Below are 144,179 nucleotides of genomic sequence, written 5' to 3'. Positions count from 1 at the left end.
CTGCTCTATCTCCTGATGACTTTAGTCATAGTCAGGTAGGTGGTAACACTAAAGTGTTCTATGCGTAAGTATTTCTTCACACCATCTGACTGTGGTCATTACTCCATGAAAGAAAAAACATGCTAGAGAAAATAATTTTAGTAATTTGAATTCCACAGCTAGTGGCATGTCCAAGAAGCAAAATTTATTTTTTCATGTCTCAGTTTTAAGACCCTCGTGTTGGAATTTAGTGCAGATCAGGCAGTGTGTAGTAATTCTTAACACCCCTCTCACTCCCTATGTCTTTCAATGGGTTTTAGAAAATAAAGATAAGAGCTCCAAACAATAAAGTCGAAATTTTCTCATAATTCAAGCCCCAGAATGAAAATTGGTGACATTTTCTTGTTTATTCTTCAAACATTTACATGCATGTTTTGCAAAATTAGTTCATACAACAACTGACATTCAACCTCCTTTCTTGTTCAATGGCTAATGACTGGTTTTTTTCCTCTTGCAATTAATTATTCTTCTAAAATTTGATTTTTGTCAGCTACTGTTAGCCATCACTCTTATGTACTGGCAAATAGTTGACCAGTGACCTTTGACTGGAAATTAAGTTTTTTTCAAGATTTTTTTAATTTGTAACATTTATAAATATTTTTGTGTATTTGTAATTGCACATATAAGACAAATTCTTATATGGAGAACTGTTAGGTTAAAGCATATTAACAATTTTGGTTTGGTTTCTGAAACATTGATAAATGCCTAAGTCCTTTTCTATGGCCAAGAGTAGTAATTAGCAAGTACAACACACACTCACGTATATTTCAGAACTGGGACAGACCAAAAGTGTCATTTGATCATATATTTCTGTGACTACTAGTAGCAATAATCTTTTTCTTTGATCTTTCTTTTTTTGCATTTAGATCCCTTTGTTTAGGAAATACTATATATTTATCCTTTGTAAAGGGCAAAAAATTGTGACTTGTACTGTATACACATACATGGCTAACTCAGGATTCTTTTTTTTTTTTTTTTTTCTTATTGAAAGAGACAGAGTGCATGAGCGGGGAGTGGGGCAGAGAGAGAGAGAGAGAGAGAGAGAGAGAGAGAGAATCTTAAGCAGGCTAAACACTCAGAACCAAGCCCCACGCAGGGCTTGATATCACAACCATGGGAACATGACCTGAGCAGAAATCAAGAGTTGGACGCTTAACCTGATTGCACCATCCAGGTGCCCCACGAGTCATTCTTAATCAATCATGATCCAGTTGGCATACCTCTGAATGGAAGGCTGAGCTAGATTCAGTTTTGACACAAACTATATAAATTGCTTCGTAATTTGGACCAAGGACCAAGTGTTCCTTTTATCTCTATGCCTTATTTTTGCCAATAGGGGGAACAACGATGAAAAGAATGATCTGTACGCTTTGAATTTCATCAAGACACCATTGGAATAAGTGAGATTATAACCCAATATTATCATGATATCAGCTACCTGTGAAAGTAAATTTATACTTTCATGTTTCATTATGCTATTTAAGAGTGACATCAGGATATTTTGTTTTATGTATTAAACTAAGACCATCACAGTCCTTAGCTATGTTATCTATAGCTCCCCTGTTAGTAAGAAGGACACTGACTTTAGAAGTTATTAAACACGTATGTGCCAGTTAATACACTAAGGATTTTACGTGTATCACTTCATTTAATCTTGACATGTTGGATGTTATCATCACCCTTATGTGTTAGGTGAGGAACTGAGGGTAGGAGCATTTTAAATAACTTGCCCAAGAAGACATAGGTAAAGATATTTAAGGTGGGAGTCAATTCTTGGAAATCTAAATAAAACTACAATGTGGTCTCTGTGTTGTGAGTCTTGGAATAAAAGCATGATTTGAATTTATTGTACTATTAACGTCTCAAATGCACAGTAAAATTGGGGCACCTGGGTGGCTCAAGTTAAGAGTCTGACTTCAGCTCAGGTCATGATTTCACGGTTTGTGAATTCAAGCCCCATGTCGGCCTCTGTGCTGACTGTTCAGAGCCTGGAGCCTGCTTCAGATTCTGTGTCTCCCTCTCTTTCTATCCTTCCCCTGTTTGTGCTCTGTCTCTCTCTGGAAAATAAATAAACACTAAAAAATTTTTTAAAAATACATGGTAAAATTAATGGCAGTTTAATCCCTTTCTGACACCCAACAGAAGCCTAGGTCATCATTCTCCATTTTCAGTAACTGAGTTCTCAGAATATACAAAATAATATTAGCCTAGACCAATTATAATGAGCTGAGTAAATCAATGACTGAAAAAAATAAAATAACCAAAAATATGTCCTCTGAAAATATATTACAGTGATCAGATATCAACAAGATGATGGACTACTAAGTTACAGCCCCTCCTTCTTCAACAGAGACATGGAATTAAAAACAATGTATAGACCAGAATACCTCTGTGAGAACTCTAGAGATGAGTTGAGAAGCTACCGCACCCAGTCCATTGTAAAACCAAAAAGTGATCCAGTAAAAGAAGAAAAACATGGGGGCGCCGGGGTGGTGCAGTCGGTTAAGCGTCCGACTTCAGCCAGGTCACCATCTCGCGGTCCGTAAGTTCGAGCCCCGCGTCAGCTCTGGGCTGATGGCTCGGAGCCTGGAGCCTGTTTCCGATTCTGTGTCTCCCTCTCTCTCTGGCCCTCCCCCGTTCATGCTCTGTCTCTCTCTGTCCTAAAAATAAATAAACGTTGAAAAAAAAATTAAAAAAAAAAAGAAGAAAAACATGAACCACGTTAACTGGTCTTTAGGGAAATGTCACTCTTCAAAGAAACATCAGGAAAAATCCAGGTGTGAGGAGAGAAAATAAAGTGTGTGTGTGTGTGTGTGTGTGTGTGTGCGCGTGTGTGTGCTGTGGGGTGGGGGCTGGGGTGAGTGATTTAATTAGAGAAAGTGATCAGAGAAGACTGCCATTTAAACTAAGGCATGTATGAAGTACAAAAAGGAGGCAGCAAAGTACAAACAGAAATGATTCCATGTGAAATGGAGCACATGGCCTGGTGTATAGTGTGTCTACAATAAATAAATATTTTTTTCAACCAATAAACCAGGAAATGTTATTAGTGACTCACTTTGTGGCAGAAATATTGATGCTCAGTAAAATCTTTGGAGATAAGAGTATGGGCCTTAAGAATTAAGCTGGGTCAAGTTTCTACCTGGTGGTCTGACTCTTTTTCAAGTAATATATCAGTTCTCTGGTTTAGTTTGAATATGACTGCATAGGTTTTCAGTGATTGTACATATGGTCTTCCCTTCTGAACTCATTTGACAAGCAAAATCCTTGCTAAATCCTTGATATTTATGTTTTTTTTAATATTAGTCATTTCCTTTGGTATCTGTCTTACTTCCTCTGCTAGGTCATGAACTCATCGATCTCCACAGTGCTAGACCAGTGCCAGCATTACTTACTCTTCCCTGTGTTGGAAACATCTTTAATAACTTTAATAACTGGAGCTTCTGGAATGAAGAGACTATGTCCAATTTGTTCATGGACTGATTATCTCAGCATCCATCACTTGATAGGTTTTCAGTTATAGTCCAGTAATAGCCTAATGCATATTCAAATTATAATCTTACTACAATCTTTTCAGACAAGGAGGAAAAGCTCAGAGAGGTCAAGTGATTCATCCAAGCTTGCACTATTAGCATGGATGGCAGTCACAGAAATGAAAGAATGCTGAGGGACCCAACACTCTTGAATTGTGCGTGCTATAGTATCTCCTTTTAAACTAAAGTGAAGGGTGTTTGATCAGTAGTAGCAAGAAATAACATTTAGTGTGTACTTACTATGCACCAGGCATTGTGCCAAACCATTCATGTCTTGTCTGTATTCATTTTACAATACTCCTATGAGAATAAGTGCTATTATTACTACTGTTTACAAGAAAGGATTCTTGAAAAACTTGACCAAGGACACACAGTTAGAAATGGTAAAACCAAGATTCACACTCAAGCCTATCTGACTCCCAGGTCCATACACCTTGCCATTATCTTATAAGTCTTTTTTTTAGTGAACTTTTATTTCCTAGTTCTAGAGGTAGTGGGTGTAACTGCATTATGTTGTGATAGGAAGCACGGGGACTCTGAGTCTGTACCTCAAGATGGTGATTTCAAAGTGAGCTAAGCGTTGAAGACAGAGATGTTGCATGTGTCAATGGTAGCATTTTGGGATTGTTCTCATTAACTTTAATTGTATATTTTTGTTTTTTACCATACTCTATGCTTCTTCTCTCGATATATCCCCTAATGTATTTCCCTCCAAAAATGGCTTCCAGAAATGCATTTCCTGTTTTTAATCAATTATCTTAAAGGTTCTCCCCTTACTTTGTATTGTTTTTGTGTTTGTCTTCATACAAAAATCATGCTTCCTTTTCTATCTGCTGTTTTTTATCTGTGGGTTTAAAAATGAGTCATCTAAATTTTAACTAGTAATTTTTCTGTAATTAGACACTTGGATATTTGACTTTCTTGGCCCATGGGATATCCTAGTCAGAATTCAGAATCAGTTTGTATAATTTGCCTTTTACATTCTCATTTAATGTCCTTGAGTTATTAAAATATACAGTTATGTGATAACATTAGGAGACATTTTTCATAAGGAACCCAGTGTCGTTCAGCAATTAATATGGTGAAGTATTATAGGAAAGAGGACTCTGATGAAGTTCATATTTACTTACTGATGAACTCTGGCCTTGCTAAATTGTATAAATCTGGACAAATTGCTTATTTCTGAACATCAGTTTTATAATCCATCATATTGTTCTGACTCATTTTTTAAAATTTTAAAAAATGTTTTACTTATTCTGGAGAGAAGAGAGAAAGACAGATTGTGAGACGGGGAGGGGCAGAGAGAGAGGAAGTCACAGAATCCAAAGCAGGCTCCAGGTTCTGAGCTGTCAGCACAGAGCCCCATGCGGGGTTCGAACTCACAAGCTATGAGATCATGACCTGAGCTGAAGTCAGAGGTTCAAGCGACTGAGCCATTCAGGCGCCCCGTGTTCTGACTAATTTTTAAAGTTTTTTTTTTTTTTTGTTAAAGTCAAATGAAAACTATTCTTGTCATAACACAATCTATATCTGTGAGAGAATGTAGGATGATGATGCCTATTGTTCATGTTGAATATTTATTGAGTTCTTCCTGGGTGTCAGGCTGCATAAGATATTCTGTATGCAGTATCTCATTTGGCCTTCCATTTGAGACTTGGAGAAGTTTTGTTTCTCAAGTCACTACATTTAACTGAGAAAAGCAGATACAAATTTCTGCCTTAAGAGAGCACATTGTCTAAGTAAAGATGATAGCATATGCATTCTCATGTTCCTTGATCACTTGGGTTTATCATATCACATGAGAAATGGACAAATTCTTTCCTTCACTGAGTCTCAGTTTCTGTATCTTTAGAACAAAAGGTTATACTCTGAGGACCTGTTAAGCTAAAGCAATCTATATAAATAAACCACCAAAATACTCTGTGCTTCTTCTTAGTTTCTGCCCCCAACTCAGATCATATTTATGCCACCACCCTTATTAACTCTTGTTTTGCTTTGCTTGACTTCTCTTTTGAATTTTTTTTTTTTTAATTGTGGCTGTGAATGGCTGCTGAGACAGTTGCAAAGAAATCAAGCTTCTACTGTGGTAAGACATGGCCTGGAGGCTTTCAGCAGAGTTCCAGCAGCATGCTCACCTAGCCCTTCCCCCCACCCCCACCTGTGCTGGACAGCTGATGACCTGCCACCTTGCTTGTGAGCTCAAGATGAAAGAGTCAGGAAACCACTAAGGAAATCATATGGGGTCACTTGAAATTATTACTGACACCTGTTTAATGGTCATCAGGAAATGAATTGACCCACACATCTGGGGGCCAGAAGAAATGGATCTATGGGGTTGAGGCTTCATGCAACATACTATAACCAGATGTTTCACAGATAATTTCTGAACCACTTGAAAAGAATTTTAGGGGGTATTAGAACTAGAATGGAAATGTCTTCTTATACGATATTTCTGCAAAAAATATATGCCAAAAAATAGTTTAAGTACCTCATGCCACTCTAAATTTTCTAATAATGCCCTTCTATTGTCACATAATTCATCCATATCCATTAAACATGCATATATATGTAAAATAATATATATACGCATGTGTGTATAAATATATAGGCAGCATGTGTGTATGTATATAGATGCGTATATACATACATAGGTAGTGTGTGCACATGTATATAGATGTGCGTGTGTACATACATACGCAATATGTGTGTATGTGTGTGTATATATATATATATACATTTATAGGCACTGTGTGTGTGTGTGTGTGTGCTGTCCATTATGTATTAGGCTTCCTGCCAGTTCTGAGAATATAAAAACTATGATTAAAAGATGATCTTTTCCCCCAAAAAAGCTCTACATGATTTTTAGATATACTGGTTTATAGGATTTTAATATTATCCATTTAATGGAATTGTTGACCTGGATATGTAGAATGCCAGGAAATCTATAAATTTCAGGACTGCGTATAGAGAAAAAATGAGAGTATATTCTTGAGCTATGTTTTCGGTAAGTATTTTTGGTTTTGGAATCCAATTCCAAAATGCATGTTGGGGAAGGGGTTCCCCCACACCACCAAGTAATTCTTTGTACACCGACTGGCTGTTCTATAATTCAGCTTGATCCTGACACTATTTACCTGAAGATACATTCTGCAGAGTCCGCTTTAGGCAAAAGTCTTGAGCAATGGAAACCTGAGTAAGATAAAAGGGCCCACGGTGGCTTTTGGGCTGAGTACAAAGGTTCATTAAGCAACGACCTCAAAATAACCATAAGCCCTAGCTGACCACTAGGCTACAACTTACAACCAAGCACAGGTACCAGAAAAGGAAAATTCCGTACCTTCCCATACCTTTTCAACTTCCCCGTCTTAATTATAGCCGCCCCACCACTGCCTCCTCACCGACAATCTCTCCTTTGCTATCCTGCATGTTACTTCCTTACAATGTATTCAATAAACTTCAATCTCCTTTGTTCTTTCATTGCTTGCACCACCAGCCTCTATCCTATCTGGTCACCCCACAGATTCCACAGGTTATGGTTCAGGCTACAATCCCCCCATCTGCCAAACACACACTTCAGATTGTAATCACAAGCCCAGGTTGTTTCCAGTGCTTCTGGCCAATTGGCTATAGATCAGAGGTTTCCATGATCCTCTTCTTGGGTTTAATTAATTTGCTAGAGCAGCTCATGGAACTCAAAAAGCAATAAAAAATATTTTTTATGTTTTTTTTTTTATTTTTGAGACAGAGAGAAGCAGAGCATGAGTAGCGGAGGGGCAGAGAGAGAGGGAAACACAGGATCGGAAGCAGGCTCCAGGATCTGAGCTGTCAGCACAGAGCCCCATGCGGGGCTCGAACCCACGAATGGTGAGATCATGACTTGAGCCTAGGTCGGACGTTTAACTGACTGAGTCACCCAGGTGCCCCTCAAAAAACATTTTATTTACTAGATTACCAATATATTATAAAAGGACTTAACTCAGGAACAGCCAGATGGAAGAGATGCCTAGGGCAAGGTATGGGGATGGGGCAGGGAGCTTTCATGCTCTCCCCTAGGATTCCATTCTCCCAGTTTCTCGGTGTGTTTACCAACTCAGAAGCTCTAAGAACTGGATCCTTTTGTTTTTTTTATGGAGGCTTCATTACCTAAGCATGATTGATTAACTTATTGGCGATTATCAATGGATTCAACCTCCAGCCCCTCTCCCCTCTGCAAGGTCAAAGGATGGAAGTGTAAATTCCAAGCCTCTAATCACAGGGTGATTTCCCCTGGCAACCAGCCTTCTTAGAAGGCCTTGAGGCATTCCCAAAGTCATTTCGTTAACATAACGAAAGGCACTTTACCACTCCTATCACTTACGGAAATTCCTGGGACTTCAGGAGCTTTGTACCATAAAAGGAACAAAGGCCAAATATATATTTCTTATTATAAAGCACAGTATCATCGCAATCAATATATTTTGAACTATTTAATAAGTGACTGGTTTGGAAAGAAAAATGAATAATGTTCATATCTATAGGTTGAATTGTGGAAGAGAAGGAAAGAGATTACCGCTTACTTTGTATTTTAATAGACCTTGTTAAATAAACTTTAGTGTTTCAGGATAAATTATAAGTAGAGAAGATAATTGCACATATAGTCTGTTTCCTGTAGAGCATAGTCATGGCTTGCAACATCTTCAATGAATCTATTTATTTTGTTATTCAAATAGGACATAGACTCCCAATGTTGATTTTGCTTTGATTTTGAAGAAACTGACTTCTTTTTAGTGAAAGATTATCTCTTGAATGGCAAATAAGTAATTAGCTGACAAAAGATGAACTCTGGCCTCACTCAAGAAATCTCCAAGAATTTGAAATTGTTCAAATTCCTTCACACTTCCTTGAAGGCTGTAATGGTTAATTTCATGTGCTAACTTCACTAGCCTAAGGGGATGCCCAGATAGTAAAACATTATTTCTAGGTCTGTCTTTGAGGATGTCTTGAATCAGACCAAGTAAAGAAGGCCTTTGCCAATGTCAGTGAGCATCTTCCAATCTACTGAAGGCCTAAATACAACAAAAAGTTGGAGGAAGAGCAAAGTCTCTTTTAGCTAAAACTGAGACATTCATCTTCTCCTGCTCTCCCTCCAACGTGGGCACTCTTGGTTGTCACACTTATGGACTCAGACAGTGGTTCTACCTTCCTACCCTGTGGTAGAGCCCCTCCCTAAGGAATGTGATGTAAACTTCAAGACAAGGGGAGGCAACCTGGCTATGTGCCTGTGCAAACAGTCCTCAGGACTCTGTAACATAGACCACCCATTCAGACTGTATGTTACCATATATGGAGACAAAGGATCAAAAATTGTACCTCACCCCCACCTCCACTGTGCTTGGCTCTCGGCCTTTTGGGTCTTAGGGCGCTGAGCCCATGCTGGCATGAATAAAGCTGCTTCCTGCAGAGAACAGCCTCAATGTCCAGACTCTCTGTGTGTGACACACTACTACACCTCCATTCTCAGGCTTTTGGACTCTAACAGAGGTATGCTACTAGCTTCCCTGGTTCTCTAGGTTACAGACGGCAGATTGTAGGATTTCTGAGTCTCCATAATCAGATGAACCAATTCCTAAAACAAACCTCTTTATTATCTATCTATCTATCTATCTACCTATTTATCTATCCTCTACCTCCTATTGGTTTGTTTCTCTGGAGAATTCTGAGTAATACGAGCATATAGTAACAAATAAACAGAATCACCAAAAGCCCTCCCTCACCCAGAACACTCACTATTTATTATACCAGTTGCCCCAACATTTCTACTGATTGAGATCTTTTTTTAAGTTTATTTATTTACTTTGAGAGAGAAAGGGTGAGAGAATGCCAAGTAGGCTCCACGCTGTCAGCACAGAGCCTGAAGTGGGGCTTCAACTCACCAACTATGAGATCCTGACCTGAGCCGAAATCAAGAGCCTGATGCTTACCTGATGGAGCCAACCAGGTGCCCAAGATTTTTTTTCTCTTTCAAGTGTCTTGGAAATAAATTATACAGTTTTGCAATTATCTTACTTAATGACCAACTTCCTCTGCCCTTCTTCACAATAATAAAGAGTCCAACAAGACTTGGTCACTCCAATACATCCCAGGAAGAGCTTTAGCTAATAAAGGAGACTGCATCATAAGAGAAAATGTCTCCATTCCTGTTCACTATAATTAGATTCATCTACTCCCAGAGACATTTTCATGTACTCTGAAGCCTAATATGGCATTTGCCTTAATGCTATAGAATGAGGAGTAAGTGGAGCTGATAGTCAAAAATAAAATAAAAATAAAGCTCAGTTGCATATTTAAGTGGATCCTCATGATCCAGAAAGATGTGATGCATTTTTAAAAGGCCATACTTAAAAGTTGTCCATAAAGTGTAAGGTGGGTTAAAAAATGCTAATAACATACTACACCCCTGCTTTTCAGCTTGGGAACTGAGGCTGCCTCTCCAAGTCACTGAAGTTATCCATTTCTTTCTTAGAGCAGGGTCCCAGTTACAGGATTCAGTTACTAATTTGACAAGGGAGCTGTGATAATGAAAAGTGGCTTTCTTAAGAGGAGAGCAGAGGGGTTTAAAAGCCAGAGCTTTGAGATAAGGCAGATTTGGGGATGAATCCTGGTTATAGAAATAAGTAGCAGGGTGACCATGACCTTGTTGCTTAATACTCTGAAGCTCAATTTGTTCATTCTTGTAATAAGTCTAATAATTCTTCTTTGATAGGATTTCTGTGAAGAGTTAGTGGTAGAAATTCTGCATAAAGGGCTAAACAGTACCTGATACCTAATAGCAATTGGCAAATACAAGCTCCCCTTTCAGACTGGTGTTGAGGCCCTTAGGCTATCCTCTTTCTTCCATTTTATTTCTAGGATTGCCTGAGTCCAGCCAACCTGCAAATTTAATTATTTCTCTGTTGTGTATAACTCCAAGGTACTCACATCACTTTTGAAAGAAGCCTATGTTTACACTGTCTACCAGGACAGTATTTCTTCATTCTTGTTCATTCAACACTTCCTTTGAGTTCACTGGAGAAAAGTTTACTCAGTCAGTGTTTTAAACTTTTTCCCCCAAGAAACTATTCAAACATGTTTTGTGTGTGTGCAGGTAAACAGGGTAGTATTTCTATATTTCCCCCAGCTCTCTAGCTTTCTATTCTTATGCTTCTATTAGGGAAAATGCTGCCGGCCCCCTGTTTACTTGTTCTTTGTTTGGGTTTAATGCAAGCCTATATCTGTGATCTTTCCTATAACCACAACAGCCCTGAACAGTTTTCTGAAGACTTTGTTGCCTGATTTCAATCTATGCTGAATTCAGAAACCAGAAGCTCCCTTACTACCTCACCTTGGGTGGGAAATGTGTTTCTCATCTGCTCATTAGAACACAGACTTCTCTCTGTGAATCACAGTGGATGGAAGGAAAATGTCTGAAGGTTTGATGAGGAAAAAACAATGGAATAAAGAGTCAGGGATGACTCCTGAGGAAAGAATGACACCTTGGGAAAAGGAAGATAAAGGGAGAAGGGAAAGAGAAGACTATAAATATGAAGGTGCTAAAAAGTTAAGAGGTATTTCTGCTGTCCAGTCTGACATATAAGGAGCTTAGAAGTTGTCACTCCTGTTGTTACAGGAAAAAAAAAATCTGAACAAATTAAAAGTTAACAACTTTTCTTAGATTCTTAGATTCGTCAGAAAATTGAGGTCACAAGGCAAAATACTGCCCTGAAAATTGGAGACAAAGATAGGCAGGTAGAGAGAATCACAGATTACTAGAGCAGAATTCTAGGACCAGAAGCCCACCACTTGAGCCAATAATGGTGTACAAATAGGGACAAACTTGAGAGTTAAAAACTCTAGGCTTAGGGGGACTTCACACTTTCCTGAGATTTACCTGCAAGAGTCCCATCAGATTCTCAGGGTGAAAATAAAGATAAATAAATAAATAAATAAATAAACAAACGTTCCTCTGCTGCAGGTCTAGGGAGGGGAAAATTAGCCAGTTTGAAATATGCCCAGGGTGTTCTGTTTGTCTTAACAAGTCTATGTCTTAAGGGAAAATATTTCACTAGATCCTGACCTTCTTGTGTTTTACCAAAGACTAACTGACCTCAGGGAAGGAAAATGCCCAAACTCCAGCCCCCTCTAGTCTTCCTGTCACATTTAAGTGTGTGCAGGTATGGGTGGTAGCTGAGAAGCACTTGCGGGTGAGAACCAGGTTTACAGGCTCCCAGAATGACTGAGACCTAATCGTAGGACTATAGAATGCTTCCCTTCCTCCCACATCTTACCACCATATCAACAGTCCTCGTATATTTGGGAATTCCAACAGAAAGAACTACACATTTCAGAAAAAGTTTAAGAATTCTCTAGAGAAACACAAAGACACAAGGGAGACAAAGACAAGAGCAACAGAGAAACTTCAGCCTCTGAAATCCACGCCTGTGGTGAACAGGAAACATGGCTTGACTCTTAGATAAATATAAGATGTCACAGTAAAGGCCTATTTATGTCAGGCCTTTTTACCCAGTACATCATGCACAGCTTCCAACCAAAACTTTTAAGACGTACTCAAAGACAAACAATACCATATGAAGAGAGAGAACAAGCATCAATTCAGACATAGTTATGGCAGAGATTTTGGAATTATGGATCAGGAATTTAAATAACTGTCATTAAAAATCTGGAAAAAGCAGACAAACAAAAACAGATGGACAATGTAATCAGAGAGACAAAGGAAACTCTAAGGAAGAATCAAAATGAAATACTATAAATGAAAGCACCCTAACAAAACTGATAATGCCTTTGATCGATTCATCAATAGACTAGACATGGCCAAGGAAAGAGCCAGTGAGCTTAAAGATATGTCAATAGAAACTTCCAAACCTGAAATGAAAACAGAAAACAAGAATGAGAAAGATGGGACTCTGAGATAATTACAACAGGTGTAATGTATGTGCAATGGGAATACCAGGAGAAGAAAAAGAAGGAACAGAGGGGGGTGGAGAAAAGTAACTAACCCAGCAGTGTATGAAGCACGGTAGAGAATTGTGATTAGAAGTCCTAACACTGAGGCCAGAGAAACAGGTTGACATCCCAGTACTGCCACTTCTTCTTGACATATTGTCTTTTGTCAGTTTTCTTAACTCTGAGGAATCTTTGTTTCTTCATATATAAAATTGGGAAAAATAATAGCTACTAAACTATAGGCTTACATTGAGAGATAAAGGAGATATTACTACATGTAATAACTTGGCATAATATTTGAAATCTAGAAAATGCTTAATAGAATTCAGCTAATATCAATGTTTTGAGGGTGTATCCTAACATAGATACTAGGTGAAGACCTATTTATACATTCATATATTTGATCCAGATGTTATAGGTTTATTACACCCATAATATAGATAAGAGACTTAATATGCAGGGAATTGAACTTAGCCAAGTGTGTGTGTGTGTGTGTGTGTGTGTGTGTGTGTATGTGTGTATGTGTGTATATGTGTATACGTATACACACACACACACACACACACACACACACATATATATATATATATATTACCATTTATTTCTGCAGTCCCAGAAGGAGGGTTTTTTTTTCTTTCATTTTTATTATTAAGATGATTCCCTCTCCCTCTCTCTATCCCTTTCTCTCTCCATCCTTTCCCCTGTCTCTTTATAATATCTAAAAAGTCCATTAATCTATTAGCTGGTGTTAAAGAGGTTCCACTACTTGTTTTCTCTAATATTAAGAACTGTTAACTAGCTTGGAAGCTTTATGAAACCTCCTTGGAAAATCATTTCAGTATCTATTTACTTCTTAAGTTCTTCTTGTCTCTGGCTTCAGTTTACCTTTGTTCCACAACTCTATTGCTTCTAAATAATTTTCCTTTAATTTGTATCTATTTTATAGTAATTTGTTTCATTACAGTGTTTGTCTTCTTGCCTTCTCCTGTCTTCCCAAGGTTGGAGGTTAATGCTGTACCTTCCTCCTGAAGGCTTCTGCTATGCAAGTCTGTGTCATCATAGAACTTTTTCCAAAGGTTCGGGACAGACCACTCTGTCGGCCTCAGAACAACAGGTTGAACTATACGAGATAGGTGGTTATCCTGGCTTATGCTGCCACAGCAGTAGGAAATTTTATTTATTTATTTATTTATTTATTTGTTTGTTTTAAATTTACATCAAAGTTAGCTGGCATATAGTGCAACAATGATCTCAGGAGTAGAATCCGATGATTCATCTCCTATATATAACACTCAGTGCTCATACCAACAAATGTCTTCCTTATTGCCCCTTGCCCATTTAGCCCACACCCTCCCCCACCCACAACCCCTCTAGCAACCTTCAGTTTGTTTGCTATATTTAAGAGTCTCTTATATTTTGTCCACCTTCCTACTTTTGTATTGCTTTTGCTTCCATTCCAATATGTTCATCTGTTTTGTATATTAAATACGTCATATGAGTGAAGTTATATGATATTTGTCTTTCTCGGACTGGCTAATTTCACTTAACATAATATAGTCTAGTTCCATCCACATTGTTGCAAATGTCAAGATTTCATTCTTTTTCATTGCCTAGTAATACCCCATTATATATTTATATATATATATATATATATATATATACACACACACACATATATATACATATATACACATATATGTATATGTATATATATATACATGTACACATATACGTATATGTATATATACACATGTACACATATACGTATATTATATATATGTGTATATATATATATATATATATATACACCATATTTTCTTTATCCACTCATCTGTCAATGCACATTTGACCTCTTTCCATACTTTGGCTATTTTTAATAGCATTGCTATAAACATTGCATGCATGTGCCCTTTCAAAACAGCACAACTGTATTCTTTGGATAAATACCTAGTAGTGCAATTGCTGGATCGTATGGTAAGTTATATTCTTAATTTTTGAGAAGGCTCCATACTATTTTCCAGAATGGGTGCACCAGTATGTGCTCCCACTGGCAATGCAAAAAGATTTGTCTTTCTCCACATCCTCACCAATATCTGTCATTGTTTGAGTTGTTATTTTTCACCATTCTGACTGGTGTGAGGTTGTATCTCATTGTGGTTTTGATTTCTATTTCCCTGATGATGAGTGTTGTTGAGCATCTTTTCATGTGTCTGTTAGCCATCTGGATGTCTTCTTTGGAAAAGTGTCTATTCACATCTTTTGCCCATTTCTCCACTGGATTGTTTGGTTTTTGTCTGTTGATTTTGAGAAGATCTTTATAGATTTTGGATACTCACCTTTTATCTGATATGTCATTTGCAAATATCTTCTCTCATTCTGTCAATTGCCTTGTAGTTTTGGTGTTTATTTCCTTTGCCATGAGAAGCTTTTTATCTTGATGAGGTTCCAATAGTTCATTTTTGCTTTTGTTTCCCTTGCCTCTGGAGACATGTTGTGTCAGAGGTTGCCGCAGCCAGGGTCCAAGAGGTTTTTGGCCTCTTTCTCCTCGAGGATTTTAATGGCTTCCTGTCTTACATTTAGGTCTTCCATGCATTTTGAGTTTATTTTTGTGTATGGTGTAAGAAAGTGGTCCAGGTTAATTCTTCTGCATGTTGCTGTCCAATTTTCCCAACACCATTTGCTGAAGAGACTGTCTTTATTCAATTGGATATTCTTTCTGCTTTGTCCAGGATTAGTTGGCCATAAGTTTGTGGGCCCATTTCTGGGTTCTCATCTGTTCCATTGATCTAAGTATCTGTTTACAGTGCCAATACCATACTGTCTTGATGATTACCACTTTTTAATACATCCTAAAGTCCGGGAGTGTGATGCGTCCAGCTTAGGTTTTCTTTTTCAGGATTACTTTGGCTATTCAGGGTCTTTTCTGATTCCATACAAATTTTAGGATTGTTTGTTCTAGCTCTGTAAAGAATTATGATGTTATTTTTATAGGGATTGCATTGAATATGTAGATTTCATTGGGTAGTTTTGACATTTTAACAATATTTGTTCTTCCTATCTAGGAGCATGGAATATTTGTCCATTTTTTGTGTGTTTTATTCAATTTCTTTCATAAGCTTTCTATAGTTTTCAGTGTATAGATTTTTCACCTCTTTGGTTTGGTTTATTCCTAGGTATTTTATGGGTTTTGGTGGAATTATAAATAAGACCAATTCCTTGATTTCTCTTTCTGTTGTTTCATTATAGGTGTATAGCAATGCAACCGATTTCTGTGCATTGATTTTATATATTGCGACTTTCTGAATTCATGGATTAATTCTAGTAGTTCTTTGGTAGAATCTCTTGGGTTTGCCATATAGATTATCATGTCATCTGCAAAGAGTGAAAAGTTTGACTTCCGTGCTAATTTGGGTGCCTTTTATTCCTTTGTATTGTCTGATTGCTGAGACTAGTACTTCCAATACTATGTTGAATAACAGTGGTGAGAGTGGACATCCCTGTATTGTTCCTGACCTTAGGGGCAAAGCTCTCAGTTTTTCCCCACTGAGGATGATATTAGCAGTGGATCTTTCATATAAGGCTTTTGTGATCTTGAGGTATGATCCTTCTATCCCTACTTTCTTGAGGGTTTTTATCAAGAAAGTATGCCGTTTTATCAAGAAAGGATGCCATTTTATCAAGAAAGGATTTTGTCACATGCTTTCTCTGCCTCTATTGACAAGATCATGTGGTTGTTGTCCTTTCTTTTATTGATGTGATGAATCACATTGATTGATTTGTGGATATTGAACCAGCCCTGCATCCCAGGTATAAATCCCACTTGGTCGTGGTGAATAATTGTTTTAATGTATTTCTGGATCCAGTTGGCTAATATCTTGTTGAGGGTTTTTACATCCAGGGAAATTGGATGTTCATCAGGAAATTGGTCTGTAGTTCTCCTTTTTAGTGGAGTCTTTGTCTGCTTTTGGAATCAAGGTAATGCTGGCCTCATAGAATGAGTTTGGAAGTTTTCCTTCCATTTCTATTTTTTGGAACAGCTTCAAAATAATAGGTATTAACTCTTCCTTAGAATTCCCCTGAAAAGTTGTCCAGCCCTGAACTCTTGTTTTTTGGGAGATTTTTATTACTAATTCAATTTCTTTACTGGTTATGGGTCTGTTCAAATTTTCTATTTCTTTCCGTTTCAGCTTTGGTAGTTTATATGTTTCTAGGAATTTTTCCACTTCTTTCAGATTGCCCAATTTATCGGCATTTAATTGCTTATACTGTTCTCTCATTATTGTTTGTGCTTCTGCAGTGTTGGCTGTGATCTCTCCTCTTTCATTCTTGACTTTATTTATTTGGGTCCTTTCCTTTTTCTTTTTATCAAATTGGTTAAGGGTTTATCAATTTTGTTAATTCTTTCAAAGAACTAGCTCCTGGTTTCATTCATCTGTTCTACTTTTGTTGTTGTTGGTGGTTGGTTGGTTAGTTGGTTTCGATAACATTGATTTCTGGTCTAATCTTTATTATTTCCCGTCTTCTGCTGGTTTTGGGTTTTATTTGCTGTTCTTTTTCCAGCTCTTATAACTGTAAGGTTAGGTTGCGTATCTAAGACATTTCTTCCTTTTTTAGGAAGGCCTGGATTGCTATATACTTCCCCTATATTACTGCCTTTGCGGCATCCCATAGGTTTTGGGCTGTGATGTTATCATTTTCATTGGCTTCCATGTAATCTCATGGCTTGGGCGCACTTCAACCCTCTGGGGGAAGATCTCACTGAGCAATGCCTAGGTGCCAGGCTTGCCCCTGGGAATGCTCATGTGACTCTGCTGCTGCAGAGGACCAGATTGTGCATCTGTGTGCCAGCCTGCCCCAGAAAAATTGTGGGTAATCGTGTAGCAGCAGTGGTTCAGGGAACTACAGCAAATCACAACACACAACTATTGCCAGGCTTCACCTAGCATCCTTGTTCTAACACCAGCGAATGTTGCTGTTCTCTATGGGCCACTGGGACTTTTTCCTGGGAGGAGGCCACAAGGTCTTTACCAAAAGTCCACCCACCAGGGGAACCCAGCTCTCCCTGTGTGGCCTAAGGCCCCTTCGACCTCACTGTCTGCCCCTGGGAATTCACCTTTCCCACCAGAGCACCACCAGGTATCCAGCTGTGGAATTTCTGACTCTGCACTCCCCTGTTTATAGAGCATGAATGGTATTAAAATCCTAGTCTTTCTCCCTTTCTTGTTCAGACCTTTGTGGATGCTTTCAGTCTTTCTCTTTCTCTCCAGCTGTGTTCAGGGGGAGTGCTTTTTCTGTACTCTCCCCTCTATCTCTGCCCTCTCTCCGCAAACCAAAACATCTCCCTACCCTCCATGGCTTCTCTCTCCTCCAATTCACCTCTCCATGCTGTGTACATGCCAAGTTCTGTGGCTCAAGTTATGCATATTGTTGTGATAATCATAAGATAAATTTTCTAGGTGTGCAAAATGGTTTGTTGCTAATTTAGCTGCATTTCAGGGATGAGAGAAGCAGAGAACTTCTGTGCTGCTCCACCACCTTTGTCCCTCCCCCTCTAGATCGCCAGTAGGAATATCTTACCTGCATATAAGAGATTCCCTTCACTTACTAATAAGGTCTGCTGCTGCTCTCCACTTTGGAGGAAGACATTATATGGGGAAACTATATTTGAGAACAGAAAGATGGATCAAATTATCTTTGTAAAAATTTTCATTCTAGATTGCATTAAATAAGCTTTTTAAAATATTTTATTAAAATATTAAAATATTAAAATATTAAAATATGATATTTAAAAAAATGTCATGTAATTCCTACTCCTGTTTCTATCTCATTTCTATCTTTCTTATAAGAACCTTATTTATATGGACATTTGTTGTCCCTGTTCTCCAAGTTGACCGTGGGTGGGTGTGAATGAAAATATTGACACCGATATGGAAGTCACTTTTTTTTCATTTTAATTTTATTTTTTATTTTTTAAAATTTACATCCAAATTAGCATGTAGTGCAATAATGATTTCAGGAGTAGATTCCTTGGTGCCCCTTACCCATTTAGCCCATCCCCCCTCCCACAACCCCTCCAGTAACCCTCAGTTTCTTCTCCATATTTATGAGTCTCTTCTGTTTTGTCCCCCTCCCTGTTTTTATAATATTTTTGTTTCCCTTCCCTTATGTTCATTTGTTTTGTCTCTTAAAGTCCTCATATGAGTGAAGTCATATGATTTTTGTCTTTCTCTAATTTCACTTAGCATAATACCCTCTAGTTCCATCCACATAGTTGCAAATGGCAAGATTTCATTCTTTTTGATTGCCGAGTAATACTCCATTGTGTGTAATACATCTTCTTCATCCATTCATCCATCGATGGACATTTGGGCTCTTTCCATACTTTGGCTATTATGAATAGTGCTGCTATAAACATTGCAGTACATGTGTCCCTTTGAAACAGCACACCTGTATCCCATGGATAAATGCCTAATAGTGCAATTGCTGGGTCATAGGTTGGTTCTAGTTTTCGTTTTTTGAGGAACCTCCATACTGTCTTCCAGAGTGTCTGCACCAGCTTGCATTCCTATGGAAGTAACTTTGAGAAGCTGTTTTGTCATAAAGCCATATGTAAGAGTTCATCTGAATTGTAAAGACATAAAAGCTCATAAAATTATGTTATGATTTCTTCTCATTTTTAAAATATTGGAATATTTTCAGCTGAATAGATTAATACCAATATAAGGGTCTTGAAAGACCACAAAGGTGCACAACCCTTAAGGGAAATGACAAAGTTGTTGTGAGTGAATCTTCAGAAGCAAGTGAGTTAATAAGATGTAAAAGTAACTCTTAATTTCACTTAAAGTTAGATTTTTGATGGTGGATTGTTTAAAACTGCAGGTCATTGTTTACATTGCAAACTTCCATAAAAAGTTTAGAGTTAGTAAATTCATATTAATCCATTTAATGTGTAATAGAAAAGTTATTTCTTTTCACCAGTTTTGCATTTGCACATTTATCTGCTTTTGAGGCCAATCCAATAAAACCTCCGGTTTGACATTACCTTCCTGTGTCCTGCAGTATCTGTTTTAGTTGGATTAGACCCTGATTGTTGCTACAGCTTCCTGAGGGCATTGATATATATGCCATTGCAGAATTATTTCCTTCATAAGACTTCTTTTCCTTTGTCCCTTTTGAGACTGGTATCCTTTCCACTGTGAAATGACCTGGGTTTGCAAGCAGGAAGATAACTATGGTATCTGATTATATCACCACCTGATAACACCTGCTATGCTTAAATAACTTTCCAATTATGTGACCCTATTCAATATTTTGATGAGGGACCTGAATGACATTTTCTCAGTTATCTTATCCACTTCCAAGTAGAAGTTCTAATCTTTGAATGAATAGCAAAATGAATCTTTTCGTAACGCAAACACTAAAGCCCCTAATTTTGAAAAAGAAGATACGGGGCTTTAGAAAGGACAAAAACTCCCAACTTCTAATTATATGTGATAAATCATTAAAAAGGAAACCATTATGTGTGTGCATGTGTGTTTATAATCTCCCAGGCTTTAGTGAATTTGCATCCATAAATTTCTCATTTATAAAATGAAGGTTTGAAGCCCCTTCTCATAAGGAAAATGAAATGGAACAATGAAATAGCTTAATGCACCCATATCTTTGATTCACTTTGTTCCATTCTATCTTGTCTAGTTCAACACCCTTGAACATACAGTGCACATTTGAGAAGCAGTATAGCATAGGGTTTCATCATGTAGACTCTTGAGACAGGTAATCTGTGTGTAAATTCCAAATCTGCCTCCGAGTGCCCTCTGTGTCTTATCAACTTTAAATGTAAAACATAACTCAAGATAGTATTTGCCTAGAGAATTGTTAAGGTTAAATGAGATAAGATTATATGAAAGTCTTATTTAAACATAAGTGTCAGTTATTGTTAATATTCTGCCATCTAATAATTAATATCATTACCATATTTGGTGGGCATCTATTGATTTGCCTGCACAACCCCTCTCCTCCTTCTTTGGTAATAATTGTTTTAATTTAATTGGGAAGCCCCTTCTCATTAATGTGATTTCTGAAATTTTTACTCATGGTGTTCTATCCTGCCCAAGCCAAAGAGTAAGCATGAAACCTAAGGCAGGTAGATCTTCTCTCCATGTAATTAAAAACAAACAAAAAAAACAAAAAAACAAAAGAACACATTTTTATTGATATGCTGTTCATATGCAAATCTTTGGACTGACAAAGTTTTATACCATATAAACCCATGGAAACACCTGAAAATAAAGATAAAAAAGTCTTTCCTGTATCGCAGATACCTGCTTCTGCCTCTTCCTAGTCACTACCCCTAAAGTAACTAGCATTCTAATTTCTATTCTGATGGAATAGCTTTGTATATGATAATACACAGTAATGAAAAAAAAATACTTCATACAATATGGATGAACCTCAGAAATATTGCTGCCAAGAATAACATAAAAGAGTATATATTTTATGATCACACATATAGAAATTTGTAATCTGTTTTATATAACTAAGAGCCCTGATTGATACACTCTGTTCACAAAGCCTGCTCTGTATTCCTTTGTCCTTCTACTCAAATTCTACTCAACAGTGCAAGTGCAATGTAAATCATATCTCATTTAAAAAATTTCTACAATCTCTTGACATTTGCAAACTAATCACATTATTTTTTCCTAATTTATTAAGTCATTTTATTAAAAAAATAATGTTTCTTTATTTTTGAGAGAGAGAGAGAGGCAGAGAGTGGGCAGAAAAGGGGCAGAGAGAGAGGATACACAATCCAAAGTAGGCTTCAGGCTCTGAGCTGTCTGCACAGAACTCAACGCAGGGATCAGACTCACAAACCACGAGATCGTGACCTGAGCCAAAGGCGGATGCTTAACTAATTGCGCCAACCAGGTTGCCCCTATTCATTGTTATTTTATATTTAATTATTATTGGGCATTGTTTCTACACCCAGAGTCTGAGAGCCTGGAAGAAGGTAGGACTCTTAGAAATTATACAAGAGATAAGATCCTGGGTAGGTAGTTACTCATATTCTATCTAAACCCTACCAGTGACTGGGAGTTCACTTCTTCAAGAGGCAGGGTATTCAATGGTTGGGTAATTCTAACCATAAATAAGAAATATTTTAAATAAAGATAAATAGTGTTATTATAATTCATATCTGTTGACCCTAGTTAAGTTCTCTGAGACATTCCAATCCCTACACCCTTTTCCTCCGAATAAATCTGCAGATATTTGGAAAGTGTTATTGTGTCTAAACGGAATCTTCACTTTGAATTATTGCTCCATTAATTATTCCTTAGAGGAGATGGCCCCTATCCTCCTGTCAGCCTGCATATAGACTCTGGATTACATTACATTTACCTTGTCAATGGCTTTCAACTGACAGAACAAATCATGTCACTCAAGATGTGTTCAGGTAATTGTAGGTTAGACTAGAACTCTAACTTGATGTCCATACTATGTTAACATTGTACTTGCTAGGAAATAAAATATAGTAATATGTTGCAGTAAAAGATACTGTTGCTAAAATGTGAGTAAAGGTAACTTTCTATTAAGACATCTTAAATGAACTTCAAATACAATCCCTTAATCACTGAAAATGAGACGGTGGAACAAGAATAATGGTCTTCTTGACCAAAGGTCTTATGGGTTGGATTTATTTTATTTTAATTATATATTAAAAATTAGTTTATGAACTAAGTATGTTTAGTAGAGATTATTTATTTCCCAAAGGGTATGCCATGGTATTCTTCATATTAATTAATGCTATATTTTTGTAAATAAAAATTTCACTTACATATAACTTTCAGGAATATATCAACCTTCATTATGTGAAGTAAAATTATCCAATACTCATTATTAATATTTAAAATGAAAGCCAGTGTTTCAATATGATGAAATAATGCATCAACTATTAAAGAGACAAAATTTAATCCAACAAAATCAAATAAAATGCAACATATATTGTGTGTTTGTGTACATATGTGTTTGGAATTTAAGAAAGGTCAATAGAAACCACATTAGTAGAAACACAAGAAGATAAAATAGTTAAGGAAAAAAGGAACACAGATTTAAGAGACATGGAATGATATTATGTAGTCCAACAAAGGAGTAATTGAAATCTTACAAGAAGAAGGAGATGGTGGGGAAGATTAATTATTTGAAGCAATTATGGCTGAGAAGCTTCCATTAAAGAGACACTCTAAGTCACAGATCTAAAAAAAACAACTGATATAACTTCATAAGGCTAAATACTGAACAAAATCAAAGCAAACCAAACAAATCAAACAAATACCCTAGACGTATTTTATTAAAATTGCTCAAAATGAAAGACAATGAGAAAATCTTGAAGGCAGTCAGAAGAAAAATGCACACGACATACTGAGGGTCAAGGAAAATATTCAAAGTAGAGTTTTCATCAGAAATTCAGTAAATGAGAGGATAATGAAGTGATATCTATAAATTCAGATTTCTATGCCCAGGGAAAATATTTTTCAATAATGAAGTAGAACTAAAGACCTTTTCAGACAAAGACTGGGAGAATTCAATGTCAGCAGAGCTGTATTGCAAAAAAAAAAAAAAAAAAATTAAAGAAACCTCAAGGAAACAAGTCTAAAAAAAAAGAAAGAAATTCAGAAGGGCACATTTAATTTTAAATATAAGAATATACTTTTTATGACTGTCCTAGTCAAAACTAGTTGCAGTATATTATGTGTTTGCAGAATGTCAATGTAACATGTATGACAGAAATACAACAAAGATTAGGAGGGAGGGATTGAGATTCTATTATACTATTGTAATGGCCATATATTAAACCTGAAGCTGTATAATACTTGAAAATAGATTCAGATAATTAGTGATATATACTATAAATCCTAGGGAAAGTATTAAAAAATTAAAAGAGGTTTAATATAAGCCAGTAGTTGAGTTATTATAATGTTGCAAAATATATGCAATTAAGTTTTTAAAAGTCAGTAAAAAAGAAAACAAAGATCAGACAAAATAAATAGAAAATATCTAGGAAGACAATAGACTTTTATCAAACAACACGAATTAAATTAATTATCGATGATTTAAAATATTCCTTAAAACAGAGGTTGTCAAACTGGATTCAAAAAGCGAGATCTAGGGGCACCTGGGTGGCTCAGTTGGTTAAGCATCCGACTTCGGCTCAGGTCATGATCTCACGGTCCGTGGGTTCGAGCCCCATGTCGGGCTCTGTGCTGACAGCTCAGAGCCTGGAGCCTGTTTCAGATTTTGTCTCTCCCTGTCTCTCTGCCCCTCCCCCACTCGTGCTCTGTCTCCCTCTGTCTCAAAAATAAATACACATTAAAAAAAAAGCAAGATCTAACAACCATAAGATACCACCACGCACCTATTAGAATGACTGATAGCTGAATCAGTAACACCATCAAATCCTGGAAAGAGGGTGGACCAAGAACTTTCATTCATTACTGATAGAAATGCAAAATAGTACAGCCCCTTTAGATGGCAGTTTGGCAATTTCTTAAAAAACAAAACAAATTTTTACCACATGATTCAGAAATCACACTCCTTGGTATGTCCACAAACAAATGAAAATTGCATGCAAAAATTTATAAGCCGTTTTTATAAGTCTGAAATCATGGAAGCAACTATGCTGTCCTTCAAGAGGTGAATGGATAAGCAAACTGTGCTTCATCCAGAAAATGGAATATTGTTCAGCCATAAAAAGAACTAACATAACCACAAAAAGAGAAATGGCTATAAAGTCATGAAAACATATGGAGGAAATGGAAATATATATTATTAAGTATAAGAAGTCAATATGAAAGGATTACACACTGTACAATTCTAATTATATGACATCTTGAAAAGGCAAAACTACGGACAGTAAAAAGACGAGTGGATCTCTAGAGGTTCATGGGGAGGGAGAGTTGAACAGGTGGAACACCAGGGAGTTTTAGGGCAGTGAAATGATTGTGTGTGATACTATAGTGGTGGATACATGTCATTATGCCTTTGTCAAAACCCACAAAATGTACACAAAGATTGAATCTTTTTGTGCACTATGGATATTATTTAACAATGTATCAGTATTGGCTCATCAACTGTAAAAAGTTGGCTGCATTAAATATAAAATGTTAATAATATGGGAGGTGGGGGAGGGGAGAAGGAAAAAAATTCTACAAGAACACTATAATTTTTGTTCAATTTTTCTATAAACCTAAAACTGCTCTGAAAAGTCTATTAATTTATTTTTTTTTAATTTTTAATGTTTATTTATTTTGGAGAAAGAGAGACAGACAGAACATGAGCTGGGGAGGGGCAGAGAGAGAGAGGGAGACACAGAATCCAAAGCAGGCTCCAGGCTCTGAGCTGTCAGCACAGAGCTCCATGTGGGGCTTGAACCTGTGAATGGTGAGATCATGACCTGAGCTGGTCGGATGCCTAAACAAATGAGCCACCCAGGCGCCCCTAAAAACAGTATATTAATTTTAAAAGGCAAGATATAATTATATGTTAGTTACTAGAAACTTAGATTTAATATGAAGGCATAGATAGATTAAAAGTAAAAAGGATAGAAATAGATATGCCATGCCAACTCTAACCAAAGCTGGTGTGTCTATATTAATATCAGGAAAAATTAAGTTAAAAACAAAACATATTATCAGAGATTAAGGAAGGGGGCATCATAAAATAATACAATGTTGAATTTGGGGTACCTGGGTGGCTCAGTCCACTGAGTGTCCGACTTTGGCTCAGGTCATGATCTCACAGTTCGTGGGTTTGAGCCCCATGTCAGGCTCTGTGCTGACAGCTCAGAGCCTGGAGCCTGCTTTGGATTCTGTGTCTCCTTCTCTCTCTCTGCCCCTCCCCAGCTCATGTTCTGTCTGTCTGTCTCTCTCCAAAATAAATAAACATAAACATTTTTTTTAAATGTTGAATTCAACAAAATGACATAGTAATTCTAAATGGGTGTGAAGTAAAAATGTAACTTCAAAATGCGTGAAACAAAAATAGATAAAACTTGAAAGGAAAAAGAGGCAGACACAACATTAATGTTGAAAGCCTCAACACTCCTCCATGTTCAGTAACCAATAGAACGAATAACTAGAAAAGTTGGTGAGACTATACAAGAACTGAACACTACTATCAATGGATGTGAACACTTCACCCACTGATAGCAAATTACTACTTTTTTCATGTGCACATGGAACGTTAACCAAGATGAGACCATATTCTACGCCAAAGGTCAGCAAATTTCTTCTGTAAAGAGCAAAATAATAAATATGTTAGGCTGTGTGAACCATATAATCTCATTCATCATAACTCATCGTTTCTGTGGTCATGTGGAAACACCACCAGCAACACCGAACCAGCTTGCTAACTTTTTAGGAGGTTAAACATGCACTTACCACTCAGCTCAGTTTCACCTGTCTCTACATATTTACCCTTGCGAAATAAAAATGTATGTTCACCCAACAATCTCTAGTCAAATGTTTACTACAGTTTTATTGATAATCACCCAAACCTGGAAACAACCCAGATGGCTAGGGAATGGGCCCATCCACATAGTGGAAAAGCACTCAGCAGTAAAAAGGAACAAAATCCTGTTACGCTCGACTATGAGGATGTATCTGAAACACACAGGGCTAAAAATAAAGACACTAGTTTTGAAAAGGCCATATCTCATATGCTTCCATTTATATAACATCTGGGAAAGACAACACCCTAGAGACTGATGTCATATCAATGATTTCCAAGGTCTGGATGTGTGAAAAAGGTAACTACAAGGTTCCAGAGGGAACATTTGATCAGTAATGGAACTGTTTCATATCATTATGGTGACGCTGATTATATTAATTCATATGTTTTTTTAAACTTATGAGAACTGTGTATTGTTTATCAGTAAATGTTACTGTGTATAAATGCTATGCTGCATTCTAGAGAGTCCCTGGAAGATGTGAGTGCTGATACTATGAGTGAGGACATTGTGAAAGGTACCTGCACCCACCTGAAATATATGTTAATTCAATTTCAATTTCAAAGACAAACTCCCTTTGTATTTGTTTCAAGAAATAGAGTTCTTTAGAGAAAAATTAAATTGAATGGCAGAGTTCCCAACATTCTGTACTAGATTCTAGCTTATAAGAAGGAAAGACTCAGCTTACAAGATAGTTCCCGAATTTTATTATCCTCAAAGACTCCATAGAATTTTCTGTAAGAAGCTGCTTCTGCTGGGTCTGTCACTTCTTTTGGGGACTGTTACATGACCTTTTTTTCTTTTTTTCTGCATTTGATAATGATATTTCCAATGATCGTTGGAAATCCATTCCATGAAAGCGATGGTACAATATTTAAAAAGAAAACTTGGTCGCGTCATTGGAAATGCCTCACTAGCTCTGTGAGTTCCAAAGTGGGAATTCTACAGATGATCTTCAGGTGTCTTAGGGGCTCCTACCAGGAGCGGCATGATGTGAATGGGGGTCCCTCCCTTTCTCTAAGTGCATAATTTCAGCAGAGAAACTCCCCTTTTGTTTGGTACATTTAGATTTCCCCCAAGGTTACTCAAATAAAATACTCTACCTTCAGGATGAGTTAAGAATCACAAACTCTCTTGATAAGGGATGCTTTTTAAACAAATAGGTCTGTTGTGGTTTACTTGATTCTTTCCTCTCCAGGGCAACATTTACCCCTCCCCAACCTATGCTTTGTGGGGCACTACTGAACTAGTGGCCATGCTATTTATAATCTGCCTTTGTTCAGTTGTAGTCTCAACACCTGGGAACACCCTTAATCCTTTCCTGTTCTTAGCTAACTTTACTCAGACGTTTAGATTGATTTTAAGAGGTATCTGTGTGGAATGCCCTTGATACCCCAAACTGGATTAGTTGTTCTTTTTCATAATCTCCCTTTATATATTGATTTGAGCACATTTCCACATTGTGTTGGACTGACCCTTAAAGTGCATCAGGTCCCAGATTCGGGGTCTCTCTTGGTGTCTTCTTTTTCCTCACTGACTCTTCTCCCTTGGGAATCTCATTCAGTTTCATATCATTTTATATTACCTACATGCTGATATTCACAAAACTATCTCCAGTTTGACATCTCCACCAAAATAGACTTGCACTATGCATTTCTCACTTAAACTCTCCAGTTGTATATGTAACAGGTATCCCAATCTCAACTTGTTCAAACTGAATTTCTATACACTCCCACCCCAAACATATTACTGCTTCTGAAATATTCCACTTTTAAAATAATTGTGGTTACATGAGTCCAGTTGTCAGGCCAAAGTCTCTGAACTCATTCCTGAATCTTTTCTCTTTATCAGTATCTGATATATAATATAATCCCTCTACTTTTGCTATGAAAATATACTCCTATAGGTCCAGTTCTACTATGTCAATGTAATCCTCCAAACACCAGCCCTCCAGCCACTTACAATGTCAATTGTGACAATGGACAAAATTCAAAAGAAAAAAAGTGACTACCTGAAAACTAAGTAGAGCAAATAAAAATAGGCAGAGTGTTAGAAGGAAGTTTAAAATGTGAGTAAGTAAGCAGCATGAAGTTAGACCAAATTTGTGAATTTCCCTCACTTGTGGCTTCATTGCAAGGGTATGCCCCAATAATGGAACAAAGCAGCATGGCTGAAACTCCAGTAGCAACCATGCCAAAAGAGCTACAAAGGAAGAGGCTATAAGCCAGAGCATGAGGGGAACTGTAGAGAGGAGAGCCAGAGAATATGATATTAACTCTGTACAGATCCATTTAATTTCAGCCTTATTCCTGAAACCGGCAAGCGCAGGATAGCCCCAAAGCAACAGATCAAGGCCTTTGAGAACTGAAGCAAGATTTGTATCAGTTTTCCCAGGCTGAACCTAACCTGCTTGTCTTTTAGGACAAAAATATCAACACTTTCTAGAGGATTATAATAAAACCCAGAGTTTGTACAAGATACCATTTATAGCATCAGACTTAATTCACCTAGCTTAATGACCTCTAAGGTTCATCCGTGTTGTCACAAATGGCAGGATTTCCTTCTTTTTATGGCTGAATAATACTCCAAAGTGTGTGTGTGTTTGTGTGTGTGTGTGTGAGTGTGTGCATCACTATTTATCGATTCATTCATTGATGGACACTTAGGTTGTTTCCATGTCTTGGCTATAGTAAATAATGCTGCAGTGAACATAAGAATACATGTATCTCTTTGAGATAGTGATTTTATCTTCTTCAAATATACCCCCAGAAGTAGAATTGCTAGATCACCTGGTAATTCTATTTTTAATTTTTCGAGGTTTGAGGAACCTCCAAATTGTTTCCCATAGTGGCTGTACGATTGTACATCTCTACTAAGGTATGTAGGGTTTCCTTTTCCCCACATCCTCACCAACATTTGTTATCTTTTATGTTTTTGCTGATAGTCATTCTAACAGGTGTGAGATTTCACTGTGATTTTGATTTGCATTTCCCTGATAGTGATGTTGAGCACCTTTTCATATATCTATCTGGTATTGATTTTCTTTGTTTTTTTTCATTCCTAACATTGCTGATTTTTTTCTTCTCTTTTACTTTTTCAGTCTTCCTAGAAGTTTGTTAACTTTTAAAAATCTTTTCAAAAAATAAGTTTATGTTTCACTGATTTTTCTCTATTTTTCTATTTTCAATTTCATAGATTTCTGATCTTATCCTTATTATTTCTTTCATCTTACTTGTATTGGCTTTATTTTGCTCTTCCAGGTTTTGAGGTGGGAACTTCGATTATTGATTCTACACTCTCCACTTTCTAATGTATGCATTTTAGTATTGTACTTTTCTTGCACAATACTTGTTTTGCTATATCCTACAAATTTTGATATGTTCAGTTTTCATTCAACTTAATGTCTAAAATGTTCTTTTTTTTTAAATTTTTTTTTCAACGTTTTTATTTATTTTTGGAACAGAGAGAGACAGAGCATGAACGGGGGAGGGGCAGAGAGAGAGGGAGACACAGAATCGGAAACAGGCTCCAGGCTCTGAGCCATCAGCCCAGAGCCTGACGCGGGGCTCGAACTCACGGACCGCGAGATCGTGACCTGGCTGAAGTCGGACGCTTAACCGACTGCGCCACCCAGGCGCCCCAATGTCTAAAATGTTCTTATTAACCTAGGAAATACTGAGAAGTTTACTATTTAGTTTCGAGATTTTGGAAGATCTTTTTCCATCTCTGTTACTGATCTCTGGTTTGATTATGGTCAGAGAACATACTTTGTATGGTTTTAGTTCTTCCAAATTCATTGAAGGATGTTTTATAGCCCCAAATATTGTATGTTCTGGTATATCCCATTAGCACTTTAAAAGTATGTATATTCTGCTAATGTTTGGTGAAGTAGCCTATAAATGTCAATTAGATTTTGTTACCTAATGTTGCTGTGTTCCTCTATATTTTTTTCTCTGATTTTCTACATAGTTGTTTTATCAGTTGCTGAGATGGGATGTGCATGTTTTCAACTATTGGTATGGATTTTTCTATTTTTCCTTTCAGTTATGCCAGTTTCTGATTCACACATTTTCTACTGTGCAAACATATTTAAGATTATGTCTCCTTGGTAGACTGGCTTTTTAAAATATAACGTAATGTTCTTCTCTGACTCGATATATATATACACACACATATATGTGTGTACACACATATATACATACATATATATATACACACATATATACATACATATATATATACACACACATATATATATACACATATATATATATACACACATATATACATACATATATATATATATATACACACACACATACCTCTGAAGTCCATTATATATATATATATGTATACATACATTGTGTGTATATACATATACACACACATATATATATATACATATATATATATACACACATATATACATACATATATATATATATATACACACACATACCTCTGAAGTCCATTTTATCAGATGTTAATATAGATTCTCATGCTTTCTTTGACTAAAGTTTCCATTATATATATTATATATAATGTATATATATAATATATAATATATAATATATAATATATAATATATAATATATAATATATAATATTATATATTATAATATATATATAAGGTATATATAATATATATAATATATATATTATATATATATTCTTTCTTAGATATTCAATATACCTATATTATTACATTTGAATTTAGTTTTTACAGACGGCAAATAGTTGGGTGATATTGTTAAAGACCATTTTTGTTTAGTGTAATTACCAATATGTTAAGGCAGACATTTTAGTTTTTATTATATGTTTGTCCTTCTGTCATTGTTTCACTGCTTCTTTTCTTGCTTTCTTGCAGGTAACTTATAATTTTATTAGAATTTTATTTTAATTTACCCATAGTGTTTTTGTTTGTATCTGTTTATATATCTCTTGTTTTTGGTGGTTGCTGTAGGTATTACATTATATGCACACAACTTACCAAGTCTACTGATGTCATAATTTCACCGGTTTAGGTGAAGTGTAGAAATTTGTGCCTCCCTTTATGTTTCTCTGCCACTCCCAATCTATAATTGTCTTTTCTGGTTCCTCAGGTTTCCTCTTATTGTCTTCAATTCCACTTTAAATTTTTTTTAATGTTTATTTATTTTTGAGAGAGAGAGAGCACAAGCAGGGGAGGAGCAGAGAGAGAGGGAGACACAGAATCTGAAACAGGCTCTAGGCTCTAAACTGTCAGCACAGAGCCTCACATGGGGCTCAAACTCACAAACCGTGAGATCATGACCTGAGCTGAAGCCAGAGGCTCAACCAACTGAGCCACCCTGTTCAACTCCACTTTTAAAGAATGCTTGTTCCACCAGCCAGCACTAAATTGGGATAACAAAAGCACACGTGCACTTCAGGCATTGTCTTGCTGTATCTGGGACCTGTGTGCCAATTTCCCTTCATGCTTAGTTTCTTAAAATACTGCTTTCTTCCCACTTTTTAATAAGAGAGAAAGGGTTTGGTAGAATAGTCATTACCACTATTAGGAAACAGGATTTCAAGTTAAAAATAATGAGACCATGAGATCTGGGTGCCTTACCAGTCTGGACAAAATGTTACAGATATGACTATAGAGAACAACTCCACATTGTGTCAAGGGCTGAATCAGCCCTTTCCCCCTAGTGCTCACTTCCAAGATTCTATTATGATGGAAACAGGCTGAGAATGAACTCCAATTGCATCCAAACTTCAAAAGCTATTTCATAACTGCTTTTCATCTGGCTATTTAAAAGTATAACCTCCAGATAAGATTCTCAATCTATCTCCCTTATAGAAATAGAAATTATTAATAAGAAAAGAGCAGTTATTCCTATATTCCCCTTATCACATGGATTCATGAAATGATGCTTCTCTTGGATGTTTAAGATAGAGGGTGCATGTCATAATTAAAATACACCCCTCCTTTTCTCATTCATGCCAAAAAAATTAATCCAGACGTCGCTTATTGATGGCTTACAATCAAATGTGCAAATAATATGCTTAGAGAACATTAAAACAGGTCTAATAGGGTGGCAATTCATTTCCTTTTCAATACATATGAAAATAAACTTTAATAGTGGCTCCCTTTAATGTATTCACCATGAAGAATGAAAGTCCACGCTAATGTAATTTAAAAACCTAGCCCTGCCTGCAGTTTCAGAGGCAGGATTAAAAAAAAAGCAAAAGCTTATGTAGCAGAGAGCTCTGGCAGTGCTTTTCCCGAATATACTGACTAGATCATCAGCTCCAGCTAAACATTTTCTTCTCTTGACAGTAATCCATGCTTCCTCTCCTTTGTGGAATTTAATAGAAATTGTTACTGTGAAACCAATAAGAGTTTGGTTCTTTCATTTTTGTGTGCTAGTTACCAACCCACCGAGACTGCAGATGGGTTTGTGGGACTCAGTCTTGAAGCCTTAGTTCTTTGCTTCTGTGAGTGACTATTTTGAACCCAGGGGTCTAGTGATGTGTCAGGCAGAGTACTGGACTATCTGAGGTCCTCAATGCAATGAATCCAGCTATTCCTCTTTCTCACCTGAACTTGGCTTTCCAGATTTTGTAGCATCCAAAATGCCCCCGGTACTAAGTAACACAGAGTCCTCTGTCTTTGGGAGGGAACAAAGGGTTAATATTTTATAGCACAATGAGGACAGGGCAAATCGGCAAAGGACTATTTACTGGGTAAGAAAAAAACATAAAATAAATCTTGAAGAAGTCTGCTCTGGAAAAATGTATCTTATATACCTTATACATTTACCCCTGCTTTTTTTGTTTTTTTTGTTTTTTTTTCTTTTCTGGTCAAGTCTTATTGCATTGTGGAACATCAGTAGTATAGTACAATGGAATAATGAACTTTTATTTATTTCAAAAATATTTTCCTGATTTTTACTGTTCATTTTTAAACAATTGTAAGTAAAAAAAAAAGTTTATATTAAGGTATACAACGTCAAAATGGTGTTTTGATATACCTATACATAGTGAAACAATTACTACAGTCAAGCTAATTAATATATACATCTTATGTACTTTTTTTTTTTTGGTGGGCTAATGAGCTTTTAAAATGAAAAATTCTAAATTAGGAAATCATCCTACCTTTCATTAAAAAATCATCAAGGTTCAGGCTTCTGCCCTGGTAATTAAAACTTAATAAGAAATATTCATGATAGTTATAATTCCTTCATTACCTTTGCCAATGAGTCTGTGAGTGGCTATTGATATCCAAAGGTTGGCTTCCACTTAATTATTGTGATCTTTCCATTAATGCCACATTTTTTCATCCCCAGAGCTTGAGCCCTATCACTATTCATGCATCATTTCCCCTATATGTGAGATATAGCTCAAGATGATTTACCTTAAGTTCCATTTTACCAAGGGCTTAATTTTAATCATTACCTGCTGCACAAATAAAATAAGAGAAGCAACGAGGCTCTCATTATTGATAAAAGTTACATGTGTTTTTGATACAAGTTATGTTCAGCCACTCTCCTTGAAGTTTTCTGTAAATTTTGAATGAGCTAGGTAGCATGAGATGGCACAAAATCACAAAGACTGCATAAAGAAGTAATTAACAGTACACTGATATATTTGAATTGCTGTGTCTTGTTTTAAGTTGTTTGCAGTGGTTTTATCATTGCATTTCTGTTATTATGTGCTCATGTACCTAGGTGCATACCAGGCAACAGTATTCTTGAAGGCAGTTTCTAGGATGTCTCAGTATTTTAAACTCCTTTCAGTGTCCAAAACCTAGTATGAACTCAAACCCAGTTCTTTTCTAAAAGAAAGGTAAGGTGAATGGGAAGATAAAATGGGTTAAGGTAGACAGGCTAGGACAAAAGATGTCGCAAGAAAAAATGCTCTGGAGCGTTTAAAGGATTAGAAAGGAATTAAACAGGAGGATTTACTGGAACTTCCACTTTTAAACAGTTGTAGATTTCCGAATACACGTAATAGGGCATATACTTACTTTGTAGCTCTGAGTAAATAATGTATTTCAAAGTTAAGTATGCATGTATTTTTTTACCTCACTTACTTTTACTGGCTTCCAGATGTACCAATATCTGTAGTAGTGCTGGTAAGCATAATAAATGATGTTTACAGGATAAATTGTCCGATGTTAGTTGGTGACAAGAAGGGGAGACTTCCCATTGCATCCAAAAGTGTTGTTGCTTTAAGAAAAAAAAAAAGAAGAATAAACAATGTGTCCTACTTGATGATATATAGTTATTCTAACAATAATAAAATCAAAGTTCTTTTGGGGCCAAGCCCACCTTGCATGATGGATGAAGGTGATGTTCTAAAGATTTGATTCTTTGTCATTTCTTATTTCGCAAATATTTTATGACACCTGAATTTCATGGCAGGAAGAATTAAGCATCTTGCTTAGACTTCCTGGAACTGGTGACCTGGGAATGAATAAGTCTGTCAGTAAATAAAAATAAAATTAAGGAAAATAAGACATAGAATTTCATAGTCTCTAAAACTGTAGAATTAACTAAAGTTTCTGGCAAAGGATGGAATTAAATCTCCTTGATGATGCACAAGATGATGAGAGAGTTCTGCTGCCTTTGTGGTGCTTTCTAATTGTCTCTGATAACCCTGAGGCAGGCAATTAGTACAGAGAATTGGAGAACATGAAATGCCCCATTAAGTACTAATAAAGTATGGAGATTTGGTTATAGAACACACAGGGTAAGTGGGGAACCTCTTGTCCGTTTTCTCGCCTTTTGCCTTGAGCACATCGTTGCATTGCTGCACTGCTGAGGCACGCCAAAACTCCTTACCTGGATTTCAATCTTTGTAAGTAGCTAAGGAAAAGAGTAGGGTAAGAGGAGAAAGGATGTTGTAATTATGGCACAAGAAATTATTTCCATCTTCACCACCATCATCTCTCAAATAGCCATGAAGATTGAGCCAAAAACCCCTTATAGCTAAGTGGCCACTAGTTTCTGGCAGTTCTATGCCTGGCCACAACTGCTGTCTCTGATCCCTGCTCCATACCGAGTTGGTCAATATTCAAAATTTAATGAGATTTAATGATGTGCCAGGAGTTGTTTTGTGTCTTGACATTAGAGGAGGAAAAAAAAAACAGTTTAGTGATTAAGAGCTCCAGATTCAGGCAAACTTCTTAACACTGAATACGAGAAAGTTGAATACGAGAAAATTAACATACTTTCTGTACTTTAGTCTTCTTATTTAAAAATGTAAGAATAGTATGTAAATTAGCACAATGCAGGGAGAATTAAATAATGAACATAAAGCATTTATAAAAGTGTTACCAGTGTTTACATATTGTCAAATGTTGTATTATTGTTTACCAAGTGTTACCTCTATGTTAAGCACTATAGAAAGTGCTGGGATATAAAAATTTGTGTATCTGGTCTTTATGTGCTTACCTGGGATAGAATCCAGGATAAAAATGCTTCTCTATAGAATGATTTTTTTTTTCTGCTGGGTTGTACCTATAGGACCTTCCCATGGTTACAAGCATCTAAGTCCTAAAAGGCGTTTCTGGTGATATCATTACGGGGTGTCTTGAGACTACAGATCCTCCTGGCTAACCAGGGGCCTTCAGTATATCTGTCTTCATGCACAGTTTTACCTACTAAGCGAATAAAGGGCTCCCTCACTGACCAGCAGCACCATTGGCCAGACAATGAGAGGACTCCCATACTCTCGGTGAGATTCCTTCCCTGTGAGATGTGGTATCTGATTTCAGGCAGTTTAAAGTAGGGCCAGTAGACACATAAATCAGCACCATGAAGAAAGAGGGAAAAGCTACATGAGGAGTGTGTGATATGAAATTATTCAGTGCCCCCTCACAATTCAAGTGTGAATTAGTGTTCAAGGATAGGGTTTTAAAATCCATCTGTTTTCTTAGAAACATGCTCTGCCTTTTATGAGCTATTTGAAGTAGGCGATTTACTGCTCTAAACCTCAGCTTCCTGGTCAGTGCAGTGAAGGTGATCATAGCACCTCTACTTAAGGTTATTGTGTGACGATGTGTAGCCTCTAGTATCTAGTACAGTGCCTGACATATAATAGTCTTTCAATAAATTAAAGCAGTTGGAACAACACAAGGTGAATAGGTTAGGGACTTTCAAGTGTTTATTTCTCCCCTGTACAAAGGGGAGGTTGAATTTATTAAATATAATTTTTAGATACTTGGAGGATGATTCTCATTAAGTATCCAGACTTGAGTAAGGGCTTGCCATTTTGCACATTTCATGAAGCATCTACTTCTGTTAGGGATCACCAGGCTTTTATAACCCAAATCCGTTTTCTATCTTTCCTTTCCTTCATTTTGATTCTCAATAGAAACAAATTCTAAAGATAAGGACTTTTTGGTTTTCAATTACTTTAACTGTTTCTGTCATTCAAAGAGCCATCTTAAAATAAATGAGATAAACATTAATAAAATTATAGATAGACAGGTGACAGCTAGATAGATGCAACTGTGTAATGAGAGGCTATTAAATTCCCCCCACGTTTTTACACCATCTTCATCTACATGATAAAATAGCGAGGGACTAAAATGGAAGAAGTAAAACAGAAAAAAATTGTACCAAAATTGAATTGAGCTCAGGATGGCATAATACTGCACTTATTCAAAAGAAAGCCCTGTTTATGTTGTTTATAAAAAAATATTAAAAAAGAAGATAAAATTAAAAAATATATATATATCGTGTTCCTCCACAGAAAATCTCTTCTGGTTAATCAACTGTTAAATTCCCTCAAGCCTTATGAAGTTACTATTTTATGATAAAGAAGCCAGGGGTACACCAGGCTAATTATGTTGTTGGTTTCAGTCCAACAGTGACTTATTCTTGCAAGTTATTAGTGAGCTTATTGGACTTCTAAATCAAAAATGTATTAAAATAAACTATGTTTTTCCTTGGTTTTGTGAAGCATCAGGGTTACAGATGAAAGTACATAAGGCTACAAAACCTTAAATGAAAGATTATAAGCGTGGGTTTCTAAAGTAAAGCTAGATTTAAAATTAGCAAAGATTGGGGCACCTGGGTGGCTCAGTTGGTTAAGCATCGACTTTGGCTCAGGTCATGATCTCACAGTTTGTGGGTTCCAGCCCCACATTGGGCTCTGTGCTGACAGCTCAGAACCTGGAGCCTGCTTCGGATTCCGTGTCTCCCTCTCTCTCTGCCTCTGCTTGTGCTCTATCTCTCTCTCAAGAATAAATAAACATAAAAAATAAAATAAAATTAGCAAAGATGTAGCTTCATACTTGGAGTTCTCAGCAAAATAATGCACTTCCTATGGAAAGGTCCCATTTTGATAAGAAATGTTGCCTTGGATTAAGGTGAAAATATGGAGACTGTAGGGAAATCATCTGCTATCAAATGGCCTAGGGAGAGACAGCTTTCTTTTCCTAGTCCTGGCTCCTAAATGGCAGGTAGTTCTAGTATCATTTGCTTGGGAACTATTCTCTTAATTCTCATTGGATTCCCATTTAAAGCTCGTCTTTATATCATATGAAATTCCTCACTGGTGATGAGAACCCACCAGTAGAATCTGAATCGATGAAAATTATCTGTAATATACATGTGTCATTTCCTCACTCGGAATGACTACCTTTCCCATTAACCAATGCCTATTGTCATTTTAAAATTAAGCTCTATTGCTTACCCTCTGAATTTTTTTCGTGTCTATTCTCATTCCCAGTGAATTCATATGGTAGACTCTGTTCCACCAAATTGAGTCCTTGATTTTGTGCTACCTATAGTTCTTGCTTGGAATGTCATGGGTAACAATTTGTCCTCCCACACGAACTGAACACTATTCAATAGCAGAGGCAGTGATGTCACATGACGAGTAAAATTGGCTTCAATTAAAATATCAGGCATCTTTGGAACTTTCTGAGAACACTCTATTTTCTATAAATGGCATCTGAAATAAGTATTGTGACCTAATCTACGGGCCATGGTCACAGGAGGTCGAAATATTTGCAACTAAACGTAAGGTATTTGCTTCATTGGTGTCCCTACAGAGTAGCCAGTTAGCTAGCCTTAGATTTAAAATGACGAAGAGAGGAGCTACATAAGGAAACAACAATAAAGACAACAAAGTGCTTGATGATTAGGCAGCAGGGGTTTAAGTGTGCCGGAAAGTGGAGCCGGGGGAGCAGTGGGAGGGGAGAACAGGTGAGAATCACATCTGGATGAAAATCATATATGCCTCCCAATCAATGACAAAGACTGTCGAACATTGACTTCCAAGAAGGGTGCAGAGGTTCCTGGGAGAGAAGCTTTTTGTTGTTGTTGTTCTTGTTGTTGGGAGAGGAGGGATAATTCTAATTACAGCATGGAGTCCCGTCAGTCGGTTGTGTTCCTGTCCACACAGTTCATGTCAAAACTGAATGTGAAACAAAGGTTTTCAAGTTGAAAGCAACAACAAGTAATACAAACGGAATAAAACAGAAATCTCTGGAACACTTTCGGGCATCAGCAGAATTTCTTGAGTGCCACCATCACGGAATATGAGCCACGAGGGAAGAGGAAATATTTCCCTTCCCATAGTAACACACCCTACAGCTGTTGCAGAAACAGAAGACCAGGGTGTTCTTAGAGGAAACAGCAGCACCTGGTGGGCAAGTGATTACTCATCAGGGTATTATAGTCACTTAGGGATTTTATGGAGACCTAGCAGTGGGAGCCAGCGGAAAACTGGCTTTTTTGTGAGCACATTATTCATCAATGTGGGGATCCCAGAGATGTTTCGCTGGGGTAAGGACTTTACAGAGGATCAGAAATCAGAGTCTATGAAAGTTGCTTTACTATTATTACTGTAACCTCACACGCACCACAGTATGTTAAAGCTTAAATCATCTTCGATTTCAGGCCAATCATTTAAACTTTAGAAAAAGAAACAGGGTAAAGAATACAAAACTCTTCTCAGAAGAATAGTTATTTATAACTTTTGAGTATAAAGTAAGAACTAGATCGACTCAGGCTCTTATTATAGAAATTAACAATTCTTACAGATACACCAGAAGTCATTCCAAGAGGATAGTAATTTTGCCTTGGACAATTATTTTAAACATTGATATTACTCAGACAATAATTATGGGGTGTGTGATAAATACGGTGGGACTTTTGTTTTTGTAAGGAAAGCATCTTTTGGACAAGGAAAGAGAGTGAAACTAAGACATGTAATCACTCCATGGAAAATATTCTTGCTTCTTACGTGTGAAATTTCAGATACGGAAGTATTTAATTTTCCCATTAAACCCAGAGATTGGGCTCTGAAGATTTTTAGAAGGAACAAATTCTAGAACTTATTCAGAACAATAACTGAAAAGGGCAGAAAAGGGATGTGAATGAACTATCACTGATGCTTCTAAGAAGTGTGCACGGTTTTTCCCTTTTTAAAGGCAACCCTGTCTTTCCACAAGTACCTGTGGCAGAGAACACAGTTGCAAGATCTATAAGCCTGCTCCCACAACCACATTTTCACCATCATTGGTATCATGAACATTTAACTCAGTACTTAGTATTTGCCAAGCACTGTGTCGAATGATCTACTTATTCATTTATTTGATTCTCTAAACAACCCAATGAATTCAGTAGCTTTAATCCCAGTTTTCAGAAGAGAACGTTCAAATAAATAACATGTACAAGTTCATAGATGTGAGAAGTGGCAAAGCTAGGTTCTGAACTCAGGTATTCTGACCACAGAACCTGTCTTATTGATGAGTGCTTTATCCTGCCTCCCAACAGCTCCTGGTTAATTAAATCCAAGTATTATTTATGTCTATCTTGGAGGAATAATGGAATTCATCTTTCTTGGTTTATATTTGTCTAGATAAGGGATCCTGCTCTTGCCCCTCAAGGAGAGTCATAGCTAAGCTGTTCACAAACTTGCTTCAAGTGAAAACAAACAAACAAACAAACAGTGGTCAACCAAAACGGTTTCTCTGCATTTCTGAAATGACCAGTTACTTCCATATAACTGCAAAGCTACGATGCCTCCGCTAGGTGGGGGGATATTAACCCCCTTTGATGTCAGAGTGAGTAGCAGTGTCCCATGTGTTTAAAATGGTCTTTTCTATCCTGTTAGTATTTACAAATTTGAACGACAGTCTCCTATCTTCCTCAGTGCTGTCGTAATCTCCCCACCCTCACATCCCCAGCTATCATCATTTTTGAGAATCTAGCAACTATGTAAGTTTGATTAACTGAACTCACAATTTCTACCTCAGGAAGAACTTACTTACTTTGTTTGTTTTGTCACAATCTCAAACTCAGTTTACCATTATGCAACTTCCTTCCCTCTCTGTCTCCCTGCTTCTCTACATTCTTCTTTCTATCCTTTCTTATTCCCTTCCTTCAAAAGGCAAAGTGTGTGCCAAGGACTGGTAGAAACTGGAGTTTTGATGAAGAAAAATCTGTATTCTTTGCATCTGACAATGTAATAGGAGGGAATCAACACAGACGTCCATTACTGTAAACGCAGCAAAGACATTGTGTAATGGGAACTCAGAAGGAGTAAACGCAGTGGTAGCTTGGTAAACCAGATCTCTGAGAGGAAAAAACAATGTGTAGCGTTTACCAATTTCCAAGTTGTGAATATTTTCACCCTGAAAGTCCTCAAACTATCAAAATCACATCACTGATGGTGAAGTTGGAAAGAGATATAAATGTTTTGTTCTCATGAGCCTGTAGAAGTCACTTCTATCATGCTTTTAGCTGTAGCTGGTTAAACAGCTCCGAGCCTTAGAGAAAGCTGTCACATTGGAGTTGAGATTAGATTTGTTTCTCATGTCTCCTAAACTCTTAACTCCTTGATCTGTGTCTTTACATCCTTTTATCCCCACCTCACTCCTGTTTATTATAAATACATGTTAATTTCACTAGTTTAATATAGATACATATCTATGACTAGGCTGAACTAGGAAACCTAAGGATAGATACATATATAGAGAGATATGGATATAAATATAGATATATATTCCCAAGAGAAAATATTTACAAGCATCCCTAAACTACTGTATTGGTGCATGAAATGATAAAACTTGTTTGATATCCACTCATGAGTTCCATATTAATTCACTTTCTTTGGTCTCTCATTACCATTCTGCATCCCCTCCTTCCTCCCTTCTTAACTCCTTGTTTCTTTAATATGTATTTTTTAGTCTGAGAGAGAGAGAGAGAGAGAGAGAGAGAGAGAGAATGAGAGAGAGGCAGAGAGAAAGAGAGAGAGAATCTCAAGCAGGCTCCACACTCAGCACAGAGCCCAAACTCTGGGATCATGACCTGAGCCAAAATCAAGTCGGTGGCTAAACGACTGAGCCACCTGGCACCCCAACTCCCTGTTTCTTTATAATTTCTTTATAATTACATGGCAAATATGTACCATGACTCTGCAGCCACCGGTTCCACCTCTGAGCCCTTTATTCTCATAAAACAACTCCCATTCCTTCTCTTCTGGGCTCAGGTTCAAACAACACAAAGCTCTCCTTTTTTGGAAGGGGCCACAAAATGCCACTTCTGCATCTTTAACAACCTGGTGAACTTTTTCCATGTGTGCTCCTAGTCTCGTTTATTTCTGACTTCTCTGAAACTTTGTTCCGGGATTTGTCAATATTCTCTCTCTTATATCATCAACACTCCTGTTTTTTTTTTTTTGTTGTTGTTTTTATTAGTTATTTCCCCCACCTATAAACAAGCTTGGCTTTTTTCTCCTGTGAGGGATTTTCTCCGATTGGATACATCCTCAAGAAAGCTTGTTTCTTTCCTACGGTGTATACTTTTCAGGAGAGTTTCATAGACTATTTTCCTCTCTTTCTCCTTTTAACATTAATCCCTTACTTTCTCACCAGGCTTTATCTGCACTCCTCTGTGATCAACTGATTTCTTGAAGGGCCCAAGGTGCGGCCTAAGGAGGCACTCCTGAGACTTTTCCGCCAGGATGAGTGTTGATTGGCTCTTTGCAGCTCTTTTCCTTGACAAGTGCTCTCCACTGCCATTTTGCCCTCCTACATCTCTGACTGCATTTCTGTTTTGTTCTGTGGCTTCCTTTCCCATCCCCACTCCATAAACATTTCCTCCTTTAGCTCCTCTTTGTGGCAATTGTATTTACTCTATAATTCTAAGACAGAAGCTCTACAGACTTTTTAATGTTTGACATTAGACATTTAACCGAAGGCATTCTAGTGGGTGTGAGGTAGAGATCATGCGTCTCCACTGATGACTAATGATGTTGAATACTTTTTCATGCACATCTTAATGCCAGTTTTATTTAAGGATATGTAAATATGCCTCTTTGAATTGTCTTTTCAAGTCTTTTGGCCATCTCATATTGTATACTTTGTATTTCTTTACTGAGCACTGGAGGAGTGCTTTTCTACTTTCTGGATGACAGCCTTTTGACAGATGTAGGTCTTTCTTTTCAGTGCCTTGCCTACTCCTTTTCAATGGTGTCTCTTGAGAACGTTGATGTTTTCATGTTGATGCAGTCTAATTTATTTTAACTTATGGCAGTTCTATTTTATCCAGATAAGTAAAGATATTCTCTTGCAGGATTGTAAAGTTAGTTTCCTGTGGTATTCCCTGGGCGTTTGGAAATGTAGGATTTATATTCATGTCTATGATGTGTCCCCTATTAATTTTTGAGTGTAACGTCAGGTAGTGGCTGAGGTTTATTTTTGATCCCTAGGAATATTGAATTCTTCTGGCACCGTAAGTTAAAAACTATTTTCCCCTTTGAATTGTTGTGGAGGAGGTCATCTGTAGATGTGACCTCTGGGTGACCTGAAAGCTGGCCCCGGGCAGTCAGAGGCTCCTCACCCGCCCCCTCACCTGTCTTTGGAACTTTTGCTCTGCCCATTGTTCCCACGTGGGAGCTGTTTACAAGGATGCAGCCTTAAGAGAGTGAGGTATTGTGGAGACAGCTGGGCGGGAGGCACGGCTGACCCCAGTTAAGGTCTATTTATGAAGTTGTAAGATTCTGGAGAGCATACAGGGAGATCTACTCATCTTACTGCCAAGAGAAGCCCGGTAAGTTCCCTGGTTTTTTCTAATTTTTTTTTCTTTTTATGTTTTCTTTTATTTCTGAGAGACAGAGAGAGACAGCATGAGTGGGCGAGGGGCAGAGAGAGGGAGACACAGAATTCGAAGCAGGCTCCAGGCTCCGAGCTGTCACCACAGAGCCCGACTCGGGGCTGCAACCCACAAACCATGAGATCGCGACCTGAGCCAGAGTTGGACGCCCAACCGACTGGGCCACCCAGGAGCCCCAAGTTCCCTTGTTTTTTAAGGCTGTCACCTACCAATGTGAAATGGCCAGCCTTGTTTTCAGTGGCTCCTTACCCTCCAGGTATGGGTTGGGGCAGGGGGCGGGGCCAGTTTGTGAACCGACAGCTGTTTGGCATCTTTTAAAAAGCAGACCTCGGTGCGATCATTCCTTGCGTCCCCCTGGTCTATTTTTCTGTCCTTACTAACAAATTATTTTGTTCATGATGGCATTACATGAATCTTGAAATTAGATAGTGTAAATCCCCCGATTTTGTGCTTCTTTTTCAAGGTTAATTTGGGAGTTCTAGGTTCTTTCATTTTCCATATAAATTTTATAATAAATTTGTCAATATTGATGGGGAAAAAAAAGCCTGCTGGGATTTGAATGAGATTAAATTTAATCTTGAGATCAAATAGCAGAGAATTGACATCTTAACAATATGGAATCTTTCATTGCATTAATAGGGATTATCTTTATGTGTATTCCTACCTGCTTTAGTTTCTTCCAGCAATGTTTCATCTTTTCTCCAGTGTAGAATTCCTGCACATCTTTTATTATATTCATCCTAAGTATTTGATGTTGTCTAAGTAATGACAACCCATGTATTTCAATTTAATATCCCAATTATTATTGCTAGTCTACAGAGATAAATTTATACTGATTAATTACTTTATTTCTTGTGACTTTCGTAAATGCACTTAAGTTGTGGAATTTTTTTGGACCTTCCTTAAGGTTTTTCACATAAATAGCTACTGCCTGAAAAATATATTTTACTTGTTTCTTTCCTGTCTTTTAAACTTTTTTGTTATACGTAAACCCTTTGTGTAATGTTTAAAAGACATGATGAAAGTGAACATCCTTGCTGTGTTCCCAATCAGAAGAACACTTCTAATATTTTATCATTAAATATTATGTTGGCTGTAGGTCATACATATGTGTGCTTTATGAGATTGAGCAAGTTTCTTTTTATTCTGACTTGCTGAGGTTTCTTTTTTTATCACAAATGTGTGTTGACGTTTTCAAATGCTTTTTCTACATCTACTGAGCTGGTATTTTCATATACACTTTATTCTGCTAATGCAGTAAGCTATATTTATCTAATTACAAATATTAACTTTGCATTCCTGGTATAAATTTTTTTCAGTTTTGTATAATGTTCATTTGATATGTTACTATTTTGTTGAGAATTCTGCATTTAAATTCATGATGAATATTGGCTTGTAATTTTATTTTCTTATAATGTTGTCTGGCTTTGGCATCAAAGTTATTCTATTATCTGGCCTCATAAAAATGAGTTGGAAATGGTTCTTACTCTTCTATATTTTTGGAATAATTTATTTAGAATTGGTGTTATTTCTTCTATAAATATTTAATGCCAAATTCTGGTGAAGCTATCTGGGCTGGGCTGGTAATTTTAATTGTGGGGCACTCTTTGAATACAAATGTAGTTTATTTAATAAGTATTAAGCTACTCAGATTGTGTATTTGTGTGTCAGTTTCAAAATTAAACCTTAGAGAATATAACTGAATTTTCTAAAACTTTACAGTTAAGAAAACACAACTTCATTTTAAGACCAAAAAAAAAAAATGGACATTTTGAAAATGACAATTTTATGATGTATTTATCTAGAAAGCCTTTATTATGCCAAATAGAGGTGGACACAGATAATGCCATATTTCCCAAGGGAAGAGGAAATATATAAAATGTAAAACTCCCCAGAGTTCCCACAAGTAATCAGTCACTGACATGATGCCTCCTTTGGACAGACCTCGATATAAATGTCAAGAAGCATCCAGCCTGCCTGGTGAGACTTTAGCTGAGCCTGACAAATAACACCAGGCTAATGTACAAGTAAGCATGTCCATATGTTTGAGATGCAGTCAAATATTAGCATAGTTAAACAACTGAGGAATGGAAAGAAAAACTTGATGCACCTGCTGCTATTTCAAAAAACAAAATCATTTTACCAAATCGTTACGCCCTAGTTGTGGCCTTTACCTCCTTTAACATAAAGCAGCTCTCCAGCTACTATATATATTTGACAGCATCTAAATGTTTTTTAATCTTATTTATTCTTTTAAAAGAATCAGATATAATTCAGATATGATCATTGGAAATAGTTTAGAGAACACAAAAAAGGAGACAACAAACAAACGAAAGCCCTCAAAATCTTACTTTCACAGTTAATGCCAGAATATTTACTTAATAAAAGCATATGTTTATAATTAATAAATAGTATCATACTGCATTCATATTATATATTTTTATTAGTACGATATAATTTTCCCATTCAAGGTAGACATTTTTGATTTTTTTTTTTTTTTTTGAGAGAGAACGAACATGATGGGGTGGGGGGCACAGGGAGCGGGCAAGAGAGAATCTTAAGCAGGCTCCATGCCTAAAATGGAGCCCCATATGGGACTCTATCTCACCACCCTGAGATCATCACCTGAGCCAGAATTGAGAGATGCTTAACCAACTGAGCCACCTAGGCACACCAGAATTTCTTAATAACATAATATTATGACATCTTATAGCTACACTAGAATTTTGTGTAAATTTATATATTTGTGTAAATCTATATATTTTATTTGCAGAAAATCTATATAATTCGTTGCTAGATTTTCTTATTATTTTGATAGATTCCTATAAAATTAAATAATAGGTCAAATGGTATAGAGTTTCTTAAGGCTGTTGGTAGAATACGCCTGGTTTGTTTCCTACAGAGCAATGGGAATATTTAAATTCACAGTATGGATAAATGGAAGTACCATTTACTTGCATGCTTGTAAGTGATCAATTTGTAAAAAACCTTTGCACTCTTGATAGATAAATATACCACTATTTTAACTCTTTAAATATTCATAAAATTAATTTTTATTAATTTTTTAATTTAGTATAAAATGTATACTAAAATACATTTTTAGTATATTTTATTTATATGTACTTTTTTTGTTAATCACATTATTCCCTTTCCTACTTACCTATTGACATTTTAGTAAATAATACTTGTTGATATGTAAGCTCTTTAGAGAATAATCAATTTTTTTCTATAATATTTTAGTAAATATTCTTCTTGGCTTTAATTGCCATTTAATTTAGTTTATGTGTTTTGATATGAGAATAATTATGGCAGCATTTAAATTTTTCAATTTCTTTCTTCTGGTTTACTTAATTGCATGTATTTTTAGAAAATTCCTGATAGTTATGAAAGCAATGTATCTATATGTTGGTGAGAGTTTTACAGGTTTTTTTTAATGTTTAAAATTCAATCCATCTGGTATTTATTTTGGTCTACTAAGCCTTATTATAAAGGAATTTATCTTTTCATTCCCATTATTAAGTTCAAGACTTAGTAGCTAATACAGCAGAACTTAATAGGTAATGAAGTTGATCAGTGTATCTTGTTTTCACTCTTTCTTTAAAAATATTAGTTGTGTTTCTCCTATATCTTAGAAGGGCACTCATTTCCAGCTCTTAGTACATGAAAATTAGTGATTGCATATTTCTGTAGTACAAGATAAAGAAAGTACATTTCTACAGGGTAGGCTGGAGAACAAACATAGAAGAGAGAAAGAGAGAAGAGTATTTGAGCTAATGAGGGAACAATAGAAAGTTTATTTTCAGAAGTGATCTTGGAGCTGCTGTTCAGAGCTTTGCCCAAACAAGTACTATATATGATTTGAATCTCATCAATATGAAACTGTCAGCAAATCAAGAATGTGGAAGGCTTTTTAGAACAATGACCTGGAGTTATCAAAGTATTCAATATTACAAGCAATGTAGGATGCTCATGATCTAGTTGAGACTGCAAAGACGAAAAGGATATAACTGGCAAATTAAGCATGTGAATTTTTACTGGATCTTGAATTTAAAAAAAAAATGGGGGCACCCAGGTGGCTCAGTCAGTTAAGTATCTGACTCTTGATCTTGATTCGGGTCATGATCTCATAGTTTCGTGAGTTTGGGCCCCACATCAGGCTCTGCGCTGGCAGGGCAGAGCCTGCTTAGGATTCCCTCTCTCTTCTCTCTCTGCCTCTCTCTCACTTGCACTATGTCTCTCTCTCAAAATTAAAAAAAAAACATTAAAAAATTAAAAAATAAGGTTTTTCAGACAACTGGAAATGGAAAATCGATGGAATATCATAGGATAGAGTTGAATTAACGTTGATCTTTTCATGTATGGTAGTTGTGTTGTGGTCTTGTAGGAGAATATCCTTGACATCAAGAGATAGAGTCTGCGGTATTCTTCTTGAGATGCACATTTGGAGGTGTTGCTATGGATACACCCTATTGTTGAATGGTTTAGTATATGGAGCCTGTGTACAGGGAGAGAATGGAGCAGTCAGTAAGTATGAGCATGCGAATTGTAATTATTCTGTAACTTTTTTTATCAGTTTAAAAAGTTTCTGAACACATGCATACATACACATATAAGGATAATAGCACCAAACTGTTATCACAGGCATGTCATGAGCAAGAATTGTGCTGGTTCATGGAAATAGCTTACTAATATTTAATACATGTTCGTAAATGTTAACAGAGAACCTTCATACAAGAATATTGAGAATAGATTTTCTAATGGATGATGTTGATGACGGTGGTGGCAGTGGTGGTGTTGGTTGAGTTCAAACCTCCATCCAATGCCCATATCTTTCTAAAGCAATTCTGGTATATGGTTTCCTCACTTATGTTTGAATGTCTCCAGTAAGAGTACCTCATTATTATTTAATTGCTATCCTTGCATAAACCCATTCTTCATGCCGTTTTAAATGCCTTCTCTTTCATGAGGTATTAAAAGCATTCTTCTCAATTGAGATTATATTTTTCTTTTGAATTCTGCAAACTAACTTATTGCTTATATTATTGATCTGGGCATTTAGATGTGCCCTGCTCCCCTGCCTCTGACTACTGTATAATAGTTCGCAGCATTCAGTTCAGTACCCATTTGTAGTATGAATGCAAATACAGTTTTAGAGCCTAAAGAAAAATGCAGCTTAAGAAGAACAATCGATACTATGTCAGGTGTTGCTCTTTAAGATTCTGCCCCATTGTGAAAGTAGAGTTTTCCTAAAAAGTCTGAAATCTAAAGTGAGAAAAAATCATATGACTTTAAAGATCCCTCTGATTGCACTCTACAACCCAGAGTACGAAGAAGGACTGACTATTTCTGTGTACTTTGAATTCTAATATTCCTTGCCTACTTCCTAAGTGCACAGATATTTTCTATAATAAAAATTGGCCCCAGAATAGGATTAATGTAGATGAGATTCCCTCAAACACAATACCAACTATGATCCATTCAATTTAAGTTTCTACTTCCATGGGATTTGCAAGGAAAGGAATTTAATTTTTTCTGAAGACAAATGTATTAATATTTAATAAAAACAAAGTCAGATGACAGTGTTATTAAAAAATAAGAAATGTACATAACATCTTCCTATATTTGAATAAGACAACTGAATTGAGCAGCATTAACTCCTAGACATGAAATGAGATGTGGGTAGGCAGAAAAATTTCAGGCAGAAAAAAATGCTTATCGCACTAAAGTGCTGAATGGATTCATGTTATGGAAATAAATCACACATTCAGTTCTTAAAAGGTTGTTCTTTCAGATATTGGTGAATATGGATGTGGTTACCAATGGCCTAGGAAATTGGCAAATGTGTTTAGGATGAGTTACCCAACATCACTCAAATAAAGGCTATAAAATACATAGTGGACAATTAACTTTTTTCCATCTCTAATCCTTTGCATTCTGACTTCTCTCCTAATTTGTATAGTTTACTGTTAGGTGGTTCCAAGTTGGGCCTGGCCTTGCAGAGTATTCTGAACCTTTGCTATAGTACTCAATTCAGAAATTGGCATGTAAGACAAGTCAGCACATCCAGATTTCTCTCTGAGACTTAGGTCAATCAGGTAGTTGTATTAACTACGATAGGCTGCAGCAATAACTTGAACCTGACATTTCAGAAGCTTGGCAAAACAGAGTTACGGGGCAAGAGAAGTCTAATTTGGGTTGGCTTACACTTTTGCTTGTGACTTCACCATACGAAACACGTGGCCTTTTAGGTCACTGCACCACCAAGGAGGGAGGCTGTAAGACACAGAAAAATACTTTTAAGAATAAGGCCTGAATGGATATAGACGATTTTCTTCCACAACTCATTGGCTGGAGCTCAATCACATGGTTCTAATAATATGAAAATGAGGCTAGACAATGAGTCTTCCTGTCTACAATAGGGGGAAGTGGTGTACGAAAAATGTTTCTCTCATTGCTCTTCCCACAGAGATTAATAGTCTTGTAAAATATGAGCCCAGGTAATTAATGTCCATTTTTTCCCACCAAATATGGAGGGAAGAAAGCCTTCAAAAAAATAAAAGCAGACAAAGAGACATTGTCCTGATTATATCATTTTAATCTTACATACAACTTCATAATTGACTCCTTTTTCTAAGTATTGTTTCTAAGTACAGTTTTGATTTCTCCTTCTTACAACCAAGAGTCGTCCCTAATTTAAAGCTTTTAGACTAAGGAGGCTAATGCTTCCTAAAATTAGGTTTATTAATCAATCCATAGGAAATAATTAATTTAAAATTATATCCTTAACACTGTAGTGTACCTGGTAAACTTCTACTCATCTGTCAAGTTTTATTCCACTGTCATTTCCTCAATAAAGTGTCTTTATCACATTCTGTGGTGGATCACAGCTCCATTAATTTACATACTTCTCATGGGCAGCATGGCATGAAAAATAAAAATATAGGCGCTGAATAGACTCCCTGGATGCCAACTCTGGCCCTTCCAATTGTCAGCTCTGCAGCGCTGGCATTGTGTTGAATCCCTTTTTGCCCCAGATTCTACTGGCTGTAAAGTAGGTTTAATATAAAGTTATTTTAAGGAAAAAAGGAGTTAATATTTAGAAAGATAAGCAATAGTAGCACACTTCAGGCAAGCCTTAATAAATGGTAGATATTTTACTGCTGTCATTATTATTTTACTTTTATTAGGCTGTGAACTCCTTAATAACAAAGACAGTGCTTATTAACTGAATGTTTCAACAGTGTTCGAAACATGCTTTGTATTTAGAGAATACTCGTGAAACTTTAGTTGAAAGGATCACACTAATAGTAACTACTTAGTAATAATTATAACAACAACTAGCATTATTAAGCCCTTACTATGTGCCAATCATGGTCCAAGTGCTGTGTGCATACCAACTCATATAATTAACAACAACCCAAAAAAGGAGTATATCACCATAGAATATATAAACTCTAATGGTTTAAAAATCTAAGACTTTATTTATCATTTGCAAAAATTTCACTTGGATGTTGCTCATTGATGAGGACTCCTAGGCGCACTTCTAACAGTACTGACTCAGGGCTCCAGGCTTTGAACTTGGTACTCCACGTCTTTAACAAGGGCTTCTAAGATCACTCTGGAAGATTACTTTTACACCTATTCCATCAATCTATTGACCAACACTTGTCACCTGATTGTACCATTATGAAAATAAATGAAAAACCAAGCTTCATTTGTGATTATTAGTAAAATGAAAGCATCTGATTAACAAGACATTTTAAAAATTGATTTGAGGGGGAGACAAGATTAACACTCAAACAAATGAAAAACAAAGATCGTTATAACTCCACTCAAGAACTTGAATGTACCCTGCAGGATGAGAAAAGGTTGGATTGGTGGGAAAAAAAGGGGAAGGCATTTCAGGTGATGTGTGTGGTGCAACTAAAGGTGTAGAGGAAGACTTAGCAGGTAAACTTCCTGTCAGAAAAACCCAGACCCAGCACATGTAAACCCAGCAATGAACACAGCACACAACCATCACATCCATGCAGCAAATAATATGTGCATCCTTCTTTCTAGAGAACCCTTTGGACATAGGGCTAAGAGTATTTCTTGGTACAGTTTGAAATGGACTCATTGGATCTGGTTGTCAGGTAAACAGGTTTTTTATATCTGAATCATCTCCTCCTCCTCCTCCTCCTCCTCCTCCTCCTCCTCTCCTCCTCTTCAAATGACTATATACAAGATGGTCTACTGATCTGGGTAAGGGTGTTATTGTTGGCAACATTTTCTGATAATTTCAACCTGTTGCACCAATTCTGAGTCCTAATTGTTTTCACAAAGTTTAGTGTTGCCCCCTCACCTAGACTATACTTCATTTGAAAATAGAGACATGAGTCATTCCACAGTCCTAAGCACAGTGCAGTAAGCACAATCATTTAAATAATACTTCTTTATCTCTTGATTCACTAGTTATTTTTATAGATTCCTGGCACCACAGTTCTTTTTTAATCTCTGTACATAGGCTTCTAAAGAGAAAGACATAATCTCCAAATCCTATTTATCTATATATCTGTCTTTATGTATTTTTCCCTATTTTTTTCATCTTTTCTACTGGTGAAGCAACAAAAGGCTAAGTAGTGACATTTCAAGTAATGGACCTGTCTTGGTCCCTATACTCCATCTTGTGAGATATGGGGCACAGCTGACCATGAGCAAATGATTGCTATTTCCTACTTTACCCTGTTCATACAACCATCAGTAACTCACATTTTATTGAATATGTTGTCCCAGAAACATATGTTATTCCTTCACTCTTCTGCCACATTTGGAGGCTGGGTACCATGTTAGCTTGTGTGGGTGTCCAAGCTTGGCTTAAAATTCTAGTGCTTTCTCTCTTCAAGTTCTAAGGCATTTGAGGGAAGTGTAATAGCTTCCTAGGAATGCATCTGCCAAGTAAGGGGATTAACTAAGCAAAGAAATAGAAATGACATATCATGAAAAACCCAATTCAGGTCCAATTGAGGTGTCTCTAATAAGCATCTTTTAAGAATAAATTTCTAATACATATTACATTTGTATCTTAAAGTAAGTGGTTATGGAGATGAATAGATTGCTCTATGCGATGAAATAATTTGCATAGAATAAGTTTCACTCTTAATCTGAAATATGTTTCCTCTGAGGTCCAAAATAGGTTGGTTCACAGTGTTCTACTCTTCAAAGAATTGTATCTTTAGGCTTCTGGATAAAAAAAATGAGATCTATATTTCCTTTAATAAGTCAATAAGGTCTGACTGAGGGCATCAGAATTGAACTTGGGGACCTAGTGTTGAAAATTTATGATCTAGACTGGAGGTGTATTTTATCTTCACTAATGCTGGCAAAAACAAAGTCATGAGGAGATGATAACAAATTGGATAAATAATGCAACGTTGTTCCAAGGAACAAGATTTGACAACCAGCTTAAGTAGATGGGACTAATGAAAAGCCTATAACTGCAGGGGCTCTGGAGCTAGAAGATACCATTGCACTAATTTTCTTCATTGCATGAGGGTTCAGGGTTGCAGCATTAAGCTAATGGATAAATCAGGCAGTGGATAAGAAGAAATAGCAAGAAAAGGGCAGAATTAGAATAAAGACTTTTCAGAAAAGAAAGGAAATGAGTTAGGAGGCTGCTGAAGTTTGCCTTTTCCCCCAGTGTGTGCATGGGTTTGTACAGTAGTCCCCCATTATCCACTGAGGATACATTCCAAGACTCCCAATGGATGCCTAAAACCTCAGATAGTACCAAACCTTATATTTATGTTTTTCCTATGCATATATACCTATGGAAAAGTTTAATTTATAAATTAGTCATAGTAACAGGTTAACAATGATAACTAATAAAATAATTTTAACGATACACTGTAATAAAAGTTATGTGAGTGTGGTCTCTCTCTCACACACACACAATTCCTCATTGTACTGTACTTACCCTTCTTGCAATGGCATGAGATGATAAAACAGCCATATGATGAGATGAAGTGAGGTGAATGATGTAGGCATTGTGATGTACTGTTAAGCTAGTATTGACCTTCTGACCATATGTCAGAAAGAGGATCATCTGCTTCTCGACCATCGTTGACGAGGGTAATTGAGACCCCAGAAAGTCAAACTGTTGGTAACGGGGACTACTGTATTTTCAGCAGGTGTGATTTCCTCTAGCCTTCAACTCACAGCCATTTCCTGGCCCAACCCTTTGTGAATGGAGTAGTAGTGTTCATTTCATTTATTTGATATATGTAGAAATAACAAGCCGTTACCACCTAGCCAGAAAGAAACATACCAGGGGTGCAAATCCTCCACTTTTGCACATCAACTGTGTAAAACTCAGAATGCAAGGCTGAGGATCAGTGATGAGGATGTTCACTGATCAAAAGAGCTGTAGTTAGGTAGATAATGTGGCTGCTGATGACTGTGATGGTAGTCAGCATGATAGTGATAATGGGAAGTATCATTAACAGTCAAATTTTCCTCTCCGACTCTGTTTTAAGTCATACAACTTATTTAATCTTCACAATGGCACTTGGAAATAAACACTATTATTATCCCATATTTTATAGAAAGGAAATAAAGCCAAATAAAGTTGAGTTTGTCTCAATTCACAGAGCTTGTAGCTATCAAAGAAAAATTAATAGTGATAAAAGCAAGAACACAGCTCTAAATCGCAACAGCTGAGACTTCTGGAAAGAAAACAGCACCAACAACCCTTGTGAATTTCTGTAGTTTCCACCCCTTCCTCTAACACGGTAGCCCAGATTTTCCCAGTAACTTCTTTTTAGAAGACCGACCATTTCAGACCCATGTCTAACAGAGGGATGGAGTTCTCAGGCATCCCAGTGTCTTAAGGCTATGATGCTATACCCTAACAAATTCTGATGTTTTTTCCTGGTGTTATTTACCATTCTGTATAGAATGTAATTCTAATTGCAAAATTAAGGATGTTGGAAGTTAACAAATTCCGTTCTCTTTTTCACTGAATCAGATGTGGATCTAAATCCCAGTACTCATGGATGAGTGACTTAGACCCTGTGCCCAACTATCTTGTTCCATTTTGACCTATTTGATGGCCCTGCAGTAAAGACCAAACGTAGACATTCAGAGAAGTTAGAAGGTTTATCCTTTGTATGTGGTCGCTGTTCTTCTGAGTCCACAGGAGACAGACTACCAAGAAACATTACTCTTCAGGTTATTCCCTCCAAAGTTGATTCCAAAATAATATATAAATCACTGTTTTCAACATATCTCCTTTCCTAGTACTTTTCTTGTTCCTGTAGATTGGCACATTAGAAGTTAGGCTTTATCTCGTAGCTATAAATATAACACCTTGGCATTAATATAGATTACACGCCAGTATGAGATCTGGCAAGAATGGTACTAGCCAATAAATCTGATGAGAAAAGTTAAATTCCTCTCCATGTACCAGCATTGGCAATTATATTTGATTGAAAAATGAGTTGTTCTCACTGGCACTAGAAGTAGCAGATTTCAAGTATTCATATATCAATAAATAGCTAATAACAGATGTTGTATATATCATTAAATAATCATAACAATTATTCTTCTTCAATAGGACTAGAGTACCTTGCGCACTGAAGCTGAGTAAATCACTACCCTGGATGGTTTCCTGTTTTACTCTAAAAAGCAAAGACTATAAATAAGATAAGCCGTTAGCTGTCACACAACTCATATCATTAGTAGCAGGAATATTTATGGAACCCTAAGCAAACCTAATATGATAGAAAAAGGATGAAAGGAAGACTGCAGTGGCATGGATAGAAATATTAGTAGGAGAAATAGCAAGTAACACAGCAGATGAAATAGAATAATATCCGACCTGATTTTGAATGAGCATTCTTCCAATCTACAGATGTGGTGATGCCTTGAAGTTTGCTTACACGTGGTTAGATATTTTGGTGGAAAATATGCCCTGAGTTCTAGCACAGACTCAGGAACACAGATTTTAATGTGCAAAGGTCTGTTTATCTCATAATTTGAAGAAAATATTTAGTTAAATATTAATGGTTATTTGAAATTGTATTCAGACATAGATTTATTCAGCTGTTTATAACAGTGTATAGAAATAACAGTTTTAAGAAGCTAGAAGTGAAGAGTCAGAAATACAGACTCATATTCATTGGAAGTCCAACTTTGTTATGTGTTCCTTTCCTGCCATTCATATCATATATGATGCAATGTCAAATGGACCTCGTGTTTCAAAAGGATTTCTGTAACTATGGAAATCACTTAGATTTTTGGTTGTATTTAGACTTGCATGTATCTCCTTGAGGACCAATATTCAACCCATTACAATTGCCAGCCAGACTCAGGGCAAAAACTCGCCTATATGTTGCTTACAATAGACCCATCTTAAGTATAAGGTGGAAAAGACAAAGGAATTAAAACAAATCATATAAATGGTTAAAGAAAGCTGCCATAGCAAATTTATATCAGAAGACTCAGATTTTAAGGTAAGAATCTTTATTAGAGATAAACAATGATAATTTCACAATGATGAAAAATTCATTCACCAAGAAAATATAATAATTCTAAATGCATATGCACAAAATGATACAACCTCTAAATATGTAAAGCAAAACTATGTGTAATTGAATAGAAAAATTGATCTATCCGTAATTCTGGTAGAAAACTTGAACATAGCCTTCTCAGTATGTGGCAGAAAAGTCAAAAAAATTCAATAAAATATGGAAACTCTGAAAACAAACTTGATATACCTAGGCAGACATTCAGCACTGAACTGAACAATTTAAGAATACATACTGTTTTCAAGTGCACGCAAGATCTTTTTAACAAAATAGACTACGTCTTAAGCCACTGCTCAATTCTCAACAAACATCACATAATTGAAATACTAGTGCACTGACAGAGACCTGCCAAAAGTTTGTAAATTAAGAGTTATAAGTGAAAGAAGATATGACAAATTAAAACTGGTAGTTTAATGGTCATGAGTAGGACATTGGAACAAAAAATGGAATATTCAATATTAAAGGAATTCAGATAAATCTGTGAATAGAGGAAATTTATAGTCTTAAACAAATACTTTAAAAATTAAGAAAGCCTGGAAAGTAATTATTTAATGAGTCATCCAAAGAATTTTAGAAAATGACATGAAACAGGTGCCCCAAAAGAGCAGAAGGAAAGGAATAACAGTGATAAAGTAGAAACTGACAAATAAAAAGAAAATCAAATATACAACGGGAAGAATAAAAAAAATCGCAAATCGGTTTCTTTTTTCAATGTTTATTTTTGAGAGAGAGAGAGCGCGCGCAAATGGAGGAGAGACAGAGAGATAGGGAGACACAGAATCCGAAACAGGCTCCAGGCTCTGAGCTGTCAGCACAAAGCTAAACATGGGGCTCGAACCCACAAACTGTGAGGTCATGACCGGTGCCAAAACTGGACACACTGACTGAGCCCAGGTGCCCCTCCCATCCACACCATGATGATTACTTGCACCCACAGATAGCTGTCTTTTGCTTGATGTTGATATGCTTCCAAAAGTCAGAACAGTTTAGAACATTGGTGTAGGCTGTTGATTTTTAACATTGAGTGGGGGTGGGGGGGTAAAAATATCCTATTCAGAGCCAATCAGAGTAGACATGATATGTCTTTGAGATTTCCCAGATCTGAAAGAATCAGTTCCAGTGGCAGTCTCTCCTTCTAGTACAGGGGCTTAGGACCATTCTTGTTAGAAGGAAAAAGTAAATAAGGCTTGTCAGAGATCTGTAGGGCTGAATATTCTACATGCAGCATCAGAGTGAAGGAGTGAACAGAAGAACTTGTTGACAGAGCAGCTACTGGAATCCTGCCTGTCATGTTTCTAGGTCAAACCTATTAAATTGTTGTCATATACATGGATCTAAATCCCAAGCTTACACTTTTTCTCTGTCAAGATTTTCTTAAGTTTTCCTAGTCAAAGGAAGCCTAATGATATGACGGTAACCAGGTAGACCATGGGATGAAATTTTGGGGTCATTCTGAATGTAAGGGGCAGCCACTAGAAGAGATTTCCTTTAAAAGATCATTGGGCTGTTGTGTGGAGAATGGATTTAGAGAACATGAATATGGAAGCAGGGAGACCAGTCACATAGCTGTATCAGTGGGCTCAGTGAATGTACCCAGCCAACCACCTGCAGATAACTGTAAATAGAATTAGTGTGTCAAAGTCACTCTGACTCCCATGGCCATGTCAGATACAGGGTTATTTCCTCAAGCTGTGTTAATTAAGCCTTCTCTCTCCTAATCATCTTGGAGCATTTATTTTCTCTGTGAAAATGATTTGTGCAACAACACCTCTTTTCTTTTTTTCCTCAAGCAGAGAAGAATCTGAGAATCAAAAGTTCTAGTGTTTACGGCTAGAGAGATGTTAAAAATCTTCCAGCTATAAAAATAATTACCCAAAATGAAAGGCATGAAAATGCCGGCTGGTTCTTATAAATGTGTTTTAGGTCATGTAAAATCATGTTAAAGGTACAATTAGAGATTATTCACCCCCCTACCTCCCGGGAAGGCTACATGCAATTTTCAGCTGCAGAAATTCCCTTTATCTCTTGAGCTCTAGGCAACCATCCCTGCAGACTGTAATCTGTTCACCTATATTACATGTAAGAATTGTTGCCGAGGTCAGTATCTTCAGAGATATCAAATGTAGGAAGAATTGTTTCCTGTGCCTGATATGTGTCTTCTGTTAGGAATATTAGGCTGAAATAGTTTAATAGCAGATATTATAGAGCTAATTCTGAATCTCCTTTCTGATGGCTAGAAAATTGATAACTCTCATCCATCAAAAATTATTCTAACGTAATTTTTTTCTCCAACCCTGCTGTAAAGCTTTTAAGATTATCTTAAGAAGCATCTTTGCAGTTACATTCATCATGGGATGTGAAAGAACTAAGTTTTAATATTTTTTTTGTCTGAACTTCTTGGTCCTTCTTTATTGTTAGCCTCTAGGTTATATCTTAGTTGTGAAATAAACTCTAAAGCAATTTTGAACAACTTCTAAGAACTTTTCTGTTTTTGGAAGGAGAAAGGCCTTTTCCATATTCTTATTTTACAGGCTTCTCATGTATCTACCTGCAAGCACAGTAACTTGTGAGCATGACTTCACCCCGTCATGAATAAATACTGAACATCTATGTACCAGACACTGTGTTAAGTTCTAGGTGTACAATAGCCAACAAAACTGAGGAGATTCTTGCTCACAAGGAGCCTTCAGCCTAGTGTGAATGAAAATTCATTCATCCCAACTCCCTCACTCTGCTGAGCTCCTGATAAGACATAGGGAAGATGCCAGGCTCTGTATTTAAGAGTCTTTATTTTGAAGGTGAAAGTCTGATATTTCCTCTGTGGCTTTAAACTTGCATATATACATTGCCTGTGGGCCTCGTATCAAGTTTGTGTCTGTGAGACATGGGCATCTAAATGGTTTTTAAAGTGTGCTAAAAATGTGGCCCATAGACTTTGACTTTCAGTTCCTACTCTGCATCAGGCACTTTAATGTGCGTGCACGTACTCATGTATGTTTGCCTGCACCCTCTGTGCCTTTGCAGTATCCCTTACGAGCAGATTCGTATGACCCATGCACAAATAAGGGAATCAACAGTAAGAAAATAACTCAGTCCTGGCCAAGCAAGTGGCAACGAGTGGACTAGGATTAAGGCTCAGGACTGTCGTCTTCAACAGCCTGTTCCTCCAACAGTACCCCCACCCCACCTCTGTGTCTACATCACTGATGGTTTGGCTTCTATGGCTTTCAGCCGTTTCCACTTATCCTCGTGGGATAGGGCAGCTTTCGCCCTTCTTAGACCAAAAATTAGACTTTCAGTGCCTTCAGCTGCTTTCCAGCTTGGTCTTGAAGGAAAAAAAAAAGGTGAAAGAATTAATTAAGCTTAGATATTGCTCACATTGTATATGTATATGTAGATATTTTTGTGTGTTTATAATGCTTTACGCTATAGAACTAGAGTACATAAGCCCCCAAACTGAGAATCCAAACATAGAGCTATGGACTGAATTGTGCTCCTCCATACCATAGTTCATATTTGAAGCCCTAATTTCCAATGTGACTGTAATTGGAGATAGGGACTTTAAAGAGGTAATTAAGGTTTGATGAAATCATAAGGGTGGGGTCCTAATGTAATAGGACTGACGCCCTTTAAGGAGAAGGAGAGAAATGGGATGCACTTGCATGAAGAAAAAGTCATGTGAGGACACAGCGAGAAGACTGCCTTTGCAAGCCAAGGAGAGACCTCAGGAAGAGCCAGCCCTGATGACACCTTTATCTTGGCCGTCCAGCCTCCTGAACCATGAGAAAGTACATTTCTGTGTAAGCCTGTGATATTTTGTTGTGGCATCGCTAGCAAACTAATACACATCATGATAACACTACAAAAAGAAGAGAGAAAGAATAGCTACCAGTTGGAGAGAAGAAATATTTTTTAAAGTACAAAAGGGAGGAAATAAGTACACAAAATAAGGAAGATGAGATGGCAAGAAAGGCAGCCCAGTAGCTTCATAGTTATTAGTGATAATTAAACTCTCTCACTCACAGCGTTTAACCAGTGTCCTATCCTTTGGGTCACTGAGAGAGTAAAGTTCCTCCTTCAGTTTAAGTTCTCTATGTGGAGTTCAGAACCGCCACTATTTTTTTTAGAGAGAGAGAGAGAACATGGGCAGGGAAGAGGGGCAGAGGGAGAGAGAGAAAGAGAGAGAGAGAGAATGAGAGAATCTTAAGCAGGCTCCATGCTCAGTGTGGAGCCCAGTGCAGGGCCCAATCCTATGACTGTGAGATCATGACCTGAGCCAAAATCAAGAGTTGGATGCTCAACCAACTGAGCCACCCAGGCACCCCCAGAACCACCACTATTCTGATGTGACTACTAAGAGATTATCACAGCCTAAATATCTGACCCGTGCTTCCTCCCCTAACCACATGAGTAAACCCATGGTTCAAGAGTGGAAAAGATAGCTGAACTTCCCCCTATATGGTAAACCGAGGGGACACTACCACATAGAAGAGAGAACTCTCTTTCACTTGGACAGTCATCAGCTAAATCTTCTGGTCAGTCTTTTTGAGGTCCTGGGATGCATCTCTGATAGATCTAGTCTGTACTAGATACCAAAGTCAGTGGCTGACAATTGAAAGGCCTTTCCAGTAGGGTTCGTAGTGAGAAAGTCTGATATCTCATTGACCAGAAATCTTTTTTAGTACCTGTGGATGACCACATAACATAGGTCAGCCATCATTTGTTGGTCATTGCAGACCCTGCTTTATCTACTGGCAATACTCCTATTAAAGTATTTCTGGTATCTCCCACCATGCACCCCAGCAAACTAACTATACTGCCTTATTTCACTTACAACATTTGTGTGATAAAACATTGGTGGTGCAATGCAATATATAAGACACTCACAGTCTTCACCTCCTTAAGCCTGTTTCTTCACTTGTAAAACTGGGGTAAATAATAGCTACCTCTCATGATTCTTAAGAGGCATTAGATGAGTCAGTATGCTAAAGTACTTAGTGCCTGGTACATGTAAGTTATCCAATAACTAGAACCTAATGATACTCTGATTATTCAAAATGGGCATATACATGAAGAATTCTTTCTTAGGAGAATGATACATGAAGACTTCTACAACTATGGAACAGGCCACAACCATCTCTGCAGGAAAATACCAAGGTGGTATTTCCAGGATGCAGACTGCTGTTCTGAGCTACAATGTCTAGTATCTCTCCCAGTTCACCAGGTAACACCGACTGGTATCCTCTGGGAGAGAAATCCTGCTGCTTGTCCCCCGGCCCCCTCCCCCCACCTCTCTGTAAACAAGGACCAGAGCTAAATGTCGAGTAATTCTTTTCTATTGTAATTTCAAAGGAGTGATGGTTCCCTAACAAAATCCCAAAGGTTTCTTTCTTTTTTTTTTTTTTTTTAATTCACTGTTTACCAGAACTTGCCATTGCTTTTCCCAGGGAGTGCTATAAATAACCATCTAGGGGAGATATTTTGAGTATACAAGATGTAACCTCAGGAAGAATTCATTCTTTCTTAAAGCAGAACTCTCTTCTCATTTCCCCTCTCTGGGGACATAATGAATAATGTGTGAGAGTTAGGGAGTAATTAAGAGTAATGGCAGTGTCAACCTTAGGACAAGTGATAAATCTTAGTTTGTTTATGATTTAGAAATTTTATTAATGCTTAGTCAAAAGACCACTTCTGAGTTGCAATGAAAGTATACTAGAGTAATTCTTTAGCCTCAGAAATGGAGAAACAGACTTGCAAAATATGTTCAGAATTTTTTTTCCCAGGAGGCATAAATTAAACTTTGATATTCCATAGATTATTTCACAGCATGTGCAATTTCAAGGCTTTTCCATAATATTTAATTTACTTTTAAATATGCATATGTCCTAGGTACCTAATGTCTATGCTGATGATATAGTCCCCACACTGCAGACTCATGGGGAGGTGGGGTGAAGGCACTTACACATAAATAATTACCAAAAAAATGTGATCAGTACAAAAATAACATTCTATGCAAAGTGCTTAGGCAGCACAAACATTGTGGTACTTGAATCAGTCTAAGAAAGGAGATGATTTGTCCTCAGCCCTACAGATTCTGATTTAATTGTCTTGCTGTGGGACCTGGCTTAGGTATTAAAGTTCCAATGATGATGTCTATGTGCAGCCACAATTGAGAACCTCTACCCTAATAGATAGCAGTCCATTCTGCTGAACTTATTCTTGGGAGTGGCCGCTTTATGATCTCTCTCAGGGAAAAGACAATGGAAAAGTTTCATATTTGGGTTTCAGGTTTTCATCATAATAGAACACTAGATGCAATACCTGAGGGAGAGAAGGGTACTGAAAACTAGCTAGATATATTCAGAGACCAGGCCTTTATCATTCTCAATCTCAATTCCTTGCTCTAGCTTGGTCTCACTTGGACACTCCTGACGTTTAAAATTAACAAGTACAGAAAAAAACTGGAGAGAAATAGGTTAGGGAAATGATTCTCAAACCTAGTTGGGTATAAGAATCACCTGGAAGACAACTATTTTTTAGTTAATTTTTAGAGAAACAGAGACAGCATGAGTAGGAAAGGGACAGAGATAGAGGGAGACAGAAAATCCTGCACTATGGAGTATGGAGCCCAACGTGTGGCTCGAACTCACAAAACCATGAGATCGTGACCTGAGTCAAAACCAAGAGTCAGATTCAACCAAATGAGCCACCCAGGTGCCCCTGAAAAGGCTAGTTAAAAGCATATTCCTGGGACCCATCTACAGGGATCTGGTTTCAGCTTGTGTACAGTAGGGCACAGAAATATATATTTTTAATAAGCTATTTGGTTGATTTTTGAATAGGGAATCTAAGAACATATTTTGAAAAAAAAAAACTGCTGAGGCTTGAGGAATCTCCAGTAGTGCCAATCAAAGGGTTTCCAGGATTTTAGACATCTCTGAAAACATAAAGAAGAGATGGACAGAAAAAGAGGAAACAGGAATAACAGTAAAGGGACCCTACATATGTGCCAAAGTACATCGTAGTGTAGAAATAGTACTTTGGTGTTAGAAACAACCTCCAAGGTGATTTAGTTCAGTCACATGTATCAGTATCAGTTATGGCTTTACAAATGAATGGCCATGTAGCCTTAGTTGACCTTCACACAGAGAGTTCCCTATATCCCTATCTATTTCTGGATGACTCTGACTGACCATATCCACCAAACTATACTTACTGACCTTTGGCTTTTAGCAGTATCAAACAAGCCAACTTGTTCCTCCCCATGGCACCTTTCATATACTGAATAAGGACCCTCTTGTTTACGTCCTGTCAGCCCTCCATTCCCCTTGAAGAGTCCTCTTCCTCCAATATTCTTCTTTCAGCAGTTTTCAGACCATTCGCCATCTTGGCCATAATGCTTTGAAAACTGTAAGCCTCACACAGGGTCTTCTTAAATGCTCCCAAGAGAGCAATCCTTCTGATGTTTTATACCACATCTGCTGCCCCCTTCCCCAAGTATAATGAGAATATTACTTTCTCAGATCATTCCCTGTTACTTACTGTAGTGCATTTACAGAATACTAGCAAAGGATTTGGAGCACGAATAAATGAGGTTTTTTTTTTGTGGGTTCCTTCAAATCATTAACTGACATACGAAAGGGTAAACTCATTCCAACAGAAAAGAAGGCAGTGTGGGCAGAGAAATTGCAAGAATTGTTTGCAGACGTTGGGGCTTTGCCTCTACACCCAAAACCATGGGTGGATTGTCATGTTCTGATTCCACAAGATTTGGCTCATCACCAGAGGTGATAAATTTGCCATTTGATGGCAAATACAGTCTACTGGGTTGGCAAAACAGAAAATGTAATCCCCTTCGTGAATCTTTGATTTGCAAACTTGTGTTTCTAAATAGTTTTCTATAATAACTGTGGCATGATTTTTATATACTGTGCATAAACAAGGCTGAAGGTTGTTCTTTAAGAGACTGGGGGTAGTTTGGGAAGGGGAATAGTGAAGATGTATTCTTCCCCATTGTTTGCACAGGAAGAAAAGGTACTTGTCAATGAGAAATTGGGAATCTGGATTAGCCAGTCTAAAACCTTCTAAGGGAAAAGATATGGAGCTTTTCTAATCCATCTGAAATTTTTATTATGTTGTTCAATCTAAGGTGGCTGGCATTGGAGGTGAGTTGTGGGCAGAGGATCACAGAACTAGAAGATGTGAATGATTCCTTCTTTCTGTGCCATGTGTTTTAGCAAACAAGTCTGAACTTGTTTGAGAAGATGGTCAAGTGTAACATTGCTGTACAAATATCCATAATGATGCTTTATTCATTTAGCACAAATCTCCACTGCAGGTTATCTGCCTATTTCATGAATCATTACTTCTCAAGGCACCTAAAGCCCTTCATGATGAAGTTCCAAAACACCTTCCTGCAGAGTTGTGTCCCACTAGGTAGCTCAGGGCATCACAGCCTTAACTCTTTGCTGTGCCCTGAACATAGTAATTTCGTTCAGACCTCAGACCATTTTTCTTGCTGATTCTTCACCAGGTAGATTATTACTTCTGATATCTTTCCACTGAAAATTTAACTTATTTTGCAAAGGCAACTCCAATGATACAAGGTAAATGAAGCCTTTCTTGAATTTTTAATAATTGCATGATTTATGGAGCTTCTATGTGCTGTGTTAGATATATTATTTTTTTATCTTAATCCCCATATTCATCTCATAAAGTGAAATATTATTTTTCTTATTTTAGGACTGGGACTGGAAGTTTAGACAAGTGTTATTTGTTTACTCCTTAGGGTACCCAGTTTACAAGGAAAGACTTGAACTTTCGACTTAGATCTGCAGATACAAGAGTCAACACTCCTCATCACTGTCCTCTATGATGTTCATTATTACTCCTCCCTCTATTTGTACTTCTCCAAAAGGACTATGCCTCTATTTAAAGTACTTACCCTTCTTTCTGCCTTCTCCAAAAGGACTTATGCCTCTTTATGCCCCTATTATCCATTTCTACTTTAAATATAGTAAGCTGGCCACAGGTCTGTTATCCTTGTTCTATTATAAGCAATTCCTTCTCATCTACCATCTTCTCCCTCTGTTAGAGAAAGAGCCAGATCCAATAAATATTCATTGAACTCAAAATGAAGGAACAATGGCTACGTCTTTTGCTTATGGCCATGATGTAGTAGCCTGTGTTAGAATAACTCACATTAACAGAAATACAAAGGAAGTCATTTAGCTAGAATAAAAATAATCTCAGATGAAAGATGAAACAAGTTTTAAAAAATGAGTCTGTATGTAGATCTAAATAAATAAAGACTGTTTAAAACAATGGCGATAATGGTTTTTGAGTTTTAATATATGTTGTAAGTAAGGGTCATAAAATCTTTTTGTTGTTGGGGAAGTGGTAAAAGTAATAATTTTTTATATACTCTGACAAGACAAGAAGAAATGTAGAAGTGAATTAAGGAAATGTGTAACAGGCAAGCTATTAGAGGGGAAATGGAGTGATTTTTAAAATTCATAATTGTTTCAAAAGAAGGCAAGACTATGAAAAAAATATGTATATTCCTACAGAGCATAGATTATGATGGTGGATTTAGCTCAAATATATTATTAATTAAATAAAAATAGATCAAGTTCTCTAATTAAGGTAAAAATTATAGGATTTAGAAAAGAAGAAAATAACTCTCATAATAAGAAATACCTTTAAATATAAGGGCATAGAAAAAGTGGAAATAAAATGATGTAGAAAGATAAAAGACACATCAAGGAAATACTAACCAAAAAGAAAGTTAGTATTGCCTTGATACTATTAAAAAAGGAAACATTTATGATCAGAAATATTTCCAGAGTTAAGGAGAATATTTAATGATGATAAAAGGGTCAGCCCAACAGAAATATCCACTCATCCTAAACTGTATGCCATTATTAATGTCCTGAAACAATATATAAAATGAATGGTGGTGATTAGATCCTAGCATCTGATTTCTCCTTCTCCTGACTTTCAGTGATGTGATCATTCTTTTTATCAGGCCCATACATATAAAGAGCCTAATTCTGAATGTTTCACATTCAAGATGGCTTTTGCAACATTATTATTGCTACTAATATGATTATTTTGTTTATATGCATATATACATGGAAAGATATGCATTTACACATATATAGAAAACTGTATGTGTGTGCATGTGTGTGCGTGTGTGAAATGCAAACAAATAAGATGCTAAAGTGAATAGGCCAATAAAATTCTCTTACAAGACAGCTAAATCATTTGCCTAACCTGAATCATCCTACCTGTGACTGGATGATACACAGGATATACAGGCCTAGGCAATCCCTGGCTTTATACGAGTTTCTTTGGGATGACAATACTAAAATAAGTGGTCTCTAATCATTGTGCACTTTATCTTAATATTATTTTATTTATTAACTATTGGATAGACAATTCATGCACATTGACTGAAATTCAAAACCACAGAAGTGAATAAAGTATATAGTATGCGTCCCTCCCTGTTTTGTTCCCAGATTAATCAGTTCTTCTCCTTGAAAGCAACAACTATTGCCTTATTTATTTTCTAAAGGTATTCTGTGCATTTAATAATATCATTCAGTAATTACATATAAAACAAGAGATCTATGTATGTGTGTATGTATATATCTAGATGTGTTGTATATATGTGTGTGTATTTTCCTTGTGTTTATCATTTTCTCACATTGCTTTATAGATGACTTTTTAATTTAAAACTACCACCCGGAGACCTCATTGTTTTTCACAGCTGCAGAGTATTCCATTTTATGAAGATAGCATAATTTATTTTACCAGTCTTCTTACACGTAAACCAATTTTTCCCTATATTTTGTAATTACAGTTATGCGACTAATATCCAAATACATATATAATTTTACATCTCTTATGACAAAGACATTGGAAACGCTTCTGTAGAATAAATACCTGTATTCAGAATTGCTAAATCAAAGACTTCATTTTTTTTATTTTTTTAAAAAAAATTTTAAATGATTTTATTTTTGAGACAGAGAGAGACAGAGCATGAGCAGGGGAGGAGCAGAGAGAAGGAGACACAGAATCCGAAGCAGCCTCCAGGCTCTGAGCTGTTAGCACAGAGCCTGACACGGGGCTCAAACTCATGGACTGTGAGATCATGACCAGAGCTGAAGTTGGACGCTTAACTGACTGAGCCACCTGGCACCCCAAAGACTTTATTTTTAAATTTGAAAGCTATAGTCCAATTGTCCTTTATAGAGACATTCCAGGTTGCCACTCCCATTGCTAAGGACTTACCCTCAGTACAGTCCTCAACATAGTGCTCTGAGAGAATGGGACTGGAATGAAAGAGAAACACTAGAGGCAACTGCATGTTTCTGAAAAGGCATAGCTGTAACACCCACCGATTGTGGGTGGTGACTGAGCATATCCCTCAGGCAACCTGATTAAGAAGGGCTTCTCAACTTGGGGGTGCTGTGTAGCTCAGTCAGTTAAGCATCTGACTCTTGATTTGGGCTTGGGCCATGATCTCATGGTTCATGAGTTCGAGCCCTGCACTGGGCTCTGCGCTAACTGTGGAACCTGCTTGGGATTCTTTCTCCCTCTCTCTCTTTGCCATCCCTTGCTCTCTCTCTCTCTCTCTCTCTCTCTCTCTCTCTCTCAATAAATAAACTTAAAAAAAAGAAGGGATTCTCAACTTAAAAACTGCATTGGGATCCTCTTTCCTTAAACTAAAAATTACATGCAGCAAGAAGTGATTCTTTAAAGCTCCAAGTCCTCAGTAATAAAAATATAGAAATTCCCACCTTAAATGAAACTCAATGAGGCAAGCATTAACAGTGAGATTAAGGAATTGAAAATAAATAAGCATTTAAAGAAGAGCTATTGAATGTGTACATGAGATTTCCCTGCAGGGAAAATGGGTGCATGCTGGAAGGAGGCAGGAGGGAAGGGTTGAGGACTATATTAAATCTCTGCAAATACATACTATTTGCTCTAGTTCAGCCAACATTAATTCTCTTCTGTTAATTTGCAGTTGAGTTCACTGCAAAGCTCCAGAAATAACAAAAACACCTGGATATATGGAATAGAAAACAAATTTTGCCCATTATTAAAAAATGCTTTAAACCTCTCTCTTCCCTCTCTTCCCTCTTCCCCCCTTCCTCTTCTAAAACTACTATTTACATTCTACCAGAAGATGATTTTGTTCTCTGCTATCTTCACACAATTTTCACTTAGTTCCCCATATAATTGCAGGTTTCTCAGGAAGGTTAAAAAGCCTGCCTATAAGAACCAGTCTACATACTCTTGAAGCTACTTGTGTAATAGATTTGCAAATGTCTAAGTTCTGGGGCTTTTCCCCAGATGGTTCAGACCTGTATATGCTCTTGTCTGTGTACTACCCCTTCATGGAAAGCAGTGGTCCTGGGTCAACTTACTACATCAGTCCAGAATCTACTCCACAGCTTGGCATTCAGACCCCAGACAGGGAGTTCTCAGTGGCAACTTGCAGAAATTTATTCCCTACAGTGTAGCCACAGGAGTGGAGAATAATAAAGGATACACTGTCTTAATTATTGGAGGGTAGTACAATTTCACTGGGAAAGACTGTTCTCAGTTTATTTTTCCTATTTTTTTTGTTTGTTTCCTTAAAAGCCCTCCATAGCAATTAATCAAAAATATGGTAAATAGAGGAAAGGTAATCACCCTTACCCAAAGATTAACCACGTTAAACCATTCAGTTCTGTGTTGTTTTGGTATTTTCTATGTTTTAAACACAGTTTATTCAGCATATATTTACAGAGTATCTGCTAAGTGCCTGGCATTATGCTAGATGTAGTTGTGACAATGTCATGTGGTTAATTTTGGAATCTGAGATTTTTTTGTTTAACTTTACTATATAAACCTTTCTTGTTATTACACATTCTTTGTTACACATATTAAGTATATTTTAACATAAAATTATTGCTTGAGGTAATAGTTTTTATTCACGATAGTATAGTGGTTAAAGGTAATAGTTCTGTAGAATCTTAGTGAATCACATTCTGACTCACTCTTTATTAGCCGTGTGAATGTGAGGAAGATAGTTAATAGGATCTTCAATGTTTTCTTGGATAAACTAGACCTAACCTATACACATGAAGTACATTAGCCTGTATCACCTTGACTTCTTGTGAGCATAAGTGACTTTATTCCAGTAAAATGGTTCTTCTACACCACTACGCTGCCCCCAACTCTTTGTCTTTCCCTCTGGCCACATCCAAAGTACTGGTGAGAGCTGAGGAAAATCATCCAGTATGGATGACTGAGAACAGGACGCATTCATTGTCATCATTTGCAAATGAAACATCATGAGGGCTGGCCACTACTGATAAGATTCTAGTTAAAATCCCCTCTATTCCATCTTTCATCTCTATAGTGCAGGAGCTGCCCATCTCTCCAAACACAAACTGCTCTGTCACTGCCCTGGATCCCAACTTCTCTTCAGCATCTAAGCAAGTGTCTCCTCTGGGTCCCATACCTTCAACTGCTGCCTCCCAGTCGCCTGCATTTCACCAGCCGTTGAGAATGCAAAAATCTTCTCTGGTTGTAAAAACAAAGAAACCAAAGCCAAAGCTAAAATCATGACAACTTTCAAGCCCATGTTTCCGTCCAGCTACTGCCATCTCATTTCTTATTCCTAGGTGAACCTCTCAAATAAAGTGGCTCCACTATCTTATTCTGCTCTTTGATCATCCTTTCCCTACTTGACCCACTTGAATAAGTCTTTTACCCTTTGCACTGCAGCAAAACCGCTCTTCTGAAGATTAGGATGACCTTCCTTTTTTTATAAAGCCGATATACACTTCCAGATTCTCATTCTCATTCAGCTCTTTAGAGCATTGGGGACATGTGAACACATCCCCTTTTCAAAAACACTTTTTCCTTGAATCTGTGATACCACAAACTCTTGGTTTTCTCCTTCCAAGCTGTTCCATCCAAGTCTTTATTTCCAGGTTTTTTTCTGCCTGCCCTTTAAACGTTATTTTGATATGTTTTCCTTACCTATTGATTTATAAATTGCATACTATTATAGGCTAAACTGTGTCCCCTCAAAAGTCATACGTTGAAGTTCAAACTCGCTGTACCTCAGAATGTGATTATTTGGAGATAGGAGCTTTAAACAGGCACTTAAGGTGAAATGAGGTCGTAAGGGGAGGCCTTAATCCACTGTGACTGGTGTTCTCATAAGAAGAGGAAATTTGGACACAGATTTGGAGGCAATGGAGGAAAGACCATCGGAGGACACAGTGATATGAAAGCCATTTGCATGATAAGGAGAGAGCCCTCAGAAGAAACCAACCCTGTCAACACTTTGTTCCTGGACTTCTAGATGGTGGAACTGTGAGAAAATATATTTGTTGTGTAAGCCATCTATGCTGTGTGGTATTTGGTAATGGCAGCCCGGGCACACTAGTGCACATATGCTAAAAGGTAAAAATCTTGTGTTCAGTTTCATGACATTTTACCCATTGATAGGGTGACATGGAGTTACAACCTAGATAAACCCATAGACTATTGTCAATCTCCCATGCGTCTCCACTAAAATAATACCTATCTTGATCTCTGGTACCACATGTTACTTTTGTTTTTCAACTCTGTGTAGGTGGAATCGCGTTGTGTGCCTTTTTATATCCTGTTTATTTTGCTCAAAATCACATTTGTGACATTCATCCCTGTTATTAAATAGCTGTACAGTGTTTTGTTTTGTACATGGAATGGAACAATGTATTATATTAGTTCCTTTTTTTATGGATACCAATATTGTTTCTTTGTTTTTAAGTTTATTTATTTATGTATTTTGAGAGAGAGAGAGAGAGAGAGAGCCAGCCCGTGAGCTAGTGGGGGAAGGACAGAGAGAGAGAGAGAGGGAGAGAGAAAATCCCAAACAGGCTCTGCACTGTCAGCACAGAGTCCAATGCTGGCCTCAAACTCACGAACCGTGAGCTCATGACCCAAGCCAAGATCAAGAGTCAGATGCTTAACTGACTGAGCCACCCAGGTGCCCCTGGACACCCATATTGTTTCTACTTTCTACTATTATAATTACAGAATGGAAATTTTACTATATACCTTTTATGGGACATAGTGCTAATTTCTCTTGGGTTCCTGTGCATACATTTTATTAAAAATGAGCACTTTTTTTCTCTTGGGTAGCTATGTAGGAATGAGATCACAGGGTCATAGAATGTGTGTGTTTCACTTTAGTCTCACTTTTTCAAAAATGAGTGTACTAATTAACACTATACTCATTGTTATGTGGGAATTCCTGTTCCACAGGCTCACCAGCAGGAAGTAATTTCTGTTATTCTAATTTCACCTCTTCTGGTTGGAAGTATAGTAGTGTCTCTTTGTGAGTTTAGTCTGCATTTCCCTGACTATTAATGTTACTGAGAACTTTTATAAATAAATATATATATATTATATTTATATATTATATATACTATATAATAAATTATATTTGTATATATAATAAATATAAAGTATGCTATATTTATATGTTATATATAAATATAAATCTATGTTTAATTAAAAATATACACAGTGAAATATTTATTACAATAAAAATTATGCTTATTCATCATCAAAATATCTTCTTCTGTGAGGTACCTATTCAAGTATTTTATCCATTTATGTAGCGGTTTGTCAGAATGTTTCTAATTTATTTGTAGGTCTTATTTTTATATACTAAATACAAATCCCTTTTTTTTATTTTTTATTCTTATTTGAGAGAGAGAGTGTGAGCAGGGTAGAGGGGCAGAGGAATCATGGGAACATACCCTGAGCTGAAATCAAGAGTTGAATGCTCAATGACTGAGCCACCCAGGTGCCCCATATGTATCTAAATACAAATCCTTTGTTACATGTGTGTATATATGTGGGTTTATGATGTATATGTATGTATATAATATATATATATACACAGAAATATACACATACATATATAGAGTTTTCTGTGTAAGAAATACTTTTTCAATTGATAACATTATTTTTCACATATAATACTTCAGATTTTCTATTTAATCTTTTTTTCAGTCTAATAAATTGCATTCTGAAGGAATTGACAATTTTATCTCATTTGTAAATTATTTCTTATAATTTCAAAATTTCACAAGGTATTTTCAATGTCTGTAAATGTAATGATTTATATATTTTATTCATGTACACTGCATGTTCCTTATATTCTTATTTTGTTTTATTTTAACATTTCATTTTCTTTTTATGCTTCAATTTGAATATTTTCTATTACTTTTCCTTGAATTCATTAATCCTATCTTCTGCTTATCAAGTTTTCTATTAAATCTAAGGAGTGAGTTTATATTTTGTCTATTTTGTATTTAGGGTTAAATAAGGTGAGGGGCCAATACCATCAAGCAACATGGGATAGCTGAGTCAGGTTATGATTTATGTTTTAGGGAGGGTCAATTTACTTCTGGTTTATACCCCTCTTCCTCATGCAGAGACTTCCCTGACTTTTTGTTCTACTCCTGGTATGTCTCTATTTCCTCATCCCAAAATAAGAATGAAGGATATTCAGCTCTATCCTTTGGAAGTTTTGAACTTTGCCCTTTGGCCCCTTTCTTTGAGGCTTCAATAGGACACGTGTCTGCTGGAGAGACAAATGTGTCCTTAAGGCAGCCTCTCCCTCTGGTAGGACTTTGCCTATGAAGCACTGAAAGATTATAAGAGCTTTCCTTGTGCCTTTTAGAAGATGCTTTCTATTCCTCAAGCCTATGGAACACAACCTTGGAGCCCAAATAATGCCCCAATGGGGGAACACTGGCTGCTCATTCAAGGCTCTCCAGGTTTTCAACCTCATACCCATTTGTCTGCCAAGGTCTCTCTCTTTTTCCTCCCATTTCATTAAAGCTGTGGAAACCAAACTTGATACTCAGTCCCTGATCAAACTCTGCAAATGTCCCCTTCTAGAAAATGGTCAGTCATGGCCAATTCAACTTGGATGGGCTCCCTTGTCTCCAGAATTTCAATTCATTTGCCTCTCACTGTTCACACAGTGTTCTAATTTCTTTAAATATATGTGTATTATTTATACAGTTTCTCCTGATTCTTGCAGGGTTACATGGGATGGCTGATATAACCTACTGTATCCTACGTGCCAGCAGAAGGCATCTCCTGGGATACTAAAGTTTGGAGTCCCTTTTGACTTAAGGGTAGGTACTCTTTTGCTTTTACAATTTTCCTACTGATTCCATATTTATGAGACTTTTACATTTATTTTGCTAGACCAGTACCTGAAACCCTGTAAGTTTAGAACTAAAAACATATTTATTACCTCCAACTGGCCCTCTTTTATACTTCAGCGAGTCATAACATTATCCACTTGTAGTGGTTTTTTTTTTTAGTTTTTTATTTTTTATTTTTTATTATTTTTTTTAAATTTTCTTTTAACGTTTATTTATTTTTGAGACAGAGAGAGACAGAGCATGAACAGGGGAGGGTCAGAGAGAGAGGGAGACACAGAATCTGAAACAGGCTCCAGACCCTGAGCTGTCAGCACAAAGCCCAATGCAGGGCTCGAACTCACGGACCGCAAAATCATGACCTGAGCCGATGTTGGCCGCTTAACTGACTGAGCCACCCAGGCACCCCATTAGTTTTTTAAATGTTTATTTTTGAGAGAGAGAGAGAGCTTGCACAAGTGAGCAGGGGAAGGGCAGAGAGACCGGCAGACACAGAATCTTGAAACAGGCTCCAGGCTCAGTGCTGTCAGCACAGAACCCGATGCAGGGCTCAAACTCACCAACTGAAAGGTCATGACCTGAACCGAAGTCAGGTGCTTAACCGACTGAGCCACCCAGGTGCCCTGTCCACTTGTAGTGTCTCTATTCACTGTCCAGAACCCTCAGAGTCTTCTTTGACTTATTTCTCCCTTACACCACCAATATAGGATAGCAGTCTTTATTATTTACCACTTAAATATTTCTTGACTCCATCCAATTCTCTATATGTGTACTCCCTTCTTCCTACTCCTTGCCACTGTCATTGCTCAATGCAATTTTTGCTATAGTGGCATAGTTCTTCCTGCTTCTATGCTTGATCTTATCTACCTCATTCTTCAAGGGTAACATGTGTGTCTTGTCCATTGAGGCTACGATTAATGGAATATTATAGACTGGGTGGCTTATAAACAACATAAATTTATGTCTCACAAAAAGACAAGTTTCCAGTAGATATGGTGTCTGGTCAGAGCCCCCTTCCTTGTATTCTATATTTTCACAAGGCTGAAGGGATGAAGGTGTTCTCCTGGATCTATATGATAAGGGCACTAATCTCAATGGGCTCCACTCCATGATCTAATCGCCTACCAAAAGCCCCACTTCCTAACATCATTGGGAATTAGGTTTCAACATGTGAATTTGGGAATGGGACACACAGTCTATAGCCATAATCTTTTAAAGCTTCATATTTAATATGTTTCTCTGCCCAAATGTATGGTTTTCAATTTTTCATAAGAATATGTCTATAATATTTAATAAAGTCACTAAGACTGACAAGATTCAGCCTGTATCTATATATCTACACTTACTAGCATTACCCTCTGCTTTACTCTGCTTTATTCTGCTTCAGTTTGAGTGTTTGGAGGGTTTGGTTGTTTTTGTTGTTAATCTACTTTTCTCCACCACAAAACTTTTCATATGTGTTGTTACCCTGACTTGAATACTTCCTCCACCCAATATCATCTGAATCACTCCTACTTATTTTTAAGTTCTTAATATAAATGCCATCTTTCTGAAACAGCCTTCTGTGAGAATTTATTCTGAGGTTGATACTCCTCTCTCATACATACCATAGTCCCCTTTATTATTACTTCTACTAATATGTTATTATTCTCTCATGCACTATCAAGAAAGAGTTAATTTTTTGTAAGAAAATTTCCAAGTTAAAAAAAATAGTTTTACTGACCCCCACATGTTCATCACCCAACTTCAAAAATTACAACTCATGGACAATTTCATCTATACCTATATCCACCCCTCCCTAGCTCATTATTTTGAAATAACTCCTATAAACGTTTCAGTATATATGTGTATATATATATATATATATATATATATATATATATATATATATATTTAAAAGATGAGGATCTTTTTTGAAGAAGAAGAGATTTTAGTTTATATTACTGAGAGAGAGAGTGCACACATGAGTGGTAGAGGGAGAGAGAGTATCTTAAAAAATATTTTTTAATGTTTATTTTGGGGAGAGAGAGAGAGAGAGACAGAGAGACAGAGTGCAAGTGGGGGAGGGGCAGAGAGAGCAGGGAAACAGAATCTGAAGCAGGCTCCAGGCTCCAAGCTGTCAGCACAGAGCCGGACGTGGGGCCTGAACCCACAATGCGCGAGATCATGACCTGGGCCGAAGTTGGACGAAGTCAACCGACTGAACCACCCAGGCACCCCATAGAGTGCCTTAAGCAGGCTCCACACTCAGCACACAGCCGAACTCGGGGCTTGATCTCACAACCATGAGATCATGACCTGGGCCGAAATCAAAAGCCAATCACTAAACCAACTCAGCCACCCAGGTACCCCAAAAGATGAGGATCTTTATTTTTTTTTTACATTTTTTTTTCAACGTTTATTTATTTTTGGGACAGAGAGAGACAGAGCATGAACGGGGGAGGGGCAGAGAGAGAGGGAGACACAGAATCGGAAACAGGCTCCAGGCTCTGAGCCATCAGCCTGAGCCATCAGCCCAGAGACTGACGCGGGGCTCGAACTCACGGACCGCGAGATCATGACCTGGCTGAAGTCGGACGCTTAACCGACTGCGCCACCCAGGCGCCCCCTGGATCTTTTTAAAAAATTATACCACTTGTCGCATCTAAAACTCTATAGTATTTTCCATAATTATAGTAGTATTATAAAGTAACTAGTCATTGTTTCTATGCCTCTGCTCCTCTCCCCAGTCCAGTTTGTTTCTTTGAATTGGGAATCAAATCATTAACCAGAAAATAAGTATACATTACAACAAATTAGTATCTTTCTTAAATATGTTTTATACATAGATTATTTTATTTATTTATGTGTTTATTGTCTTGCCATTTATTTGTTGAACAATCATGGGTTACTTGCCCTGTTAATTCCTCTAAGCTGATTTGTTTAAATTGTACGCCCATGATAAGGGTATTTAATGACATTTAGCATATTCCTCTGTCTTCTATGTATTCATTATTTGCAGTTAGATCTAAAAGCTTATTTATATTCAGTTTTAATATTTTGTGGAAAATTGGTCAGGTGGTCTCATGTACTTTTATCAGGAGGCACATTATTCTGTTTTTCTCACTTTCTGTGAGCTCAACTTTCTTTAGTTGTTGGGTGCAGTCATTGTCCTAGGCTATTTTGCATGCATTATGTGTTCCACAAGGGCAGGAAACACTCGTCTTGTGCCAAGTCTAATACTTGTTCACACACAATGTGTTCAATTGACTAGTGAATGAGAGTATAGCCTATTGTTGTAATTTATTGTACTGTCATATAGTCTTTGTTTCCATATGGATTTGGGGTTGCTGCAAGGATAGATCCTTTTATATAACTTCCTGGAATGGACTGAAATTTTTGTCACATGATATATCAATGAAGTTTTGAGGGGATGCTTTCAATCAGCCAGGTAATTTCACACGCTATAGAGAACTATCAGCTGATGAAGGGTCTTAAAGCATATAAACCTCTGAAATTTGATTATCCTAAATCCACGTGGCACTTGAGAAATTAACTCCATATGCTTTTCAGCTATAGCATTTTTCATCCAAACTGCTCCTTTTGCCTTATTAATCCATGGTAGGGTTGCCATGGCCTCTAAATTTAAACTTACTGCAACCCCTTGGAACTAAGTTTATGATATGAGTAGTCACTCTGTGGTTTACAGTTTAACATGCTCAGTTAACTCTAATAGTGCTGTTTTCCTTCAACAGACATAAAGCACTTCCACGATTAAAGAGAACAGTAAACTTTGTGTGCCTTTATCACTTTCCCTTTATTTTCTGTTGATTCATATGCTGTCAACCTAACAAGAACATATTTTTCCAACCTATTCTTAGATATGTTATGTTTCTTGCTTTTCTCTTCTTGGTCTGCAAAGACAGGACCAAGTGCAAAAGAGGATTCTACTGTACTCCTTGTAGGCCTGTTCCATGTTAGGTTGATAAATCATGGAAGCAGAAGTCATTTGCCGGAAAACCATTTATTGGAATGAGAATTACTTTATGTGCAGAGCTTGCTGGATTGGTTTATTAATTCTTACTAAATCCATCAAATCCTGATTTTCCAGAAATATAATACACAATAAAATTAAACAAAGTTCTCTGTCTTATAGTAGTACCTTGAAAGGAAATGTAATTGTATCTCGTTGCTATATCATAAATGCCATTATGTTGAATTCAGTAGTTAAATACACACGGACATATTTCAAAATAGATCTAATAATCACTGGTTATATTTCATTACCACTCTTGATTTCAAAATAGTGAATATCTTAGTCATAGCCATAGCCCAGGTCTCTCTCCTGCTGATAAAGAGAAAATAATAATAATCCTCTTTGATAAAGATGGAACTTTTGCTTGTCTCCTGAGTTCCTAATTGAACTCCAGGTACTGACAAACCACTTTTTTACTTACCCCTGAAGTGCTGCATTAAGCAATGTTTTATTATGTATTTCTGTGAAAACCACTGGGATCACCCTGTAACCAGTCCTCAAAATTAAAATTCATTAGTCTACCTGAAAATTAAAGAGGGAAAAATAACGTAAAACCCTTTCAAAAATTATTATAATGCCTGTCCCTGAGGAACATGATAACAAACCTTCCTGTTAACAAATTTGTTACATTAATTTAAGGAATGTTAATGAGTACATCCTCTTTGTAAAAACTCATTGGGAAATTTATTTTCAGCTCCTCTTATGAGACTTGCTTCTGAATCTCTTAACTGTTATTTAACGCTATATCTTGCAAACACTTTCATTTGTGAGCTAATCATATCTTCCCTCTGCTTGGGCTGTTAGGCAACTCTAAAGCCAAGCTGTAGTCTACCTACCACAGGAACGTGATTTTTTACCTGTCTTTTGAGTATTTATCTCCTCGCCCCCAAATTGGGTTTGAATTTATTTCCCTGTTTTTATATTTGTTTGCATTTTTCCCCATCTAATATCTATTAGTGTTATCTATGACAATTAGAAATGTAAATTCCAAGATATTTTATTGTACACACTGTGTTCAAACTGGTGGCAGGAGTGTTACAATTTTTTAGTTTATGTTCCATCTCAATTTGTTCTCTCAAATATGTTCCTCTAGAAACTCATATTTCTCTTAATTGAGTTACTTATTTCTGTTTTGTATTTTCATGTTGTTTGGTGACTTCTAGCATTTTTGGGGTTTTTTTGTTTGTTTTGTTTTTTTAAAGCAGTTCCAGGAGTGCCTGGGTGGCTCAGTTGGTTAAGTGTCTGACTCTTGATTTCAGCTCGGGTCATGATCTCATGGTTCATGAGTTCGAGCCCCACACCAAGCTCCATGTGCTGATAATGTGGAGCCTGCATGGGATTTTTTCTCTCTCCCCTTCTCTCTCTGCTGCTTCCTGCTCACTCTCTCTCTCAAAATAAATAAATAAACTTTAAAAAGAAAAGCACTTCCAGACTAGACTCTTGCATATTTTCTCTAGTTATTTTTTCTGTAGATGTCAGTACCATTTTTTATGGTATCTAATTTTCAAAATTGGCTTAGTTTATTGCATGCTGATGGCAGTTACTATTTTTGTTGTTTGTCTTGCATGTTTTCTATAATCTAGGTTTCTATAATGTCAGGGATGAAAAGAACACATAGGCTCTGTTTGTCATCTTAAATCAGTGCCCCTCAGTTACCACTTTTTAAAAACTGTTTGTTTGTTGGGGCACCAGAGTGGCTCAGTTGGTTAAGCATCCAGCTTCAGCTCAGGTCATGATCTCCCAGTTTGTGGGTTCGAGCCCCACGTCAGGCTCTGTGCTGACAGCTCTGAGTCTGGAGCCTGCTTCTGATTCTGTGTTTCCCTCTCTCTCTGCCCCTTCCTCCCTCATGCTCTCTCTCTGTCTCTCAAAAAAAAAAAAAAAAAAAAAGTTAAAAAAATGTTTGCTTATTTTTGAGAGAGAAAGAGAGGGAGGGACAGATAGAGACAGAGACAGATAATCCCATCTAGGCTCCACACTGTCAGTGCAGAGCCTGATAGAGGGCTCAAACTCACAAACTGTGAAATCATGACCTGAGCCAAAACCAACACTTGGTTGCTTAACTGACTGAGTCACCCAGGTGCCCCAGTCACCACTTTTTATTTTGCTAGAGGAGGGAGTCTATCACTTTAGGATGTATGTGGATCCATCTGTGGATTCTATTTTCTTTTATTCACATGTGTGTCTATTATTTCACTAATAGCATGTCTTGGTCAATTTAGGTTTATAATGAGTCTTGAAGTTGGGTTATATCCATCCTGTGATGTTATTCTTCTCCCAAATGTTTTTTGTTTGTTTGTTTGTTTCATATACATTTTAGTAACACTTTGTTGATATATGCAAAATAGCTTGATATAATTTTGATTGGGATTATATCGAATCCATAGATCAAGGTGGAAATAATTGAAATCTTTGCAATATTGAATCTTGTAGTCAGTGAACATGGAATACATCTCTATTTATTTAGCTCTTTAATTTCTTTCATAAGAATTTTGTGTTTCAGGTCACCTGGGTGGCTCAGTCAGTTAGTATCCCCCTTCAGCTTGGGTCATGACCTCACAGTTCAAGTTCAAGCCTCACATTGGGCTTTTTGCTGTCACAGTGGAGCCTGCTTGGGATCCTCTGTCCCCCTCTGTACCCCTCTGTCCCCCTCTGTCTTTGCCCCTCTCCTGTTCTCCCTCTGTCTCATCAAAAGTAAACATCTACAAAATTCTTAAAAAAAAGAATATTTTATTTCCACATATTGATCCTATAAAAATATATTGTTATATTTATACCTAAGTATTTCATTTTTGATGTAAGGGATATGATAGTGTTTTTAATTTCAAGTTCCAATTAGTTTTTCCTGCTATAAAGGAGAGTAATAGACTTTTTAATGTTAATCTTGTATTCTGTACCTTGCTATAATCTTTTTATTCCAGGAATTTTCTCTTTATTTTTTACATTTTTCCCCATAGACAGCCATTTCATCTATAGATTAAAACAGTTGAATTTTTTCCTTTCAAATATGCACATTATTTATTTCTGTTTCTTTTCTCATTGCAGTAAATTAGGACTTCCAAAAAAATGTTTATCAGAACTGGTAAGAAAGTACATCCTTGCCTTGTGCCCAGTCATAGGGAGAAAGTACACAATTTCTCATTATTAAGTACGATATTAGCTGGAGAGTTTATGAATGTTATTGACCAAATAGAGGAAATTCACCTATTTCTTCTTGCTGAGCATTTTACCATAAATGGATGTTGGACTTTGTCAAATAATATTTCTATATCAAATGATACAATTACATACATTTTTTTTCTTCTTTAGCCCATTGATGTGATGTATTAAAATAACTTGTTTTTGAATTTTGAACAAATCTTACATACCTAGAATAAATCACATTTGGTCATAGTGCATAATTGTTTTAATACTTTGTTAGATGCAATTTGATGATATATTGTTGAGATTTTTGCATCTGTGTCTAAGAGATAGTGGTATGTAATTTTCCTTTCTTGTTATGTCTTTATCTGTTTTTGGTATTAGGGCAATACTGCCACCAAAGAATGAGTTAGGAAGTAGTACCTCTAGTTATATTTTCTGGAAGAGATTGTAGAAAATTGGTATCATTTGTTGTTAAATGTTTGGTAGAATTAACTAGTAAAACCATCTGGGTCTGGTGCTTTTTTATGAGAGATTATTAATTATTGATTAAATTGTATTTAATAATTATAGGCCTATTCAGATTATCATTTTTTCCTTTTGTGAATTTTATTATTTTCTGTCTCTCAAGGAGCTGGTTCATTTTATCTGTTATCAAATTTGTGGGAATAGAGTTGCTCAAAATTATTTATTATTATCCTTTTAATGCTCATGTGGTGAATAATGATGGCTTTTCTATTTCTTATGTTAATAATTAGTGCAATTTATTAAATGACTTTTTAAAACTGCATTTAGACTAATAATTTTTAATTACAAATGTACCACAAAGACTAGCAGAGGTTGGGAGTTGGTTAGCCCTGACAGTTGATAGAGGTTTTGCATCTTTGTTCACCTTTTTAGATAAGGTAAACTTTTCTTATATATGAGGTCTTTCTTATTTATATTTTTCTCACATACAACCATAGATATAACTAGATACAAAAACTAGTAGAGATATAACTGTTGTTAAACCAATATGTCAACATCCAAGAAGGAAATTCTTCCTTCTGTTAATAACAATTTTCTGACTGATATGAAAGTGCTATTGCCCCCTCTGTCCCAAACTCTTCTCTGAAACAGCGTTATCTTTAGCACTTTAGGATTCCTGCTTGAAAATCATTTTAGTATAATTTTATTTTGTGTATATTTTATTATGTGTGATGTTGAGTATTTTTTCACATGTTTAATGCTGTTTGAATTTCATTTCTGGTTAACTTCAGTTATCATGTTTGGCTGCTTTTAATGTGAACATTTGGTATTTTTTCTATGAGGTTACAAACATTCTTTCCATATTGAAGAAATTGACCCTTTATCTGAAATACGAGTTTTTATTGTTTCCATTTTGCCATTCATCGTTTTTGTTTGTTTATGGCAGTTTTTGGTATTTAAACATAATTTTTATGTTGTAATTGAACAAACTTTTCTAGGTGTGGTACAAAGTTTAGACGTCCAAATATTTTTGATAAATTTGAGTTAAAAAGTAATTTAAAATAGTCCCCGTGTCTTTTTATTAGTGATGTCTAGTTTTATTGTTTACGTTTATTTTATTTTTTTTTAATTTTTTTTTAATGCTTGTTTATTTTTGAGACAGAGAGAGACACAGCATGAGCAGGGAAGGGGCAGAGAGAGAGGGAGACACAGAATGTGAAGCAGGCTCCAGGCTCTGAGCTGTCAGCACAGAGCCCGACTCAGGGCTCAAACCCACAAACTGTGAGATCATGACCTGAGCCGAAGTCGGATGCTTAACCGACTGAGCCACCCAGGCGCCCCTTATTGTTTATGTTTAATTCTTGGACCACTTTGAGATTCAGTCTGCTATGACAAATAAATCCACATTTATTTGATTTTAAATAGGCACCTAGCTCCTAATGCCAATTTACTCTAAAAAAAAAAAAGGAGGGAGAGAGGGAGGGAGGGAGGGAAGGAAGGAAGGAAGGAAGGAAGGAAGGAAGGAAGGAAGGAAGGAAGAAGGAAGGAAGGAGCAAGGAAGAAAGGAAACTTCTGAGAGAAAGTACGCTTCTTGTAATACAAATTACTCTTTTTAAATATTGTTATTGATTTAAATCCTTATAGAATATTTCTTCCTGAAATTATGGCCAATATAATTTCCTGATTTATAATTCTTCCTAGAATCAGAGGATATCTACAGAAAGCTGGATATATTTAGAGGTCTTCTGAACTTTTGCGTTTTAGGCATGTCATATTGATTTCAATGTATTATTTACTAAACTTTAGTATTTCCTTGCCCAATGAAACATAGTGAGTTTTATACTACATCAATGACTATAATATTTACTAAACTCTAATTGGAATATAGCTATTTATTCCTATGCTTACAATTAGTCCAATTCTGCAAAATGCTTATTCTGTATTCTATGAGCATGGCACTCTGTCTGACACTGCAGGGAATCCAAAGATATTTAAGACTACCTCCTGCCCTCAACGAACTAACACAGAGATAAAAGAGTGGGTCAGTGAGTACAGTAAGAATCAGAAGAAAATATTTTTCTCAAGAGTATAAAAAATGCTAATCTTCTGGGAATATAGAAGAGAGAAAAATCTCATGTTTGTGAGGGAGTTAGGCAAGAAAGGGTTCATGGAGGAAATATTTAATATTTGAGATGGTTTCTACTAAGTTGGAGTGGGCTGTAAGAAGGTCAGTTGAAGAATGGAAATATGAAAAAAAAAATTTTTAAGTTGGAGTAGTCAGAAAACTCTTTCCACACAGAAAGAAGTTTAGTTTAACTGGGTTGTAGAATATTTACTGAGGGGCAATGAGAATTAAATTTGGAAAGGTGAAATGGCATTATATCAAGAATAGCATTTGCTCAGAATTTCCAGGTAGTGGAGAGCCATTTAAAGTTTGACGAGGTAGAGGGTAATGTAATTCTACATCACAAAACTTAACCAAGTAGCCAAATAAGGGTTGACATCAGTTTGAGTTTATTCATGAAGTGTTTAGGAAGCAATCTTTATTTCTGCTGTGGGAATCAATCCCACCTGCCCTTAGGAACTTCTGTCCTGTTGTGGAGGTGTGTATTTTATGTGTGTGGTGAGCAGAAGTGGGAAGTGACACTGAATACAGGCAATCCTCCTAGGATTAAAATAACCAGCACTTGGCGGCTTTGCATTTTTCTCCTTGATTTTCTACATCATGCAACAATAAAATACTATGTTGAAAGACCTTGACATTTCTGGGTTCTATAGGGTAGTTTTGGCAAATGAAATTGCTTAAGGTGAAAGCCTCTACCTGTGTTGTCTCCTTGAACCTTCTTGGGGAACGGGTAAGAAATACTATAATGTCTTCTGGTGGGGTCAGGAAGAGTGTGCTGGAATACCATATATGTTTGCCCAACTTTTCTTCTGAAACTTCCTAGAAGACTTCTAGCCACTAATGCATTAAAAAAAATCAGTCATGTAAATTTAATTTGCTGAAAAGCTTATGAATAAATAACGAAAACCACATTCTAATCAATGTTTTGAGCTAGCATAATTATGTGATACTGGCCTGGCGGAGAGGGTGGAGAGTTGGACCTGAATGCCTTTGACATCCTGCCCTGTGGTCACCTACACACCTTCCTCCCTTCCATACAAGACTTCAGTTGATAAAAAAGGTTTCCTTTACCTATGAAGGCTGAGAGAGAGTTGATAAAGGCTCCCTTTGAAGGCTCTGACATCCAAAGGTCAGGGTTGACATTTAAATTTAGCACCTGGACACCTGCATTCACTTCTTTTCATTTAATGTCACCAGAGTGGCCTTCCTGGAAAAGCAGGATTTTTAGCACCTAAGTTTTCTGAGTGATAGATGACATCTAAGTTTCTTTTAGAGTGATATGACTAGGGATCCCATGTATACCCCAGTCCATAAGGAAGGATACTACTTTTCACATTTACCATGCTCAGAATTATAGTAAACGAATGAGGGGAGGTGAAGGAAAGAGAGAGAGAGAGAGAGAGAGAGAGAGAGAGAAGGTGAGAGAAGTTTTCATCCACAGGATAGAGAAATGTGAGATGGAATATATGTGATTTAAACATAGTCTGACAGTGATGCCAGGTACATCCCTACAAATTTTGGGGTAGAATAATTTCCATATGGATAAATAAAGAAGAAATTGAGATCACAGTCAAATCACAGAAGGAGAAACTGGTGATTGCTGAACATGGTGAAGTAGTTAATTGAAGTCATTGAATGACAAATTGATATTTCTATTTGTGCAACTCCTAGAATTTATTTTTATGGGGCCATATTTATAGTTTCTGTAATGTTAGCTTTTTAGATTCCTATTGGCAGCAGGTCTGGAAAATATGGAAACTTGATGGAGAAAGATTGTCTTTGAGCGAACCATGAACTTGGAAGATATAGATAGAAGACCACTGAGTAATAATAATAGATAGAGAGGCAGTTGCATTAGAAAGCAAATGCATGGTCCCCTTGGCTGGAGCTGTGAGATGGGATACCAGGAACATAAGGTCTGGTTATAAGTCAGGCTAAAACAGGAGGTGAAGAAGGGGGCCAAGAGAGTCAGCAGACTTTATCATACCTCAAACTGCAGAATTTTCTCTGGCATTGGTGCAGTTACTGTCTTCAGCCAAAGACCAAATACATTTCCTTGCTTTTAACGGGTAGCGATACAACAACACACACATCCACCATTATTGTTTGCTAAGTACAAAATATGTGCCAATATCTTTATAAATTTATTTACCAACCTATTATTTAACCCTCCCCATGATCCTCTGAGGTGATACCATGATCAATCGTGTTGAGAGGAGCAACTGAGGCTTAGAGAAAGCAAATAATTTGCCTAATATTTCACCACCAATGTCTGTTAGTGGTAGTTTTTGAATCCAGATCTGTATTAACAGAACTGTTTTACTTCTTGGGGTCTGTAACTAAGATACTGTTGTTATTATTAGGCTACTTATGAGACCACTGGAACTGAGAAAGTACTTTCTTATATTTGGGGTGAGTGTTTTCTGTGGAAGAGAGAGGGGCAGACATTCCAGGGATGTACTTTATTCTGTCAAGAAGGGCCTCAGGCTTGCCATTAAGTGTCAGTGCCCGCACAATTAACGGAGCATTACTGAAGTGAACTCTGGCTTTGAAACTTAGAAATACGCTTTTGAAAGCAATTGCAAGAGAGGCAGCGCTTAAAAAAAGTCAGCAGTTTTGAAGCAGAAAGAAAAAGGTTTATAAAGAAAACTCTATTAAAGTCATCAACTTTCCTTTGCTTAAGGTCAAAAACTTACAGTATGCTGGAATACTATTATATTACAAATGAGTTCCAACAATCATCTATTTTCTTGGTCTTGTCAGGTCTCTGCCTGGGGTCTTTCTATTTGATCATTGTTGTGTTAATGACTATGAGCCAATGAATAAGCTATGATACCTACAGTTTTAAAACAGTGTGTGAGAGAGAGACAGAGCTAGAAAAAGAGAGAGAGGGAGAGCAAAAAAGGATAAGAATACATGGTCAGAGGGATTCTTTCTACTGGTTTACATCACTGAAATCAACCTAATATAGAAACTATTGATTTATAGTTGAAAGCAAAGCAATCAGTCAGGAAAGTAAACACAAGCATTATTAACCCTTTTGAAAGGTGGAAGACTCAGAGAAAGGGGCATGTGGGGCAAGTCCTCCAATGTTTGGCTACCTGATTGACATCCAAGTTCTATACCCAGAAGATTATGCTTCAAAGAGAATTAGCCTCTGGCATTTACATAATGCATCAAGGTCAGCAAACAACTTTTTAAACCACATAATGAAATAAACACAGGACTAGAATTTGAATCGCATTAGAAATAAATTTCAGCCAGAATATGGGTGACTATTTCAAGGCAGGTATATAAAACATTTTTAAACTTCCCTAAGGCAAGTACATACAGAGCAAGTATTTAATAATTCTATGAATACATGAAAGGATGGAGAGAAATGAAGAAAAGTTGTGTGTGGGGGGGAATGAACAGTCTTATATGTCAGGATTCATAAGAATGTTCTCTAACTCTAGAGCAATCGTTGTATATCAGAATTTTGATCTATGAAATGGTAATACATTGGGGAGGGCATTATCCTTTGGTCTAGAAAGTTATTTCTATAAGGGATTTCAGGAATCATCTGCTCTATTTCTGGTATTTACAGTAAAAAAAATTTAAGGATGAGAGAAATTTAATAATTATGTGTATAACTCTAGTCAGTGTCAAAGCTAGGACTAAAACCCAGATTTCCTGACATTGTCTTAAGTGTGCATTTGGACATTATGTTAATTTGAGCTCAGGGTCAAATTCAGTAAAATTTCATTTTATTTGTAATTCCTCCTGTTCTATTCATGTTATGTATTATCTAATTATAGTCACTTTCGTGTGATATCTATAGAGCACTTTTTGAATGCCAATATCATGCTGGGCACTAGGATTCAGCAATGAATAAGGTGGGCATAGTCTCTGCTTTCATTGAGTTTACAGTCTACTGGAAACCAGATACCAAACAACCATTAATAAATGTAAATGGTGTTTGGAAAGTGGAGTTGAGTAGGGTCCTTATAAGAGCAAGTTTTATTATTTCTATTTTATTGATGAGGAAACAAAAAACATTCCAGGAGATTGTTGGGCAAATATTATAGAAAGGATCTGGGACTTTAATGGTTCAGGATCCCTGACATCTTATACCTTATATCTGTATGTAGAGGATCTTAGGTTTATATCAGTTTCTAACTGTTTTAAAGTTAGACAACACAAAAAATACACCAGATAACGTTAAACAGGCAAGGAAGATTTTATTCAAGATTTCCTGTAGGGGTGCCTGGGTGGCTCAGTCAGAGTCTCAGATGCTCAGCCAGCATCTGACTCTTGATTTTGGCTCTGGTCATGATTTGGTGGTTCATGAGTTTGAGCCCTTCATTGGGCTCTGCGCTGGCAGCATGGAACCTATTTGGGATTTTCTCTCTCCCTCTCTCTCTCTGCCCCTTGCCCTGCTCTCTCTCTTAAAAATAAATAAATGAACTTAAAAAAAAGAGTTACTGTAATAGGGGAGAGAAATTGAACTCAATTCCCCTGAAACACAAGGTATGGAAGTTTTAACTTTTGGAGTAAGCTGTGAAAGTACTAAGAGATGTTCGGGTGGAGGTTGGTCAATGTGAAGTCCTATTAGTTTTCTAATTGTTCCTGATAGAAATTAAGCTGCTACCCTCTCACAGGGACTGGGGGATAGGGTCACTATCTTTCTTGATGATTACATTTCAAAGGGATGTCTCCCAGGTCCTTGAGAAAGACCTGGGTTATGAAGCTAGCAAAAGTCTGGGAAAAGAGAAAAGTTTTACAATTTTAAGTTTTCTAAAGGTAATGTTCCAAGAAAAGGAAATCCAAGTGCCTATATTCAAGAAGAAACCTATTTAAAATTTAGTGAAGGTGAGGGGAACATTAAGTCCATCTTGTCATAGAACATATTGAGGAGCTCTTTAAAGCTTAGAGCCTTCTTCTCAAGAAAATACACTTAGGAACTAAAGTAGAAATCTGATCTTTTGTCTTCACAAAAGATTTGGTGAATACAAGGGTATCACAGATGTTGGTTAAGGAATGAGCACTTGACCCAGTTGGCCCAATATGGACGTACTGACAAAGAAAAATCTTTCCTCACTATTGGACAGGAAGCAGGAACAATCTAAGACAGGGTTGCCAGGGGGGATCAGATAGAGAGAGCCCACTGTGGAGCAAGCACAGCGAACTGGCAAGTAGACCTAGAGAAAAACAGGGTCCTGATAACATCACTGCAGCTTTTTGGATGTAGCCATGCCTAAAAATAGCATCTTGTTTTTTAAATGAAAATGAATGATTTCCCTGTTTTAACAAAAACAGTTTGAGCTGAGTTTTCTGGTATTTTCAGCTTGGTGGATGAAAGACAACAGTGAAAATGAGGATTCTTTCCTTAATCTTCTTATTTTACTCTGAACCATGAAGAATATTACATAGTCAGAATATTAAGTGTTATATAAGTACTATACAAGCATACTACTGGCCAGAATACAATATGTCAGGCACTGAGATCAGCTTGTTATGAAACTCTAAAACATAGCTCAAACCAAAGTAAGGAAAGAAGGAGCCAAGGACAATGAACCTTCATCCATATGTGGGTCCACTTAAGGACATTAATCCTTTTATATATCTTCTGGAGAACCCTTCTGTTTCCTTCTTTGGGCTATTGTTCTCCCATAGCAACCTGAGGCCTCTGATAAGGCTTTAACAGCAATGAGCTGGGATGTACTCAAGACTAAGATGTCATTGTGATAATGGACTTTTTCCCATGCTCAGCCCTCCTTGTGGGAAGAAGCAGACAATCCACCACTAGCTCCTTCTCAAAGCTCAGTGCTCAACTGTTGGCAGCCTTATTACATTCTAACAGAATATGTGTCCTCCAATATAGAACAATCAGGACAATATTGGATACAACTTACCAGTGTGTTCAGTTCTGATGCAGTAAAGGGAGATAGTTCCATAGAAAATTCTTCCATTTGCTTGGGTGAGCTACCTAAAACCACAGGTGATGTCTCTTTAATTCATTACTAGGTGCTATTTCAGTACTTTAAAAATATTTTGTCCATCAACTTTAATCATTTATTTGGCAAGGTTTCTAAATGTGATTGGGAGCCCGGTGCTTGACTAATGGCTCTATTTTTCCAGATTTTTAAAATTTATTAAGCCCTCACTCCAGGCTAGGCAGTGTAATGAATAAATGTGTACAGATGCTTACATTTAGGATTCCCAGAAACTCTATGAGGTAAGTATTATTATTATCCTTATTTTAGAGAATAGGAAATAAAGGTTCGGAAAAATAAAGTGCTTGTCTCGGAGTCTCATAGCAAATAATTGAAAGCACTAGGATTCAGCCTTAAGCAGGATGCTTCCAAAGCCCATGTTTTTATTCACAAGTTCTTTGATGTCTTTGAAACTTCTAAGGATCTCGGGGTTTATATTAGTTTCCTATTGCTGCTGTAACAAATTGCAAAAAATTTAGTGGCTTAAAACAATGCAAATTTATTATCTTTCAATTTTGATGGCCATGGGTCCAAACTGGTCTCACTGAGCTGAAATCAAGGTGCTGACAGACCCACATTCCCTACGGAGGCTTTGAAGGAGAATCCATCCCTGTCTCTTCCAGCTTCTAGAGGCTATCCACGTTCCCTGGCTTGTGGCTCCCTATCATTTGCAAAGCCAGCAATGGGGAGTACAATTGTTCTCACATCACATCACTCTGACACTTCTGCCTCACTTTCCCACATTTTTCCCCAGCTTTATTGAGGTATAACTGAGAAGCAAAAAATGTTGTGTACATTTGCATGTACAATGTGATGTTTTGATGTTTTTATGGGTTTTGAAATATTTACCACAATTAAGTCGATTAACATATCCATCACTCCCAGATAGTTATCATTGTGCATGAGTGTGTGTGTTTCTGTGTGTGTTTGTTGAGAACATTTAAGATCTACTCTCTTCCTTTTCACATTTAAGGACCCTTGGGATTATAGTGAATCAACCTGGGCAATCAAAGATCATCTTCCTACCTACAGTTTAGTTTATTGGCAACTTTAATTCCATTTGCAACCTTAATTTCTCTTTGGCTGAAGCTTACCCATTCCCAAGTTGAAGGGACTACAACATGGACAACTTTGGCAGGTCATTATTCTGCCTACATCTAGCTCAAGTCTTAGAGGTACTGTAGTGGTCAGTTCTCACCTCCAGGCAAAGCCTGGGTTCTGAAGACACAGAGCCTATTAAAGCTTTTCCTAGGCAAGTGCTTATTTTCTCTGATTTACTTGTTTAAACTAACTGGACCCTAAAATACAATGAGGCGGCGTTCCTTTTGCCCTCACCTGCCCACACCACCTGTTCAGTTAAGCCTAGCCTAGTATGAATCAGTAGAATTCCCAACCTTTGCTGTGCATTCCAATAAGGGCCTTATCCTCTATTCCCGAGATGGCAGATCTCACAGGTTCTCAGAGGAGCTGGATTAGCCAGAAATACCAGCAATACCTGACCTATTCCTGTGGACCCATCCTTCCTGGACGTGCTTTAATCATGCTGCTTCCCAAATACATCTTGTGTTTCTCAGAATGTGGTCTGTAAACCATCCACATAAAAATCACGAGGAGAATTATTTTCACTGTTGGTTCTTACTCCTCTTCTCTTGCCCAAGACTGGTCTGAGTTAGAGCCTCAGAATCCTCTTTAGAAATAAGTATCCCAGATGAGTTTTACTCCAGCATTCCAGGGTCACACACTGGAAAACACTCATACATACAAAGTTTTCAAAGCATGTTGAAATGGAGACTTGACTCTATCCTTTGGGCGTGTAGAGAGAGAGGGAGAGAGAGTTCTATGTCACCCTGCGCTATAATCTTCTTATAGGGAGTCTCATTTAACAGTTCTAATAATCATACAAGGGAAGTACTACTATTATCCCCATTTTAAAGACATGGAAACTGAGGACTCTGAAATATAAGTAACTTAGCCAATATCACAGAGATATGACACATCCAACTGTATCCATACATTTGCTCTTTTTCCCTGCTGTCTAAATTGGGTAAAATTCTTCAATACAGACAATGACTTCATGGTAGAGTTTATCCTACTCCCAAAGTTATACCTGGCACTTCAGAAAGTCCTTCTCTAAATTTGAATTCAACATGCTTCACATCTGGTTTGAAATAGTGGAAGCAGAATTTCGAGTGTTCTCCTTCTGTCTCAATTCTGAAAATGATTAAAATAACTAGGAGAATACATTGCCATATAATTAAAAATAGAACCAAGTCTTTTCTTTTTGGCACAATAATGATATTTTCGTAGTAAACTGTAACTCTTTACCAAGGCTGGTAAACTGTGACAGATTCTTGGTTTTAAGTAGTAGCAATAATTTCAAAAAGTTTTTTGAAAATTAAAAAAAAACTACAATTAAAATATAAAATATAGAATTTTTTTTTAAATTTGTAACTTTTGAAAGTGAAATAAGTGCGTTTTAATAATTATGCTTGGGCAAGAGGAATAAACTGCGACCATCCCTGCCAGGCAGACCTTTTCCTTAACTCAAGTGATACTGAATGGACTGTGGTCATGTCTGAATGGGCCTGGCATGCAGCTTTGCAGGGCCCTGGAGATATGGAATAGGAGCTCATCTTCCTGTGGTGAAGAAATGTTTACTGGAAATTAAAACTTTCCTTTAACTTTTAATTAGTTTCTTTTTGTCTAACAAATAAAGCATTTAGGCACACATATATAAATATGCATCTTTGTGTATCATTAATTGCATATATATTTTTAAAAACTGTAGTATATGATTCTAGTGTCATAAAGTTATTCAGTCTATGTATGCACCCATTCACTCATCTATCCATTTATTCCTTATGAACAAAGTGATGGCTAGAATGATTTTCATCATACTAAAATACTAATATTTTCCCCCTCATGAGGAGAAGCTATATTAGGTGATTTCTTTTGTGTTCTGTTTTATTCTGTACTCCCCTGCATAGCTTAAAATTTCATAATGAACATGTTAGCTTTCTTTAATTTTAAAAAAAATTTTAATTTATTTTTGAGAGAGCGAGCAAGCGAGAGAGAATGTGTACAGGGGAGGGGCAGAGAGAGGGGGAGACAGGGCAGTCAAAGCAGGCTCCAGGCTCTGAGCTGTCAGCACAGAGCCCAACATGGGGCTCAAACTCACAAACCATGAGATAATTATCTCAGCCAAAGTCGGATGCTCGACGAACTGAGCCACCAAGACGCCCCTTAACTTCTAAGATGTAAAAAATTTTGTGTTTTTTTCAATGGCAGAAAGTTTAACTAATAAAGGGTTCATATCCTGCCTCCTGTGTCAGTTTCCACAGTATGAAACCCTAACCAAATTCATTCCCTGCTTTAGCTGTGGTAATTCAGAATTACCATAGTTCCTGTTTGCTGAGAACAGTATTCATTAAGTCACTCGTCCCAGTAAAATTACTAAGAACTCTGATTCCTCTCTATAGTGTCCTTGTTTAGAAGACAAATAAATATACGCTCACTGTAGCAGCATGGGTTCTGATTAACAGTTCTGTGTGTGGGATATTTATATGCCTTCATAGTCACCTGTGGAAAACACAGCAGAGAAGCTGGATGAAGCAGAAACCAAGTTGGGGTACAGGCCCAACAACGGCCGTGGCTGATCCCATAGGCACCTCTGGAGCTCACATGGCCCTTCACAGCTGTCCACGTTGGGCTGAGATGTATTGATGTGTTGATCAGTCACTGGATATTGGCCGCCTTGAAAGGGACGTGACTTGGTGGGTCAGCTGTCTCCCACTGGGGGAATCACTGAAGGTTCCTTCTGCTGACAGACCTCATGGCAGTCGTGCAATGATATCTTCATTAGAGGGGAGGCCTGGGTGGCATTTTTGGTGCTGTTTTTTTCTCACTGAAGTGTAGTTTCATGAGGTCCAAACACATCTCTGGGGACCAAATTAGCTGGCCCATTTCACCACAATGCAGAGAGGAAGTGCCTCTAAAAGAAGCTATCTGGTAATGTGAGCAGAGATCCCAGCAGGCCTGGGATGGAATGAGGTGCTTCCCTCATGGTTCTGAGGATGTGTGTGGTCACAGTGGTTATTAAAAGCCCTTTAAGTTGCATTAGGCTCTTTTGTTGTAACTTCCCCTACAATTATGCCTTGTAACTGAACGAAAAGGACAAGGACTTTCTCTGAAGTCTTTCCAGCTGAAAACTTTCCAGCTGAAAACTTTCTCTGCTAAAGAAAACAGCCAATGTCCCAACTCTCCATTTCTTTGTCTGGGGAGGTTAAGGTTTTGTTTTTTTGTTTTGTTTTGCTTTGCTTTTTGTTTTTTAACACACATATACCACCCCCCCCCCCCGACACTCACACTGAGGAAGCCATCATGACCAACACTACAAACCAACATCAATACAAAAAAAATAGTGGATTATTGTTACCCTGGTAGTCTTTGGAGTTCAGGCTGCAGAAGATGACTTTTGTCCTTTTCAAATTCACATTTTTCCTGACTGAGACATTTTTATTAACTTCCAGAAGGAGAGATTCAGATTATGGGAAGGATTCATCTAGACTATCCTATCTCAGATCTTTTATTGAAGGATGTGTCTGGATTTTTCTTTTCATTCTTCACATTCTACCTTTGTTGTTGTTGTTCTTATTCTGAATTTATTCATTTGTTAATAAACATAAATACTCTTGCCAAGAACCCTAAAAGTAGGTGCTACTGGCACCTCTATTTTAAATATGAAGAATCCTAGACTCAAAGACGTTAAGTAACTTGCCCAAAGGTTATTCAGCCTAATATGCAGCAGAGGTTCAAAGCAGGTCTGTCTGGCTCCAGAGCTCATTCCTTTCACCATGAAGATACCCTGTGTTCCTTCATGAAAGGGTCACGACTTTAAAATGGGCAATCTTGCAGAGTGGATGTTCTACCTCCCTACCCTGTTTCACTGACACCTAGAAAGCAAGTAATTCAGTTTTCAGGGCTAATTGAAATGTGAATGCTCTAGAGGAGGCTTTTGAAGGACCCAAGTTCATTCTGGGTCATGGCAATGCGTAGGTCACCCAACTCAAAATAATTGATGTAGTAGTAATAATCAGTTCCTTTTAGAGAGGATTGTGCAGTGTTTAAAATAGGGTTCAGGGGAAAATGTGTTATTTAGCAAAGCATCATTACAGCTTGAGAGGAAAATGACCCATCATTTGTTGTTAATTCCAGTTTTCCCCCCTGCTCTTGTCCCTAATTTGGACCCAGGGTTTCCTCATTAATTGTATAAATGGGATTAATGACTTCATACCAGCAGAGAACATAAAGTACTTAAGAACTCTGGCCATATGACACATTATTGTAGTAGCAAATGGTGAAGTATTTAGCATTTATATAGTACTTTATTTGCAGTGTGCCTATTCTGATCGCATATTCACACACACATTATAACCCTAATGATCACTTTGTGCTTTTCTATTTGTTATGCTTGTATGTATTTGCAGAATTTAAAATTGGTAATATTAAGCAAAATTAATGCTCATGAAAGCCTGCAGCTGCCTGCCTGTGTGGTTTGGAGTTTCATTTATTCATAGAGCCTCTGCCTCCCCCGCAGAGGACCCTAAACCCATTAGGTTATTTGGCATCAGGGACTTTAGATCAGTCATCTTCTGTTGATGGAGAGTTGAATGATGCCCTAAAGTTATTTAATTCCCCAAGCAGCCTCTGTTAGGGCAGCTTCTCCACTCTTGGTGGTTTCTGGCTACAAATTCCATAACCTTCATTCCTTTTAAGTAGGCTTAGATTTGGGGCACCTGGGTGGCTCAGTCCGTTAAGTGTCTGACTCTTGGCTTTGGCTCAGGTCATGATCTCACAGGGTTCGAGCCCAGCATCTGGCTCTGCGCTGACAGGTGGAGCCTGCTTGAGATTCTTACTCTCTCTCTGCCTCACCTTCTCTCCCTCTCTCTAAATAAATAAGATTTAAGTAGGCTTAGACCATTCTGGAAGTGCCTAAGTTCTAACTGACCAACTCCCAGCTGACAACCACCTAGGCAAATGCAAAGTAAACTATGATGCATTTTGACATCTTCCCACTGAAGGCTGTTTATGACTGTTTCTGTTTCTGGATTAATAAATATTCCAGAATATTAACAACAATAACAATAGTAATAATAGAATAATACATATGACTCAAGCACCTGGGTAAGTACTCTGTGTATGCAATCTTGTTTACTCCTCACAAAGTCTCATGAGTTCATTACTAGCATTAGGAAGGAGGAATCTGAAACTTGGAGAGTCAGGGTGACCTGCCCATGGTCTCACATCTACGAAGTCTTATTCTAGAGTTCCAATTCAGGCAGGATGCATTCCAAAACAACTAGGAACCTTAAAGTCATCTTAAATCACAGGAGTCTCACAATTAGGGAGAGGATTTCATGACAGTCTTGAAGACAGACAGTGTCATCTGTCAGCTGCTTTGTGCACTCAACCTGCTCTTTTGCTTACAAATAAAAGTCAGGGAATTACTCTTAGCAATACGTCTTCTCATTTCTCCCCATCTTCATTTATTTTTTTCCTTTTGAAAAAGATTACCACTTTCTCCGCGTTGTGCCATTCCTGTTCAACTTAAAACTCCAAATTTACACTTCAGCTTTTTCTACCTCATATTTTAGTAAGATTTAAGTGTCTTTGTGTTACTGTTTAATGACATATTTGTGATAATGAGGAAATATCTGGCAAGTGGTGTCTTGTTTTTCTATAAAGAATGTGAATTTTGGGTGCCCGGGTGGCTCAGTCATTAAGCATCGGACTTTGGCTCAGGTCATGATCTCATGGTTCCTGAGTTCGAGTCCCACATCCGGTGAACACAGCCCTGCTTGGGGTAAACCCCTCTTCTCTCTCTCTCTCCCTCTGCCCCTCGCTCAGTTGTGCCCTCTCGCTCAAAAAAGAAATGTGAATTTCATTGAGGCTTGGGAAATTGCAATGTCTTGTTGATTTGTTCCTTCCTCCTCCTGCTTATTTTGGCTACTCTAGCGTCCCAAATCCCTGTCTCCTATAGGACTGTGATCCGGGAGACAGATGCGTCCTTAGTGTGGCAAATCAGTGAAGTACTTCTCTGCTCATTGAGGCAAGTATTTGCCTGGCTTTTGGAGGTGGGGTGGCAGAGGATGGGATGGTTGCTAAGCTCTACGTCCTGGTGAGAGGGTGCTTTTCTGTCATGGCGTCTGGAATTTGCAAGTTTAGCTCCTCTTTGGGCAGAACCAATTCTTCCCTGTTCATTACTAGTAGGAGAAGAACAGGGTGTTTTTCCTGAGGAAAGGGGGAGGACCCCTTTTTGACCCCCTCCTGTGTGCTAGGCACCTTTAGACTTATCTCTTGGAAAACTTACTACTTTCTCTCATGTTTGGAATTGGGGGTACTTTCTCTCATGTTTGGAATTGGGGGCTGGAATGCTACTTTACAAGGCACAGAGATGGAAAGAAAACCTGGAGTCCCAGTTTACAGGTGCATTGCCATTCTCAGCTTTCTCATGGTCTTCATCACCCACTGGAGCTTTCCTGCATGTCTTTACTCTAGAATCCTTCGACACACCCAGCTGGGAGTTGTCAGCTTTGCAACAAAATATTTTCCCTTGCATTTCCCCCAAATGATATTCCTAAGTTCTCAGCCTTGACTGGAAGACCTTCTTTAAAAAAAATTCTCCCTGTCCCTTTTGATCTGGGGGTGAGGGGATCATATGGTTCTGAGTTCTTTTTACTATCACCTCCCTCCCTCTGCCCGCTGTCAAAAGAGAACACAGCATGGCTGAGCAGTGCCCTCAGTCTGGGGTTGTGCGTCACAAGACCCTTTTATGGTGTTGACCTCTATAAATGCCACTTGGGGAAGTCTGTCACTTTTACAACTGCTGCAGCTCAGGGCCTCAGACCACTACCATTTGTAACATCAAATCAGGTTGAATAAATTTCTCTCTGACAGATTTAAGCTCTGTCGAGACCCAGGGAAAAATCATCCAAACGGCCTTAAGATTAACTGATCTTCCTGTCCTCAATCGGAAATGAGTAAAAAATGTCAGCGAGTGGAAAGTGTCAGCATGTTGAATGTCATAAATCTGTCGATAACCTCACTCTTCACATATATGAAATTAAGCAAAGCATTTTTCCCTCTGATTTTAATTTGAATTATGTACTCAGTATACTTGATAGATTGACTACTCCCCAGCTGGTAGGCATGATTTTAGGAGACATGGATGTGTGTTTAATTTTATCCTGCTTCCGGTTCAGTGGTTGAGGTGACAAGTGACCAAGCATCAGGTGAAAAAAATAATCTGTAATAGGTGAGTGCAAACCACTTTTGATTACACCCAATGAGATATAATTGGTGATATTGGCAGCACCAGGAATTGCATTGATTTTCCTATCCATCTGGAAACCTTGATGACACTTTTATTTTCACCCTGTACTATCCTTTTTTTTTTTAAATAAAACTATTTGTACAATGAAAAAAAAAATACTAGTTGCAAGTTCCATGTGTGTATCTGTGCTGTTTTCCTGAAGGAAATGCACTCGGATATGTGTTATGTTCAAAAACATCAAGATAAATCGGTTAATGATTTTAGACTCCGCGGGGCCCCCATCTACTGTTGTGCGAGTTGTACATCACACAAGGGCCCCCAGCCAAGGAGAAAACTAGTGTCTGGAATCCTGCCCATACTCCACTTGCCAAGTTGGCCACCCAGAGGAAGGGGCTTCTTTTTCTAATTTACACAAAAACACCATATGAACAAACAGAAATTAACTACCATGCGCCAGGAAAAGACTAGAAGCTCTATAGACTGTATTATATTTAATGTGTACAAAACTCTTTAAAATTTGTACTCATTCCCCCTACCTTAGATGTATGGGAACTGAAGTTCAGAGAAGCAACCATAGCCCATAGTTGAACATTGGATTTAAAAGCCTGCTCTGTGCCTCTTCCATGCCCTGTGCTTATCCACTGGGTTCTAAGTCCTCTACTGTACCATTGAAATGGGTTCCTAGGGAAAGGTTCCATGTCCTACCTTAGATGAAATGGGAAAAGGTAGTTTCTCTGTGACTGCCCCAGGCAGTTATTGAATTATTTTCTTGCTTATGTCCTCAAGTCACTCTCACAGCATGAAAAATGTCTCAAAAGACTACTCAAACTCTACTTTCATAATAAACACACACTGCTCTTCTAATCAAGATGCATTTTGAGGCAAGACAGACAAACAAGTTCAAATTCAGAGGGAGGATGGAAGGACCACCAGGAAGTCTCATGGGACACAAGGAAAGCAGAACACCAAGCTTTGGGAAGATCAAGTCTTGGTTGTTTTTTTGTTTGTTTGTTTGTTTTTGTTTTAATTAGAGAGAAGGGAAGAGGGGGGTACAGAGAGAGAGAGAGAGAGAGAGAGAGAGAGAGAGAGAGAGAATATTTTAACCAGGCTCCACAGTCAGCACAGAGCCAGACACGGGGCTTGATCTCACAACTGTGAGATCACGACCTGAGATGAAATCAACAGATACTCAACAGACTGAACCACCCAGACATCCCTCCTTTTTTTTTTTTTTTTTTAATTTAATCCCTTTTCTCAGGGTTTCTATGGATTTCTTTCCTCATCTGTTCCATTCTTTTACTCATCTGCTTTCTCTGTGGCTCTACTTCATATATATCTGTTTGCACATGTCCTGATATGAGGAGCCCTAGTCCTGACTTACCAGTACGTCTCAAATCCACCATTTGGAATTCTGTATCTCCCTATTTGAATTCCCAACCTTGGGGGTCCCATTGGCTTACTCTTCCTTCCATGATAGATATCCTACTCAGGTATCTTATCCTGTTACATTTAGCTATAGCTGGTTTCTGCTGAGATTTGGTTAGGATACAGGATTTAGGCTTGGGGCACATGGTATGGCACACACTCCAAGGTACAAAGAGTTGGGAGCCCATATTAATGGGCATAGATTGACAGATTCCTAAAATAGATTTAATGAACTTTCCAGATTCTCTAGCTGATATTATACTTTGGAAGGGTCATAATCTATCCAATCCATGGCAAAGGCTACAATAACCAAGGTGCTCATCCAAGGATGAAGTTGGGCCTGATGGAAGGATAAACATGTCTTAGGGTAAGAATGAAGAGAATGAATGCTCTTAAATTTCAGGGAAAAAAACTGGCTCTTTATTTTTTGGTGCCTGTATTACCATCACCCCTTTAAAAGTTGTAACCCTGCTAAGATCAGTGGCCAGCAGACCTATAGTACCTTCAGCCACATGCATGTTAAATCTGATATGACACTAGGTTCTAATTTGCACCCTTTGCTTAAAACCTCCCTCATGATCTGGCTCTCTCCATTGTAGATGTCTCCATTTCCACCAGAGTAGCCCAGTTAGGTTGTGGTTCTGGGGTAGCCTGTTTGGATTGGCAGTCAGATGACCTATGCTCTGGCCTGGTACACCCTTAATATGTGGCTTCTTATTTGGACCCTTGAGTTTCTTCTGGTCATAGCCAACCTTACCATTGTATCTTTCTTTATGTAACAGGTATTGAGAATGTATTTAAGTCAGGCACTGTGTTTAGTTCTACACTAATTCATTTGATCTTCAGGAAGCCCCTATGTGGTAGCTGATATCATTATTCTTTATTTCACAAAGTGTAAAATAAAGTCTTGGAAATATAAAATATGATATCCAAGATAACCCAGAAACTAAGATGTTTAGATGGAATATAAACCCAGACTCTAGAGCTTGTATTCTGATTTCACCACACTACAGTGGTTAATGCCAATATGCCCGATGGGAACGCCTAACAGGGAATCTCCCATACACAAGGAGCAATAGGCTTGTTTCTCTGGCTATGACACGTCTAAGTTACCTCCTCCCGACACTTAACATTTCTTGTGGACCTAGGCTATTTGGAGGCACAAATCAAGTTTGCAAATACTGGTCAGAAGGGACCTATACTTCAGCTTTTATCACCATCAAAGGAAAGCTGTCACTAGGATGTGTATATGTGTGTGCTGTATATGTATACACTGGTGGGTGTGTTTTTTGCCCAGTTTGAAGTCATTTTTCCTAGGAGAGGGAGGCTAACTATCAATGCTTGGCTGCCCCCAAAGCCTGGTTTTATGCTGACGCAATTAGCACTTTTACAAGTAAGTGTGATTACAGGGCTCATTGATTTCTTCTGATGATTAATTTACTTAAGTAATTTGGTAATAATGACAATGATAATAGTTTTGCATTACCAAAAATACTATTAATGTTATTCACAAAAAATATGAATATACCTAATAATATAAATTAATGAAATTTGTATTTGAAAACATAGTTAATAATGTTATTCTATAATATAATGTCTAATACATTATTAAGGTTATATAATATTATATACTATATATTCTTAAATGTAATATATAATTATATATATTTATAATTTATATATATAATTAATATTTAACTCTGGAAAAATCTCTAAATTTCTGCTCCCATTTCAATGGCATGCTGGAGAAAAACCTGACCATCATAAAATATCAGTACTTTCAAGCCATCTAAAGTGATTAACATGCTTTAATTGCTAAATCATCTAAAGTGATTAACATGCTTTAATCACTAGTGCATGATTTAGAACAAAAACAAGGCAACTTTCTTCACTCTTCCCAGTCTCCTCGTCTTTCCAACCAGATGGTCCGAAAACTATTCAGGCCACTTTGGACTATGGTGGTCCAGATGGATAAGGATTAAAAACTAAGGATGGCTCTGGGCTATGTTTTAAAAACAAAAGGACGGACTACCCCTAGCCCCTTTAAGCCACTTTCTGTGACTGAGATGAAGCCATCAGGATCACCTGTATCCCCATATTTCAACACACACACACACACACACACACACAGTTGTTCCAGTTATCTTTTGCTGGTGCTTGAAAATTTAGTAGCTTAATGTGAAACTGTTATATTATAGCTCACACTTTTGTGGATTAAAAATTCAAGCAGGGCATGACTGAGTGATCTTCCATTCCAAGTGGCATGGGTGAAAGTCACTTCTGGTATACAACTGGCAGACAGTCTGGTCTAGTATATTTATAAAGGCCTAACTCACATGTCTGACACTTTGGTAAGGATGGCTGGAAGGCTGGGCTAGTGGTACAACAGACAGGAGAGCTTAAGTGTGAACTTTCCTGCATGTTTTTTTTTTTCAGATAATTAGATTTATGTAGTGTCTCAAAGTTCTAAGAGTATGTCAGTGAACAAGGAAGACCTATGGTCTAATGTGACCTAGACACTGAAGTCCCATAATGTCACCTCTACCATACTCAGTTGCTTGAAGCAGTTATAAATTTATCACTTAGCACAGTGCCTGGCACTAAGGAAGTGCCCTCCAAATCACAGCTACTACAATGACATCACTGTTCTTAGTAGCTTCCTGAAGGTCAGGGTCTGCCTTGTAGGGAGATGTCCTCAGTGATTCAGGCTGAGCACAAGAGATTGTGATTGCATTATATTGGCGCCCAGTTCAGTAAGGCCAAATCTGATCATCCCCTAGCTCAGAAAGCCTGTCCCCGCAGAGGCATAGCCTGGCTGATCTCTGCCAAGACAGGGCCCGTCTTGTTTACTTCAAACTGCATCTTTTTCATAATTGATAAGACCCAAGGACATCTCCATCATTCACCATCCTAATTCAATGAAATATATTGTTAACTAAGACAGTAGTGCTCGAAATGGCTATTGATTCCAACTTTCATCTGGGGACAGAGGGGGTACTGTCATCCCTCTGAATAGGGATTTCACTGACAATATAAGATGAACATCCAAGCATTTCTCTTTCTGCTTCATCCAAAGTATGGTGTCAGAATTGCTTAAAGCAACTGAACATCGACAACTTAAGCACCAGCAAACCAAGAAAATATCCCTTATAAACCTTCTGGAAAGGGGGAAATGGGCAGATATCAAGCCCTGTGGCACCTCATTGGAGCAAACATCCTTCTACCATTGGCCAACTTTTGTGTTGCTGAGCAAGAAAAGAGAGAGGTCAGAGTTTATCCAATTACAGCTCAACTATCATTAGAAAAACCACTTAACAGATCTGGGGAGAAATAAAATGTTATAGCTTCAGTGAGCACTTCAGCCAAGACACCCAGAGTATTATTCTATTGCTGAAAAACAAATTACCACAAAGGTAGGAGCTTAAAACAATGCTCATCGGCTCAGAAGGTCAGAAATTCAGACACCATGTAACTGAGTTGTGTGCTTAGGGTTTCGCCGGCTGAATTTCATGCTGCATTTCGATCTGGAAGCACTTCTAATTTACACTGGTTGTTGGCAGAATTCACTTCTTTGCAGCTGTAGAACTGAGTTCATGTTTCCTTGTTGGCTTGCCAGCAGGATGCCGCTCCTAGTTCCTCGAAGCCACCCATATTCCTGACACATGGCTGTCTCCATCTTCAAAACCAGCAGGAGAGTTTCTCAGGTTAAATCCCTCTCACATTTTTTAAAAATTTTTACCTTCCCCCCCCCCTTTTTTTTCCCTCTGACCTCTAGACTCATATTTAAGGCACTCATGTGATTTGTCTGGCTTACTTAGATAATCTCCCTATCTCAAGGCCAGCAGATTGAGGGCCATAGTTACATCCATCAAAGCCCTCTGTGTCATTACCTACCTTAGTGTCTAAGTAGATTTCTGGGACCTGTGTGCATGCCAGGTGTCAGGAATCTTAGAATTCTACTTGCTACTCCAGGGATCAGGATTATTTGAATGCCAGGGTTGAAAGGGCTCTTATGTTATTTAGGCTCAGTGAAGAACTCTTGGAGAAGTATCAGCTGTGGAGTTTTGATGAGTGTTTCTAGTAACTGATATTTCAGAAATTAAAGAAATGCTTTCAGTTCACTTGAGTGGTCATGGAACACTTTGTGTATTGTGATTTAAATATCCTTTGAACCAAATGAAGGCAAGAGAATTTTCATCAAAACCATAATTACTCTGTGGACCAGAATGTAAGCAGCATCAGAATTCAATGAACTAATAATAACACTAGTTATAATAAATAGCTAGGTAATTGCATATTTTACTTCCATTATCTTATTAGGTCTTCCTTAAAAAACAAAACAAAACAAAACACATAAATAGGTGACATGAGGTGGTTTATGGTTTCTAAAAGTGTGGTCCAAAAGTCAATGCTAATAGATGCCTCAGGGTTAGTGAGGGAGGTGAATGTTAAAAATACAAAGCTGTGAGCTATATCCTAGCATCATGAACGAGATCTCTGTGGGTATAGCTTACAAATTCGCATTTTAAACAAGCTTCACTGGTAATTTGTTTGCATTGATAATGGATGATATTTCTTTCCCTGTGATAAGAGCTAGATTAGGGTAATTTCTGAACTCTTTCGTTGAGTTTACTCCCTCTACCATTTACTCCCTCTACCACAGGGGATGTAGAATGTTATGTCTTATGGTAAAGTTTGTAAAGTTGCAAAGAACAAACTGGGATACTTAGTTTAACTCCTTTTCTTCTCCTTGGGGGGACCTGCCGCTGGAGAGGAGGTATTCTCTGCTGTTCTCCTGGGGCAGGCTCCTTCTTTGTGCCCTACATAAACATGGTGGCTGCCCTGGTCCAAAATGAATGGTTATAAGTTGGTCTAATCCTCCTATTTCTGAGGTTATTTGTCATAATCATAAATAAATGAAGCACCTACTTAATTTGATACCAGTAAGCTTATTTTCCCCCAGAGTGTAAAGTGGTATCTTTTCCTATAAATCATAAACTCTGTTTCCTTTGCCAAATCTCCCTCCCCCAGCCTAGTCTCTTCACAATTATTTTCTCCTTTTTGTCTGTATTCTGTTTGTTTGTTCTTCAAGCAGAGAGAGGATTTTTATTTTCATTAGATCTTATTTTACATCAGAAATCCCTTCATTTACTTATGTCAAAGTAGGAAACCCTCAGAGAGGCCCAACTGACCTTACCAGGAGGGAGATAGGGACAAGAAGCACTTCCTTTAAGGCCCTGAGCAAACAAACATCCCTTCTGTGGGGATTTATGATTCCTTTGACTCTACTCACCTCCTAGAATATCCTACATGCAACTTTTTTTTAAATTAAGGTTTTTTGTAAGACACTAAATTATGAGTTTTTTAAAGGCAAGAAACGTTATCTTTTCCCCTGTAATCTTTTGAGAATCTAGCATAATGCCAGGGACAGAGTAGTTGTGTGACAAATGTATATTTAGCATGAAATTCCTTGGGATTTCTAATATTTGTAATCAGGCAAATAATAAATACAATTGCAGAAAAATTGTAGAAACCTGAAAATAAGAAAAAAATAATATAATACTGGTTTTGCTATTATATTTTAACACATTTAAAAATAAGTTGGATAAATACAATTTTATAGCTAAATAAGACTTATAATATCATCATTTCCCAATGTTATTCTGAACATATATAGTAAAATAAGTAACAGTTTAATTATATCCCAATGGGTTTATTGATAAACATCTTATCACTTCCAATTTGACCATAGACTACACTGAACATTTCTATGTATAAAGGCTTTTTGAAGGTTAGAGAAAACATTTCATTAGTTTTTACTCCTAGAATTACTGGGTTAAAATTACTACTAATAATATAATTATTTTTATAAACTGTTTTACACAGTGTTTGCAACAACTTCCTTTTCTTACTCTTTAATGTGAGTTACATCAAATTTGAGTATGCGTATCTTATAAACAATATTTGTAAGCATGTAAAATGATATAAATCTTTGAAAATTTGTAGAACAGTTTTTTAAATGTTTATTTATTTATTTTTAGAGAAAGAGAGAGCATGGGCAGGGAGGAGGGGCGGAGAGAGAAGGAGAGAGAGAGAAGCCCAAGCAGGCTCCATGCTGCCAGCACAGAGCCTAATGCGGGGCTCCATCTCACATCTGTGGCATCATGACCTGGGCTGAAAGCAAGAGTTGTCTGCTTAACCTACTGAGCCACCCAGGCCCTCCTAGAACAGTTTCTTTTTAAGCTTTTCTGTGAAGTAAGTGCTATTCTGTACAGTGTTATTAAGTTTATGCACTGCACAGATGTTTCTCGGGAGGGGGTTAATGGGCGTGACGATGTGCAGGTGCACCATAGCCACACTACTCACTCTAAACTGGCTCTGCTCAGTGCTGTTCCTTTTTCTAATTTGTGCAGGGTTGTCCTTTGCTCACCAAGCCATTTGCCCATGGGTAGATGGTACTTTATCTGAATACCTCAAACACTTCTTATAGGGCAGAGGGGCCCTGGCCCCAAAATTTTCAAGGCTAGGGGGTCCTATTTGTGTATTGGGTTTCCATGTTCATGTTATTCTCTGAAATAAAGGTGCTCTTTAACTTGGGTGGGTGGGTGGGGCAGGTAAATGTGACACTGTGAAGGGCAGGGACAGTAGGATGTCTCTCTGTCTGTCTCTCTCTGGGTGGTGGGGGGAGCGTTTCTCTTTTAACTCTTATAGATCTCTGTAACTCAGACACTGTTTCTTAAAATGAATAACAATACAAATGGACAGGCAGTGAGTTGACTGACCTACAGGACATATCACCTTTCTTTTGTTCTCCCTCCCTCCTTTTCTTCTTTCTTCCCTCCCTCTTTCTCTCTCCCTTCCTTCCTTCCTCCCTCCCTCCCTCCCTTAAGTGATTAATATTTATTGAACACACAGTGTGTCATGATCCACACCACAGAAACCTGCACAAGCATATCCATAGACTGATGACTGGAATGTGATATGTCAATGCTATAGAGCTACACACAGAGACATAGAAGAGGGACACAGAAGAGGGACAGGTTAACAGAAGAGGGACACAGAAACCAGGATAGGTTAACATATAGTTAGGACAGTGGGTAGGTAAAATTGAATGAACTAGAAACAAGCCCCTCTTGGAGAGAGGACTGAGTCAGCATTGACAGCATTTCTTGCATAAAAGAGGGCTCAGGTCTAGCTACTTATTATAATAACGCTTTTCCTATAAAGATATATATCCTAAGTGGGGAGGAAAAGGAAAAAAATTCTTTTGCATGTAATTAATATTCCTAGCAACTTGCACCCTAACGAAAGAAAAAGTTTGGGGATATTCCACAAATATATTTTAGCTGAGTCCAATACTTTGTTTGATGCCTGTTCAGGCAATAACCAGGCAGTAAGCCACTTGTGGCTTAATTACTAAATCATATTAAAACAAAGCAATTTAATTGCAATTTGTGTTAGAATAATTTATTCATAAAATGCCAGTATATGTATTTATTTTCTATAATCCATTACTTTCATCCTGGTACTATGTGTGCTCCATTAAATTATAAAGTACAAGGTCATTAACCTACAATTCTACTTGTGATTATATTTTTAGATTGCATTCTGTTTGTTCTTCAGTTAGGATTAAATTGTTAGCCCTCTTAGGTCATTTATCTTTAGCTATTTAATTTCTCTGTGATCATCTAAAGGCTCTTATTATTGCTAATTAAACAGGTGTGATCTACTCAGAAAACAGTTGGCTTTCTTTGAACACCTGGTAGGATCCAAAATCAAGTCAGTCCTCTTCAGCTTTCATTGTTCCTCATAACTGAATCCCCTCTTTAGTGATTCTGAAATTGTAACACATATCTGCGTGTTTTGGATTATGAAAGTTTTGGAAGCCTTTACAGAGAGCATTCGGCACATGGAAAAGTGCATATATGCAGGTACTCTTTTATTCATTTTTTTTCTGAGTCCGGCCTGAGGCTTTGGATGGCCAGGGCTGGTCAGCTGAGCATACAGATAATGAATCTGGAATTGTGGCACGAAGCTTTCCAGGCAAGTAGCTTCATGTAGAGAAAAACCCATGTTCCACCAGCACAGAATGCATGTACTCCTACTCAAGGCGAACCTTCTAAATAGCTCTTTAATATACTCGTTTGAGAAAGAGTAGATGGTCCTATCCAAACCCACCCACACTCTTGAGACATTGACTACTTGTTGGTAGGAATAGGAGGGAAATCCAGTTAAGTTCCTCTTGCCAAAGCAGCAAGGGATGTTGAAATGGAGATTTTTCAGACCTCTGGCCCTAGGAAAATTTTCCCAATCCTTCAAGAGAGGTATTACTACAAAACCATCCTCCATAGAGGGAGAATCTAGGACCTAGAGATAAATTGACTTGCCCAAGATAGCTGACAGGGAATTCAAATCTAGTTTTCTGGGATTCTAAGGCTCAATATAATGCATGGCATTCTATTTTCCCTTTTGCGGTGCCATACGTAGAACAAGCAATATTCCAGAACTGTTTGAGAATTAACCACTTTTGGCTATTTCCTGCCCCTGTCTCCCACATTCTTGCTATCCTCTACCAAGCATGAGATGCCCTGAGAGTCCAGGACAGAAAACGTAAGGCAGTCTGTGTTGTGTATTGTGGTGTGTCACTGAAGTTTCCCCTTTAGGACTCAGGCATTCACTAACCTGGCTTCAGGGAATGTTGCTCGTGATAGATCTCAGCTGTGTTATTTCTCCCCAGAAAATTCTCTTGGCCAAAGGGAACTGCTTTACCCATGTTTACACCCCTCTCCACAGCACCCCTCCATCAAATGGCAGATTGACATAGGGAAATAAAGGTCTGGTTATTGCCTCAATTAGGTAAACTCGTAAATCTTGAATCCTCATAAGTCCCCAAGCTTCAGAAGTAGAACACTCTTCCTTGTTAAAACCCAGTGTTCCCCATCATTTGAAGACAAAGAACAGTCTTCTGCCTTATAAGATTAAATCTCCTTTGAGAATCAACCCTTATAACCCATCCTGTCCCAAGACCAGTATGCAGGGTTAATCACAGCACACGCAAGTCAGGGGAGTCTAAATTACAAAAGTTGGGAAGTACTCTACTTCATGGAGCTGCTGGACCCATAGAACCAAGCCAGCTCCAACTAACAGAAGCCAGGAAATTATATGTAGGACTGGATCCTGAGGATGCTTCATCTCGGGACAGAAACACATAGTTGGGCAAGAAATATGTTGCTGAAGAAAATGATCTATCCCAAGATACAGGACTTAACCCTCTAGCAAGACTCTGGGAGACAGTGCTGATATGCTGCTAGGGTAGCTCCTGAAGCCTTTAATAATGTGATGGCTCATAATAAACTGATGTAGAAATGTCAGGGCCACTGAGGTAGATATTGGAAAAAGGGATTAAAAGGTTCAGAGGCATGAAAATACTAGAGTGTGTATACTATGGAAGGCTATTTACAAACTAGCTGGATTTGTTCTGTGACAGGACTAGAGGGCTTTGTGTTTCAAAGAGATAAGATATGCCCTGGTGAGAGGAGCCCCAGCATCACTTGTAAGTTCACATTGACTGTCCTCTGTAGGTTGAGGCTACGGTGGGAGATGCTGTTATAAAATTGACCTGCCTAATAACAGTGAAATGGTGGGATGCTAAAATCACAGGGGCCAGGTTGCCATCCTAAAACATTAGATAGGTGGGCACAAAACCGATAATGAGTTATACAGGCAGAATGACAGCCAGGGAAGCCTAACTCATAGAGAGCTATGGAAAAAATTAATAAAACATAGTATTTCTAAGGGCAAGAATGTTAGGCTGGAAACAAGAGTGTTGCTTAATCTGTTCAATCCAAAGAAATCAAGAACAATCAAGGGGCAAATGTAAGATACCCTAATAATAAAATCATAATTCTTGGCCCACATTTGCTCAATGTTATGGAACTGAACTAATACATTGGTGAATAGGTTGTGTTCTCAGGACGAAGGATCATATAATTCCACAAGTATATACAATAACGTAGTCCCTCATTCTCAAAGAGAGTCAAGACTACAAATAGATAACTTTTCACTTGAGAAATGGGAATACTATGGCATTTTGAAGAATATTAGATGCATGATCCACTTTGACATTAAATCTCAGGAATCAGACATGTCATTATTGTGCCCCTCTTAAAGTAGGATATGAGTATTCCCAGGGATCATTCCCTTGGTCCTCAAATGTGTAGTTGGAGTAAGCATATGTGGTTGTTGGTAGGAGCTTCCACCAGTTCCTTGGCCTTTGGGGTAAGAACTACCAAAGTGATAAAAGCCACAAAGACTAAGATTTTAAATTAAAAACAATAATGTATCCCAAGGAAGGCCAGGACTAGGGTGGAATAAGTGAGGCACCTAAGGCACAACATTTAAGAAAACTTGCACTTTCAAGATCACGTACTCTAGCCCTGACTCTGAACCTGAATTAGGAGGCAAAGATTAGTGGCATACCTGAAGACGTAAAGGATGCCAGGAATATGGCCCAGATTGTAACCATGTTTAATGGCTCCACCAAAAAACATAGATATGGGAAGATGGCAGCAAATTATCACAAAAATCCATGAAGTAATAAATCTATATGCAGATGCTCTGCCAGATGAGGTATCTTTGCTAGAGCAGATTGACAAAACCTCAGTTATATATTATGAGGTCATTGATCTGGAAAATGTATTCTTCCCATCCCTACCAAGAATTATCAAAAATATTTTGCCTTCATGGAGGGTACACAACAGTATACATTTATATTTATGCTTTCGGGCTATATTTATTCTACTATCCTTTGGTATAATATAGTCTCAAATGATCTTCACACTCTGGAGAGTCTACAGAACATTATGTTGTTCTACTAGTTTAATAACATTAGGTAAATCAGACCAGATGAGCAGGAAATCGCAAATATGTTGGAGCTTTGGGTAGTCATATACACTTTAAGGTGGGAGGTAAATTCTGTAAGAGTTTGGGGGCCAGGCACAAAAGTGGCGTTTTTAGGGATCACATGTGCTTGACATAACAGAGTATCTGCTTGAAAATAAAGCACAAATTGTTGCTTCTCTTGCACCTCCCACCACTAAGAAAGAAGCACAGCTTGATTATCTTCTTCATGTTGTAGGGTAGTGTAGTTTACACTTTATATTATTTCAAAGCATTTGCCCAGTAGCATAAAAGACTACCTGCTTTGAGTGGACCCTGCACTGTATAAAGGCTCTGAATCAAATTCAGGATGTGGTTCAAGTTCTACCATATGACCCATCACACATGTTGGTATTAGATGTATCTATAATGGGCAACAATGTCATATAGATTTTAAGGGCAAATCCATTAAAGAAGCAGAATATAGATTTCCTATGTTTCTTGAGTCAGGCCATGATATCACATGACTATGTGACCATAAATGTTCATCATGAATTCATTTCTCTCAGACTCAGCAGTTTATAAACTTGGATACAATTACATAGAAATGGTGTATCCAAGGTCAGGCAGGAGTAAGGCACAAGTAAGCTGATCAATCAGCTTTCCTAGATAGCAATGCCATCTGCCATTTTTGCTTTAGTTACCTTATTCTCTGCTAACAGAGACCAGCCAACAACAACAAAAAGTTTTGAGCTTGATTCATAGGTGAGTTACCTTAGTATGTTGATAGATACTGAAATGATTGGTAGATTGACTACAGATCCACCCCAGTGACTCAGACAGCATTTACAGAAAATCATTCTGAGTGGCAAAGTTTCAAGTGTTATACTTTGGAATCCACTTTAAAAAAATTAGGAGTTTAAGGATTTATTTTTAGAGAAATTCTAGGGTCATCCAAAATTGAGGCGAAATTTCAGAGATATCCCATATAGTGCACCCCCCATCCCCGCACATGCATAGCCTTCCCCATTATCAACATCCTGCACCAGAATGACTTAGAAGAGTAGGAAACTAAAGTATTCTTCTGCCCTATGTGTTGAACTACTCTGGTCACTTCACTTACAACTTAGGCAAATAAAGCAGATGTTATTATAACTGATTTAAAAATGAGAAAATAGGGGTTCAGGCATATCCAAAATTTTTCCATGGCCTATACAGCCAATAGATATTGAGACCAATGGATTCTAAGTCATGACTTCCTTCCTGTCCCCTCTCAGTGGAAACAACATGCTACTACTTCTGTTGTAATAGCAGGAGGGCTTCAAGCTCCTGTATTAAGCAAACTTATTTTCTTTACTCAGGCAGAACAGCCTTTTTGCATGATGAGCGAGCCATTTTGCTGCAAGTTTTTGCTTTCTTCCCAAAGGGAAAAAGTAAAAATATCAAATAACAAAAGTATCAACTTTTTTTTTCTATTTCTGTATGGGATCTTTTCCTTTTCATCATCAACAAGGAGACATTTTTCTCATAGATGGGAATGATCCAATTTTGTGTTTTGCTGACCATTAACATTGTATAATCAATATGTTTTCTTTCTTTCACTGGTTCAACCCTTTTGAGAACTTACTAGAGACCAGTTCTCTGCTCATCCTTGGAGCTATATAAAGGAACATTAATCATGCTCTTTGCCCTTGCAAGTCTCACATTCTATGGGGTAAAGAGATGTGGACAACAAAAATGACAATATGAAGGGAAACATATTTTCATTGATACACCTGTCTTCTTAAGTCAAGGATGATTAGGATACAATTAAGTAAGATCTCATTGGCAGAAGCAAAAAGAAGCACAGTATAGCAATTCTGAATGACTGGAATATATATGGGGAAGAGATGTCAGGGTACCATTAGAGGGAAGAGCAAGAATCAGATCAGTAAGTTGAACATCAAGGGATTTGGATTTAAGCAATAAACAAGAACTTCAACCTCTGTTGTTTGCTTTACAGTCTCCACAATTGGCAGACAATGAAAGAAACCATCTTCCTACACTGCCTTGTTCTGTCATCTGGATGAAAGTCATACCTCCACAGGGGGAATGGAGTGATTTACTAGAAGTATAGGAATTTGATGATCATGTTTCCAGAGCAATTTTGGATTTATGCCTGACCACAAGCGAGCATATTTTAAATTAAAATAGCTGGAGGCAATCTATGCTAATTTAATACCTTTTAATGTTTTCTATGAGAAGTAAATCAGATTACTGTTTCCTTGTTATTGGGTCCAGCAGAATCTATCCTATTTAGGTAACTTGAATCTGAATCAATCTGGCTTAAAGTCTGAGTGCTTAATAATAATGCTTCAATCCTGACATGGTTTCTAGGTCTAGTATTCTATGATTCTGTAGGGCTGTTCTTTCCTGGCCTCTTCATTCACAAAGTATGTGTTTTCATCACCACAGTGCTTGACAAATGACCTCCCTGGGACTTGTCTACAATGTTGGCTGGACATCAGAATCACCTGGCAGTGTTTAAAAGCCCTGACACCCAAGCCAAACCCATGACAAATTAAATCAGAATACCTGACTTTTGGAGATGGGACTGAGGCATGTGTGTGTGTGTGTGTGTGTGTGTGTGTGTGTGTGTGTGTGTGTATGTGATTTATCAGGTTATTCCAATGAGCAATTAAGGTCAAGAATGACTATTGTATAGTAATCAGCCATGAATCATTTATTTTGTTTTAAAATCACATTCTAGGTGTTCATTATGTACCTGCTGTATACCTGCTAACAGAGGGTTAAGCAGTGATTGGAAAATGAAAGACATAATACAGGGTCTCTAGTCTCTAGGACATGACATTTTAGATTGAGGCTCAAGTCAACCGTATATTAAATGGTTAATGAAAAGTCCAGAGATCATAGTAAAAAGCTGCTACATTTATATGTGTGTGTGCGCATGTATACCTGTGTATATGTGTCTTTTCAATGAAAGGGGGGTGACCATACATTTAAGTTTTCCCAGAGACAATAATGGCTTACATCTGTTTCCTTGGAATAATAGTAGTAGTCATGTACTCTCATGTTTCCTACTTTTGCTGATAAATCATAAGCTCACCCTAAATATTAAATAATGAGGCAATGGGAAATCATGGGATGAATCTCAGGAAGATGCAAACATTGATGGGCACTTGTGGCGGAATTAGTGGGGAGAGAAAGAGAAAGACATCAAGGGACTAAGTAAGTACTTAGCATTAAGAGTGGTCACAATCAATGGGAAGAAAGTGAGAGGAAGTTCCAGCCAGCATGCAAAGGGGAATTAGAGAAATGAATCTTCCACAAGTAGTGTAAGTTGAACACACTGGAAGCCAAAGGAGTTTGTAGGGAGTTTTCCTTGTGTGGAGAAGGCTATGAAGAGGTCAGTTTTCCCTATGGCCACTTTAATGGAACAAGGAGTTCCCACAGTTCACCCTTTGGTCTTTGGTTTTACTCAATACAGCCAAAGAACATTCAGTTCCCTGAGCCTGGGCTCATCCCCCATTTCCTTTCTCTTTCTCTCTCTCTCTCTCTCTCTCTCCCTCCCTCCTTCCCTCCCTCCCTCCCTCCCCCATCTCTCTCTTTCTCTTTCTCTTCTCATTCCCCTTTTTTTTTCTAAGCTACCTTGTGTTCATCTTCTAAATACAAATTTAAATGTCACATTTTCAGGTAGACATCCCCTACTCCCCAACTAGGTTACCTCTGTGAGGGACTAGGACTGAATCAAAACATTGTCCTTGGAATTGCTGTGGGTCAATGGAAAAGATGCAATCCAGGATACACATAGATTTAACCTCCATTCTAATTTTCCTTCATGCGTTCATAACGTGGTTTAAAGTTGGTACAGCTTCAGTTTATACATAAGTTCCTTCTTCTCTGAGAGCTTAAATTACTGCTTTTTAAAAAAGGCAACCATTAGAATCACTTTTTATATTCAGAGCAATAAAAGTTCATTTTGCACAAGCGAAATGGCAGCTTTGGCCTCTGCTTTGATTTTTTTTTCTCTTCCTGCAGTAACTGTCTCGTGATGAGACTGTCACTTCCCTGAGTGCCCACAGACTACTCAGGTTATTCCTGTTTTGGTTTGTCAGCATCGATTGGACCACCAAGGCTTTTAGAGGATTTTTGTATAATACAATTGTCAACCCCAAAGTAATGTGATTTGTTGAGAGATTTTCAGCTTTATCACTGACAATAAAATGGCCACCTCGGTAATATGGTGACATTAAACAGTACTTTGGTTAAAGTTGGTATTCCACAAGCTAAAGAGCAGGTAGTAAGACATTACCAGGTATCTACACATGACAGTTTTTTTCAGGGCCAGTACCTCTCTCTTATAGAGTCAAAACCAAGACAGGGAATTAATTAATTCAACTTAACATTATTAAATGTAGAAACCCTGTTCTGTGCTCAATCCTAAGCATCTGGCATGGACCCCTAGTTCCTATTGGACTTCATGGTCTAGCTGCCTCTTGATCTGCACAGAGGTCTACACTGAACAGTAGTATTTTTCTTTTTTATTTCCTACACTCTGCCACACCATAGTCTCTTCCCCTGGCCCCATGATCAGCGGTCCACCCAATGGGAAGCAGCTAACAGATGCTACATTCACAGCACCAGAGCTGTGTTATATTTATATATAGAAAGGCGTTCCTCAGCAAATTCTCCACAGCATGTGGAGCTGTGTTTTCAAGGACAATTTCTATGTTGACATGTCCAAGGAAGCTTAATGAAATCACTGACATCAATCTAAAATTCCCCTCAGAGCTTGAGGAGCAGGCAGACGGGAAGATTCTGGATCCAGGTGAAACAAAGGAGCATCCAGTGTCTACCTTGTTGCAGAACCTCTTCCTGAGGAGAGGATTGTCTCTGGGGTGGGCTAGTTGGTTGTCTCTACAAGATAATTTAGTTGAATTCTGCCATATCATTGAATAAATTATTGATCATAAATATATGCAAGCTGCAGTAATGTGTTTAGGCTGTTGAATGAGCTCAATCTTTTAACTTTTAAAATTTATTCTTTTCTTTCTTTTATTCTTTTTGTTTTACTTTATGTAAGTTCATCACCTCTCTGACCCTAGTTTTGCTTGCATTTTTAACCAAACTATTAGCTTAACCAATAATTTGTGGGCAAGCAACCATTGTGCCTCAAAGATATAGATGTCCTTAAAATCTAAGGCAGAAAAAACAGATACAATATTAGACAAAGCATATGGCAATAATTGGTTTACTTCTTGGAATTTTTTCCTACAGTTGGCTGTCCTTAAACCCTGTTAGCATGGTGCTGGGATTAAGGTCCAGTCTTATAAGTAACAACTACATCGATAGTAATTTATTTTCTGTTAACACCTATTAAACGGAATAGCTCCATGTGATAGACAGTGTGAAGCACCCCAGTCAATCAGAAATTACAGAAGCAATAAAGGAGTAAAAGTATAACTTATTTATGTAACACATATCCATTGTGCCTTCTGTATCTTGAGCAATAGCCTAAATGGGGGGATAGAAGGTTGTGTGACACAGTACCCCGTCTCCTCAGGGAGCTCACAGACCCAAAGTGGACATAGACACACAATTACAAAAGACATAAGTGCCATAGGGAAAGAGGGGTGGGGGTGGGAATGTAACCTTGTCTAAGGAGATGTTCTCTGGGGAAGGAGAGACCTTGGAGCTTAGATCAGAAAGAAGAATGATGGAGAATGAGAGACGACAAAGGGGCAGGCAGAGGAAAGTATTCTAGGCAGAGGCATATGACACAGAGATTCTGATATGGTGAGAAGCATAGCTCAATATGGCAGGAGTGCAGAGTTTAGAGAGAGGGATGGGAGAGGTGTGGCTGCAGGGCAACAGGGCCACGTGATACAGACCAAGAGAGACCCACCTGAGGCTTTGTCAATATAGTTTTATTGCCAAAAATGCATAATACAAATCTATTTATGAGTGAAGCATCAGACAAGCACAAATTCATGGATATTCTACAAAAGAACTAGACTAATCAAAAAAATGTCAAGTTCATGGAAGATGAGAATAGATTGAAGAATTTTACAGAATAAATGAGACTAAAGAGCCATGCCACTAAATGCTGTTTGTGATCCTGACTTATATACTAGACCAGGAAGCAAACGTATTAATAAAGTTATAAAGATAACTATTCCAGAAATTGGAGACATTTGAATACAGACTATAGGTTGCATAATATTATTATATAACATTACATATCATTATTGGGCCAGTTGTACTTTGGTTATGTGATAGAATGTTCTTGTTTTAAGAATATACTTTGATGTATTTTAAGGGTAAAAAGATATGTCTCCAAATTCCTGTAAAATCTTTCTGAAAAAAACATTGTGTGTCTGTTTGTGTGTCTGTGTTTGTGAGAGAGACAGACATTGTTCTCCCTTGATTTCCATGCCTTTGTTATGTGCATGCTCTGACAATTAAGTCTGACAGAATGTCAGAAAAGATTGATACCCTCTCTAAACCATTGAAAAAAAAAACTAAAACATCCTCTTCCTTAAGACTAAAAAAATGTATATTGTTGTTTTATTCAGCTCCTAAAAAATGTTCCCTGGGTTCACCTAAATTTTATACTGAACTTAAAAAGTATTAATAAAAATAACCAAAGTTCTATTTGAGGTACTTTGCATGCTTTATACCACTTAATCCTCAAATAGTCCTATGAAATATGAATAGTCATTATCCCCATTTTTTTGATGAGGATTTGAAATTTTAAATAAGTCATTGATGGTCACACCACTAGTAAGTGTCAAAGTGAGGCTACAAATCCAGGTTACACTATTTCTAAATCCATTCTATTAATGATTATACTGGTATTAAGAAGTAGACCTTGACATTTTGATCTTAAAGACAATTCCCAGATCCTTTGGCCTGCCAACAGTGCCACATTGGCACACACAAGTGACAAAGCACAGTCTTTTCCACTGATGTTGGAGATGTAACGTTCTTATCACCCTGTTCTTCCGTGTCAGAGACTCTGTGAATGTCACAAGATGTTGGCCACAGACCCGTGCCATTTTACCACTGTCCCATGCACAGAGATGAGTGGTCCTTCTGAATGTTCAAATCCTCAGTTCCCTCCAAGCGACAAGCACTGAGATGTGACATGGTGCATTTCTTCTGCTAGGTCACCTGCCAAGCACCAGAGTTAACAGAGAGGACACCAGCAATGTCATGGTCAGTTGTCTGATTTGTCTATTCCTAGGAATATGGTGTCAGGAGTAGATACTACAAATACAGGACTGAATGTGAACAGTGACCTAGAGCCAAAAGGAGATTCGTGTCTTTGCAACAGGCTGTTTCCTTTTCTTAAGTCAAGAAATCTGTCCTCATCCCTTTACCTTCTTGGCCTCACTTCTTCATCAACTATTTAATTGAAGGTGTAGATTAGCTTTCTCCTTATGGCAGTTTGGGTTTGTGTTTTGTGAATACCAGTGTCAGCTGGGAAAGGGGAGGCAGGACACCATAGAAGTGAGGTGGGGTGGCCCTTATGAGGACCATGGAAACCTGGTTGGTCCCGGCTCTGGCACCAATGAACCAGGCATCTCCAGGCCTCAGATTGCACATCAGTAATAATCAGGAGAACTTAGTCCTTGTTCAAATAAGGCAGCCCTTTTTATGGTTGTTTTTCCAACATAGTTTTTAATACTGCTCAGTTTTGCTCTCAGAAATGTCCCCATTTGTATGATAAATCATACAACACCCAAATACCAGAGAGAATAATTGGGTTGATATGAAGATCAGATGGAACAATACAGTGTGGACTGGAGATTCCCTGCACAGATCCTGTAAACAGACTGCTGAGGTTTAAATATTCACTTAGCCTCTTATTAGCTATGAGACTATGGATGTGTGACAAGGTAAATTGGGCCACTCCCTCCGGGAACTATGGCAGGTTGTGAAGTGATGCACATATATAGAACTACATACTTTCTGAAATAGTCCTTTTATAAATATCCCTCATGAAACTGTAAGAGCCAGATACTTAGCTATCCTGATTCTTATTAATATATCCTATATGATTAATAGAGATAAATTACAGGTAAATCAGTTCTTGTCAAATGCCATGTAACCACCATTTCTACTTACAGGGCAATACATACATGCAAACATGGATACGTAGACTTAACCTGCTCTATGGAAAAGACTTATCCGTGTTTTCTGTATTTAAATAAAAGATGTTATTGCCTCACTGCCAGTATAACTTCTCCTTGAAGTTTCCCCTAATAGTAGCTATGGGTTTGCTCTGAATAATCTTTACTTTTTTTTAATGTTTATTTAATGTTAAGAGAGAAAGAGGGAGAGAGAGAGAGAGAGAGAGAGAGAGAGAGAGAGAGAGAGAGAGAGAGAGAGGTGGGGGGAGGGAGTGCAAGTGGGGAAGGGACAGAGCTGTCAGCATGGAGGCTCTGAGCTGTCAGCACGGAGCCCGATGCAGGGCTGGAAATCCAGGTGCCACTGAATAATCTGTAGTTTCTAACCTGGGTTTCTCAGTGGGAGAGCTGGGTTGGGGACTAGTCCTACAGACTGTATTCATTCCCAAGAGTGATCCCTCTGCCTCTGCACTGACCCCATTGGTTCCCCTGTGGCCCCAGGAGGTGTGGCATGCCCCTTCTTTTGGGGAACTCTGAATAACAAATTATTTGTTAAGTGCAATTGTCTCCTGATGTGTTGACCTCATCATACCCGTAAAATAATGAAACCTACATTTTTTAACAGATTCTGAGATTACTAGTCACTTACTTGCCAGGTCTTGGACATGTGATTCTAGTTTTTTAAAGAGTCACTTATTCTTCTCATGGTGATTCATTCATTCCAGTGATTTTGCTTTTCCAATCAAGTAGCATGGACTTTCTCATGCCTTTAGGAAATCCCATTCACAAGATATTTGCAATAGGTAAGGAAAGAGGGTGATGAGTTGACAAAAATTGTCTTAGTATTACCATAGGGATAATTTTTACATTTTTCTTTAGTGTTTATTTATTTCTTGAGAGAGAGAGAGAGACAGAGACAGAGACAGAGAGACAGAGAGAGAATATGAGAAGAGGAGGGGCAGAGAGAGAGGGAGACACAGAATCCAAAGCAGAAACAGGCTCCAGGCTCTGAGCTGTCAGCACACAGCCCGATGTGGGGCTCGAACTCATGAACTGTGAGATCATGACCTGAGCCGAACGAAGTAGGATGCTCAACTGACTGAGCTTAACTGACTGAGCCACCCAGGTGCCCCAGGATAATTTTAATACATGGAATAAAATCTCCTGGCACCATAGTTTAAAATAACTTTAGAGGAAATACCTATTATTCAATACTTTTTCACAACCAATGCCTTATGATTTTTGGTTTTTAAAGCACATCATGAACATTTCCTCATTTGATCATTGTGATAACAGTCTTATTATTTGTACTTTCTAGATGAAGGGCATTAAATTCAGAGAGGTTGTGGCTCACTAGCTGCAGGGCTAACATTAGAACTGAGGTCGACTTGGTCCCAGTCTTGTGTTCCTCGCTTTGAATCGCACTGTTTCCCATCTATGACATTCCTTTTTATGATGAGATAGAGATAATGATGATAATGAAGATAATGACATGTATTCAAAATGTTTCATGTCTGGCATTTTTATTTTTACTTCTGAAAAAGTAGGCTTTCCTTTGTGCCCAAACATAAATAAGAGGTCATGTTTCATGATCTAGAGAAAAGAAATTATTCTTTCAATTTTTCCCTAGGCTTTTTTCTTCCATGCTAAGAAATATTTTTCAACGCTGTTTTCTTAACTGTAAATAAGGTTACAAGAGGGAGTATTCAACCAAAACAATTATAATTGGCTACAAACATAATCCAATAACCTCATTTCACCCATATTGTTAAAAGAGTTAATTGGACCTACGCTTACAGCCACCAGCTAAATATATTTCTGTATGCAAACAGTGAATCCAATTTCTTCCATAAACATCCCTCTGCAAACGTGGTGTACATGAAAGGGTAAGGAGGGAGGATTCTGCAGTGTAAGCCCCAAACTTCACCCGTTTATCCATTTGGTTACAAGTGTGTGATTCTATCATTTCAGAAAGGAGAGAGACAGACAATATGTGTCTATTATCTATATGCATTTTCAAGTAAACCAGGTAAATGATACAAAAAATAGCTTGTAATTGCAGCCAAGCTCAGCCCAAATCAGGTGTCTTTTCTGTGCAGACATCTAGTAAACATTGCACCTAACATCTATGGCATTAATCTGGAGGAGATGAGGTATCTTTTGTCTGGGTGATTGTTTCACCTCTGGGCACATCAGCTTATATTTTTCCCTTTAAAAACTCAAATATAGTAAAATCTTACTTTTTTCAAATCTTACTGACTTGGAAGTGTTGCTGTTCAGGCCAGTAGTTAGTTCATTAGAGATATTAGAAAGACATCTCACGTATGGATTTCTGCTCCCGCTGTGTTCCGTATTTACACTGCAAGCTGAGGCAAATCTGGAAGCATTTTAAACCTTACATTGTTTTCTTCTGAAAGGGAGTCATGGTCATGTTTTTGGTGTTGTTGTTGTTGTGTTTTCTTTTGTTGTTGTTTTGTTTTTGTTTTTGTTTTTTGTTTTTTTGTACAGATGGGATCATGAATGAATGTGAATGAATTTTTTAACAAGTGCAATATACACTATGTGGGAAAATATTCAATAAGTGAATTCAACAAACAATAATGTAAACAACTATGGAAGAGAAAATTTACTTTCCAAATACAAGTCTCTTTGAATTACTCTTAAAGCATAAATTATATTGTAACAGAGAATTCACAAATGGCATGTGTTCACCCTTAGTTCATTAACAAAGGTCTCTCCCTTGAATATTAACTTAGTTAATTCAGATTTTATTTGTTGTGGCTTTAAAGTACACTTTGAAAGCAAGGTTTTACCCAATTCCATTGTTGGTCATTTCTGTTAGCCAAATTAGTGAGCTTGTATGCCAGCCATTTTCATGGTCTGAGTTGACAAGCCTTACGCTTGGGATTTTGTGTTAATGCAGAAACTCCATTTTTCTAGAAAATAAATTATTTTTCTCTGTAAATTTTATTAACTACCTTTGCTTCTGAGACACTCCATAAATAAGGAAAAGGCAAAATAGAATTCTGATTCCTCATTCCAAGTTTAAGCATTTTCCAAATACTGGGTGTTTGAGTTTATCCCTTAACATATTATTCAGTATTTATTAGCCCATTTATGTCTCAAGAAAGAGACTATGCCCCTGCCACTCATCTGTTCTGCTTACTTTGAGGATCTTCAATGTGCTTTGCACAATTAGTGTTAATGTTATCTTCCCCAAATTTGTTCCTATTCATATGTTTACCAAGAGTACACTCAGCACAGTGCTATTTGCTGTAAGAGGCAGAATAAAGGTAATTTTAGTTGTTAGTGTACCAATAATAGTCATTATACAAGATTTATGGAGCTTATAGTTCTTTTGGGGAGATGAATGATAGCCCAAAATAGTTAATGAGCAACAGAGACAGTATATGATTAAGGAAAGCAATTTGTGAATCCCGTTGTCAGGGTTCATGGGAATATAGAGAAGATAGGATATAATACATGAGGGGAAGCTTCATGAGGGAGGTGAGGCATGAATTGAGCCTGAGGGTGAGAGCTGTGTGTGACTAGGATATAAATAGAATAAAATGTGAGAAGAGAGATTTGAGATTAAGATTTCAAAGTGACTTCAGGGCTGAACTATTGATGCCTTTGGGAGAGTTAGTATAGTAGGCTACTCTTTTTTATCCTTTGCTTTAAATGAAGGTAAATTCATGAATGTCAATGATTTGGGCTTCTCCCATTTTAGGCAGTCTCATTGGATCTTATTGCTGTGTCTGATATTTAATATTTATTAGAATAGCAATCTACTTCTTGGAATACTCCTCCCTAGCTCAATCTGTATAGTTTCTAGAGACTTTTTTCCCCCTAGAAAATATCTGTATATACCTTCTGGTCATATTTGATTGGCTCAGGAATAGACCTTGAACTAAGTTTAACAAATGAGTCTCCTAGACAAGATTTTTGATCTTGGAACAAGGGAGATCATTAGATCACTTTCTCTATTTGCATCTGTAAGATGTGAAACTTGGAAGCTATTATCACTTTCATGTTTAACCAGGTGTAAACAGCTGCTCTGTGGTAGGAGAGAAGAATGAGGTTGACACACAGAGACAAATGAGTGTGCATGCATGCACGTGTGTGTGTGTGTGTGTGTGTGTGTGTGTGAGAGAGAGAGAGAGAGAGAGAGAGAGAGAGAGAGAGAGAGATCATCTTGAGTATGTTGATGGTTCTATTTAAAGCCCAACCACAATCTTGTCCTTACCGTACCTTTTTAGTACTTGCAAGTAAAAAGATACTTCTTCTTTAACAAATGCTATGTTCTGAATATTTATTCTGCACCCCTCCCCAAAATTCATGTTGAAATCTTAACCTGCCAGGATGGTTTTAGGAAGTGGAGCCTGAGAGACAGGATGAAGCCATAAGGGTAGAGCCCTTGTGAAGGGAATTAATGGCTTTATAAAAGATGCCCCACATCTCTCCTTTGCCCCTTCTGCCAAGAGAAGATATACAAATCTTCAACCCAGAAGAGGGCCCTCTACCTACCATGCTGGCACCTTGATCTTGTGCTTCTAGCCTCCATAACTGTCAGAAATATATTTCAGTTGTTTATAAGTGACCCAATCCGTGGTATTTCCTTGTGGCAGCACATATGGATGAAGACGACAAATTAACAACTGATTTGGAGATGCAACGTTCAGCCTATTCTTGTCCTTACAGCACCATTGTGCAAATTAAAATAAAGATATTCCCTCTGCTTGCCCTGTAAGTATAGGACTCATCAAAGGAGCACAGAATATCTTATAGTCTCCACTTACCCACCCCTTAACCTGTTGTTTTTGTGCAGTGTAAAAAAAAAAAAAAAAACCTTATATAACCATCCACAGCAACCTTATAAAGGTCACGGCCTTGGCTGTAAGGACTGTTTTTCTTAAATGATAGCCCTCTATCCTAAACAGCCTATTAGTTTATTTTTGTCCAACCTAAATAACCTGAGGCACTTACCAGGAATATTAACTACCTGTATGGAGCTTTCCAATCATCAGGAAATGGATTTGTTATCACCTTCATTTCCTGATAAACTCTGCCATAACATAAACAGAAAAACATTTTTTTTCAATGAAAGCGAGAAGTGGTAGTGGATATGAGTGAAAAATGTGTGCAAAAAAAAAAAAAGCCAGTCCTATTTGCCTTTAGTTTTATGATTTGAGTACTCTTAGCAGGAAACTGTAACTTGATTCCTGAGTCATGAACACTTTTGACAGTTACACTAAGCTTGGGCACCAAATAATGTTCCTAGAGAAACTGAAAATTGGTATGTATATATTATATTGCTGTACCAAATGAAGTCATAATGCAAACAGAATGCTCACAGCAGGAATAGTTATTCTTGGGCAGATCTGGACATGCCCCCCAGCCTCTACAAACAGAGGAAGCCCTCCTCCCCAAAGTTTGTGAAAAGGCCAGAACATTATATTTTGTGTGGGGCAGGGGGGGCCTTAGTGGGATAAATTCTTCAGCATAAGTTATTGCACAACTTGTAGCTCTTTTATATAATGAAGAATCTAATTTAGCTAGTCAGCTCAGGGGTAGAAGAATCCATTTTCTTTATAAAGAAGATACCTTACAGGGTAACTGAATATGGAACTAGGAAGGAATTCTCTTCCTAAGAACAGATATTCCTGAGCCACAGATTTAAAGATAAAGAAATCAATCTCAATGGGAGGGTGCCAGCTTGTGATTTATGAAGCCAATCGGTCAACACAAGTTTATGGGACAGGCAGGAGGGAGACTGTTGAAAGCATGGTTCCTGCCTCCCATTGAGTATAATTTCTTTCCATCCTCAGAACAGTTGTGTAGATCTTCATTTACTCTTACTGACATCATGCCTTTCCAGTATCTCTGATCTTAGCATTGCGTCCCTGAAATCCATGGCCACGGTTACTTGGCTCAGTCACAGGAGGTACTGTGTAGTTTGGCGGTCAGACCACCTTTGTTCAGATTCTGACTCTGACACTCTCCAAAAAGACCTTGGTCAAACTGTAGATCTTTTCAGGATTTTGTTTTCTGCATCTACGAAATGAAGGTTCAAATAGACCTACCATGTAGAGTTGTTGATCTTTTCCAAAAGCAACCTTTCAGTTTAACAAATTTTCTGTATGTGTTTCTATTCTCTATTCCCCTCATTCTCACTTGAATCTTTATTACTGCCTCCCTTTGCCTTGCTTTAAGTTCAGTTTGCTCTTCTGTATCTGGTTTTGCTGCATCCAATAAGTTTTGGGATGTTGTGTCTTCACTTTCATTTATATCAAAATATTTTCTGATTGTTCTCATTTTTCGAGTCATTGGTTACTTAGGAGTGCATTGTATGATTTTCCCATGTTTGTGAATTTCCCAAATTCCCTTTTGTTACTGATTCCAAATTAGATTTCATTGTGGTTGGTTAACATACTTTGTATGATTTCAGATTATTGAATTTATTGAATTTCAAATTATTGAATTTTTAAATGACCTGACATATGGATTATTTTGAAGAATCCTGCTGTTGTTGGGTAGAATGTTATATAGATACATGTCTGTTAGGTCTAGTTAGTCTATACTGTGGTCCCGGTTTTGTTTTTCCTTATTGATCTTCCATCTAGTTGTTCTGTACATTATGGAAAGTAGAGTAGTGAAGACTGCAATTAACCCTGCTAGACTTTGCTTATGGGTTCTTTATGTGTGTTAGTGCATATCTCTGATGCTTAGGCAGGAAGTTTATACCTCTGCCTGAGTCTTAATTTCTTGATTAGAGTCTCAAGGTCAGCCAGAGGTGAGAGGGTAGGGACTTTTGAGGTCTTTTCCTGCACATGTGCTCAGCCCTGGGCATGAAAAATCCCCGTGTATGTGTATAGCCTTTTAAGTCCCCCAAAATGTGTCTGAGATTTTCACAGCCCCCTGTGAACATCTAGTCATCTATCCCACCAGCATTTTCTTTTATTGTATTATTTTTATTCTTTGGTGAATGCTTATTTTGTGCCCCATTTCTTTTTTTTTAAGTTTATCCATTTATTTTGAGAGAGAGAGAGAGAAAGACAGGGGGAGAGAGAGAGAGAGAGAGAGAGAGAGAGAGAGAGAGAGAGAGAATGAGTGGGGAAGGAGCAGAGAGAGAAAGGTACAGAGAGAATCCCAAGCAGGCTCTGCACTGCGAGTGTGGAGCCTGACACAGTGCTCAAACCCACAAACTGTGAGACCATGACCTGAGCTGAAAGCAAGAGTTGGACACTTAACTGACTGAGCCACTCAGGAGCCCCACTGTACCCCTTTCTTATCATATCAAGCCTATTTGATATTAAACAATTGATACTTTTTTTTTCTTTTACAAACACCCCTGGGAGAAAGTATGTTCATGTGGTTTTAACTCCGAGCCAGGTCCAATAAAGACAAACGAGTTAGGTTTGATAGGGAACTTCTAGCCAGATCAAATAGCAGTTCTTTGGGAATGGTGCTTAGGAGAAGCTCCAGTCCCATTCTGCCCCACCCAGTGCTGCTGACCTCCTGGATTGTGGGGATGCTGATTCTCAAGGCTACAGCAGAGGCAAAGAGAGAGAGATGGTAATAGGGCAAGTTAAATGCAATAAAGTTCATTATTATTACCAAAGTTCTTTCTCTCTAATAAATACCACTCAGATAGTTATAGGCATTGGCTTAATTCCCAGAGCTCTGAAAATATTGATTTTCACAATTTTTTCCATTGTGCCCATTACTTCAGGGAGGAAAGAACTTTCAGAAGTCCTTTTTCTGCCACTCTCCCTGACTTTACCCAGGTGCAATTTTAATCTTCATTCCCCTGTGAATAATGTTTTAATTTCCCCTCAGACTTCTTTTAAGTTTTCATCTTTATTTTTTTAATCTTATTATGATATGACCTCCTTATGATGATTTTCTTGGTTCAAGTTATTTTAATATCTTGGTTATGTAGATTAATGGTGTTTTAATTAATTTTAAATTGGCCCTTCTATCCTTTCTTCCTTTTCTTCTCCTTCTTTTCTTCTTCTTCCTTCCTTCCTGTTCCTCCTCATCCTCCTCTTCCCCTTCTCTTTCTCCTCCTTTCTTTTTTGTGTCTAACCCCACACATCTCTCCTCTCCTTCTTGGACTCCAATTATACATATATGAAAAATGTGCTATTGTCACAGATTCTTTGCTTATTTTTGGTCATGTATATTTCCTGACTGCTTCAATTTGGATAGTTTCTATAACTATGAGGTCAGGTACATTGTTCTTTTTTTTTCTGCTGTGTCTGTCTAATCTGGGAATGTTATTGTTTTTTTTTTTTTAATTTTAAGATATGGTATATTTCAATTCTAGAAATTCTGTAAGATTACCTTTTAAATTACCCATTTCCTCAAATTCTATTTATACTTTGTCTTTAATTCTTTGATTATATTTATAACAGATATGGTAAAACATTTCTCTGCATATCCAAGCCTGTCTCTCATTATTAGTAGGTTTCTAATGATTGATTTTACTCTTTGTTATGGGTGACATTTTAAATTTCTTCTTATGTTTACTCATTTTTGATTGGTTGCATATGTTGTGAGTTTTCTGAAGTTTGTGTTTGATTTTATTTTCTACCCAGGTTTATAGGTCATTGGACTTTGATCTAAAATGCAATTAAATTACTTGTGGAACCATTTCATACTCTCAAGATTAATGTTTTAGTTGTATTAGGATAGAGTAGCCTTTATTTGACATTACAAACATTACTTGGGCTTCTCTTGAATGTGCTAGATGTTTAGCAATGATTCCTCACTCTGACTAGTTGGAACCTCAACTCCTTCCAGCCCTGTGTGAAAGTTAGGAATGTTCAGCTTGCAGCTGTTTGATAATCTTTTGCCTAGCACTATGGATTTTCACATGAGGTTTCTTAGTATTTAATCCAAAAGTTGAGGGACTCAAGTGTCAATTTCTGGTATTCTTTCCCTAGGAAGAAATCTCTAGCATTCAGCAACTCAAATTCTACTTGCCTCTACTGTCCTGAATTCTAAACTCTATCTCAGAGTTCAACTCACTATATCTGCAAAATTCTCTTTTTTTAATGTTTATTTATTTTGAGAGAGAGAGAATGAGTGAGAGTGGGGGAGGGGTGGAGAGAGAGGAAGAAAAAGAGAATCCCAACTTGGTTCTGTGATAACAGTGGGGCTTGATCCCAGAAACCATGAGATCATGACCTAAGTCAATACCAAGAGTTGGACGCTTAATGGACTGACCACCCAGTCACCCCATTATCTGTCAAGTTCTACTGGGTTACTTTTGACCCCTCAGACAGTGATTTGCAGAATATTCCTCACCAGGATAATTGTAGGACTGACATTATTAGTTTCCCTGCTATCAGAGACCATAGTCTTATACTGCCAGTGGATCAGTATCTGAAAACATTTATTTCCCATATTTTGTTCTGCTTTCTCACTGTTAACAGTAGGAGGGAGAGTCTATTTCCAGCTATGGAATCAAGGTCAGAAGCAGAAGTTCCAGTCCTTGCTAGGTGAGTTTTAATTCCTTGGTAATTTTGGTCTCCCCCTACCCCCAAAACACTTCATGTAATTAGCAATTTTAAAATGCACTAAAATATTTATTAACAATAATAGCAAATACATCAGGATTTTCCTTCCTATGTTGACACTGATTTGTTACTTTTAGTTAAGAAAATTTCTTCTGTGCATTAATAAGACAGTCTTATTCTCTATACATTAACGCTACTATAAAACACGAAGCTTATTAATCACTTCTGCATGTATCAAGACCTCTGCATCAAAGAGTTCAGACATGCTTTGAGATGAGAGGTGGCAAAGCATAATGGTTAAAGACTCAGGCTCTAGGTTTAGAAAGATAATTTGCAAACTTTTTAGTGTTCTGAAATTTGCAGATATCTTTAATTTTTATATGTGTAATGGTTATGGTGAGAGTCCCTACTTCATAGAAATTTGTCTGAAAAGTAAATTAGATAATGCTCATAAACAGCTTAGCCTAGTATATGTTGTATCTAGTATATGATGTATATTTACATCTTATCCGTGTGGTAGAGAAGTAGAAGGAGGAGATGGGGGAAAGAGGAGCAGGAAGACAAAGAGGAAGAAGAGGAAGAAAAAGAAGAGTCAGAGAAGAAGACACAAAGTGCCAAGAACTATCAGGAAATATAAAAATTGTGGGTGGCATCTTACAAGCTTAGTTTTTAACAAGAGAGTTTCCTTCTGCCATTGAAATGGACATTTATTCAGCCCACTGATATTGAGCTATATAACTTTACTTTACCAGAGGAAAATTGGATCTGTCACTAGTTAATTACGTTAGTTAAATACCTTGAAAGGTGGTAGAAGTAATTCACTGGGGGCAATACCTGCCACATTCTGACATCTTTGTGTGGGTACAGTTAATGATCACCCCATTACAAATTTAATCACATGTAAATATATACTGTGGCCCTTGGGACTCCAATCAAAATTCAACCCCAGGAAAATGACAATATAAAAAATAAAGGAGTCAAATGTTTTCAGTAGCTCTTTTAAAAAAATAGTTAATCTTTGGGGAGTGCAATAGGAAAGTTTTTCAAACCAGATTGATCATTAGGATAGATAAATATTAACTCCAGATGCACTAGAGATTTCCTTCCTCTATCTGTGGGCACCTCTTTATTTCAGGGTGCCGTTAAGTCCATAAAGTATGACATGGAGCTACCTGCTCTCAGATCCCAGATGTTGTGTGGTCATTTTGGTACACCCCACAACCCAGTTCAAGGGTAAATCACAGCCAAGGATGGTCATATGGCTACATTGTTTCCAAATCTCTCAGAAAACTTCAACCTAATGCATTAAACTTCTCCTGCCAGAGTCAGACATAGAACCAATACTGTTCCCAAAAACACCCTGGCCATTGGGTACACACCTGGTAATAGAATCAAGGCTTCATACAGATGGACAAGTACATAGTGACTCTAGTTAGAACACCTGCTTGCAACTTAGGGAAGGTTTTCACGTCTTAACACAGTAGATTTTCAACACAGGAATGTTAACTGATCTTAATTCCCTGTAAAAGGATGTAACAATGAGGCTCACTCCAACCCCCCAATGTATTTCTGGTCAAACATGATGCCACAATTTGGTGTTTTAGAAACAGTGTTTTGTTTTTTTTGTCATAATAGTTTGAATAAAATTTACTTAAGAAAACAACCTGCTATAAATAAAAATTTAAATCCACATAGAAATGGTTATTATGGCTTAATAGTTTCTCTGTATTTCCTATTGAGTAAAATTGGGCTGCTGCATTACACCTGTTGGATTTGGACTTAATTACTCATACAAAATCAGTATGCTAGCTTTGGGGCAATTTTCATAACCCCGTATTTGATTTGCTTTTCATGTGATATATACATATGCATAAATGGGTGTATATTTATATGCACACGTGTATATATACATGTGATGTGAATGTATATATATCTGTAAGGAAAGTAAAACGCAGCATAAAACACCAGACAGAAGGTCTATTTTATTTAGAATAGGTGTGTTGTTGACCGCAAGTGTGTGACCTCTATATGACATTCGGATAATAAAGTAATGCCCACTTTAGGCAGGTCATCTTAACACGGAATCTATTCTAATTCCAGAAAAAAAGTCAACTTCCCATGAGGAAGGTATATATTTTCTTTCAGTAAATCTCCATGTTGGTCACACACACCTCACTAACATCACCAACACCAAACATTCCTGATGAAGAATCACATTTAGAACATGTGTCTCAGACCACACAACACAGTTGCTGAATGAAGATGGGGCCAGGATCTGTTTATTGATCGTTTTGTGCCAGGAACTTTCCACTTATTCTTATAATAACACTGCAAGAGAGTTCATTTTATAACTTAAGAGAAAAAGTCTCAAAGACATTAAACAAGTTGTCTCAGGATACACAGCTGGTGTATTATACACCAGAGATTGCCACCAGTTTAATATTTGTTTACATTCTTCCATGCTCCATTGCATTAAGATAAAAATGGAAGAAAGCTATGGAGGGATATATTTATTACATATGTCAAAGCGAAAAATACACCGGACAATATTCAACAAAAAATAAGATTTTATTCAGGCTACTGCAATAGAGAAAAGAAGCCAGAACTGAGTCTGAATTCAACCCCATGGAAACAAACAGTAGGGTTTTAAGAGCTGGATTAGATCATAGGCCATCTGTGTTCGCTAGTTGGCTTTACCCAAAGGAAAGGTAAGCTTTCTCATATCTTCATGACAGGAGGCAATTTTACTACTTGGGGCAAGGCATCCCCAGGGGAAGTTAGGCTCCTACTCTTCCACAGAAACTGAGACGTAGAAGGACTGTCTTCCTTGATGATGACATCTCCTCAAACAGATCGTTCCCAGGTCCTTCAGAAAGACATTCCTAGCTCCTAAAATTGGCAACAGACTTAAAAAAAAAAAAAAAGATTTACATCCCAAAGGGGCAGGAAAAAGATTTATAATTACAAGTTTTCAAAAGGAAGTACTCTAAGAGAAGGGAAATCAGGAGCCTAGAGGCAGAAAGAATTCAGTATAAAATGCCGTCAAGCTAAGGGGAATGATAAGGTGGTTTTGGTGAATATGAACATATCTGTGTTTAGTTTCTTGCCTCTTGCCTCTTGCCCTTTGCCTATTGTGCTTTTATCTTACTCCTTAGTTTCTGTCTTTGCATACTTCTCTCTCATGTCACCACTGGTAAAGCATAATATAAAAGATAAATGTGACTCTCATGCAAATGTAAACACGATTAATAGCTGACTGTTTTTTTCCGTTGATGATGGCAGGAGTGCCCAGGAGGGCCTTCTCTCTAGGCTTTTCTTCTTGTATTACATCTCCTAAAACTGTTTCTTCCAGTGAATCCTCATGTCCTGCAAGGCATGGCTTATCTAAAAAATAGGTTGTTATTGCTGTTCTGCATTTACCTTTAGATTTTCTATTGGTACATTTCATTGACTTTTGCCATAGTGTTCATAGTGTTAGATTTTAAATCATGTATGATGTGTGCTTGGATTTATTTTTAGGTATAAATTTTGCTTTCTTATCTGGGGAGTTGCAGTAAAAATAAAACAGCATCTTGGCTAAATTAGGGTCTTAAGAGCATTCTGGTGGCATCGTTTTTCACCAGATAAGGCTCTCTCTCATTTTCCTTGTCTCTTTCTTTCCTATCTCCTCCCTTGCCCCTTCCTTGCCTCCCTCCCTCCCTCCTTCCTTCCCTCCTTCCTTCCCTCCTTTATATCCTCTCTTTCTCTCTCTCTTTCCCACCCTCCCTCCCTCTTTTCTTTATACTTCCAAACTCTGGCCCACCTTGTATGAACTCTTTCATAGGTCATGGTGAACTCACAGAGAGGTTCTACCTGAGAAAAGGCAAGACAGAAGCCGAGTGACCTGTGCAGGCTGCAGCATTTGAAACAGTACAGTGTTTTCACTAATCAAATAATTCCTCTGGGTAAATGCTGTTACCCTGACAATATGATCTTGGAAGATGGATATTTGAAAAATGAGCACACTAGAAGGATATGAGCAGTGAAATGAACTTCAGATTATAATAGAAAATTAGAAGGGGGAATAAACATATCAATAGCAGAAGAACCTAGGTGGCTATCTATCAGGGGACAGTGTTATCAATCCTGGTACATTGAGTACAAGTATAAACACTGAAATATTCATGAAGAGGATGGATGCAGGGAAGCTGAGTTACAACCAAGGGCTCCAGTTTGATTAATGCTATGCCGCCAGGGTAAAGGGACAAGAAGAAATGGGCATAAACAAAGGCAAAGGTCCATCTTTTCTTTTTGCTTTTGTTTTCTGTTATCCTCACTCATAAATAAGAATGTCAGAAAATATGAATATAAACACACATGCTTTGTATAGTACCTTGAAACTGAAATATTTAGATTTTTTTGTGAAAAATCAGTGAGGGTCTTGGTGGTGGACTTAGTGAGGGGTAGGTACAGCCTCAGTATAACCTTGCTGTCTGATGACATTGGCTCCTTGGGCACACATGACAGCCAGGGTTCAGTTATAAGCACTACATTTAGACACTGTTTCCCCGATGGAATTAAGGCAGATCAGACGTCACTCACACATGACATGCCAGCACTGCCACAGGAAAGACTGGTGAAGGACCACTCGCCAGGGTCCTCAGGAGTGAAGCCATTTGCTGATCACTACCTCAGTGACCGTCTGCATTTTACTGCAGCTAACATTCAACTAAAGAGATTTATTCTTCTACTTTCCCTTAAAACGTATTTCTAGAAAGTAGGCTGAGGAAATAGTTACTATATAGGAAGAAATGAATACCCTGATTATTTTCCAGGAAAACCAGCCAACAATACTATTTATCTCTTTATTATGAAGATATATGAAAAAGGCAACAAATTGTGCTTGAGAATATAAACTGCCTGGAGTGCTAAAAATACTAGCTGGGCATTTACTTAATAAAGGTATAGACAACATGCAAGCTGTTTTCAATTAGATATACTTTGCCTTTGCTCTCTAAAATAGGGCAGTGTGAGTAACCTTCAACAACTTTTATTCAACAACCAATAATCCAGTGCATCCATATTTTGATGTCACAAAATATTGAAGCTTAAGATGAAACTCTTTCCTGTATTTATAGTCAAAAACATTCAGTAAATATATAATTTAGGGTAGAAGGTAACATTCAGCAAATTAATGAAGTAAGGGTCTGCTCATACATCTCTTGTGAAAGCTAATTTATTTTTCAAATGCTCAGAGTTACTTGTAGAAATAGAACTTAAGGAAGGTCCTACTGTGAACTAATAAAATATAGGACGTTAAAACAGAAGTGAGCACAGAAAAACATTTTAATGGCCACTAATGACTTAATTAAGATAGACCATCACACTGTTAACAAATTATTACCCTTGATAGAAAGAAGTGTGCCTAATGGACTTGGCATTATTTTTCTCTGTTCCACACTTGAGATGGTTATTGATCTTGGTCTATGACACATATTTATGATGCACTTGTCACCAATCTTTGTGTAGCTAAAGAGGCTGGTGGATCTTGACTTGCTCTTTCTATACTATTCTCATGTAAGTGTCCTTCAGAAATACTATTGGGGAGCCTGTGGTTTTAGCTGACTTTGATGCATGAGTTTCTGGTTGGCTGAAAACACTTGTTCAGAATCAACTGGCCCTCACCTCTTACTTTCATATGAAACAGGCCTGCCTATGGCCACGTTTCCTCACTGGTCTCCCTCTCTCTCTGCTTCTACTTTGTCATACAGACATCAGGATGCATGTAAGATGTTCCACTCTTTTTGTCCACACTGCAGCTCTTTGTTTCTAGATGGACTGAGACTTCTAAGCATAGTAACTGATACTGCTGTATCAGCACCAACTTTTCTCCTTATACTTACTACAGGAAAATTCTGAGAAGAACTTGTATGCCACCACTTACAAGTGTGAAGAACTTGATTTAAGTCCCTTCTCGGGTAGTGTTTTTATTTAATGAAGGTAAGAAAGAAAAGAAAGGAAGGAAGGAAGGAAGGAAGGAAGGAAGGAAGGAAGGAAGGAAGGAAGGAAGTTAGTTTATATTTTTCTATCCTTTATGCCTGTTGGCTCTGGCACAGTTCACAAGCAATATGCCCTCCTCATCCCACTCCCAGCTCACCACCCAACCAAGAAGACTCAAAAGGATGAATATAACTGCTGTGACTTGTTTACTCTATTTTAAAGTTAAAATTAGAAAATACGTCATTTTAATGGTTGAGAACAGGTGTCGTTGCTGCTTTTCAAACTTTTGGGGAAAGCTAAAAGATGACTGATGTCACAGCTGTGACTGAGAGGTAAGAGATCTCCCCTTCACTCTTCACCCACCATTTATAATAATTGTAACTTCTCCTTGACTTTATGGGCTGCTGCTTTCCCATGAGGACATGCTTGATTCCCCTTAAGAGCTCTGTGTTCTGGCATTGTTTGCTGGCCTTGTTCCATGTAGCTTAGCCCAAAAAAGATTCAAGGTGAGGGGGTGGCACAGATAGGGACATATACTAAGGCAGATGATTTGCTTTTTATGGGGTTTTAATGCTAACTGCTGAGCTATATGTGGTTGTTCAACAAACCTTACAGTAGAAGTTGTCATCCATACTCTGTGCTGCTTATTGTTAGCCATAAGGAGCCATTATGAACAATGACATAGCTCAAGAGATTCTAGAGAAAGTGAGATTCCAATTAAAGGAGATCTCCTGGTGAAAACAGAGCACTTACTGAAAATTGGTCCACAGCCTTCAAACCCCAATAGTTTAGAGCAAGGCTTGTGAAAATATATTTTCTTCATTTCTCTGTCTTTTCTCCTCTCTCCTCCCTCTGTCATGTCCCTGGTCTTCTTGCAACCTACTCTCCTGTGATTCTTTGTAATTTCATGTAAGCAGGCTCTCTATACTTCATTTCTGATGTGAAGTATATACCACTGCTGTTAGGAAAAAATGATTGCTTTGGGTCTTAAATGAGCATCTATACTTGTATTTCTAATGATCTCCTGCTTGTCTACAGCAGAAAGTCTGTTAGCTTCTTGAATTAGCATGATTTGAGAACTCTTCCTCTTCTTCAATCTTCTCCTTCGGCACCCATCATCCCATTTCATGGTATTACTATCTCCTTTGCCATCCAAGCACAAACATTTTTCTTCCCATTTTCTCCTGTCTCAAATCTCACATCTAATTGTCACCAGTAGTTGTTGACTTTGCATTCAATGTTACTTCCCAAGCTGCCAATGCCTTTTCTTTTTAAAAATTTTTTTTCAACGTTTATTTATTTTTTGGGACAGAGAGAGACAGAGCATTAACGGGGGAGGGGCAGAGAGAGAGGGAGACACAGAATCGGAAACAGGCTCCAGGCTCTGAGCCATCAGCCCAGAGCCTGACGCGGGGCTCGAACTCACGGACCGCGAGATCGTGACCTGCTGAAGTCGGACGCTTAACCGACTGCGCCACCCAGGCGCCCCTGCCAATGCCTTTTCAACCACGTAAGTTCGTAATGTATTTTTTCCCAACTAAATTACTTGCAAGACCCTTGAACTGTTCACTCCAGTCTTGTCCCTTTTCATCCATATCCCTGCTGTCACCAGTATGATTTTACCAATATGCAAATGGATGTTGTTTCTTCTTTTTTATTCTTTTTTATTTTTTAAATATAATTTATTGTCAAATTGCCTTCCATACAATACCCAGTGCTCATCCCAACAAGTGCCCTCCTCAATGCCCATCACCCACTTTCCCCTCTCCCTTCCCCCATAAACCCTCAGTTTTTTTTCTCTGTATTTAAGAGTCTCTTAGGGTTTGCCTCCCTCCCTCTCTGTTTGTAACTTTTTCCCCTTCCCCTCTCCCATGGTCTTCTGTTAAGTTTCTCAAGATCCACATATGGGTGAAAATATATGGTGTCTGTCTTTCTATGACTGATGTATTTCACTTAGCATAATACCCTCCAGTTCCATCCATGTGACAAAGCAGGAAAGAATTTCCTTGTTTAAAATCCCAGGGTGGTTTCTTTAATCTCAGACTCTAAAGCTCAAACTCCTTAACTGGAATTACATACCAGGCTTTTCATGATTTGTCAGCTATCTTTAATTATATGTTAGTCTTTCCCTTTCTTGCCTCTTGGTTCTTTGTCCCTCTAAAGTGCCATGCTTCCAAATCATTTTGCAACAAGATATACACTATTTGCCTTAAAATGCTTCACTCACATTCCTTTCTCTGGATAAATTCATACCCAGACCTCAAAACAAGGGTCAAATATCACCTCCTTCCCTCCTCACCTTGTGAACTAATGATTTTCCTTGGCATTTTAAGTTTTACTCCTTATGGCACTATTTTCTAATCTGATATTTTCTGATGTTTCCACATAACTATGAGTTTATAGTGGTAGAAAATATTAGAATCAATGAAGTAATTCAATAATAAATAAATTCAAAAATAAATAATAAATAAAAAATAATAAAAGAGGATACTTTCATTTCTAGCCCAGAAAGAGTAACCAGAGCTAAATTTTACCTTATTGCACAAACTAATTTTAAAAAATGGAACACATGAAACAAGAGTTTTTAACACCTTGGGCATCAGGTAACTGAGATAGTAATCCCTGAAAATAAGAAAATGGATAAAGTCAGTTATGATTGATTGCTTATTGTCTAGAGAACATGTCTGAGCCATGGCACCATGAGGGGAATCCAGGGAGAGACTGGTGGTCTCCTTGAGCTGAGGAGACAAAGTTAAAAGGCAGGAGAGGTCAAGGCAGCTAGAGTTTATAGGGCAGAATACAGGAGAAGAGAGGCCAGCACACAGGAGAATAATAATCAATTAGATTTGTTTTGTCTTTTTAATAAATTGTCATTATAACATGCCCTTTCTATCCCTGACAATATTCTTTGTTGTGAAATCTAATTTTATAATATTTATATAGCCTCTTCACCTTTAGCTTTCTTTTAGTTAGTGTGAAGTCATACATCATTTCCCATCCTTTTAGTTTTAACTCACTTTTGTGTTTATATCGTAAGCATTTTTTCAGCTTTATGGAAATATAATTGACATAACACGGTGTAAGTTTAAGGTGTACAGTGTGGTGATTTGATACATGAATATACGACAAAACGATTACCACCATAAGGTTAGTAACACATCCATCACCTCACGTAATTACATTTTTGCTGTGTATGTGTTGAGGACATTTAAGATCTATTCTCTTGGCAACTTTAAGGTATTATAACATAGTATTGTTAACTATAGTCACCATGCTAGATATTAGATCCCAGAATTTACTCTTCTTATAACTGAAAGTTTGTACCCTTTGGCCAGCATATCAACAACAAACAACCATAACTTGCTTTTTGCTCCAACCTGATAATCTGTCTTTTAATTGGACTCTTGAAGCCATTTATTTATTTTATTAATCTTTTTTACTGTAATTATTGATAAGAGTGAGTTTAAAGTCTACCTTCTTCTTTGTTTTCTATTCATTTGTTATTTTCCTTTTTTTCTGCCTTTTTCTTGGGGGGGGGGATGCTGTGTATAAACTAGGCTGTGTCTTGAAACCACAACTGTGATCTAAAATGATTGTTTGTTAAAATTATTTTATTGTTAACAACAAAATAAAATCAAACATTTACAAACTAAAACATATCCAGAAAGAAAATATTTGATTCTGTACTTAAAATAAGCCTGAATGCCCTTAAGTCTAACCTAAATAGTGAAGGATTAAAATTATGGCAGTAAAAACATAGATGACAGAGACAGAGACAGACATGGAGACAATATAAATGGGTATAAATATATAGATATAGACATGAAATGACTATAGAAACGGATACAGATATAATTTTGACATTTGGATCTCTAGGCTGACATACATGCAAGATTATGTGTCTGTATCTTATGAGCTCATTTTCTGACATATTATGAATTTCTCAGAAATGTACTTTGATGGCCACACATGATAAATCTTGCTGATTTCATCCCTATCCTCACATTACTTTTAAACAGGGCTCACATCCTGTCTTGTTTCCCCCAGATGTATTTGGGTTCCAGTCTTATAAAGTTCTTTTTTTTTAATATGTAATTTATTGTCAAATTGGTTTCCATACAACACCCAATGCTCATCCCAACAGGTGCCCTCCTCAATTCCCATCACCCACCCACCCCTCCCTCCCACCCGCCATAAACCCTCAGTTTGTTCTCAGTTTTAAGGAGTCTCTCAGTCTTACAAAGTTCTAAGTTAGAAGAGAGTTATCTGTTGTTTTTATAGTTTTGCTTTACTCTGAAAAAAATGATCAGAGCAAATCAATTGAAAGTGGGTTAGATAATAAAGCAGAGGTGAGCAATATGATTTCCTTCTTAGAGCCCGAGCTATTTGGGCTGGCTGAGATCATAGTAAGCACACTGTCAGTTAACCACTTCACATTAGTTAACTACTGATCTAAGGGGCTGAACATCCACTGGGAACTGGAATCTGTGTGTATAATAGTGAGCACTATTAATCCTCCGGTTCAAGTGCTCAGAATCTGAAAGGATCAGAGATTACAGAATCTTCCTTAAAGGGCTGTAGTCATCCTGATTTCTGTAGCCTATTGAAGTTAGACAAGTCTTCTTACGAGGGAATATGATAATATGTATTTATGTATGTTAGGGACTACGTTACATTCCCCCCCCCCCAAATTCCTATGTTGAAGTCCTAACCATAGTACCTCAGAATGTGAGTGTATTTGGAGATAGGGTCTTGAAAGAGGTAATTAAAGTAAAACAAAGTCATAGGAGTGGGTCCTACTCCAATACAACTGAGGTCCTTATACTAAGAGAAGATTGGGACATACACAGAGAGAAGTCCATGAGAAGATACTGGAAGAAATGTCCATCTACAAGTCAGGGGGAAAAATACTCAAAAAAAAAAAAAAACAATCCTGACAACTTGATCTTAGATTTCTAGCTTCTGGAAGAGTGTGGAAATAAATCTCCAGTACTTAACCCACACAGTCTGTGGTACTTTGTTATGATAAGGCTAGAAAACTAATACAATTTATTTATTTACTATGTTAAACTGCACTAACTCAAGTTGTTCAAATACCACCTTTTAAATATTTGTCCCATATTTTACAAGTAAAATTAAGTGGAGAAAGAATAGTCTTTTCAATAACCCTGGGACAGCTGGGTCAACCCATACAAAAGAGTGAGATAATATCATATGCAAAATTTAATTCAACACAGATTATAGATTTAAATGTAAGAGCTAAAACTCATAGGAAAACCATACCCAGAATTTAGTTTTGATCGGAAGAGAAAGCTTTAAATGGAAAAATTTAAGCATTCCTGCCTCTCCAGTGGCAGTTCCCATGAGTCTAACATTTGCTAGAAAGTTCTCAGGATTAGGAAGCATCATTAATGGTAATGGGAGGAGGGGAGAGAGAAATGGAACAGATGAGAGTGGGGATGAAAGGTGAACTTTCTTCCTTATGTTTTGTTAATGCTGAAACTAGAATGAACCATGATAAAGATGGGTACATTCTCCTACATCAGTACAACATTAGGAAGATTTAAGAAAATGGTCCCCTTTTGTCAGAGTGAACATAGGGCCAGGATGTGGTTCTAAGAAACAAGGAAAGAAAAGAAAATGAAGACATTACTGGGCCTGAGCTGAGGGTCTCACTACTTTTTACTCCCCAGCTCAAAAACCTTGACCCTAAGTGAGCTACATCACTTTCTACAAGGTTATCTACATGAGCAAACCAAAGACAAAGCTGGTTTGGGTAAACTGTAAGGTCATTGATAACATATGTTCTGAAGTACAATTTGGGGACTGTGAACAGTTTATTTGTACAGAACTGTTCTTTTCTTTTCTTTCTTTCACTCTTTCACTTTTTCTCTCTCACACTCTTTTTTTCTTTTATTTTTAATGTTTATTTATTTTTGAGAGACAGAGAGAGACAGAGCACAAACAGGGGAGAGGCAGAGAGAGAGGGAGAAACAGAATTTGAAGCAGACTCCAGGCTCTGAGCTGTCAGCACAGAGACTGACGTGGGACTCAAATTCAGACTGTGAGATCATGACCTGAGCCAAAGTCAGATGCCTAACCGACTGAGCCACCCAGACCCCCCTCTCTCACACTCTTTCTTGCTTGCTTGCTTGCTTTCTTGCTTTCTAGCTTTCTAGCTTTCTTTCTAGCTTTCTTTACTTCTATATTAAAAATAGCCCCAGGGAACACCATTATTAGCTCTTAGGCTTTACTATTGTTTTTAGATCCTAGAACATACAGGATGATTCTCCTACATGTTTCTTGTTGCAGGTAGAGACCATGTGGAGGAAGTCTTATCCCAAACTCTTGATGAAATCACAATGACTGACATAGAGAGGAATGTCCTGAAATCTTAACACACCTAACAATTATTGAGCACTCACATTATATAAGAACTTGTGTTTAGTTAGCACTTCACCTTACCATATCACACTAGATTCTCAGTCTTTGAAACATTAAATATATAGATGCATATACATGTATGTATATGCATACATGGATGCATATACGTGCACATATAGGCACACATGCAAATACATATATGTATATGTACATGGATAATGTGTATTGTGCATATACACATAGGTGTATATAAACCAATTATATAAAAACACATTCCTAAAATTCTAAGATTTCCATCAGTTTTGTTTTTTTTTGTTTTTTTTTTTTTTTGCTCTATATCTCCCATATGTGCCCCTTAGGTTTTACCTAGTTCAAAGAGTAAGGCTGTCTTTCTGACAACCTTACACACTGGAGATGGATGATAGAAATTTATTAAAAAACCATAAGGGTGCCTGGGTGGCTGTCAGTTGAGTGACCAACTTTGGATCAGGTCATGATCTCACAGTTTGTGAGTTTGAGCCCTGCATCAGGCTCTGTGCTGACAGCTCAGGGCCTGGAGCCTGCTTCTGATTCTGTGTCTCCCTCTCTCTCTGCCCCTCCCCCACTCAGGCTCTGTCTCTCTCTGTCTCAGAAATAAATAAACCTAAAACAATTTTTTTAAATAAATAAAAAATAAAAAATCACAGTACCTCAGCATAAAAGGCAAAAATTAAAAGACAGGACTCACACCATATCATATGTACATATACCTATATATCTTATTATAACTATTTGCATGATGCTAGCTGAAGTTTCTCAAAATTACCCAGTGTCTGTGTGATATTTATTTTGTTCATATTGCTGCAGCTTTGTCATTCTGGAATATTCCCATCCTTTCTTTCTTTTATCCAAAGCATCTATTTACTTTCTGGTGTTGGCAGATGCTCCAGGATCATTATATTTTTCCTTTCCCCATCTCCAGAACCAGCCATTTCTCCCAGGATCCCTGATTTGTTTTATAGAGAATAGTATTTAGAAACCAACATCTGGGTTCTAGGTATGTTTATTGCTATTATGGTTTTACTTTTTCTAGGCCCGCTCAGTGGATGAAACTAAACACTATACATATTTATACTAACCAACATGCAGAAAGACTTCTGTATTCGTTTATCTATTAGATAACAAACTCTATTGTTCTAGTATTGCCAGATTAAAATTTTTATAGTTTACATTTGTGCACTGACATATCATATTTCTTCCTGCATGATGAACTTATTTTCTTATTTCATTTTATTTTGGGTATACCCTTGAATGTTCTTCTAATAGATGCTATCAGATCTTTTTCTGCAAATTCTAACAGCTGAGATATCTCAGGGTCACTTTCTACTGACTGTTTTTACTCCTTGACTTTGAGTCACATTTTTTAATTTCTTTACATGAGTAGTAATTTTTTATTGTATACCAAATATCATGTAGACTACATAGTAGAAATTCTGAGGGTAGGTAGGTAATTTGGTTCTGCAGTGGGAAGCAGTGGAAATGTCTGCTTAATTCCCTCATCCTTTACCTTATAAGTTGAACTTAGTCCCTTGGCCCTTCCCCTAATAAAGGTATTTCAGGGTTAGTCAACAGAACTAGATTTTCATTCTTTCTCTCACTCCTGGTTCTTGGTACTTTCTAGGAAATTTTCCCTTATTTTCTAGTCTATTTGGTGGACTTAGAGTCAGTCCTGTAATGTCTCAATTCAGTAACACTCTTGCTTTATCTTTGCATTTCAACTACCCCATACCCTGACTATAGAGGATACACCCAGCTGAAATTCTGTAGCAATCCTTCCCATTGCAGTTCCCTAATTTTAAGGTTCAATTGTCTTCTAGTCTCTGTTCACTTTTATTTGTATTTTTTGCTTTCTCATGGCTTCAAAGAGATTTTTAAAAATACAATATTTATTAGAATTTATATTTCCTATCTATGGGAGAGCTAGTCCAACAAAATTTACTCTACTATTATAATAAGTGAAATAACCTATAATATATTCCTAATGAAATAAAGAAGAAATTGAAGGTTTTCTATAACCTTGGGTAACATAAGTTATAATTTGTACATTATTACTTATTCTTTAAAATATATATCATTGTATATTTTGAATTTTTCTGGGCTGATCTGACATGCTATGTCAAAACTCATGCTTCCCTATATTGCATATTTTCTTACATGTAAAACATAAACTAAACAGCAACAAGACAGGTGTTTATGAAAATTGCAATTCCTGTAACTCCAAAAGATTTTATTTCAAAGATCTATAAAAAATGGAAATAACACACAGTTCCTACATTAGGTATTTATCTTAGGGATAAGCAATTGATCAATTAACACCGGGAGACATGAGTTTACAGTTAACTCATTTGTTTCTGTTAAGAGAGTATGATTTTGAGAAAATATTATGATGTATTAGTTATAATGATAATAGCTGTACTGTCACATTCTTAGAGACTTGGTCTCATTTTTAACATTAGACATATATTATTCCATTTGATTTTTATAACTTAAAGGTGAATGTAGTGTCTGCCTTTCATAAATTAGTATACTTCTGCCAGGAAAATGTAGGTAATTTTTCCAAGCTCTCAAATAAAATGAGAGGTAGAACCAGGAATTCGGAGACAAGTGAGGAGATTAAGATTCAAAAATGCCACAGAGGAGACCCATGAATATTTAGAAGAGATTGGTAAGATATGTTTTGAAAGTACTCAAGAAATTGTGATATTAAGAAAATTTTTATCAGATTTCACAAGGTAAATGGCAAATAGATCCTCATTTGAAATTAATATAACAGATCATCTAAACCTATGATTAAGATCCAAATCTTATTGATATAAAAAGCTATGGCTCCAGGAGCACCTGGGTGGCTCAACAGGTTGAGCATTCGACTTTGGCTCAGGTCATGATCTCACAGTTGGTGAGTTTGAGCCCTGCTTCTGGCTGACCACTCAGAGCCTGGAGTCTGCTTTGGGTTCTGTATCTCCCTCTCTTTCTCTCTGCTTCTCTCTCTCTCTCTCTCTCTCTCTCTCTCTCTCTCTCTCTCTGTCAAAATATGTAAGCATTAAAAGCTATGCCTCCCACCTATGAGATCAGCAGCCCTGAACACGAATTTTGTCCTGTGAAGCTGTATTTCACCTTGAATCACAGTCCTGTCCCTTTAGCTTTTCCATGGGAGAGAAATTCAGTAACGTTAGATGACCTCCACACATTTAAATTTCAGGGGTTCAAGGCAGTTAAATCTCAACAGTGAGAACAAGAAGCAAGATAGAGCCCTAATTTGTGCACAGCCACAGGGACATAGATCATATTAGTGTAAGTTGGCTAATTGTGGGTTTTTCCTTCTGCCTTCTGCAAGTGAAACACAACTGTATTGAAGGAGCTAAGAAGTCACTTGTTGCACAGATATCTTTACAGTGTGGTTTTAAAAGTCGATTATCAGTTACTTTTTTACAATCACTAGGCTTTTGTTTTAGTTTCATACCCTAGCACTTATTCCATAAGAAACACAAAACTTAACCAAATAACCTATACAAATTAATGGCCTATTCTTTGACATGCAAAATTGATTAAATTCTTGGATTTCATTACTATTTAAATGTCAGCAATATTTTTCCTGCTGAGAGCATACATATTCTTCCTGTTTTTTCATTCTCAAACATCTTATTGCATTTTTTATGAAGCATACTGGCCAGGGCTCTTACTTGATGTTTTTTTGTTTTTTTGTTTTTTTAATTATAAACCCTCAATCTCATGATGACATTTTGTTAAGTGGTTGTTGTGAAGCATTTCTAGAAAAAAAAAAAGAATGAGAGAAAAATTCTTGTAATAATTATTCCCTTGTGTATGACCTTCAGAAGCAGAAATATTAGGAATTCATCAAGGGAACAAGCTGAATTGCTCAACAGCAAATCAACCATCCACTGAGTCTGGAAACATAGATAATAATATGATAACTATTAATTTTAATACTGAAGATGTACTTGGAGACATGATGTGTATCTGCTGCATTTCCATACTTCAGGGGACACCTTGTGTACTCAGTTCTAGGGTTCTTTCCTTTTATTTTGTGTAGAATTGTCCATAATCTATTATCATTCTTCTCAAGCTCTCTCTCTCTCTTTCTCTCTTTTCACACATACACTGTAATTTTGAGAAACTTCAGCTAGCATCATGCAAATAGTTATAATAAGATATATAGGTATATGTACATATGATATGGTGTGAGTCCTATTTTTTTTTAATTTTTGCCTTATATGCTGGGGTACTGTGATTTTTTATTAAGTTTCTATTACCCATCTCCAGTGTGTAAGGTTGTTAGAAAGATAACTCCCTTTGAACTAGGCAAAACCTAAGGGGCACGTATGGGAAATACAGAGCAAAAAAAGCTGATGGAAATCCTAGAATTTTAGGAATGTGTTTTTATATAATTGGTTTATATACACCCATGTGTATATGCACAATACACATTATCCATGTATATATACATGTGTATTTTCATGTGTGCCTATATGTGCACGTATATGCATCCATGTGTGCATATACATACATGTATATGCATTTACATAATGTTTCAAAGACTGAGAATCTAGGGTGATATGGTAAGGTGAAGTGCTAACTAAACACAAGTTCTTATATAATGTGAGTGCTCAATAATTGTTAGGTGTGTTAAGATTTCAGGACATTCCTCTTTATGTCAGTCGTGATTTCATCAAGAGTTTGGGATAAGACTTCCTTCATATGGTCTCTACCTGCAACAAGAAACATGTAGGAGAATCATCCTGTATGTTCTAGGATCTAAAAACAATAGTAAAGCCTAAGAGCTA

At 37.4% G+C, this 144,179-nt stretch overlaps 1 long non-coding RNA gene across 1 annotated transcript; it reads left to right on the top strand.

The window, feature by feature from the left end:
* Positions 1–41,397: 41,397 nt before the first annotated feature.
* On the top strand, positions 41,398–128,679 carry LOC123380906. The gene is made up of 4 exons (XR_006587298.1): positions 41,398–43,094; positions 72,837–72,933; positions 126,892–126,957; positions 127,496–128,679. It is a non-coding gene; the product is annotated as an uncharacterized LOC123380906 (long non-coding RNA).
* The last annotated feature ends 15,500 nt before the right edge of the window (positions 128,680–144,179 follow it).

Source organism: Felis catus, chromosome D2 (assembly GCF_018350175.1).
Source record: "Felis catus isolate Fca126 chromosome D2, F.catus_Fca126_mat1.0, whole genome shotgun sequence".
NCBI classification, from domain to species: Eukaryota; Metazoa; Chordata; class Mammalia; order Carnivora; family Felidae; genus Felis; species Felis catus.
The sequence above is the reverse complement of the archived record's forward strand: the minus strand, read 5'-3'. Positions and strand labels throughout refer to the sequence as shown.